Source organism: Pleurodeles waltl, chromosome 7 (assembly GCF_031143425.1).
Source record: "Pleurodeles waltl isolate 20211129_DDA chromosome 7, aPleWal1.hap1.20221129, whole genome shotgun sequence".
Classification (NCBI taxonomy): Eukaryota; Metazoa; Chordata; class Amphibia; order Caudata; family Salamandridae; genus Pleurodeles; species Pleurodeles waltl.
The window spans coordinates 990,688,761-990,832,939 of NC_090446.1; positions in this window are offsets into that span (position 1 = coordinate 990,688,761).

A 144,179-nucleotide genomic window follows, 5' to 3' on the forward strand; every position below is an offset into this window, starting at 1 on the left:
GCATCCACCATCTTGGTGGTTTGAAATACTGCATATGGCCCTGTTCAATGTGTCACAACAACAATATATGGGTAGGATCATCCCAAATTTCCTAAATACACAAAGTAGGATACTACACAACCACCACTGCAGTGTGTTGCAGGGCACAGAGGCAAATGGCCATAGAGGTCACATTTGACCCTTGCGTAGTTGACAGCTGTGATGTGCACTGGGTGTAATATAGTTACAGTCTCAAATGCTTTGTCTCATGATTTTGTTGCTATGCATCATGTATGTTAGTGTGGACACATTGACTAATGTTTCAAATCATGTTTTTTCACACATAGGTACCCTGGGAGAGGAAGGGTGTGACAAACTCCTGTCTTCCATCTATTGCCAGGTCTTCAGACCATGGAGGAACGCCATATTATCAAGTTCTACCATCAGAATAGGCAAAGAATAGTGGGTTTATGCCATCAGATCTGATGCCAGCAAACAGTAATCCATACTGCATACCACCCATTGTTCAAGTCATGGCGGTATTGCACCTTCTGGCCACAGGGTCCTTCCAACAGACATTGGCCCTATCTGGTGGTATGTCACAACCTATGTTCAGTCTGGTGTTGAGAGATTTCCTCTCAGCAATGTTGGAATACATTGCCAGCTATATCGAGTTCCCTCGACGTGAGGATATAGCCAATGTAAAGGCTAACTTCTAAGGTTTTGCCCACCTACCACATGTTGTGGGAGGCATTGATCGCACACATGTAGACTTGTGCCACTGCAGGTCTCTGAACAAGTCTATCACAAGAGAAAAAACTTCCATTCCATCAAAATGCAAGTTGTCTGTTTGGCGGATCTCTACATCTCAAACACCTGTGCCCATTTTCCTGGATCATCCCATGATTCCTTTATTATGCGGAATACCACCATACCCCAGCTGATGTAGAAACTTCACCCAGAGAAGGCCTGGCTGCTTGATAAGTCACATCCATCCTGATTGTGTATGTGCAAACTCAGGTGCTGCAATCAGGAAGTCAGTGACTCATAGTTGCACTCATGTCCCATTCCTTAACAGGAGACTCAGCATATCCACAGCTTCTTCTCCTTATTGTAAGTATGTCATGTGATGTCATGACTGTGGATGTACAATGTACTGTACTTGTGATAATGTATGGAGTTGACTTTTTTTTTAAACATTTAGGGAGCTGATACTCAGCTTGATGATGTTGCTTTGTTTGTGTCAGATTTCTTGCAATGTACATTGTTTTCCAGATGCTTGCGATGTGATTTATATAATATATATGGTTCCATGCCTATATTCCTTATTTTGTTCTTTGTACAGGTACCTTCACCATAACATCTTCATGTGGGCATTTCAGAGTTGTGACATTGGCAGGTATGTGTTGCTGTTCTGACATATGAAGAGGGCCTGGATTGTTTCAAGTAATATAGGTCACAGAGTTTGGGTGTAGGAGACCTGTGCCAAGACAGCTTGCACAGTGTTTGGATAGACGTTTAGGAGTGTTCATTGGAGTTATTTTGTGTCCTGTGTTGGGCCTGATGCATCATGTGTGTCATCATGTGGTCAACAAATATGTAGCCCTAGGCCACAACCATGTCAGATCCCCTTCGCATTGGCTAAATACTCTTTTTGTATGACCTGTATGTAGCTGTAGATGTATTTCATCATTGTAGACCACAGTGTCCGTGACAAAACACTGGCATATGTTTCTGTCAGATGGATGAGCACTGGTTTATAATGATCCTGTGATCAGACACTGGTGTTCTGCCATCTGTCTGGATCTTGGTTATGTGATGTTGGGTTACTTTGGTGTGATATGTGATAAAGCTCATGCTGATGACATCAACCAGTTCAGTGTTTACCTATTATACAGGATAATGTTTGGCAACTCCCTTCCTTCCGTGGTCTGGTGGTCTGTACCTGTAAATATGTTCATTTACTCAATAAGAGTCAATCATTTATGGTTTCCAATAGTTCAAACAAATGGACAGCTGATGTGCTGAACACTGTACTAAACGTTTTAGTTTGAACAGACACTTGTATGCATGTGTTTCTGTGGGATGGTTATAATCATGAGCTGGACACTGTGTACATGCAACACATCCCATTTTGAACAAGTACCTTTGATTATCATCATATGGTTCACATGGTCTGACATATCTACATGGATAAATGTGAAATCAAAAACAGCAGACAATGAGTCAGTGATGGGTGATTTTATTGTGAACCTACGACTAACAGAAAATATATGTGACATGACTCAACAAAAAAAGAAATGTGAAGGGGTCAGTCATGGTGAATGAAATCATTGGAGTAGTTGCCACACCATTGGCGGTCCAAAGTCTAGAGGACTCCTCCAATTGGAAATGGAAGGTGGTTCAGGATCAGTCCATAGAGTGAATGTGTGACACACAAAGGAGGACCTTAAGGAGGAGGATTATTGCTGGCAATGGTGGGTGTCTTGCCATCCTCACCTCTTGGATTCTTTGTTGGAGGTCCCCATTTGCAAGGGAGGGGGGGTTAAGTGCTGCAGAAGCAGGGGTGTCTGCGGCTGTTAATGCCTCTGTCAGGGTCTTCCATCCTGTGTCTGCCACAGATGTAGTTTGGCATGATGTAGTTGCCACACAGGAAGGGGCAGATGTTGGGAGTAAAGCCCTGATCAGTGTGGTGTTAATTTCCCACAGCACCCTTGTTAGGGTGCCCATTTCGGTGTTATGGGCATCCATTTTTACATGACCCTCTGCAGCTGCTTGATGTCCTGGAGTTCAGTCAACTTCTGGCCCATCATGCCTTGGGACTCCTGATAGACCCCCAAGACGCGGATGATGGTGTATTGGCTAAAAGCTGACTTAGTGGCCTAACTACGCCGGCACACAGCATCCCTACCACACATCCTACCCCTATGAGCCTGTGCCCTTGGCACAGGGTGCCCTCTCTAACTGGGTCTGGGAACCTCAGTATCCGGAGTGTCAAGTTGCACCTCTGTATCCAGGACTGGGGGGCACAAGGTGGTGGAAACTGTGCTAGATACACAGGTTAGGGGCCTGGGATGTTGATGTAACAGAGCAGGGAAGTGGCGTTGTGGCCACAGTGAGACTCACTTTTGCTGTATGACCAGGTTGCCCAGATGTGCCAGGGCCTTCCTCTATGTCCACAAGTCCAGTAGTGTTGTCGCTACTGAGGGCTTCATCTAGGGGAGTAGTGGTAGTCTGTTATGTGGCATCTGTGTGCCCAGTGGCAGATCCACCTGTTGATGAAGAATATAAATTGTTACTGGTTGAATTGTGACATCTACATCCAAAGGATATGTGTTACAGTAAGAGTCATTGGACATAGTTAAATTGTAGGTAATCCTATTGGGCCGAGTTACCATGGTATTGGGTTATTTGACATGATGTGTGGGAAGCATGCCAAACCTATTTTACTCAAGCAGCTGGTGAGATGTGCAGATCAATTGCACTTGGGAAGACGGACTGAAAATTGCATATTATTGCCAGTGAAGCCAATACAGTTCAGAGACAACATATGGCTTTGACCATTTGGAGGCCTAATTGTGTAGGATGCAGGCAAATCCAGGACCTTGTTGTATATGTGACTGGAGTTATCATGTACACAGTGCTGTGTCAATGTTTCTGCTGCCAATACCAAGCTGGTGATGCAGCTTGAGATCTTAGGAATACTTTATTTATACACTGTGTAAGGTGTCATTCCTGTTCTCAATAGTTTCATCTTGGGTTAGCAGGTCAAGATGGAGCTTGGTGGACAGACACATCTATGAGTTGAGCATGATCTGTATCTTGGTCACTCCCAGGTGAGTAAACTTCAATTGAGGTTTAGAAAACAAGGATATTTGGACAAAGACACACTGTGCTGGTGGTTGGAGTAACTGAAGCAGTGTCTCCTGGCCTTAGGTCAATTCCTTTACTTCCCAACACTTGACATATGCTGTCCTCCCATTTGGGTAATCTTCCTGTGGGATTTCACTAACAGATGTATTGGGCCAAGTGGACACTGGGCTGGTGTTTACAGTCAGAGAAACAGGGCCTCCTGGGAGTTGCAGTCAGGTCAAGCTCTCTACTACACGCACCATTCTAATGGTATCCTCCCAGGTGAGTACACTTCATGTGGGAATTCACTAACAGATGTATTAGGCCAAGTGATCACTGGGCTGATGTTTGGAGTAACTGGAACAGGATCTTCTGGCCTTAGCAGTCAGGTCACTTCCTCTAATTCCCAATACTTGACTTAAGGTATCCTCCCAGGTGAGTAAACGTCATGTGGGATTTCACTGACAGATGTGTTGAGCCAAGTGGACATTGGGCTTGTGTTTGGAGTTACAGAAACAGGGCCTCCTGACCTTAGCAGTCAGGTCACTCCCTCTGCTACACATACTATGTAAATGGTATCCTCCCAGGTGAGTACACTTCATATGGGATTTCAGTGACAAAAGTATTGTGTCAAGTACACACTAGGCTGGTGTTTGGAGTTGGAGAATTAGTGTCTCCTGGGAGTTGCAGTCAGGTCACTTCTTTTACTATACACAGTATACAAATGATATCCTCCCCAGTGACTACACCTCATGTTGGAGCTCACTAACAGATGTATTCTGCCAAGTGACCATTGGGCTGGTGTTTGAAGTTAGAGAAACAGAGTCTCCTGGCCTTAGCAGTCAGGTCACTCCCTCTACTACACACACTATTCAAATGGTGTCTCCCAGGTGAGTACACTTTAATTGGGAGGTAAGACACAGGGGTTGTTGGGCAAGTGTACCCTGGGCTGGTGTTTGGAGTTACAGAAACAGGGCCTCCTGGCCTTAGCAGTCAGGTCACTCCTTCTACTTCCCAACACTTGACACATGGTATCCTCCCAGGTGAGTAACCCTCATTTAGGATTTCACTAACAGATATATGAGGCCAAGTGCACAGTGGGCTGGTGTTTGGAATTAGAAAATTAGTGCCTCCTGGGAGTTGCAGTCAGGTCACTTCTTCTACGATACACAGTATACAAATGGTATCCTCCCTGGTGAATACACTTCATGCGGGAGTTCACTAACAGATGTATTGGGCCATGTGACCACTGGGCTGGTGTTTGAAGTTAGGGAAACAGAGCCTCCTGGCCTTAGCAGGCAGGTCACTCCCTCTATTTCACACACTATACAAATAGTATCCTCCCAGGTGAGTACACTTCAATCGAGAGTTACGACACAGGGGTAATTGGGCAGGTGTACACTGGGCTGGTGTTTGAAATGATGGAAACAGGGCCTCCTGGCCTTAGCAGTCAGGTCACTCCCTCGACTTCCCAACACATGCCATATGGTATCCTCTGAGGTGAGTAACATTCATTTGGGATTCACTAACAGATGTATTGGGTCAAGTGGACACTGGGTTGGTGTTTGGAGTTAAAGGAACATGTCTCCTGGGATTTGCAGTCAGGTCACTCCCTCTAGTACATACACTATACAAATTGTATCCTCCCAGGTGAGTAAAGTTCATCTGGGAGTTTACTAACAGATGTATTGGGCCAAGTGGCCACTGGGCTGTTGTTTGGAGTTACAGAAACAGGGCCTCCTGGGAGTTGCAGTCAGGTCACTCCCTCCCCCCCAACACTTGACAAATGTTGGGTATGACAAATCTGTATGCAGGTTGCATTTAGGTTTGAGCATACATTTACATTTTGGGACATACCATGAATCTTGGAATGTGTTTTCGGTATTGTGAGCTTTAAAGGCACCATTTGAACATATGGCATGTGATGGGCCTTAGTAACTGTGATGTTGGGTCCAATAATACACATTGACAGTGTTAAAACTCAGTTACTTTAGGTACTGAATGTTGATGAGACAAGACAGTGGCAAAAGTTGAGCTGTGAGAATGCATGACATTGCATGTTAGTGACAGTTTTTGTGTTGTAGCTTACCAGACTCTACTCCCCAAGGTATTCCTGTCAAGCCCTCAGGATGCAGGATGGCCAAGACCTTCCCCTTCCAGGGAAAAAGTCTTATTGGGGTCCTGGGAGGGCCACCACCAGTCTTCTTGGCCCTCAGCCGCTGCCTGAAGACCAGGTAATGGACCTTGCCCCTGTGGTCATTCCACCTCTTCCTAATGTCCTCCTTTGTTTGCATGGCGGTGCCTACAGCATTCACTGTGTCGACTATCCTGTCTCACATTTCCAATTTCCTACTGAGAGCAGTGTGCTGGACTTGGGCTCCAAAACAATTGTAGCTCTACTCTTATGATTTCATCCACCGAGACTCTCAACTCATCTGCTGAAAAATGGGGATTTTTGGAACGTGACATGGTGGATAAAAAATGTCTGTGACAGGGACTTAATTAACAGGGGAATTGCAATATGGAGTGAATGGTCAAAAGTGTGTCCAGGGTGTTCTTTGGGATGGTGGAAAAAGGGTGCCTAACCTATGTAAAATTCAATAAATGGTGGTCGTCTTTCGTTGGCTCCATGTGGAAATGCGAAGGACTGTGGTCTGTGATGGGTGTTGTTTTATAGTGTGCTTTGCAATTGCTTCCACTGGACCAATATGTGTTTTCTGTCTTGTTTTTCAATGTATCTAATGTGCACTAGTTGTTACTTTGCTGGACACGTACTGCAGTGGTTGACCACTATTGGCTAACCGCTGTGAGGAGACTGCCATGGATACTGTGTGTTTGGAATAGGCTTGGTGGTTGGCCGCGGCGGTCACGGCACTGGAGGTCAGACTTCCTAGATAGAAGTCACCGTGCTGCTGGCAGTCTGCTATTTTGCTTGGCGGGTGGCAGTCCTGCCTGTAAGCATAGTAATATGGTGGTCTGGGGACCACCGGCACAGCAGTCTTTTTGGGACCACCAACATGGCGGTCTGGCCTTCCGGCCGCCAAATTCAGAATCGGGCCCTTAGACATTATTTCATGCTTACCAGGCATGGGAGTGTGAGTGTACAATATGATAGGAGGCTGTACACCATTGGTATTTAAATCTTGCCCCACCTAACAGTTCTCATACCAATACCTCCTATCAAAAATGTCTTGTCAATCTGTGCATACAACCCATCAAAATGTGATGTTTTAATGGTAAAATAGTTTTCATTATATGATGTGCAGTTTCCTCTGCAAAATGTTGTTCCTTATGCAAAATAGTGATTTCCCTATTGAGATTTAACTCCTTTTATGGGTCAACCATTTGTGTGAGTGTGACTAAAGGGCCACACCTTTACCGCTTGTAATTTGATTAACACTATGAAATAAAAGGGATATTGGAAGTGACATTATACATTCTTGCACACCCATTGACATTACAGGATTGACTTTGTGCCTCCTCTTTCACATTGGAACAGCCACCTATATGCTGCTGTGGAATGAGAGAGAGTCAAGTAGAGGAAATGTCAATGTGACTGATATTTATTTTCTATTCTTTCCCCCGCTTGACCAGGAGTAGCAAGGTCAGTGCCAGGGAAAGCATAGGTTGAGACAGGATTATCAGCTGCTGCACCTGATTACCCCTAATTGATGTCTGAGCATTTTGAAGGTGTCTTAAAGGTGTTTGGTTTTCAGGAGTGCATGCTGGTTAAAGGGCACCAGTTGGGAGCATTTCAGGCTGGAATGGCAATTGGCTTAACAAGAAAGTAGTGGATTGTATTTGCAAGGGGGGTAGATTAAAGGACTTTATCAAGGAACTTGTTGCCCAGAATGAACTCATCTTCCTTGGGCTTGTAGGGCAGATGGAAGACAATCTGAGGCAGCTGAATAAGGAATACAAAGCATAGTTTAAGAATTTTTCAAGACGCCAGAATGAGTATGGGAACATGCGTGGAGGTGTTTTAACTATGAAGTTTGTTGAGGACCAATGTGTGTGTTAGGGCATCTCACAAAGTGCGGATGGAGGATGGGATGGTGCCCTTCTAGTCTGCTGGCAGACCTCCTATGTGTCCTAGATGGCTTTAAAGTTCACCTTAACTGTATATCCAGCTTTAGAGACACTCTATAGATTTGACTTTGTAAAACTGAAAAATACCTCCTATCACCTGGGCCTTCCAAAATCTCAAGAATGTTTTATCAGTAGATATGATCAAAATAACCCTGATGATGGATGTCAATACATATTTTTCTTGAAAGATGAAGATGGCAAGGGAAAGGCACCTCTACAGAGATCCCAAGCCTGAATTCTTTAAGAGGCTCACTGTCATCTACATCAACTACACTACTATTGCCAGCTTATTGGGGAAAATTCAGAAAGTTTTAAGAATGACACAGCGGTTCAGGAGGCTATTGCAGTGCTGGGCATGCTAATATGAGCTCCAACCATCCAGGGCTACACAAGATGCTGCTCTGCAGTCACAAGGCAATGGTTTGCTCCTACTACGGTGGATAGCAATACCATGATTCATGGCTTCTTGCTGGATGCCTTCAGTATAGATTGGGTTGTACATGGGCATTCAACCTTGCTCAATTTGGCTCTGACAGGCTCTATACCTTGAAAACATCAGCTCAAGGCACAGTGATGGAAGCTGAGGCCCTTTTTGCAGCCACTGCTTAATGAGCAACACTGTTTTGATGTGAGAATGATCTCCTACCAGCCTTACAGGAGGAGTTGCTGGGTCAACAGTTGGTCGATGGATAGCTAAGGGAGTAGATGAGGCCAGAGGTGAGTGGAAGCAGCCCATGCATGATCTAATGGCTGCCAGTGTTTCGTGAACAACTGCACATCAAGCAGGAGCAGAGCATGGCCATATCACGCCTGACATGGTGGTGCCTGCTGGATGTCGGATATAAAGTTCATCTGAATTCTTTATTCCATCTGATGCTCGCAGTAGCGAAATCTCAGTCCCTGCCATGGTAGTCCCAAATCTCAGTCCCTGCCATGGTCATGCATGTCTGATGTATCTGGCTTGGCTATACATAGTTAAAGAATAGTTAAAATGAAGATCTACAGTCAAACCAGGAGTCTCCGTTCCTTGTTCAGGGAAGGTGATCAGAAGCTCGGCAGCAGGTACAATATGGCAAACTTGTGAGCACAATTAGAAACGTTCAATGCTTAGTCAGAGGTCTCACCTAAAACAAAACACATTCAGTGTACATTTAGACATGGAAAACATTTAAAATAGGGAACTAAGGTGAAAACCAGAAACTGCCATCCATAAAGTTCTAGAAAAACTACCTCAAACACTATTGAAACAAAAGTGGGACCTACTTCTTCTATGGAAATGCCCGGGCTAACATTACATTTGTGTAGTATTCACGATTTTAATAGTAAAAAGACTGTATTCTGATAAGACCATTACAGATTGTGACTCTCAATTTGCATTTTTTTGTGAGTTGCAATCTGTAGTGCACAACAGTGTCTGAGACAATATTAGTGATTCCCAAGTGGGTGCAAAGGACTTGCCTCATTAATATTCATGAGGCAGGTCGCAATTTGCGACTCATTTTGGGAATGGTCTCACTCACAGGGATGGTGGCCTGCTGGAGTCACCAGACCACCATATCTGTGACTGCCTTTTCAATACAGCAGGTTTTTCTTTTAAAAAGCACCCCATTTCCCTCAACATAAATCAGGATGCATTTCAAAAATAAAAATTAAAAGATTTATTTTAATTTTTTCAGATTAGGCAGTAGTCTGCAGGACCGCTGCCTGCTCTGAAAAACCATTTTTCCTATCATTCACAAAGGGAACGGGGCTCCGTGTGGAGCCCTCCCCATTTGCGAATGGGTTAACACCATTCTTAAATTGCTGTTAACTACAATTGTTTTGCAACCGCATTCACGGTGAGGAAACAATCATACATGGGCCTGTGAGTCGCAATTAGGAAGGGATGCCTTTGGAACGCCCCTTCCTAATAGCGAGTCGTAATCCCTATTTTGCAAGTTGGTAGCAGGATACTGACTCGCAAAAAAGGATGGTACATTTTACCGGCCATTTTGCGGTCGCAAACAGTGAAATTTGCCTTTTGCAACCGCAAAATATTTTATACATCAGGCTATTAGTTCCCAAAGCCAAGCTGGTGCATTGAACCAATTAGTCCAAAATGATCCATGTAGACTTTCTGAACTCAGAAGTTATGATTAATATTGAATTACTTTGCACTAGTAGTCTTGGGGAAACACAAACATGGAACATGATGAAAATATGCTTCTGACCGAATTGAAGAGTTCCGACCCTTGCATTCCACTATTTCATAGTCCCTATTGCTGGAAAAATAAATCAGTTTGTGAAAATGTTATTTCCTGCTGACTGGGGTTCCCATATCAAAGTACAGGTATCTTGGTGCGCTCAATATTCCTGAACCTTTGCTAGCTCAGGATTAGTTTTCATAGCCATCATAAGACAAAGTAGTCCCAAATCTCAGTCCCTGCCATGGTCATGGGTGTCTGAAGTATCTGGATTGGCTATACATAGTTAAAGAATAGTTAAAATGAAGATAAACAATGAAACGGGGAGTCTCTATTCCTAGTAATTTTGGAGATATAACTTAACCACAGAACGTTTAAGACAGACTACTACATTATTGATCCCAAAGAAGTGATTGGAGTAATGTTAACCTAAACATTATTTCTGAATTCCAAGTCCAAGTATTCACAGTTCCTAAAATCTGTCCTCTACATGGAAAGCTATGTCCTAATGTTTTGCTAGGGGTCATTGTTTGTGGTCTTCTCCAATTGGTGTATAAATAGAAATACACAGCCAAATATTATCCTATTTGATTGTGTTATCATTTCAACTTTCGGCACTATGGATTTCTAAGGGGATGCACTAAGGCTCAAATACTTCACAAAGGGAGCCCTAGAGGGTTCTTTAATCCTCCTCTTGCAGGGTGAACAAGAGCAACCTTTGCTTTCTGTTTTTTATGCCTTCCCATTTTTCCCTGATGACTCATACTTATGTATCAGTCAATAAACCAAAGTTTGAGGAAATACTTCTTGGTATTAATATGATTTCATTACATGGTGTAAAATGTATCTGTCATACCAATGGCTTATGAACATTGACTAGCTTGTGGTAAGTTTTAAGGTCCAACAGCAGAAGAAACAGTCCTATATCTTTGTGTCAGACACTTCCAGCCAGGGTATTCTGGTACCACAGGTGTCTGACCTGTCTGGAAAGCAAACCATGTGGAAACTGGCTAAAGAATCCAGTTTATTATTTCCCCAGGTCTGACCTCATCCTGTGATACTCAATGATGAACAGGCCTGAAAAACATAAGCAAAAGGTTGGATGACCTTTATTAAATTAACCCTGACAGACAGCTTGTAATGCAGGGCTTGCTTAAAAGAGACACCTCACGCAACATGCATTGCCTTATTCACTCAACAACAGACAGACATCTGGATGTCCACATAGGTCTGAGGAGAAGTTATGAAGAAACTGGTTTGGTGATGCCTTGGAAAGTCCCAACCATCTTAGAAATGTGAAGGTCATGCTTGTGGTCATCTTGTATCACACTGCCGTCATGAAATGTTGTCCTACTGTGTTTGGATAGATGCCTAATATATGTGTAACACCATGCATCTCCTTATTAACATCACACCATGTACTTGATGAAGAAATTACCTTTCTGGTGTTCTGATTGGATGATGTATTTTCACACTTTTGTGGTTTTCGTGCATAAAACATTGTATTGAATTTCCGCAATTCAGACTGCGTGGACTTGGCCTCTCAAACATTGGCGTCTCCGTGCACGTAAATAAAATATCTTCCTTCATTCTTTCTTAGCTTGTTGGTCTTTGGATTTTTCCTGAATCTGAAAAGGCTTCTACAACCACATCTGTTTGGTGGTTTGGTCCATCTCTTGGGTCCCTCAGTGGTTCTCCTTCTGCATGTATTCCTCCCTTTACGCTCCTTGTGCTCCTGAGCCCTGCCCCTAAGTACTCCACACAGTCTTCATCCCTGCCAATGTAATAGTGCTTCTAATATTTCAGTCAACTAGTTGGTAGAATTCCTTGTATTCCTCACTGAAGCTAATCATAGTTTACACAGTATGCATTAGGTGTTGCGCCGCGAGCCGCTGCGGCGCAATCCAGCTGACCCGCGGGGGAAACGGCGGCGGCCCACGAGCGGGCCACGGGGGAAGCCGCGGTCCGGGTCAAGGGTCGTGGCACCCGCGGCGGCCCTTTTCTCTGGCCGCACGCTGTAATTAGAGAGCAGCAGGGCCGGAGACCCAGAATTGGGTCGCGGTCCTCGCTGCGCTCGGCGTGCGAGGTTAATCTTGCTTAATGGTGCCTGGGCCCCCCTCCATAGCACCACTCACCTGCCACACGCTTTGAGACCTTCCTCAGTATACATGCTTAGTTTTAAAGCATACTTTCTCCTTCCCAGCATGCTGTGCACTTCCCTTCTTCCCTGCATGCATTTGTTCCTCTTACACAGGGGCATGTTTTCTATCTTTAGTTATGGCTTCTTCCCAAACCAAGATGGTGGTGTTACTTCTTCCTGTTTTTCACTTCCTGTCTAGGGGTATATAAGGGGAACCTTTTATTCTTCTCATTGCGTTGCAACACTTCAGCGGTGGTGGTCACGCTCCGGCTGGTTTTCATTTGAGGCGCCAGTTGTTCTTGTTCTGTCTTCAGTCTCCCAGATTTCCAGGATCTTGAGTTCTAATCCTTGTGTCCTCCATCTGTTTCAGGGAGTTCCTGTTGGAGGTTTTTTCCCCCTTGGGGTTTTCCCTCTGGGACTCCTTCTGGAGGGCACGGACTGTAGTGGCTTACTATTGTCAACAGCACCGTGGCTACTGGAAGGGGTCGCCCCTACCTCGGCCAGAGCAGGACTTGCAGGAACCGGGGCCGCTCACCATCCCTCTCCAGTATCGACGGTAAGCCAAGGGTAAATCGTGAAAGATTGCAACGCCCAAAACTCCAGTCGCTGTCCGGAACCATGGAGAATCCAGTGATGAGTACAGAACCAACAAGTCAAACCTTGCTCCTGACGATCCAACAGCAGGCCCAAGAACTCCAATGGCTACGTACCGAAAATACAGCTTTCCGACAAGCCTTAGCCTCTAGAGCCACTGATGTTCCTACTGTCTCCGCAACCACACCTCGCTTCTCTGGGGACCCTAACAAATTGCGAGAGTTCCTGGATGCCTTGACAGTCTACTTCGCATTCCATCCTTCACAGTTCATGCAAGACAAGACCAAGGTTGGATATTTGATCAGCGCTCTATCTGGACCAGCCTTGGCACGGGCAACCCCTTTGGTGACAGGCAACGACCCTAGCCTGTCTAATTAATCAAGCTTTGTCGCTGCCTTTAAACAAATGTTTGAGCGTCCTGGACTGGAGTCTTCAGCAGAGGAAGCTCTATGCGATATTCAACAAGGAAGTCAGGACGTCTTACAATACATCACACGATTCAGACAGTTGGCAGCTGAAACTTCCTGGGTGGAGCGTACTTTGGTGACCCTGTTTCGCAGGGGTCTCAGAGATGACATTAAAGACAAACTAGTGCACTCCCCCAGAGTGGAGAATCTCAAGGGTTTCATGGATCAGACCCTAGCAATAGAATATCGTTTAAATGAGCGAAGGGTGGAGAAGAATAGGAGTCATATACCATCACACTCGATGATTTCCCGCACCCTTCCTCATCGTTCTGAGGAGACTCGTTCTGAACCTAAAAGTACTACTGATGAAGAGCCTATGCAAATTGACATGGCATGAGGGCCATTATCATCTAGTGAGCGGGAAAACAGGTGAAGAAAAGGACTTTGCTTTTATTGTGGTGCTGCTGGTCATCTACTTTGTACCTGTCCCGTCCGTCCAGCCAAGCCCTTGGGAAACGCCAACTCCCGTCCTCTGTGAGAAGGGTGAGAACGGGATATTTCGAGATACCTTCAATCTGTTCCTCAAGGGAAGAAGGAACTGCTCTTTTCCTCTTACCTGTTACCCTACACTTAACAGACGGCCGTGAAGCAAGAGCACTGGCCTTGCTGGATTGTGGAGCCAGTGGTATCTACCTAGACGAGACCTGGGCCAGGGAAAGACAGATTCTGCAAATACCTAAGGAAGTACCAGAACAAGCCCACACGGTGGATGGTTCACTCTTGGCCTCCGGACCTGTCCAGTATACCACCCCTACCTTATGTCTACAGTTCGGGAAACATCAAGAAAACATTTCCTTCGACTTAATATCCTCACTGCATCACGTAATGATCCTGGGGATTCCATGGCTAACTCGGCATAATCCCTACATTAATTGGGAAACTAGAACCATTTCTCTTTCCTGCCACTTTTGCCAACACCACTGTTATTTAGCAGGAAACTATTGGTCCCCGAAGAGTCTCTTACTTACACCACCTAAGGTGGGATGTTCCATTAACGTTCTACAAAGAGTACCCAGACATTATCTAGAATATGCCAATGTATTCCAGAAACCAGAAAGACCAGAACTGCCACCCCATAGAGAATACGATTGCGCGAGAAAAAGATCCTCAAGGAATATCTAGAAGAAAATGTACAAAGTGGTTTGATTGCCCCGTCCTCCTCACCTGCAGGGGCTCCTCTCTTTTTCGTACCAAAAAAAACGGAAGACTTGCGTCCTTGCATAGACTTTAGAGGATTAAATAAGATTACTACTAAGGATCGATACCCTCTGCCTCTTATTAAGGACATCTTAGAAGCCGTCAGAGGGGCAAAGAAATTCACCAAGTTAGATCTTAGAGGAGCATACCATCTTTAAAGGATAAAGGAAGGTGATGAATGGAAGACCGCCTTCAGAACACCTTTCGGCCATTATGAATACCAGGTGATGCCTTTTGGACTAACCAATGCTCCCTCCATCTTTCAAAGATTCATGGACGCTATTTTTTCTGACCTTCTACACCAAACTGTGGTCGTCTATCTGGACGACATTCTAATATTCTCTGTCCACCCAGAACAACACACTAAACATGTACTCCAAGTATTAGAAAGACTTAGACAACATCATCTATTCTGCAAGCCAGAAAAATGCGAATTTGACCAAACTGAGGTAAAATACTTGGGATATTGCATTAACCAAGTAGGTGTTGCCATGGATTCAGATAAGATTCAAGCCATTCTGGATTGGCCATCCCCCTCTTCCATCAAAGAAACTTAGGGGGTCATTCTGACCTCGGCGGTAAAAGGCGCTTACCGCCGGTCAGAAGACCGCCATAACACCGCCGCGGTAAACTGCCACGGTCATTCTGACCCGCAACTGGCAAACCGCCAAAAACCCGACATCAACAAAAGTCCGCCACACCAACGGGCAGCGAAAAACTGGCGATGACCAAACCTCCACCGTCACGCCAACAGAAATACGCCCATTCCATTCCGACCCACAAATCCCCGCAGCAGTCTTTCAACTGCGGTATTCCATTGGCGGTACACACCGCCGCGGTCAAAATACATACACCTTTACAAAACACAGCCACATTGGACAATTCAAAATACACACACCTGAGACACATACACACAACACTCCCACACACCCAATACAATATAAAAAACACACCCACATCACCCACAAACCCTTACGACCACAATTGCGACTGAAGGCCAGAGAGAGACAGCACAGAATAGAGTACACCATCACACAGAGGCAAATCACAACATCACCCACACAATATCCACGCACAAAACACCACACACCACCACACTCACAACACTCTATAACACATACCCCACCCCACACCTCATCCACACCACCCCATGGCACCCCAAAGACACCCCAGGTTTTCTGACGCAGAATTCAGGGTCATGGTGGAGGAAATAGTTCGGGTTGAGCCCCAGCTCTTCGGGACACAGGTGCAGCACACCACCATTGCCAGGAAGATGGAGCTATGGCAAAGAATAGTGGACAGGGTCAACGCTGTGGGACAGCATCCACGAAATCGGGACGATATCAGGAAGCAGTGGAACGACCTACGGTGGAAGGTGCGTTCCATGGTATCAAGGCACAACATCGCGGTGCAGAAGACTGGCGGCGGACCCCCACCTACTCCCCCAGAATTTACAGCATGGGAGGAGCAAGTCTTGAACATCCTGCATCCCGAGGGCCTCGCTGGAGTAGGCGGAGGTCCTGCAGAAGAAGAACCACCCCGCAAGCGGTACCTGAGATCTAGGAAGAAGACAGAGTAGGATGCCAAAACCCCCGCCTGCAAAGGATACCTCCTGATGTCATCCCACTGTCCCACATTGTCACCCTGTCCAACCTTGAACTGCCCCTGCTCCATCCTTCCACAGGCATATGGACAATGCACCTGTGAGACTGAAAATCTGGACTCTGCCATGGACATTACTCCACCATCACCCATCACCGATTTTCTAGCATTTTCCTAAATTTAGCACTTAAATAAAATCACTTATTGCACTAAAATTATCTGGAGTCTGCTTGTCTTTTGAACAAATGTATTAGACATAACGGTGCCAAAATGTTCAGTTACATTGTGATGACAACATACCACTGTCACACAGCTGTACTCCATGGGAAAACAAAGCAGAGGTCACGCAGTGGGGCCCACATCTCTGAAAACGGAAGGGAAAGTCACAACTCAGTTAACATAAACTGGGGGAAACTCAGACAGTAGAGAGGCAGGAGACTGTAAGTACATGTGAAATGGCGGTGTTGATTCGTACCTGTGTGTTATTGAAAATACTGTTGTATCACTGTGTCCCTGTTGTCTGTGTCGTCCCCGTCGTCTTCCTCCTCTTCACTCTCCACAGGCTCCACAGCTTCCACAACACCACCCTCTGGACCATCCTCCAGCAGGAAAGGCACCTGGCGTCGCAAAGCCAGGTTGTGAAGCATACAGCAGGCCACGATGATCTGGCACACCTTCTTCGGTGAGTACATTAGGGATCCACCTGTCATATGCATGCACCTAAACCTGGCCTTCAGGAGGCCGAAGGTCTGCTCGATCACCCTCCTAGTCCGCCCATGGGCCTCATTGTACCGTTCCTCTGCCATGGTCCGGGGATTCCTCACTGGGGTCAGTAGCCACGACAAGTTGGGGTAACCAGAGTCACCAATTAGCCACACACGGTGTCTCTGTAGCTGTTCCATCACATAAGGGATGCTGCTATTTCGCATGATGTACGCATCATGCACTGACCCAGGGAACTTGGCATTTACATGGGAGATGTACTGGTCAGCCAAACAGACCACCTGGACATTCATAGAATGATAACTTTTTCTGTTCCTGTACACCTGTTCACTTTCACTGGGGGGAACCAAAGCCACATGGGTCCCATCAATGGCACCAATGATGTTGGGAATATGTCCAAGGGCATAGAAATCACCCTTCACTGTAGCCAAATCGCCCACCTCAGGGAAAACAATGTAGCTCCGCATGTATTTCATCAGGGCAGACAACACTCTGGACAAAACCTTAGAAAACATAGGCTGAGACATCCCTGATGAAATGGCCACTGTTGTTTGGAATGATCCACTTGCCACAAAATGGAGTACTGACAGAACCTGCACCAGAGGGGGAATCCCTGTGGGTTGGCAATTGGGTGACATCAGGTCTGGCTCCAGCTGGGCACACAGTTCCTGTATAGTGGCTCGGTCAAGCCTGTATGTCAGTATGACATGTCTTTCTTACATTGTCGACAGGTCCACCAGCGGTCTGTACACAGGAAGATTCCTCCATCTCCTCGCAAGTCCCAGCGGACGGTGCCTAGGAAGGACAACATGGAGCACAGTGTCAAGCAAACCACAGGTACGTTCCCACAGATTGCACAGTACACGATTCGCTATGCATTGAATGGCTTGTATGAGTGGCAATGCAAGGCCTAGGCCTGTGTGACGCAGTAGAAATTAAGCCATGTGGGCCCTTGAAATGGCGGCTGCCTGACCTGTGAAGTGTGACAATGGGATGTGAGGTCAATGCGCTGGCGTGGCACTCCGTGGCGGTAGGCGGTCGAAGACCGCGGTGCAAAGCCGCATTGGTTAACATAGAACCCTATGGGTTTCAGGAGCCAATGACGAAGTGCGCCGGCGGTCGCGGTACGCACCGCCGCGGTACGCACCGCCGCGGGCGTGACCACCATTTTCTATCAGCTTAATCACTCGAGACCTGATCATCCACAGGAGAGGACCTATACTGCAAGTGCTGCTGTGACCTCGGTCTGGAAGAGACAATGGCTGCTGCGACTGGGGAAAGGGCCCCTGCCTTCACTTCTGAAGAATTGGAGAAACTCGTGGATGGGGTCCTCCCCCAGTATGCGCTACTCTACGGTCCTCCAGACCAACAGGTTAGTACACTGGGACCATGCTTTGTGGGCAATGCCTGGGTTGAGTGGGGTGAATGAACGAAGGTGCGGAGGGGAGCGTATGAGGCATGCATCAAACGACAGATGAGAGCATGTGCCACATGGCAAGGGTGGGGATGGGGGGGACACTCACATCGAGCATGCAGAAAATGTTGATATTTTATTTTCTCTCCCTGTACGTGTCACATAGGTCAGCGCCCATCAGAAAGTCGACATTTGGCGTGCCATCGCCAAGGACGTCCGGACCCTGGGGGTCCACAACAGACGGGGCACCCACTGCCGCAAGAGGTGGGAGGACATCCGCTGCGGGAGCAGAAAGACCGCGGAGGCTCTGCTGGGGATGGCCTCCCAACGTAGGAGGGATGCCACTCGTCAATTGACCCCCCCTGATGTCTCGGATCCTGGCGGTGGCCTACCCAGATTTGGATGGGGGCGTGAGGACATCACAGCAGACACAAGGGGGTGAGTACAAGCACATTCTGCTATCTTAGCGCGCAGTGGAGGTGTCTGGGTGGGGGAGGAGGGATGTGGGTATCCCTAGGCCAGGGCGATTTCTGTAGGCTAGTCCCCTCCGTAAGGCATGGCCCTGTGCCCCCGCCCTCCACCTCTGTAGGGTGCCAAGTACAGCTATCCATGGCCTTGTGTCACCTATGTGTGCAGATGTCGTCCATTGGCTTGTAGGCCAAGTCTCACTGACTGAGTAGTGTACCCCAAGTGCGCGGCGTAGTGCAGGGGGCTTCTGTGTCTGTCCTCTCTGCCAACTGTGTTGCCAATGAATGCACTCAACATGTCTTTATTTCTCCCCCCCCCCTTTTTTTGCCTGCTCTTCCTGTTCATGTGTGCAATAGCATCATCTGGCGGAGGAGAAGTGGCATTGGAGCACGAGGGAGCTGCATCTCACATGGCCCCGGAGGGCCATGCAACGGACTCTGATTTCACCAGTGAGACGGAGGGCGAGGGGGGGCTCCACAACCGGGACACGTGGAGACATCAGCAACACCGACACGTCCTCGGAAGGGAGCTCCCTTGTGGTGGCGGCAACATCCGTGCCCACCGCAACAACAGGTACAGCTGCCACCCAGCGCACCAGCTCCGCCCTCCAAGCAGCCCCTCAGCGTTCGCCCCGTGCCTGCTCGCACACCAAGGCGGGCATCTCCTTCGCCCCAGGCACCTCAGGCCCTGCCCCAATTACCCCTGCTGCCCTCAGTGAGGAGGTCATTGACCTCCTCCGGACGCTCATTGTTGGGCAGTCTACCCTTTTGAATGCCATCCAGGGGGTGGAAAGGGAGGTGCATCGGAGCAATGCATACCTGGAGGGCATTCATTCGGGTCAGGCTGCCCATCAGCGATCGTTCAACGCTCTGGCCTCAGCACTGACGGCAGCCATTGTCCCTGTCTCCTGCCTCCCTCCTCCAGCTCCCTCCACCCAGTCCCCTCCCCTGTTCCTCTGCCTATCCAAGACACACCTACAGACCAGCCTGCACACACCTCAACTCCCAAGGTCAGCTCATCCAAACATAAGCACCACACATCCCACAAGCATTCACACAAGCAACATCCACATGCAGACATGCCAACAGCCACTGCCTCCTCTGTGTCCCCCTCCTCCTCGTCTCCCTCCTCCCTCCCTGTGACGTCTCCACTCACACTTGCATGCACCACTTCATCAACCACTACGTCCATCACCAGCACACCCACCAGAACACTCCGAACACGGGCAGTCACCACCCCCACTGCCATTTACACGTCCCCTGTGTCCTCTCCCAGTGTGTCTGTCACCCCCTCTTCCAAACCACACAAACGCAGGCAGCCACCCACCCAACAGCCATCCACCTCACGACAGCCTCCGTCACAAGCACCTGCACCCAAAGACAGCACACTTGACTCTCCTACAACCACATCCTCTTCCTCCACTCCCATACCCACTGCACCTACCCTTCCCATTGCTCCTAAAAAGTTTTTCCTCCCCAAAATTAACCTCTTTCCATCACCTGACCCACCCCCTCCATCTCGTAAAAGTCCAATCTGCACCTCCGCCACCACAACCCCTGGACCTACAAGGACCATAGTCCAGGGATATTGGAGTCCACCACCTTCGAGGGCAGCTACATCGGCCAGCAGCAAAGGGACAGCCAGCCCACCCCCTGGGAAAAAATCAAAAAAAGGCAAGGGCCGGCGCGAGAGGACAGAGACGGCAGCCTCCACAGGCACCACCCTGGCACCGTCAGGGAGTGGGGTGCCACCTGGCACATCTCCAAAGGGAGGCAAGGGCCACAGAGGATCAGGCAAGGATGGCAAGGGCAGCACGGCTGACAAGTCCGGCAGCAGGCGAGCTGCCCAGGAGGGCCCCACCAGCCCCATTCCGGGGGTGAAGGAGGACACCCACGGGCACGGGACACCAGCACAGGAGGGCCCCGCAAGCGAGAAGTCGGATGGCGAGTGAACACCATATATTGGCCGGATCTGGTGCCTTGGAGACACATGTGAAGAACGGCTGAACAGGGCACCGCCGTCTCAAGAACCGCTGAACAGGGCCCTTCAAGAGAAGCACCGCTGAACAGGGCACCGCCGTCTCAAGAACCGCTGAACAGGGCCCTTCAAGACAAGCACCGCTGAACAGGGCCCTTCAAGAGAAGCACCGCTGAACAGGACACCACCGTCTCAAGAACCGCTGAACAGGGCACCGCCGTCTCAAGAACCGCTGAACAGGGCCCTTCAAGACAAGCACCGCTGAACAGGGCCCTTCAAGAGAAGCACCGCTGAACATGGCCCTTCAAGACAAGAACCGCTGAACAGGGCCCTTCAAGACAAGAACCGCTGAACAGGGCCCTTCAAGACAAGCACCGCTCCGCTGGGCACTTCCTCTCAAAGACCGCTCCGCTGGGCACTTCCTCTCAAGCACCGCTCCGCTGGGCCCTTCATCTCAAGCACCGCTCCGCTGGGCACCGCCGTCTCTGCACCGCTCCGCTGGGCCCTTCAACTCTTGCACCGCTCCGCTGGGACCTTCATCTCAAGCACCGCTCCGCTGGGCACTGCCGTCTCTGCACCGCTCCGCTGGGCCCTTCAACTCTAGCACCGCTCCGCTGGGCCCTTCAACTCTAGCACCGCTCCGCTGGGCACCGCCGTCTCTGCACCGCTCCGCTGGGCCCTTCAACTTTAGCACCGCTGGGCCCTTCAACTCTAGCACCGCACCGCTGGGCACCGCCGTCTCTGCACCGCTCCGCTGGGCCCTTCAACTCTTGCACCGCTCCGCTGGGCCCTTCATCTCAAGCACCGCTCCGCTGGGCCCTTCATCTCAAGCACCGCTCTGCTGGGCACCGCCGTCTCTGCACCGCTCCGCTGGGCCCTTCAACTCTAGCACCGCTCCGCTGGGCCCTTCAACTCTAGCACCGCTCCGCTGGGCCCTTCAACTCTAGCACCGCTCCGCTGGGCCCTTCATCTCAAGCACCGCTCCGCTGGGCCCTTCATCTCAAGCACCGCTCCACTGGTCACCGCCGTCTCTGCACCGCTCCGCTGGGCCCTTCAACTCTAGCAGCGTTCCGCTGGGCCCTTCAACTCTAGCACCGCTCCGCTGGGCCCTTCAACTCTAGCACCGCTCCCCTGGGCCCTTCATCTCAAGCACCGCTCCGATGGGCCCTTCATCTCAAGCACCGCTCCGCTGGGCACCGCCGTCTCTGCACCGCTCCGCTGGACCCTTCATTTCTAGCACCGCTCCGCTGGGCCCTTCAACTCTAGCACCGCTCCGGTGGGCCCTTCAACTCTTGCACCGCTCCGCTGGGCCCTTCAACTCTAGCACCGCTCCGCTGGGCCCTTCATCTCAAGCACCGCTCCACTGGGCCCTTCATCTCAAGCACCGCTCCGCTGGGCACCACCGTCTCTGCACCGCTCCGCTGGGCCCTTCAACTCTAGCACCGCTCCGCTGGGCCCTTCAACTCAAGCACCGCTGACACATTGGCAGAAGGGGCAGGCCCGGATCAGTGTCGGACAGGGCTGCACGATACACTCTGGGCACCAAGAGTCCTCCAGTACCGCTGGAGTCTGTCATCCACTTGAGAGACTGTGGCTTTGCACTCCCCAGGATGGCACAGTGGGCAAGCCACCCACTGTAGAGACTTGAGAGACTGTGGCTTTGCACTCCCCAGGATGGCACAGTGGGCAATCCACCCACTGTAGAGACTTGAGAGAGTGTGGCTTTGCACTCCCCAGGATTGAACAGTGGCCGTGGAGGCCCCTCGTGGATCTGGCGTCGTGGACTCATGTGGCTGAGGTGCCCCCCCTATCCTTCCCCCTGAGGTGCCTGTAGTTTTCCTATCTGATGCCCCTGCAGTGTTCTCTCCAATGGATTCGGGTCTCATGTGTGGGCTTTGCCCATGTGTTGAGGACCATTGGCCCACGTACAATGACAGAAAGCCAATTTTGACGGGACAATTTACATATGTGTATATAGTTATGGGATGTTCGACTTACTTATTTACTTAGCCTTACAATATATTTGAATTCCAATAACATATTATTTTGTCTTTGCATTCTTCCGGGGGGGTTGGGGGGTGTCACTCTGAGTTGTTGCTCTGCATTGGTGTGTAGGTAGTTGGGGGGGGGGGTGTCGCGTATGTGTGTGCCCGTATTCTTTTCTCCTCCCCCCTCCCCAGTGTCGTAGGTGCAGTACTCACCGTTGTCTTCTGCGCCGGCGTTCGTGCTCCTGGTAGAGGAGCAGGTAGACAATTGCTGGTAGGATGTGTAGTTCTGGTTCCATGCTGTCCAGATTCCTCGTGGAGTGTGTAGGGTGAGCGTTTTCCCGTTCGTAGTCTGTTTCCGCCGTGTTTTTGTCGGCGGGGCTCCCGCCCCGGAAAAGGTGGTGGATTGGTGAGTTGTGATAGGGTGGGCGGTGCATTGTCTGCCGCCTGTCTGTTGGCGGTGACCGCCGCGCTGCTTGTCTGTACCGCCGTGGCGGTCGGAGTGTTAAAGTGGCGGTCTGTGTTGGCGGTTCCTGCCAGGGTCAGAATTCCATTTTTTTGGCTGCCTGCCTGTTTGCGGGTTGGCCGCCGCTTTAACACCGACCGCCAGGGTTGGAATGACCCCCTTAGTGTTTTTTGGGATTGGCCAATTTCTATTGACAGTTTATAGCTGACTTTGCCCAGAGAACCAGTTATATTACACAAACCCTTAAGAAAGACAATCTAAAGAAAGGTTTTTGTTGGACCCAAGACACTGAGTTTGCCTTTCAAGAACTAAAAAAGGCCTTCATTCAAGCCCCCATTCTACGACATCCAGACACCACCAAACAGTTCATCGTTGTCACGGACGCCTCAGAAAGAGCAATCGGGGCAGCCTTGCTACAAAAACAAGATGATGATGGGTTAGAGCATCCTGTATTCTATCTTTCACACATATTATCCGACTCCGAACTGAACTATTCGGTGTTAGAAAGAGAACTACTCGCCTTGAAGACAGCTTGCACGGAATGGAGGCACTTTCTTATGGGATCGAAAGAACCCTTTGAGGCACGGACAGATCACCGGAATTTACAATGCTTGAGAAACTTTCAGTGCCAAGATAGCCGGCAGGCTCGATGGGCTTTCTTTTTTAGTCAATATGATTTTTACATTACATATATCCCTGGTTCTCAGAATATCTTGGCAGATGCCCTGTCCCGTCGTTACCCTGAGTGTAAGGATTCTCTTCTACAAAACCTATTTGAAAATAATAAGATCATTGGCCTAGTACAGACATTCCTAGACAAAGTTAAGTCTGAATATTCCAACCTTGAAACAACGGAAATTAACAATTTACGACCGCAGCTTCATAAAGACCAGGAATACTATTATTACAACAAAGCCCTGTTTCTACCTACTAACATAGTCCAGACTGAAGCCCTACGTATGCGCCACGACTCCCCCATTTCAGGTCATCGCGGAATGAAGGCTACCCAAGAGCTCCTGCTTCGCTCTTTCTGGTGGCCCACAATCAAAGCAGATACTGAGGACTATGGCCCTCATTCTGACCCTGGCGGTCCTAAACCGCCAGGGCCGCGGGCAACGGAAGCACCGCCAACAGGCTGGCGGTGCTTCATTGCCCATTCTGACCGCGGCAGTAAAGCCGCGGTCAGTAAAGGGGATCCGGCGGTTTCCCGCCGGAATACCCCTGGCAGGGCTGAACCTCCATGGCGGCGCTGCAAGCAGCGCCGCCATGGGGATTCCGACCCCCTTCCCGCCATCCTGTTTCTGGCGGTTTTGACCGCCAGGAACAGGATGGCAGGAACAGGTGTCGTGGGGCCCCTGGGGGCCCCTGCACTGCCCATGCCACTGGCATGGGCAGTGCAGGGGCCCCCTAACAGGGCCCCAGCATGATTTTCACTGTCTGCATAGCAGACAGTAAAAATCGCAATGGGTGCAACTGCACCCGTCACACCCCTGCAACACCGCCGGCTCCATTCGGAGCCGGCCTCTGTGTTGCAGGGTCTTTCCCGCTGGGCCGGCGGGCGCTCCTTTGGCGGGCGCCCGCCGGCCCAGCGGGAAAGCCAGAATGGCCTCCGCGGTATTTTGACCTCGGAGCGGCCAAATGGCGGCGACCGCATGGCGGGCGGCTACCGCCGCCCGCCGCGGTCAGAATGACCACCTATGTGTCTTCCTGTCCCATATGTGCACAAGCCAAGACACCTCGTACTAAACCAGTAGGATTACTCTGTCCGTTATCTGTTCCAACAGGTCCATGGCACACTATATCCACTGATTTTATGTGCTCTTTGCCTTCTTCGGTTGGATATCGAGTAATAATGGTAACCATTGATTCCTTCACAAAGATGGCACATTTCATGGTATTAAGAAAACTACCTACGGCTAAAGAACTAAGCCAAATATTTATCCAGGAGATCTTTCGGCTTCATGGCCTACCACAAGTCATTATCTCAGATCGGGGTCCTCAACACATCTCCCGGTTTTGGAGACAATTCTGTAAGACACTAGGAATAGAGGTGGCCTTATCGTCAGGTTTCCATTCTCAAACGAATGGACAGACAGAACGGCTGAATCGAGGCCTCAAACAATATTTACGTAGCTTCTGTAATGCTACGCAGAGTAATTGGTCTACGTATTTACCACTTGCAGAATTCTCCTACAGCAATTCAGTACACAGTGCCTCGAAAGTCTCCCCTTTCTATTGTTCTTATGGATTCCATCCAAGGGCCTTTCCTATTCCTCTGAAAGAAACTTCCAATCTTCCTGCCATTACCTCATATGTCCGGCAACTGCGGGGTATCCAACGTGTCATACATTCAAATCTTGTAGCCACTAAAACACGCATGAAAAGGATGGCTGATAAGAAACATTGTGAGGCCCCGCATTATCAGATCCACAAAAAGGTCTGGTTTTCCTCTAAATTCTTACCTCTCCGACTAACCCAAAATAAATTTAAACCTCGATATTATGGTCCATTCCTGATTCTTCAAAAAATCAACCCTGTGTCTGTTCGTCTTCGCCTGCCTCTGACATGGACAATACATCCTGTATTCCATGTCTCACAACGCAAACCTTACATTCCCTGATCCTTTTCACAGACAATTCACCTGTCATCCTCCTCAGTTGATTGATAACGTGCCTGAATACGAGGTCCAGGAAATCTGTGACTCTCGGGTATTCCGTGGTCGTCTCCAATACCTCATTCATTGGAAGGGCTACCCTATGAGTGAATGCTCCTGGGAAGATGCACCTTCGGTTCATGCCCCTCTTTTGATCCGTCGTTTTTTCTGTCTTTTTCCTCACAAACCTGGGGCCTCGGGGGGGGACCTACTGTTGTGCCGCGAGCCGCTGCGGTGCAACCCAGCCGACCCGCGGGGGGAATCCGCGGCGGCCCGCGAGCGGGCCGCGGGGGAAGCCGCGGTCCTGGTCAAGGGTCGCGGCGGCCCTTTTCTCCGGGCACGCGCTGTAATTAGAGCGCAGCAGGGCCGGAGACCCAGAATTGGGTCATGGTCCTCGCTTCGCTCGGCGCGCAAGGTTAATCTTGCTTAAGGGTGCCTGGGTCCCCCTCCATAGCACCACTCACCTGCCACATGCTTTGAGACCTTCCTCAGTATACATGCTTAGTTTTAAAGCATGCTTTCTCCTTCCCAGCATGCTGTGCACTTCCCTTCTTCCCTGCATGCATTTGTTCCTCTTACACAGGGGCATATTTTCTATCTTTAGTTATGGCTTCTTCCCAAACCAAGATGGTGGTGTTACTTCTCCCTGTTTTTCACTTCCTGTCTAGGGGTATATAAGGGGAACCTTTTCTTCTTCTCATTGTGTTGCAACACTTCAGCCGTGTTGGTCACACTCCGGCTGGTTTTCATTTGAGACGCCAGTCGTTCTTGTTCTGTCTTCAGTCTCCCAGATTTCCAGGATCTTGAGTTTTAATCCTTGTGTCCTCCATCTGTTTCAGGGAGTTCCTGTAGGAGGTTTTTTCCCCCTTGGGGTTTTTCCTCTGGGACTCCTTCTGGAGGGCACGGACTGTAGTGGCTTACTATTGTCAACAGCACTGTGGCTACCGGAAGGGGTCGCCCCTACCTCGGCCAGAGCAGGACTTGCAGGAACCGGGGCCGCTCACCATCCCTCTCCAGTATCGACGGTAAGCCCAGGGTGAATTGTGAAATTAGGTAGGTGATATACATTTTTGAGAAGAGGTATGAGAAGCTTAATTTCATGTTCATTGGATGACAACTGTATGATTATTGTGCTTATCTATTTGTTAGGAAGGCCAAATCTGAAGAGACCGGTAGATGTTAGTGACACCAGTCACATTTCTGCTAATCTACTGTAGGAGCCAGTGTCACTCACTTTACCTCCGAAGCCTCTGTTCCTTGTGAAGGGCGGTGCTCACATGGTTCTCTGTTCGGGGTGTGTACAATCCTTAAAGGGGAGGAGAAGGAATTTACTAATCCTAAGGTTGAGCCACGGGTCTTGGCAGGAACCTTTAGCTGGTTCAGCTAGAAAGGGAGTGGGTTCCTCTTCGTCCTGACTTGGCATGATAGGCATATTTTCTTCAATTCAGGATATTGGTCAGAAAACTTTAGCTGTCACACTCTTTCAGGTAGCTCAGCACACTATCAATGCGAAAGGAGTAATTTGGATTCAATAGTCGGTGACCACTCGGAAATGATGGCATATGCATAGTTTCATTTTTTCACAAAATAGAGGAAGATGGATTGGGTTGAAGATTAGCGGTTCTACCAGATCCTAGATCAATGAACCAAACAAACTTGGACATTTCAAGTAGTAATGTAGAGAAGAGGAGAAGGTCACACACAGTTTATTCCTTTTATTGAGCCACAATAACTGCAAGCAATATCTCTCTAGCAGATATTTTTTCTCATATGATTACAAGTGTCTTGCCTGAAGTAGTTAATCAGATTGCTGATGATCGCCAACCAGTATGAGGGTCTCAAACTGAGATAGGCTGAATAGGAATAACTGTTGTTTCAATCAATCAATTTTGTTTTCATTTTGTAGTTGAGCTTAGTGAATCAGATACTGACACACTATCAGAATTACAAATCTGTCAATGCTTTACAAAGACACACAACATACTGAAAGGCACACAGAGGAAAACTGGTTATGCCAAATGTGGTATAATTATATCCAGCATTTTTTATTATGCCTCATACCATGCAAAGCTCTGGCTAGGCCCATGCGTAGCCAGTGGCCAGACACTGAGCCCATTCCTTGCAGTTTATGACTGAATGCTCTGAACAGTGAGATTTGTGGACACAGGCACCAAAGGACATGCACAGCAGTCCTTAATTTGGCCAAGTACATCATTAAAAATCTAACTTATCCAGTAAACAAGTTTTAAAGGAATGTTACAGTTCTCAAAGATAATAATTTTTTTTTAAATGTATTGATATTGCATTCAATATGATTACATTGTGGAACATCGGACATACTGAAATGTGCAAAAAAAGGGGATTCATGGAACCAGAACTTCCCTCAAAGGTCTCTTCATGACTTCATCCACAATGAATTTGGTAAGCAGACACCGACCTCATTTTTGTGAGCCTCTAGAGGTTTAGAGTCATTATGTCAATATGAGTCGACTGCCAAACTTATGGTGGTGGTCGAACGCAGCATTCCAGGTGGTCTGACTGCCAAATTATGACCCTGGTGGTTGGACCACCATCACTGCCAGGAACAAAGTTCCCGACAGGGTGGCGGCGTTCGGAGTCGTGGTCAACCACAGCGACGTTGAGTTTACCACTGCCATTCTGATCATGAGTCCAGTAACTGCCACTCTTTTCATGGTGGGGACCCGGCAATGAAAGGCTGGCAGAAACCCAGTGCTGGGTTCCTCCCCCCGTCCAGCACCCTCAGAATGTTCACTGTCAGCTACGGCAGACAGTGTGGATGCCGAGGGTGCTGGGAGCACCCTCTGTGTGATTGCGTTGGCTTCGGCTCCTTGAGGAGCCAAGGCCAATGTCCCTGCACAGTTTCCACTGGGCTGACCGGCAGGAACTTTAGATTTATGAAGTTTCCAACAGTCAGCCCTGTGGAAATGTTGTAATAGGGTTGGGGGAGTCTGCCAGCTCTGCGGCGATCTCCTCTTGGCTGGGCTGGCGGGCCGACTGTCGGCCCGCCAGCCTCGTAATAAGGCCCGTAGTATAAAAATAATTAATGCTTTTTGAAACTACAATTGCATGGATATGTGATTGTGAGTGTCTCTAAATTTGTGCTCTGGCAGTGTTTTTCATCTCCCAAGATCAGAAAACTAATTGGTTGTAAGAAGCAGCTTTTATATTGATTACAGGTTCAAGAGTTGATTCTTAAATGTCACTAAAGAAAATACTGGTGGTATGGTCACAGCAACCTCTCCAATTGACCGTATACCATAGAGTGGTGGAAAATGGCCATGGTCATTGAAAAAAACAATGCATAGTGACTCTGCCAACCAGATGAATAAAAGCAAAACAAAAAAAGAAGTGATCTTGGCCTGTAATTGCAGAAGATGTTGTGGTCCAGAGCTGGCTTTTTAAGCAAAGGGACCACTTTAGCCAATTTCCAAGTGGCAAGCAGAACCCCGGAAGCAATTGACAGATTGAAAATGGAGTTGATCAGAGGGTTGATGTCATCCACCGAAACAGCAAGCATCAAAGTGGGACAATCATCCAGAAAGGAGCCTGATTTGCATTTCAAGATTGCTTCTCTAGATTGTTCTTGAGAAATAGGCCTCAGCTGGATAAACCTGTTGCTATGGCTGTCCAGGGTCAAATCACCAACAAGGGTGTTCTCCTGGAGAGTGGGCACTGATCTCTGAATGTCAGAAATGTTTGTCTCTAAGAATGTTGTAAATCCATTGCACAGTTCTTGAGAAGGGGCAATTGCCCAATGACAGGGCTACGGAGAGAGAAAGGTTTACACGATCTGAAAAATTCCCGCCGTCAGAATACCGCTGCGCGGTCAGAAGACCGCCGCGGTAATTCTGAGTTTCCCGCTGGGCTGGCGGGCGACCGCCAGAAGGCCGCCAGCCAGCCCAGCTGGAAACCCCCTTCCATGAGGATGCCGGCTCCGAATGGAGTGGAAGGGGTGCGACGGGTGAAGTTGCACCCGTCGCGATTTTCAGTGTCTGCTTGGCAGACACTGAAAATCTTGGTGGGGCCCTGTTAGGCGGCCCCTGCAGTGCCCATGCCAGTGGCATGGGCACTGCAGGGGCCCCCAGGGGCCCCGCGACACCCGTTACCGCCAGCCAGGTTCTGGCGGTCAAAACCGCCAGAGCCAGGCTGGCGGTAAGGGGGTCGGAATCCCCATGGCGGCGCTGCCTGCAGCGCCGCCATGGAGGATTCCCCAGGGCAGCGGGAAACCGGCGGTACCGCCGCTGTCAGAATGCCCATGGATGCACCACCAGCTTGTTGGCGGTGCATCCGCGGTCGTTGGCCTGGCGGTAGTCTACCGCCAGGGTCAGAATGACCCCCTTTGTCTGCAAAAAACACACTTTGAGTCTGTTTGAGAAAAATGTGGTAGACTGAAAGGGCGGCTTTATAGTTAGCTTTGCTGTTTGATGAATAGCTCTTACGCCAGGTGCGTTCAAGCTTTTTACAAGATGCTGTGATTGGCTGGCTGCAACCTCACAGGAAAGTTGCTGCCACCATTTTGTGAATCAGACACAGTTCCTGGGTGGTGAATTAAAGTAAAATATAACATAAGGAGTCAGGATCGAGTTAGCCTGACCCCATTGGACTGATGGAGGTTTCTGTAAGTGACTCCTCATGGGCATGGGCAAGTAATTGCCCAAAAAATGTTTTTTTGCTGGTGTGCAATAATCATTGGATCCTCTACAGCACTCAGCGGTGTCTTCTAGTGTGAATTCATGACAGATCTGCAGACCCAGACCCCAATTTTAAATAAAATACAATCATTCACAGACCCACTCACACACTCACTTCCACACCCATTCACACACTAGCACACCCACTCACAAATCCACAAAACCACTACCACACCTAGTCACAGACCCACATAGCCACTCACACAGCCACTCACACACTCACACACCCACTTACACCCACACACCCACTCACAAACCAACAAAACCACTCAGATGGTTAAAGGTCATTCAAGGCAGTGGTTTTATGAACATATGGTAATTATGTATTACTTTATGTTAAAAAACTGAAATTCACTGAAAAAAAACAAAGGTTAGAGGGACGTTATAGTAATGTTAGTTTAACGTTGTACCCACACAAAACCATAACAATTTCAGGACTTACAGTTATACCTATCTGAAGAAACTGTAACTCATGCCCTTAAGTAAGCTTAGGCCACAAGTTATAGATTCATAACAAAAGTATAAATAGAAGTATAACTATAACTGCTGAATTTCCATGGTTTTGATGGATAAAACATGAACCTAACTATAATGTCCCTGTAACCTTTGATTTTCACATTCTAATTGTGTGTGCATATATATATATATCTTTATGTTTTCACTTTCACTTAAAAAACAAAGGTTACAGGGAAGTTATAGATAGGCTCTCATTTTAAACATACTAACCCACAGAAATTCACCAGTAACTATAACTTGTGCCCTAAGGTAACTATAACTCATGCCCTCGCTATGCACAGATATCTTGAGTACTGTAATTTGTAGGGCAATTAGCAGTACCTGGCGAGGACACGAATTAAAGTTACCTCAGGGCACAAGTTACTGGTGAATTTCTATGGATTTGTACGTTCAAAATATGAGGCTAACTTTAACCTCCCTATGACTTTGTTTTTTTTAAACATATATTAATTTTGTTTACTTAACGTTAATCAGACCAATGCCATACACGGCCTTTGGCAGTGCATGCCAGCGGTTGGCCACCCCCTTAAAGCACCCAACCTTGCACTGTGCATGGCCTTCACCCGTGCTCAGCAGAGGTTGCCTGCTAGACCTGGCCTGCAACCAGACCCTGCGTCCAATCCCCCTAACCACCCAACCCCATGCTGTACACAACCCTTTGGCCATGCGTGGCAGGAGTTGGCAGTGGTCTCTCTGGGTGTGAAAATAGGTGTGAGAGGGTTCATCTGGGGGTGAGAGTGGCTGTGAGATTGTCTGTCTGGGTATTAGAGTGGGTACACCAGTGTTTTTCTGATTGTGTCAGTGTGTGTGCTGGTCTGTGAGTGGGTGCATGACGGTGTCAGTGGGTCTGTGAGCGACGGTGTGAGAGTCTGAGTGGGTTTGTGAGTGGGTCCGTAGCTGTTTGAGTGGGTCTGTGAGTGGCATGTGAGGGTGTGAGTGGGGCCGTGAGTGGGTGCACGAGGGTTTGAGTGGGTCTCGTGCACGAGGGTTTGAGTGGGTGCGTGAGTGTCTGAGTGGGTCTATGAGTGGGTGGTAAGTGTCTGAGAGGATGTGTGAGTGGGAGAACGAGACTGAAAGAGAGAGAAAGAGAGTGAGGGGAGTGAGATATGAACTTTTTTAGGCTTTGATGTATGATATACTTAGAATGAGATATTTCTGCAAAGTTTAAAAAAAAATATTTCTCATTTAATGAGAGAAAGATCACCTTTCATATGAGCTATTAACTTTTTTACTTAAAATAAATAATGGAAAACAATTCTGGCTGTACTTGAACCCTGAATACTCAGTGTGTATGTCTGTGACCTTCACACTGAGCTATTCAATTTTCTTTTCCCAATTTCTTTTGGCCCTCTTGGCCTCGCAAACTTTCCTGTCTAATCTGCCCTTTACAGGCTATCTGGGACTGCAGGGAAATCTCAAGGCCTCCCCTGTGGTCCCATTGCTTCAGCAAGCAAAGAGCTGCTTTAAAACCAGCTCCCTGCCAGCTGAAGCAAAGCTTCATCCCTGTTCCCTGCACACGCACCTGCGTGCAGGGAACAGAGATTACAAGTTTACTTTCTGACAGCGCGACCTGTTTGACAGCCCCGCTGTCAGAAACCAAAGTGTTTGCTGTGGCTTGGCTGCAGCTTCAAAGATGCAGCCAAGCCACAGCAAACCACAATGTCCTAGGAGTTGGTACCCTAGGACATAGCAAGAGCTGGCCCTGGGTGGTGGCGGTCCCCAGGGCATCAGTGGCTCTACATGGGGTCACCCCCAGGCTAAGGAGGTCCAAAACTGACCCCCTAAATATTTCTAATATAGTCCTAGGGAGATGGTGGTCCCTGGGGCTGCGTGAGGGGTGCACGCCCCGCACACTATTAAAATAGAGCCTCAAGGAGATGGTGGCTTCCAGGGCTGTGGGGGAGGCCGACGGGCATCCCCCATACCAGTCATCGATGTAGCCCCAGGGAGGTGGTGATCCCTGGGACACAGGGGCCCACCACACATAATTTCTACATTGCCTGGGGAGTTGGTGGTCCCAACTAATTTTATCCCAGGGAGGTGGTAGTCCCAGGGTGTGGGGGCATGTGGTTCCCCCGCAAACAATTAGAGCTTCGTACCTGGGAGGTGATGGTCCCCAGGGCTGCTGCAGAGGGGGGGGTAAGGCGCCCCCCCCCATACTCCCCAAAAAATGCCCCAGGGACTTGGCCCACACGAGGGCTTAAAAAAAATGAACCACAGGAGTCGGCTTTTCGTTTTTTTCTTTAAATTGTCATCAGATCTGCAGTGCATTCAGGTGAATATTTTAAAAACATGCTTTTTAGCCCTGGGCGGGAGGTCCCCTTGGGACACCTCCACCAGAGCTAAGGAGTCAGGGTGTCTATACCCTGCCCTTTTCTTTTTTAAATATTTTTTTCTGGTACTCAGCTGCCGAGTCCCAGGATGGCTGCCAACACTTTCTGGTTGAATTGTTGACAGCAAATGAGATCTCAGCATGAGATTAGGAGGGGTCATAAAATCCTTTGCGGCCCTAAACGTACAATTTTTTCCCCTTAATTTCTCAAAAACTACGGAACAGATTGACACCAAAACAAAAAAGGGATTTCCTTCTGGACCAGCACCTCCCTTTCTGCCAATTTTGGTTTAATTCTGTCCAGTAGTTTTGTCGCGATCGCTGTTCAAAGTCCTTATGGAAAAATGAATGGTGTAGGAAAGTACCATCTTGCCTGGCATGTTACCCCCATTTTTCACTGTATATATGTTGTTTTAGTTGTATGTGTCACTGGGACCCTGGTAACCCAGGGCCCCAGTGCTCATAAGTGTGCCTGAATGTGTTACCTGTGTAGTGACTAACTTTCTCACTGAGGCTCTGCTAATCAGAACCTCAGTGGTTATGCTCTCTCATTTCTTTCCAAATTGTCACTGACAGGCTAGTGACCATTTTTACCAATTTACATTGGCTTACTGGAACACCCTTATAATTCCCTAGTATATGGTACTGAGGTACCCAGGGTATTGGGGTTCCAGGAGATCCCTATGGGCTGCAGCATTTCTTTTGCCACCCATAGGGAGCTCTGACAATTCTTACACAGGCCTGCCACTGCAGCCTGAGTGAAATAACGTCCACGTTATTTCACAGCCATTTTACACTGCACTTAAGTAACTTATAAGTCACCTATATGTCTAACCTTTATCTGGTAAAGGTTAGGTGCAAAGTTACTTAGTGTGAGGGCACCCTGGCACTAGCCAAGGTGCCCCCACATTGTTCAGAGCCAATTCACTGAACTTTGTGAGTGCGGGGACACCATTACACGTGTGCACTACATATAGGTCACTACCTATATGTAGCTTCACCATGGTAACTCCGAATATGGCCATGTAACATGTCTATGATCATGGAATTGCCCCCTCTATGCCATCCTGGCATTGTTGGTACAATTCCATGATCCCAGTGGTCTGTAGCACAGACCCTGGTACTGCCAGACTGCCCTTCCTGGGGTTTCACTGCAGCTGCTGCTGCTGCCAACCCCTCAGACAGGCAGCTGCCCTCCTGGGGTCCAGCCAGGCCTGGCCCAGGATGGCAGAACAAAGAACTTCCTCTGAGAGAGGGTGTGACACCCTCTCCCTTTGGAAAATGGTGTGAAGGCAGGGGAGGAGTAGCCTCCCCCAGCCTCTGGAAATGCTTTGTTGGGCACAGATGTGCCCAATTCTGCATAAGCCAGTCTACACCGGTTCAGGGACCCCTTAGCCCCTGCTCTGGCACGAAACTGGACAAAGGAAAGGGGAATGACCACTCCCCTGACCTGCACCTCCCCTGGGAGGTGTCCAGAGCTCCTCCAGTGTGCTCCAGACCTCTGCCATCTTGGAAACAGAGGTGCTGCTGGCACACTGGACTGCTCTGAGTGGCCAGTGCCACCAGGTGACGTCAGAGACTCCTGCTGATAGGCTCCTTCAGGTGTTAGTAGCCTTTCCTCTCTCCTAGGTAGCCAAACCCTCTTTTCTGGCTATTTAGGGTCTCTGTCTCTGGGGAAACTTTAGATAACGAATGCATGAGCTCAGCCGAGTTCCTCTGCATCTCTCTCTTCACCTTCTGATAAGGAAATGACCGCTGACCGCGCTGGAAGCCTGCAAACCTGCAACATAGTAGCAAAGACGACTACTGCAACTCTGTAACGCTGATCCTGCCTCCTTCTCGACTGTTTTCCTGCTTGTGCATGCTGTGGGGGTAGTCTGCCTCCTCTCTGCACCAGAAGCTCCGAAGAAATCTCCCGTGGGTCGACGGAATCTTCCCCCTGCAACCGCAGGCACCAAAAAGCTGCATTACCGGTCCCTTGGGTCTCCTCTCAGAACGACGAGCGAGGTCCCTCGAATCCAGCGACGCTGTCCAAGTGACCCCCACAGTCCAGTGACTCTTCAGCCCAAGTTTGGTGGAGGTAAGTCCGTGCCTCACCTCGCTGGGCTGCATTGCTGGGAACCGTGACTTTGCAGCTACTCCGGCCCCTGTGCACTTCCGGCGGAAATCCTTCGTGCACAGCCAAGCCTGGGTCCACGGCACTCTAACCTGCATTGCACGACTTTCTAAGTTGGTCTCCGGCGACGTGGGACTCCTTTGTGCAACTTCGGCGAGCACCGTTTCACGCATCCTCGTAGTGCCTGTTTCTGGCACTTCTCCGGGTGCTACCTGCTTCAGTGAGGGCTCTTTGTCTTGCTCGACGTCCCCTCTCTCTGCAGGTCCAATTTGCGACATCCTGGTCCTTCCTGGGCCCTAGCAGCGTCCAAAAACGCCACACGCACGATTTGCGTGTAGCAAGGCTTGTTGGCGTCCTTCTGCACGACTCTCCAAGGTGAGATGGTTCCGTCCACCAAAGGGGAAGTCTCTAGCCCTTTTCGTTCTTGCAGAAACCTCAGCTTCTTCTGTCCAGTCAAAGCTTCTTTGCACCCGCAGCTGGCATTTCCTGGGCATCTGCCCATCTCCGACTTGCTTGTGACTTTTGGACTTGGTCCCCTTGTTCCACAGGTACCCTAGATTGGAAATCCACAGTTGTTGCATTGCTGGTTTGTGTCTTTCCTGCATTATTCCTCTAACACGACTCTTTTGTCCTTAGGGGAACTTTAGTGCACTTTGCACTCACTTTTCAGGGTCTTGGGGAGGGTTATTTTTCTAACTCTCACTATTTTCTAATAGTCCCAGCGACCCTATACAAGGTCACATAGGTTTGGGGTCCATTCGTGGTTCGCATTCCACTTTTGGAGTATATGGTTTGTGTTGCCCCTATCCCTATGTTTCCCCATTGCATCCTATTGTAACTATACATTGTTTGCACTGTTTTCTAAGACTATACTGCATATTTTTGCTATTGTGTATATATATCTTGTGTATATTTCCTATCCTCTCACTGAGGGTACACTCTAAGATACTTTGGCATATTGTCATAAAAATAAAGTACCTTTATTTTTAGTATAACTGTGTATTGTGTTTTCTTATGATATTGTGCATATGACACTAAGTGGTACTGTAGTAGCTTCACACGTCTCCTAGTTCAGCCTAAGCTGCTCTGCTAAGCTACCATTATCTATCAGCCTAAGCTGCTAGACACCCTATACACTAATAAGGGATAACTGGGCCTGGTGCAAGGTGCAAGTACCCCTTGGTACTCACTACAAGCCAGTCCAGCCTCCTACATTGGTTGTGCAGTGGTGGGATAAGTGCTTGAGACTACTTACCACTCTTGTCATTGTACTTTTCATAAGAGAAAAATATACAAAACAAGGTCAGTGTATATACACATAGCCAAAAAGTTTTGCATTTCCTCTTTTCACTCTTTTCTAAGTGCTGAAAAGTACTCCTAAACTTTCAAAAAGTTCTTAAAAGTTTAAAAAGTTTTTTCTGTCTTTCCAAAAAGTTCTGAAAACTTTTTTCTCTTTTTCTATCACTTTAACTCTCTCTAAAAAATGTCTGGCACAGGAAAAAATGTTGAACTGTCCAAACTTGCATATGATCACCTTAGCTGGAAAGGAGCAAGGAGTCTCTGCATAGAGAGAGGTTTGAGTGTAGGGAAGAATCCTTCCTTAGAACTGTTAATTAATATGCTTAGAGTACAGGATAAGGCCATAAGTGCCCAATCTGTAGAAAAAGTAGCTAATGGTTCTCAATCTGATCCAGGGACTCCCCCAGGAAAAGGTTCAGGAAAGAAACTTCTCAGCCTGCCCATTACTAGACAGTCTAGCATAGTTGGTACAGAAATTGAATCACACCATACTAATGGTGTGCTCTCACAATATGCTGGTAGACAAGCTGTTAGGGTGCCCTCTGTAAGGGACAGGTCTCCTTCTGTTCATTCCCATCATACCTCTGTATCTAGAAATGTCCCTCCCACCCACCCTGATGACAGATTGTTAGAAAGGGAGCTCAATAGATTGAGAGTGGAACAAACCAGACTGAAGCTCAAGAAGCAACAGCTGGATTTGGATAGACAGTCTTTAGAAATAGAGAGGGAAAGACAGAAGTTGGGTTTAGAAACCCATGGTGGCAGCAGCAGTATTCCCCATAGTCATCCTGCAAAAGAGCATGATTCCAGGAATCTGCACAAGATAGTTCCCCCTTATAAAGAGGGGGATGACATTAACAAGTGGTTTGCTGCACTTGAGAGGGCCTGTGCTGTACAGGATGTCCCTCAAAAGCAGTGGGCTGCTATCCTATGGCTATCATTTAGTGGAAAAGGTAGGGATAGGCTCCTTACAGTGAAAGAAAATGATGCCAATAATTTCCAAGTTCTTAAGAATGCACTCCTGGATGGTTATGGCTTAACCACTGAACAATACAGGATAAAGTTCAGAGAGACCAAAAAGGAGTCTTCACAAGACTGGGTTGATTTCATTGACCATTCAGTGAAGGCCTTGGAGGGGTGGTTACATGGCAGTAAAGTTACTGATTATGACAGCCTGTATAACTTAATCCTGAGAGAGCATATTCTTAATAATTGTGTGTCTGATTTGTTGCACCAGTACTTGGTGGACTCTGATCTGACCTCTCCCCAAGAATTGGGAAAGAAGGCAGACAAATGGGTCAGAACAAGAGTGAACAGAAAAGTTCATACAGGGGGTGACAAAGATGGCAACAAAAAGAAGGATGGTAAGTCTTCTGACAAGGGTGGGGACAAATCTAAAAATGAGTCTTCATCAGGCCCACAAAAACACTCTGGTGGGGGTGGTGGGCCCAAATCCTCCTTTAATCAGAACAAGGAAAAGAAACCATGGTGCTATTTATGTAAAATAAAAGGCCATTGGACAACAGATCCCAGTTGTCCAAAGAAAGGCACCACAGCTCCTACCACCACAACCCCTACTGCTACACCTAGTGTCCCTACTAATAGCAGTGGTGGTGGGAGTAAACCTACTAATAGCCAATCCAAGGGAGTAGCTGGGCTCACTTTTGGTAATTTAGTTGGGGTTGGTCTGATTAGGGAGACCACAGAGGCTACTTTAGTCTCTGAAGGGGCTATTGACTTAGCCACTTTGGTTGCTTGCCCCCATAACTTGGAGAAGTACAAGCAACTAACCCTAATAAATGGTGTTGAGGTCCAGGCCTACAGGGACACAGGTGCCAGTGTCACAATGGTGATTGAGAAACTGGTGCACCCTGAACAACACATACTTGGACACCAGTACCAAGTAACCGATGCTCACAACATAACACAAAGCCACCCCATGGCTGTTGTAAATCTCAACTGGGGGGGGGTAACTGGTCCAAAGAAAGTTGTGGTAGCTTCAGATTTACCTGTAGACTGTCTATTAGGGAATGATTTGGAGACATCAGCTTGGTCAGATGTGGAGTTGGAGGCCCATGCAGCAATGCTGGGCATCCCAGGGCATATTTTTGCTTTGACTAGGGCTCAGGCCAAAAAGCAAAAAGGACAGGGAAGCTTGGATCCTGGAACAATGGACCAAGTGCTCCCTAAAGCTAGGGCTAGTAGAAGCAAACCACTTCCTACTATCCCTCCCTCTACAGTGGATTCTACTTCTGAGGAAGAAGAATTCCCTCCCTGTGCAGAACCTACACCAGAGGAGCTGGAAGCAGACACTGCTGAGCTTTTGGGTGAAGGGGGGCCTGCCAGGGAGGAGCTGAGTGTGGCACAGCAAACCTGTCCCACATTAGAGGGTCTCAGACAGCAAGCTGTCAAACAGGCTAATGGGGATGTCAGTGACTCTCACAGAGTTTACTGGGAGGACAACCTCTTGTACACTGAGCATAGGGATCCTAAACCTGGAGCTTCCAGGAGATTAGTGATTCCTCAGGAGTACAGAAAGTTCCTCCTAACACTGGCACATGACATTCCCTTAGCTGGGCACCTGGGTCAAATGAAAACTTGGGACAGATTGGTACCATTGTTTCATTGGCCTAGGATGTCTGAGGACACAAAGGAATTTTGTAAGTCCTGTGAAACCTGTCAAGCCAGTGGCAAGACAGGTGGCACTCCAAAGGCACCCCTTATCCCACTGCCTGTGGTTGGGGTTCCCTTTGAAAGGGTAGGGGTTGACATAGTTGGCCCCCTTGACCCTCCTACTGCTTCAGGCAATAGGTTTATCTTAGTGGTAGTGGACCATGCCACAAGATATCCTGAAGCTATTCCTTTAAGGACCACTACAGCTCCTGCAGTGGCAAAGGCCCTCCTGGGAATATTTTCCAGGGTGGGCTTCCCAAAGGAAGTAGTATCAGACAGAGGAAGCAATTTCATGTCTGCATACTTAAAGGCCATGTGGAAGGAGTGTGGTGTAACTTACAAGTTCACAACACCCTATCATCCACAAACAAATGGACTGGTGGAGAGATTTAATAAAACTCTCAAAGGCATGATTATGGGACTCCCTGAAAAACTCCGCAGGAGATGGGATATCCTTCTACCATGCCTCCTTTTTGCCTACAGGGAGGTACCCCAGAAAGGAGTGGGCTTCAGCCCCTTTGAACTTCTTTTTGGACACCCTGTTAGGGGTCCACTCACACTTGTAAAGGAGGGTTGGGAACAACCTTTAAAAGCTCCTAAGCAGGATATTGTGGATTATGTACTTGGCCTAAGATCAAGGATGGCTGAGTACATGAAAAAGGCCAGTAAAAACCTTCAGGCCAGCCAAGAGCTCCAGAAGCAATGGCATGATCAGAAGGCTGTTTTGGTTCAGTACCAACCAGGGCAGAAAGTGTGGGTCTTGGAGCCTGTGGCCCCAAGAGCACTCCAAGATGAATGGAGTGGACCCCACACAATTGTTGAAAAGAAGGGTGAAGTCACCTACTCGGTTGACTTAGGCACTGCCAGGAGTCCCCTTAGGGTGCTCCATGTCAACCGCCTGAAACCCTACTATGACAGGGCTGATCTCACCCTGCTCATGGCAACAGATGAGGGACAGGAAGAAGACAGTGATCCTCTACCTGATCTCTTCTCTTCCACAGAACAAGATGCTCTTGTGGAAGGTGTAGTTTTGGCTGATTGTCTTACTGCTGAGCAGAAAGATAATTGCATACATCTCCTAGGACAATTTTCAGAACTCTTCTCTACTGTGCCAGGCACCACTTCTTGGTGTGAGCACACTATAGATACTGGAGACAGTTTACCTGTCAAAAGTAAGATCTATAGGCAGCCTGACCATGTCAGGGACTGCATAAAGCAAGAAGTTCAGAAAATGTTGGAACTAGGAGTGGTTGAGCACTCTGACAGTCCATGGGCTTCTCCTGTGGTACTGGTACCAAAACCCAATTCTAAAGATGGAAAGAAGGAAATGAGGTTTTGTGTAGACTATAGAGGTCTCAACTTGGTAACCAAAACTGATGCTCGCCCTATACCCAGGGCAGATGAGCTCATAGATACACTGGCATCTGCCAAGTATCTAAGCACTTTTGATTTGACTGCAGGGTATTGGCAGATCAAATTGTCAGAAGATGCTAAACCTAAGACTGCATTTTCTACCATTGGAGGACATTACCAGTTTACTGTAATGCCTTTTGGTTTGAAAAATGCACCTGCCACTTTTCAGAGGTTGGTGAACACAGTCCTGCAAGGGCTGGAAGCTTTCAGTGCAGCATATTTGGACGATATAGCTGTCTTTAGCTCCAGCTGGGATGATCACCTGGTCCACCTATGGAAAGTTTTGGAGGCCCTGCAAAAGGCAGGCCTCACTATCAAGGCTTCAAAGTGCCAGATAGGGCAGGGTAAGGTGGTTTATCTGGGACACCTTGTTGGTGGGGAACAGATTGCACCACTTCAGGGGAAAATCCAAACAATTATTGATTGGGTTCCCCCTACCACTCAGACTCAGGTGAGAGCCTTCCTAGGCCTCACTGGGTATTACAGGAGGTTCATTAAGAACTATGGCTCCATTGCAGCCCCTCTTAATGACCTCACATCCAAGAAAATGCCTAAAAAGGTATTGTGGACAGCAAGCTGTCAGAAAGCTTTTGAGGAGCTGAAGCAGGCCATGTGCTCTGCACCTGTCCTGAAAAGCCCTTGTTACTCTAAAAAATTCTATGTCCAGACTGATGCATCTGAATTAGGAGTAGGGGCAGTCCTATCACAACTTAATTCTGAGGGCCAGGATCAACCTGTTGCTTTTATTAGTAGAAGGTTGACCCCTAGAGAAAAGCGTTGGTCTGCCATTGAGAGGGAGGCCTTTGCTGTGGTCTGGGCTCTGAAGAAGTTGAGGCCATACCTGTTTGGCACTCACTTCATTGTTCAGACAGACCACAAACCTCTACTTTAGCTAAAACAAATGAAAGGTGAAAATCCTAAATTGTTGAGGTGGTCCATATCCCTACAGGGAATGGACTATACAGTGGAACATAGACCTGGGAGTAGCCACTCCAATGCAGATGGACTCTCCAGATAGTTCCACTTAGACAATGAAGACTCATCAGGTAATGGCTAGTCTTATTGTCCTTCGTTTGGGGGGGGGTTGTGTAGGAAAGTACCATCCTGCCTGGCATGTTACCCCCATTTTTCACTGTATATATGTTGTTTTAGTTGTATGTGTCACTGGGACCCTGGTAACCCAGGGCCCCAGTGCTCATACGTGTGCCTGAATGTGTTACCTGTGTAGTGACTAACTGTCTCACTGAGGCTCTGCTAATCAGAACCTCAGTGGTTATGCTCTCTCATTTCTTTCCAAATTGTCACTGACAGGCTAGTGACCATTTTTACCAATTTACATTGGCTTACTGGAACACCCTTATAATTCCCTAGTATATGGTACTGAGGTACCCAGGGTATTGGGGTTCCAGGAGATCCCTATGGGCTGCAGCATTTCTTTTGCCACCCATAGGGAGCTCTGACAATTCTTACACAGGCCTGCCACTGCAGCCTGAGTGAAATAACGTCCACGTTATTTCACAGCCATTTTACACTGCACTTAAGTAACTTATAAGTCACCTATATGTCTAACCTTTACCTGGTAAAGGTTAGGTGCAAAGTTACTTAGTGTGAGGGCACCCTGGCACTAGCCAAGGTGCCCCCACATTGTTCAGAGCCAATTCACTGAACTTTGTGAGTGCGGGGACACCATTACACGCGTGCACTACATATAGGTCACTACCTATATGTAGCTTCACCATGGTAACTCCGAATATGGCCATGTAACATGTCTATGATCATGGAATTGCCCCCTCTATGCCATCCTGGCATTGTTGGTACAATTCCATGATCCCAGTGGTCTGTAGCACAGACCCTGGTACTGCCAGACTGCCCTTCCTGGGGTTTCACTGCAGCTGCTGCTGCTGCCAACCCCTCAGACAGGCAGCTGCCCTCCTGGGGTCCAGCCAGGCCTGGCCCAGGATGGCAGAACAAAGAACTTCCTCTGAGAGAGGGTGTGACACCCTCTCCCTTTGGAAAATGGTGTGAAGGCAGGGGAGGAGTAGCCTCCCCCAGCCTCTGGAAATGCTTTGTTGGGCACAGATGTGCCCAATTCTGCATAAGCCAGTCTACACCGGTTCAGGGACCCCTTAGCCCCTGCTCTGGCGCGAAACTGGACAAAGGAAAGGGGAGTGACCACTCCCCTGACCTGCACCTCCCCTGGGAGGTGTCCAGAGCTCCTCCAGTGTGCTCCAGACCTCTGCCATCTTGGAAACAGAGGTGCTGCTGGCACACTGGACTGCTCTGAGTGGCCAGTGCCACCAGGTGACGTCAGAGACTCCTGCTGATAGGCTCCTTCAGGTGTTAGTAGCCTTTCCTCTCTCCTAGGTAGCCAAACCCTCTTTTCTGGCTATTTAGGGTCTCTGTCTCTGGGGAAACTTTAGATAACGAATGCATGAGCTCAGCCGAGTTCCTCTGCATCTCTCTCTTCACCTTCTGATAAGGAAACGACCGCTGACCGCGCTGGAAGCCTGCAAACCTGCAACATAGTAGCAAAGACGACTACTGCAACTCTGTAACGCTGATCCTGCCGCCTTCTCGACTGTTTTCCTGCTTGTGCATGCTGTGGGGGTAGTCTGCCTCCTCTCTGCACCAGAAGCTCCGAAGAAATCTCCCGTGGGTCGACGGAATCTTCCCCCTGCAACCGCAGGCACCAAAAAGCTGCATTACTGGTCCCTTGGGTCTCCTCTCAGAACGACGAGCGAGGTCCCTCGAATCCAGCGACACTGTCCAAGTGACCCCCACAGTCCAGTGACTCTTCAGCCCAAGTTTGGTGGAGGTAAGTCCGTGCCTCACCTCGCTGGGCTGCATTGCTGGGAACCGCGACTTTGCAGCTACTTCGGCCCCTGTGCACTTCCGGCGGAAATCCTTCATGCACAGCCAAGCCTGGGTCCACGGCACTCTAACCTGCATTGCACGACTTTCTAAGTTGGTCTCCGGCGACGTGGGACTCCTTTGTGCAACTTCGGCGAGCACCGTTTCACACATCCTCGTAGTGCCTGTTTCTGGCACTTCTCCGGGTGCTACCTGCTTCAGTGAGGGCTCTTTGTCTTGCTCGACGTCCCCTCTCTCTGCAGGTCCAATTTGCGACCTCCTGGTCCCTCCTGGGCCCTAGCAGCGTCCAAAAACGCCACACGCACGATTTGCATGTAGCAAGGCTTGTTGGCGTCCTTCCGGCGGGAAAACACTTCTGCACGACTCTCCTAGGCGAGAGGGATCCGTCCACCAAAGGGGAAGTCTCTAGCCCTTTTCGTTCCTGCAGAAACCTCAGCTTCTTCTGTCCAGTCGAAGCTTCTTTGCACCCGCAGCTGGCATTTCCTGGGCATCTGCCCATCTCCGACTTGCTTGTGACTTTTGGACTTGGTCCCCTTGTTCCACAGGTACCCTAGATTGGAAATCCACAGTTGTTGCATTGCTGGTTTGTGTCTTTCCTGCATTATTCCTCTAACACGACTCTTTTGTCCTTAGGGGAACTTTAGTGCACTTTGCACTCACTTTTCAGGGTCTTGGGGAGGGTTATTTTTCTAACTCTCACTATTTTCTAATAGTCCCAGCGACCCTCTACAAGGTCACATAGGTTTGGGGTCCATTCGTGGTTCGCATTCCACTTTTGTAGTATATGGTTTGTGTTGCCCCTATCCCTATGTTTCCCCATTGCATCCTATTGTAACTATACATTGTTTGCACTGTTTTCTAAGACTATACTGCATATTTTTGCTATTGTGTATATATATCTTGTGTATATTTCCTATCCTCTCACTGAGGGTACACTCTAAGATACTTTGGCATATTGTCATAAAAATAAAGTACCTTTATTTTTAGTATAACTGTGTATTGTGTTTTCTTATGATATTGTGCATATGACACTAAGTGGTACTGTAGTAGCTTCACACGTCTCCTAGTTCAGCCTAAGCTGCTCTGCTAAGCTACCATTATCTATCAGCCTAAGCTGCTAGACACCCTATACACTAATAAGGGATAACTGGGCCTGGTGCAAGGTGCAAGTACCCCTTGGTACTCACTACAAGCCAGTCCAGCCTCCTACAAATGGGAAAAAGTGTTTTGACACCACCTCTTTTTCTCAGCCCCCCCTTGACGGATCACCACTGAAACTTTTCAAACAGCAGCTGATGTGACTAGCAAGTTTGTTTTCAAACTTTCGTTAAGCTGCGCAAATGATGTAGGCAAGTAAAAAAAAGCGTTTTACATAGAACCTAGGTCCTAACTATAACTACCTAGTGGCGATGGCCAATGGTTACAGGAACATTATAGTTAGATTGATGTTTTACTCATACAAAATCATAGAAATTCAGCAGTTATAGTTATACTTACACTTATACATATGTTATGAAACTTTGGGAGTCGTTATGACCTTGGCAGTCACTAGACCGCCAGGGTCACGGTCGCAGTTGGACCGACTGCAACATTATGACCTTGTCGGAGCCGCCACATTCAAACCGCCGACACCACCAAGCTGCTGCCAGCCTGCAGCCTGACAGTCCTGGCGGTTCTAATCTTCAACTCTGCCCTGAGGATTACGAGTCCCCATCCGCCAGCCTGTTCATGGCTGTAAACACCGCCATGGAAAGGCTGGTGGAATGGGGGCCTCGGGGGTTCCTGGGGGCCTCTGCACTGCCCATGCACTTGGCATGGGCAGTGCAAGGTTCCCCATGCACAGCACCATCCCGCATTCCACTGCCCGAAATACGGGCAGTGGATTTGCGTGACGGGTGCTCATACACCTGCTGCACTGCCACATTGCCACCGGCTCCATTTGGAGCCCGCTGCAATGTTAAGACCCTGTTCCCTGCTGGGCCGGCGGGCAGAAACTCTGTTTCCGCCCAGCAGGGAAGCCATAATAGGGCTGGTGAGGTTCAGGCTGCAGAGGCGGCCTGATGGCGGGACGGCATTCCGCCCACCAATTTCATAATGAGGGTCTATAACTTGTTGCCCAAAGTTACTTTCTAGCACAAGTTATAGTTTCTTCAGATAAGTATAACTATAATTGTTGAATTTCTACGGTTTTGTATGGGTAAAACATCAACCTAACTACAACCTTTGTTTTTTTCAGTGAATTTCTATTTTATTTTAATGAACATGTTAAGATTTCTGTCAGGTTGTGGCTAGCCAATCAGGGCCTTTTTATCCCCATGGTCCAAGGAGGATCTAAGAAGGATCCTTGAATCTATGGATCAGCTAAAAAAAGGGCCCTTTTTTAGCTATGAGTGGTCCCTAACTGATCCCTCCATATGACTTATGAGGACAGAATGCCTGTAGCCTGACCCCTTATAGGTTTTTATACTGTTTTTTTCTCACCCCCCAGGCAATGCGAGAAACAAAATGGCAACAAGCCTTGCTTTTCCTCTCAATCTGTGGAGGTTCTGAGGAATATCCACATCCCTATATATACAAACTAGGTTATCATTTAATAACTAGAAAACTACTGAACTGATTTACACCAAATCACAGAAAGGGTCCTTTCTGGACCAAGAGCTACCTTTCTGCCAAATGTGGTATAATTCCATCCAGTGGTTCAGGTGCTATTGCTGTTCAAAATCCTTATGGAGAAGTGCATGGAGAAAAAGCATTTTTGGAGCCCCCTTTTTCTCGGCCCCCGCTTCACCTGTCACCCCAAAACTTTCCAGACAGACACTGAAGAAATCATCGTATTTTCTTGGAAAATTTTGTGAAGATTTATCAAAGGCGCCAAAGTTATTAGCAAAACAAAAAACACTTTTTCTATGGAAACTGGGTCGTAACTATAAAACTGTAACCACCAACTGGCAGCTGCCAGTAGGTTATTTATATATACACACATATTTGGATTTTGGGGATTTTGTCCCTTTATAAATATGCACCCGTTTGGCGAGTGTGTGAAACTTTGCAGACCTGCTGTCCCCATTTAATTTTGGGAGGGCTGAAAGTTTTACGGTCTTTGCTCAAGGGAGGGCAAAGAGAAAAGGCTGGTCCCATACTGGGCTTCAAATCCAAAGCATTTTCCATAAACTTTTGTATTTTGCATTTCGCATAGTTCAAAAATCTTTTGCTGGATTTTTGTACAATTTGGCAATATTACATATTAGGGGCTGCAGGTGATTCTGCAGGGGGCAGCAGGTAAGTAGAGTAAGTAAATGTTATAAAGTTTTTCAACTTAGTGATGTCTTGTAGTACAATACTACTAAAAGTAGCAAGGAAACCCAAAAAATAAACTAGACTGGATATATAAAGTTGCAGATTTACTACATGAAAAACTAAAAGACATATTTTATGTGACATGGTATTGGAACCCTATAAACAAATACATAACAAATAGACTACTTCTTAATCTACATACATTTTCTTTGCAGACTCACTGGCACACAAAATAAAACTGGCCAAAAATAAAACAGAAACCATCCTTCTTATGCACTCCTGTGCAACAAAAATGAAGAATGGACCTAGCGGTGAGCAACACAAGCTACTAAGTGGAGGAATTGATAATTGGCCATTAGAAATAAAATAATAATCTTAAGTTTTATTACAACAATGGTTGCCTTTCATTGACTTTGGGCTTCATATGTGGCAGACTCCTACTAAAAGTAGCAAGGTAGACCAAGAAATAAACTAGGCACCATATGTTAAATTTCAGAAGTACTACATGGCCAACTAAGAAGACACATTTATGGTCACATGATTATGTAAACCCTTAAACAATATACATAGCTAATACAATAGATAAAAATAAATAAATCACTTTCTATCTGACTACCAGTCTGTAGTTATAGTTAGCATTCAAAAAGAAAGGAATTCCTCCAATATTAGATCCTCAATAATTTTCCACCCATTTGACGAATCACCACATCACTTTCCAGACCCGTGGCATTTTCTAAGATTTGGTGGTGATTCAATAACAGGGTAAAAAGTTAAAAGGGGGTTCTAAAACATGTTTTTACCCCAATGCATTCTCCAAAGACTATTTTACTTGACAACGTGAAAACAGCTAAAGGGATTTACATGAAATGTACGAGGATTATACATTATGGTGAGAGTTCATGCTTTTTAGGTACTGTAGTAAAGTGGGGCAGGTATTTTTTAAGACATAAGACATTTAAACTTAGTGATACGTGTTGCCACAGTACTTTTGCAGAATTTCACAACATTTTGTTAAACTACTGCGGTACATGGCCGAAAACATTTTTGAAAATAAATAAAATAAATAAACAAATACTTTTCCCTACCTATTACCACTTTAATAAAGTGGTAATATGTAGGGACCCACTACTTACCTATATTTAAGGCCCTCACACTGAAAGCAACCAAAATTTAGTAAAAACAATATGGCTGTCTTTTTATTCTCTAAAAACAGCAATTAGCCGATTATATACTGGCTAGTCATTGCCATGCACCACTGTCTACTGCAAAGTCATCACGGTATAGCATGCCCCAAACTAAAACCAAGGCCTAGATTAATTTATTATTGAATTGTGGCACTCTTTCATCACTCATGGTGTCCCAAGGGCAATGCAATACTTATGTCAGCTTTTCAAAGGTTACTGTGTGTGGCCCTGTGTTGACTGGTGAATCTGGAGAAACACTGGCCAGCACAATTGGCTGTTTTGTATTACTCTGCGCACCGTAATCTACATTTCTGCTAAATTTCACATACATCTAAATGCCACACTACTTTAGCCACTCCCCTTACGGAAAATTCCACTCTATGCTGCTCCAATCTATACTGTATGAGACTCCGCTCTACGCCACTCAACTCTACACTATTACACTGCTCACAACACAACTGTGCGCCACTCCAGTCTACGTCACTCCACTGTACACCACTCCACCGGATGCTACTCTACTATACCCTATTCCACTCTATGCCATCCTCTTGTACGCCACTCCACTCTACTCCACTGCATGTCACTTCATTTTACAACATCCACTGTGCACTATTCCACTGTATGCTACTCCATTGTACTCTACTCCACTCTACGCCTCTCCAGTGAATGGCACTCCACTCTATGCCACTTCATTCTGCTCTATTCGATTGGACCCCACTCAAGTGAACGGCACTCCACTCTATGCTTTTACACTCTATGCCATGCCGTTGTATGCCCCTCCAGTCTACACCACTCCATTATACTCTGCTCCACTGTACACTACTCCACTATTCCTTATTACACTCTACATCACGCCACTGTACACTACCCCACTCCTTTACACTGTACACAATTCCACTGAATGCAGTCCACTCTACACTATTTCGCTGTATGCAACTCCACTCTATACCTCTTCAGTGTACGCCACTTCAGTGTATGCCACTCCACTAAAAGCTATTCCATTATATGTTATTCCACTCCATGCCATTCCACTGTAAGCCACACCACTCAATGTTATTCCAGTGTGTGTCACTCCATTGTACTCTGCTCCACTCTATGCCACTCCAGTATATGCTACTTCACTCCACGCCATTCTATCGGTTGACCCTCCACAGTATGCCACTCCACTATGAGCTATTACACTCTATCCCATTTGAGTCCACACCACTTCACTGTACACCACTCCACTATATGTTATTCTAGTCTGAGCCACTCTACTGTAAACCACTCCACTCTACACTGTTCCACTATATGCCACTCCATTATATGTTACTCCACTTCACACCATACCAGTGTACACCACTCCCCTCTACGGCACTCCATTCTACGCTACTCCATTGGATGCCACTACACTGTATGCTACTCCACTATATGCTATTTCACTCTACCCCACTCTTCTATACACTACTCCAATTTACACCACTTAACTGTATGTCACTCGACTTTTCCCTCTTCTACTCTACATGACTCCACTGTACAATATTATTCTAGTGTATGCTACTCCATTCTAGGCTATTACACTGTTCATAACTTCAATCTTTGCCTCTCTACTCTATGGTATTCTACTCTGTCCCACTCCAGTGTATGCCTCTCCAGTCTAAACCACCTCACTGTACGCCACTCCACCGTACACTACTACACTGTATGTTATTGCACTCCACTGTATGCTACTTCATTCTACACCACTCTAGTGTACTCTCCTCCACTCTAAAAAACTCTACTCTAATCTATGCCACTCTACTAGACGCTACTCCACTCTTTCCCCATACACTCCACTGCCCAAATTTGCACTCAACTCTATACCTGTACACACTTTTGTACAGCACTCTACTCCACTCTATGACAGTTTCTAACACTGCACGACACAGCACTCCATTGTGTGAGACGCCATTCCAATTTATAATAGTTTTCTTGACTCTACTCTATGCCACTTTAATATATGGCTTCCCACATTACACTTATCCACTGTACCCCATTCCACTCTTCTCCACTCCACTGTACAGCACTCCACTCAACGCTATTCCACTCTATGCCACTCCATTCTTCTACACTCCACTGCACAGTATTCCATTGTATGCTATTCCACTGTATGCTACTCGACTCTACACCACTGCTGCTCTTTTGTATGATATTCTCCTCCACTTTATATAACTCCACTCTACAAAAGTCTACCACACTTCATGGCACTGTACAATATTCTACTCCATTTTATCCCTGAACATTCCACTGTCTAACTCTGTTCTCCACTTTATGCCTATACACTTCAATGGAAAACATTCTGTTCCACTATAGAACACTTTTCTATACGGCCCAGCACTCCACTCTACTATACGAGAACCCACTCCAATTTATAACAATTTACTACCTACGATATGCCATTACACTTGACTCCATGCCACTTCACTCTATGACACACCAATACACTCTATTATACTTTACTCCACACTATATTACACCAATACACTCAACTATACTCCACTGTACTAGACTTTGCCTCACTCTATGCTACTATACAACAATCCACTCTACACAGCTCCACACACTACTTTACTCTGTGCAGTTCTTGTCTACAGCACTCTAGTACACTCTATGCCCCTCTATGCTACTTTACTCCTGTGTATGCACATTCACTCCACTGTACAACCCTGTACTATACTGTATGCCATTGTGCAACAATCTACTCCACTATACAATACTGTAGTCCACTATATGGCATTGTACACAACACTTTGTATGTCACTGAACCCCATTTTACTCCACTCTTCTCTGATACAGTACTCCACTCTACTCCACTACTTCACTGTATACCACTCCACTCTAAGCCACTCAATTCCATTGTACTCTATAACACTGTATGCCAATGCACTTTACCACACTCTACAACACTGTACTCTACTGTACACCACTCCTCTCTACAACAATCAACTAGACTGTATGCCACCCTAATCTACTGTAGTCTGCATCAGTTTCCATTACTGTACAACACCTTGCTACACTCTACAACACTGTACTCCAATTTATGGCATTTTACTCAACTGTATTCTATGCTACTCTACTCTACTGCATTCCACACCACTATCGTCAATGATACTCCACACTATAACACTTTACTCCACTCTACACTACCCCAATCCAGTGTACTCCACTCTACTACACTCCACTCTATTACACTCTGTCCCACTCTACAGCACTGTACTATGCTCTGCTCTCTGTCGCTCCACTGTCTGGCACTCCACTACATTGGATGCATTTTCACTCTACAACACAACACTGTACTCCACTCTATGCCACTCTACTCTGCTCTATGGCCATCCACTCTGTGCCACTGTACTACACTGTATGACACTTGATGACCATAAAGTAATCTTCTCTCTACAAAACACCCCTTCACTATATGACACCTCACTTCACTCTATGACACTCTCCTCCACAGTACTCTATGCCACTCCACTTGATGATATTTCACTCTATGACACTCTACTTTACCATACTAAAACACCCTACTCCACACTATGATGGACTGCAACACACTACTCAACTATTCAACATACCATTCCACTGAAGAACTCACTGCTCCTGTCTACGATACTTGACTACAATATATGAGACACCATGCCAGTACACTATAGAGCACTTTACTACACTGTACAATATGCTACTACACACTACTACACTCAATTTCAATCTACAGTACTCCAGTCTATGACAATAGACTTTGTAATACTCTCCTCCACTGCACTGTATAACACTCCACAAAACAACTCTCCACTCTCGGCCACACTGGACTCTATGATTTGAAATATCATTTGAATTAAAAAATAAATTTTAAAACATTGAAATTCAATGAAAGGTTAAAGCTTAGTTATGGCCAGGAAAACTTGTTTTCCCTATCAAATAGTTAAAACTACACAAACTTGAAAAATTCTAATGTTACAGTTATAACTTTCATTTACAATTCATCCACCACCTTCAAATTATTAGAAGTAGCAGACCTATTTACATGCTGTTTTCAGCTAGTTAACCAGACAACACTAATTGTAACTCGCAACTCTACCATGCACTTTGTTCTCCCAAATAATGATATTCCACTGAACAAAATTACACTGTATGAGTCTCTCTGCTGCTCTACTGCATAACACTACATTTGACAACATTGAACTATACAACACTCTACTCCACTGAACTCCACTCTGTGCCACTACACTCAACAACACTCTGCTACACTCTATGCCATTCTACAATACTGTTCTCGAGGACATTCCATGGAACCATACTCCATTTCATGATACTCGACGAAACTTCACTGTGCTATATTCAACACACCACTATACTGTATAGTACACCAAAACACTCAGCAATACTTGACGATACGACACACTACCCCACTCCACTGCATAACACTTTACTCCACTGTACGCTAAGTCATTTTACTCTACTCAACTCCAATCTATTTCACTCTACAATATTCCAATCTACCACATTAAACTCTACAACACTTTCCTTCACGGTACTCTACTACACTCCAATTTACAATATTTCAATCAATGACGCCCCACACTGCAATTTGAAACACATTTTTTATTAAAGAATAAAAAAAGAACATTTGATGAAAAAAAGAAAGGTTAGGGATCATTTTTAGTTAGAAATACCTTATGTATTCTTTCTATACAAACCCAACTTTAAAAAAACAAATATTAAAAATTGTAAACTTATAAATTATAACTTCTAGTTATAATTTAAATGTCACCTTCAAATTACTATAAGTCACACACCTTTGAACACCATCTTGTCACCTCACTCAACACACTGCACTAACTATAAAACATGCCTTCTCCATGCACTGTTTATACCCTTGCATACTACATCACTTATAGCATGTGAAATTATAGCATGCATAACAACACTTAAAACTTCTCAAGTGACATTATTTGTCAGAGCACAGTACACGGTCGGGTGGCGAGTTATGTTTATTGTTGTCTGGTTAGCGAGCTAAAAAGAGTATTCAACAAAGTCTGCAACTTATAATCATTTGAAAGTGGAAGATGAATTGTAAAATGAAAGTTATAACTATAACTTTCAAATGATATATATATATATATGAATAACAAAAGTAAATGAGTAAATACGCACACTCAGGACATCCAGGAAATGAAATGAAAGTGGCAAGCTTTAATCCAAAACACAACGCGTTTCGGCTATCCCTGCAGCCTTGGCCTGTCGGTTTGCGCACCACCCCTCGTGTTGGCCACCCGAGCTCGGAACAAGCACTTTGTTTGGTTGAGATATATATATATATATATACATATATATATATATATATATATTTAGAGAGAGAGAGAGAGAGAGAGATCAGAAAAAGTGTATGTAGTATGAACCCTAGGGGGAAAATATAGGTCCGTATTGCACATATTACCTATTATGTACCATTATGTACAATGACCAATGAATGCAATTACTATATTTATATTTCTCTTTCATTGATACATTTTTGATCAAAAATAATGGACAATTGTGATGATGGCCTCAAGATTTATGTGATTCTGTGCTTGCAGTGTTAATCACATAATTATGGATTTACAGCATTTGTCACATACGTTACTGCACAATTAAAAAATTGCATGTTTCAGAAAAAAAAAGATTCTAGCTAAAATTGATGAACATACTGCGAGAGAATGTGTCTTATAGGTTTCAATTAAGTTACAGAATTAAGAATATATTGCTTCCTAATTTGGTCTTCTATGCCACACAATCCTAGTAGCTCAGACAATTGCAGAGTGGTTTGGGAGCTGCCATTATGACAATAAAATCCATATTTCACTGTTCATTATGAAATATTGGTTTTATATATGGCTTATGCAAAATAAACTACACAAAAGTATGCAAAGATGTATTTCACACTAAACAAATAGTGCAAAAAAAAAAAGCAATGTTAACAGCTGTTCTTGCTCTGCAATTCGCATTATTCCCATGCATTTCACATGAAATGTTTGTTGAGAATGGCACACTTGTCATAAATTTGCACTGCGAATGTCACATAATCATGTGATGTGGAGAAATAGCATGATTTAAGAAAATTTGCATAACAGCAGGAATGTAAAGTAATGCAAAATTGCGATAATTACGATGGCATAATGCAACTTTTGGCTGGGCCTAGTTATAAACTATTGCATTTTATGCAATAGAAGCAGTCCAAACATATATTGTATGTGTGTGTGTGTGTGTGTGTGTGTGTCATATAGTGGGGTCAAATATCATGTGTGCACACATGTATTTGTGCATATGATACATAAAAGGTAACTCTCTACTGTATTAATGTCCCATATTGCATTTAGGGGTTTATGTGATATCACAAAATACTAGGCTGAAAGACTAGTGGTTCGTAAATGTCACCAGAGCCCAACATTACAATATATGACCATATTGCACATTACTCAGTAGGTATTTTTATATTACATGTTTATTTCATGGTAGTTAGCTTGAAAACGTTGTTTTGTACAAAGGGCACTTAACAGGAGCCAGTGATTGCAATAGGAATCTTTACGTAGTGTTTACCTTTTAAAGAATACATTTTTTGATCAAATAATGAACAATATTGAAGAACAGTGGTTTACCCGAGTCTGTAGCTGTCAAGTTTACAAAATGGTTATATTTACCACTGTGCCAAATAGTTTTCCACATATTTTGCATAATATGCACATATCAACAAAAATTGTTGCTTGTAGATGTACTCCAAAATTAATTGTGACAGAAAATGTGCTGCATACTGCCTTACAATAATCCCTTTCAAAATACCTAATTTAGACAACATTCTCTCATACTCTGGTCACTCCATGGCCTTATAATCCTTTTAACCCTAACAATGGAATTGCTCTGTATGGTTTGGGAGCTGCCATCATGAGGATTAAACCACTATTTCAAATGAAACTGTGGCAAAAGTGTTTTATACCACTGCATTTTGTACAGTAAAATATCTAATAATAACTTGTGTTATTTTTGACAAATCTGCATACTTGTTTGCATGCCCCTAGCAACAATTGATAAGATTTAGAATGCCCAATTAAACATAAATCCATGGAGGGCAAATAACATTATTCAAGGTTTCATTGTAAATTGGCAGTGCTGATCACTGGACCATATTGTGTTCTCTCTTTCCCTCACTAAATATATGCCTGGGGCCACACTTAGCTTTAAAGAGCGGGGGTCAGCACAGCCCCCCTCTCTGAGCCAACTGTGGTCCTGGGGCCCCCATCACCCTCGGCATCTCTAAATTATAGGTTGGTACCTCAGTGCCCACCCATGCACACCCAGCAATCAATGCATATAAGGTAAGGGGGAACATGCAGTCTCCCCCGAGCCTCTTTAGGCTCCAAGGACCCCATCCTCATGTGCCTAATTCAAGTAGAAAAGGGTGCGGGCCACGTGGCCACGCTCCCTGGGTCTCGTTATGCCACAGGGACTCAATCTCCAGTGGCCAAATTCAATTAGAAAGGGGAGGGGGGCCATAGGTCCCCACTCCCTGAGCCTTTTTAGGCTTTGGGTACCCTGTCCCCAGACCAAATAAATTAAAAGGGGGAGGAGCTCTGCAGGCCCCTTCCTCAAGCCTTGTAAAGCCCCAGGGACCCCATCCCGTGGTCTGTAAGTTATGTAAGAGGGAAGGGATCAAGCAGCACCAGTCCAAGGCCTTCTTGGGGCCATGGGACATCATCCCCCTGGCACCAAAATCTAAGGTGAGGGTGTAGGGGGACATTTGGCCCTCCTCTCTGTGCCTGTATAGGCCCTAAGGACCTCATAGCCTCATGCCAAATGCACAGAGGGGAGGCTTACTCACTCTCCCTGAGTCATATTTGTTTCCTGGGAGTGCATATTATCATAAAGGGGAGGGGGCTGTGAGGACCCCCTCCACAAGCCTATTGTGGCTGCTAAGACTCCATCCCTCGGGGCATTTCTAAATTATAAGTGTATACCCACCAGCCCATGGCGAGAGCCTCAAAGGCCCACGGCTCCAGCCAGCTCCCTGCATGGTGTGGAAGCTGATAGAGGGAGCAGCAATTTATGTTTTCTCTTTTCGGGTAGAAGCAATTTGTGTTCTGTTTCTCTGCCTATGAAAGAAGTCTTCTGTCAGCCGGTGGGAGTATAAAAATCACCCCCTGCTCCAGGGAGGTAAGGCATGTTTCCTCCCATTTGGCGGGAGATTTAAAAATGCTCCCACCAGGCGGGAGCAAATTTATGTTTTTTTGCCCGCAGTAGTGTGGACAGGGGAACTACTCTGTCTTGGGGGTGTGCTCCACTGGACAGTTTACTTGAATCAGCCCCGGGGGATGGGTTTCCCAGGACCCTTTAAGGCTCAAAGGGTGGGGGGAACATGCTTTAAAATTAAGCATGACCACAATGTATGGGGCCTTCAAAGGCTTGGGGAAGGGGCCAGCATGGCTCCCTCCCCTTTCAGCCCCGGGAGATGTGCTCCCTGGGCCTATAATGTTTTGGTGAAGAGGGGCAGGGTATCATTCCCTGCTCACTTTCAGGTTTTAAACTTCAGGGGAGTAAAGGCCTGATTTAGATGTTGATGGGATTTACGTCGGCCCAATGTGACAGCGGTTTCAAGTACTCTGTCAAGCTTATGAAGTTTCGACCGCCGTATTTAGATGTTTGGTGGCTGAACCTCCATCCATGTTGACAGAGTGGAGTCTGCACTGTAAGTGGACTTCCTCTGCCATTGTGGCAGACTCCAATGCTGGTTAACAGTACTCCATTGCCATCAGGGAGGTGGGATTGCGACAAGCATATTTAGATTTCACAGTCGTGATGGTGTTGTTCGGGTGGTGGATTACTATCAGCGGGAGTCAGTCGCAGGACTTGCTCAACATTGTTCTATGCCTGTGGCTTTTGGAGTGATGCCAACAGCACACACCTGATGCATATTGGCCAATTGCAAACACCTACATACCATACCATAAAACACACTTCATTTTAGACCATGATCCTTTACCATTCCACTGCAGAACACCATTTTGCTGCTAAATTTTCCACTCAGAAGTCAGGTTACTTTTTTGACTCAATCTGTTCATTTTTCATTTGTCTAATTTTTTTTTTTTTTCATTAACTTGTGGGCCACTATTTCATTCATTTTTAGTTACTCGTAATGGCCGGGAGGAGAAATCCACATTTTAGAGAGGGAGAATTTTCAGTCCTGTGGATTAACTCATTAGAGTAGCACCACAATTGTTTGGAGCACAAGTACAAATTACAAGCATATCTCAGAAAAGGCTACCGTGGTCCAGAAGAGTTGACTAAGTGAATGCTGTAGCCAACAACCAGATCACACAGGCGAAAATCAGGAAGAGGTGGAACGACCTGCCGGCACAGTGCATTCACTGGCCTCCAAGTGTCACTGAATGGCCGAGAGGACTGGTGGTGAGTCTTCGAGTTCCCCATTACAACTTCTTTTCCTGGGATGAGAAGATCTTGCAGTGTCTTCATCCTGAAGGCTAGACAGGAATAACTGAAGGAGTGGAAACTGGTATGTTACACGTATGTATGCCTCACTAAACATAAATGTAGTTTTTGCTCTTAAGTCAGGTGCACATAATGTGTTTCCACCTTTGTAAAACATCTAAGCACAATTTTAAACATTACAAATCTATTACCATCATCACATTAGTAGCATTATGGTGCCAACTCTCCCTTTAGTACTAGACAATATGTGTGGCCAATATGTGTGTTGTTCTTCATTTATCATTTCTTGTATTTGATTATTTGTATGTTTGAGTGTATTTTGTTGTAGTTAAGATAACAGGTTCAAAACCCAATCCATTATACCATGAAGGTATGGTGCTTATAAGTCTTTTATCCCTCTTTCAACCTATCTCACATTTGTCAGTATTTTTTAAATGTGAACTCAACTTCACTGCATATATTTTACTAGGAATGTTCAACTTATAATTTTCCAAGTGTTGGAAATGTCAAATTGAAAGGATTAATACTATCTTGATGTCTTGTTTTTGTACATATAAAATATGTCTGCAATGTTATTTTTGTTGTTCTTCCTTTTCTTACATATATGTACAGATGTCAAAATGTCAGACATTTCTATAGTCACATTTTATGTAGCAAATAAAATGAGGATTATTACATGTAATTTTGGAATGTTTTCTCTCTCTTGTCATTTAATTGAAGTGAGTATCGGTTTCACAACTCAAAGTACGTTGAACTAAGGAATTTCTATCATCTCATGTTGTGTGCAGAAATAAGCAGTAATGATAATAACTTTATTTAGCAAAGCTCAAATGATGACCAATGCCATTAATTCTACTAAGTTGCATAATAGTCTGACATTTAGCCTGCTAGGCCTTGGAATGGCTCACTTCTTATTTCTCCTCTGTACTGAGTTAGGTTGAATATGTGGTATTATTTATGCACACTTCCTAATAAATCTTTTTATTTTCAGGACATCTCTTGACATGCCTATTTTTTTTAAGTTTGCATGTGTGTAATTTGTAATGTATGGATATTAAAAAAACAATGAAAGGTCTAACATTCTATAAATAACAATTTATTATTTTAGTTTGCTTCATTAGTAGATAAAAACATATTTGATGCAGACTCCAGACTTAACTACAATTTGTTTTCTTGTAATGCATACTAGGTCTAACATCCAGAGGCATGAACAACCATCTGCCACTGATGATACCTCCACTCCATACCAGGATCAAGACGTCAGTGAGGACTCCACTCCTGCAAGTCAGGATGATGTGGAACAGCCTGGTCTATCTGGTCTTTCTCAGCAGACTGCTCCAGTGAGTCTCACTCAGCCCATACATACACCTCCCACCCCTGCTGTTGCAACACCTCAGCCAATAGACACTTCCTGTGTCCAAAGGAACATCAACCCAATCTTGTACCCCCCCACTCCTGTCTGGTGTTGAGCCAACACTACCACTGTCTTCAGCTCGGCTAAGACCCAGTGGGATGGGCACACTGGCTCAAGGACACAGTGTTGGAGGGGTAGGGTATGTGGGAGGGAATCTATGGGCCAGCAAAGTGAGGCCACTGGGTTCATTGTCACCCAGACCACAATTGAGCAAGTCTTAGGATCCCTACATCAGTCCCCAAACATGATGGGCCAGGTCCTAACAGACGTCCGGGACATTAAGCAGTTGCAGAAGGAGGACAATGTAGTGATTCAGACTCTAAACTTCAATTTGAACTCCCTGACTGGGATGCCTGTAAACAGTTACCCAGCAGGGTAAATGTTGCAGGGCTTATCCAGCAAAATCTGCCCCTTTGTGTGGCCCTACAACATCTGGACCCACTACACCTGCCTTAGTCACAGAAAGGGAGGCCTTGTCAAAAGCCGAAACACCTGCAACCACCTCAGTCCCTGCAACTGTTGACCTATCCCCTCCCCCCCTCAGGAAGGGACATTCATCTGGACCACTAGGAGAGAATGGTAAGACCTCCACATACAAGAGATGAAGAACCTAACTTCCTTCAGTGTTTGACTACCATTCACTATGTGGACTAGATTCTGGACACAATTACCTTTTAAATGCCAGTCGCATTTTGCAAATTGGACGTCAAACAATTTTGCCTCTAAATTGATAGTTTCAGTCACCATGATTGACTTTTTTTATTTCGGTTTTCCACTTTGTAACTTGGTTTTTATCCTGTATTAGCTTATTTTTGTTTGCAAAACAAATTCTAAAAACAAAGTCAAGGACTAGTTTTGTATTTCTTGTGGTTTCAAATTTTTTATTTTTTCCTTCAATCAAGACTTTTTAAAATGCAAATAATCAATACATTTTAGCCAAAAAATGTTATGTTGAAGCAGTTTCTCCCTTGCTCACAGAAGTAATAAATGACAAACCTCACCAATCTTAATATATCAATTTCACACATTAATACGCAAGAATAGTTTGTCAAATGTAAGAAGAAAAATTAAAACACATGCATGAACAAAAAAGTCTGTACCACTTTTTTTTTTTTTTTTTCACAGTTCCAGACCTTGATGCCATGGAAGAGATATAGGCCCTCATTACAACCCTGGCGGTCGGTGTTAAAGCGGCGGTAAAAAAAATGGAATCACCACCATGGCAGAAACCGCCAACATAGACAGCCACTTTAACACGTCACCGCCAACAGACAGGGGGAAGACAATGTACCGCCCACACTATTATCAGAGGCCAATCTGCCACCTTTTCCGGGGTGGAACCAACCCGAACAAAAACATGGCGGAAACAGGACTTGGAAGCGGAAATATTCACTTCTACACAACCCACGAAGAACCAGGATGCCATGGAGCCAGAACTCCAAATCCTACCTGCGATAGTTTTCCTGCTCTTCTACCAGGAGCACGAGCGACGGCGGCGACGACCACAGTGAGTACTGCACCTACAACACAGGGGAGGGTGAAGGGAAAAGAGAGTAACACGCAACACCCCACCCCCACCCTCACCCAGAACAACACACACACCAATATATGCTACAACATTAGATTTACACCCCCCAACCCCTCTTGAAGTACGCAATGACAAAAGGAAATGATTGTAACAATTGTAATCAATGAAAATCCATTAGTCATAACTTGTAATACAGTATATACAATTATGTACACCAACCATACAAGTCCGGATAGTGCACCATTCATAGTCCGTGGACCACTAGGCCCAAAATGCATGGGCGAGGCCCACACTCAATACCAGACATCAAACGGAGAGAACATTGCTGGGGCATCAGATCGAAATGAAACAGGCACCTCAGGGAGAAGGGAAGGGGGGGGCACCTCAGCCGGATGAGTGCACGACGCCAGTTCCACGAGGGGGCTCCATGCCCATTGATGTATCCTGGGGAGTGAAAAACCACAGTCTCTCAGGTCTCTCCAGTGGGTGGTTTGCCCACTGCTTTATCCTGGGGAGTGCAAAGCCGCAGTCTCTCAAGTCTTTTCAGTGGGTGGGTTGCCCACTGCTTTATCCTGGGGAGTGCAAAGCCACAGTCTCTCAAGTCTTTTTAGTGGGTGGTTTGCCCACTGCTGCATCCTGGGGAGTGCACAGCCACAGTCTCTCAAGTCTTTTCTGTGGGTGGTTTGCCCACTGCTGCATCCTGGGGAGTGCAAAGCCAAAGGGGGTCATTCTGACCCTGGCGGTCCATGACCGCCATGGCGGAGGGCGGCGGAAGCACCGCCAAGAGGCTGGCGGTGCTTCCTGGGCTATTCTGACCGCGGCGGTAAAGCCGCGGTCAGAAAAGGGGAACCAGCGGTTTCCCGCCGGTTTTCCCCTGGCCCAGGGAATACGCCATGGCGGCGCTGCTTGCAGCACCACCATGGGGATTCCGACCCCCTTCCCGCCAGCCTGTTTCTGGCGGTGTCCACTGCCAGAACCAGGATGGCGGGAACGTGTGCCGTGGGGCCCCTGGGGGCCCCTGCACTGCCCATGCCACTGGCACTGCCCATGCCACTGGCATGGGCAGTGCAGGGGCCCCCTAACAGGGCCCCACAAAGATTTTCACTGTCTGCTTTGCAGACAGTGAAAATCGCAACGGGTGCCACTGCACCAGTCGCACCCCTGCAACTCCGCTGGCTCCATTCCGAGCCGGCTTCCTCGTTGCATGGACTTTCCCGCTGGGCCGGCGGACGGCCTTTTGGCGGTCGCCCGCCGGCCCAGCGGGAAAGTTGGAATGACCGCCGCGGTCTTTTGACCGCAGTGCGGTGATTCGGTGGGAACCGCATGGCGGGCGGTGAGAATGACCGCCACAGTCTCTCAAGTCTTTTCAGTGGGTGGGTTGCCCACTGCTTTATCCTGGGGAGTGCAAAGCCACAGTCTCTCAAGTGGATGCCTTTCTCCACTGGTTCTGGAGGGGGCTTTGTGCCCACAGTACTTCATCCTGCCAAGGACTGAGGTAGTGGATGTCTTTCTCCACTGGTTCTGGAGGGGGCTTTGTGCCCAGAGTGCTTCATCCTGCCAAGGACTGAGGTAGTGGATGTGACACTCCACTGATGGTGGTGTAACATGCAAGCTGGCCAGGCTCCTGGAACTGACCACCAGCCTCGTATGACTGACCACTGGGGATGGCAGCCATGTCTGCGGTGGTGCCACTGGCTCAGGATGTCACGGGGCTGCTGGCGGTGCTGGCGGCAGTGTCAGTAGCGGCAGTGCTTGCGGCGGACTCTGTGGCATTGGTGCTGGCGGCGGGCTCTGTGGCATCAGTGCTGGTGGCGGGCTCTGTGGCATTGGTGCTGTTGGCGGGCTCTGTGGAAACAGTGCTGGTGGCGGGCTATGGGGAAACGGTGCTGGTGGCGGTCTTTGTGGCGGCAGTGCTGGTGGTGGGCTCACTGACTGCGGTGCTGGTGGTGGGCTCACTGACTGCGGTGCTGGTGGCGGTCTTTGTGGTGGCAGTGCTGTTGGCGGGCTCAGTGTCTGCGGTGCTGGCGGCGGTGTCTGTTGTGGCGGTGCTGGTGGCGGTCTTGTCCGCCGTGCAGGTTGGAGTCGACGTGCACCTTCCTTTGATTTTCTGGCCCTTCCCCACCTTGGATGGTGGCGCAGCTGTCTTGCCACTTTCCACTTTTATTTTGCCTGAGCCCTTTGTGGCAGGTGTTTTCGCCTTCTCCCTCCTAGGATGTGGGCAACTTTTTCAGTTTTGGAGGTGGGGGAATGTCCTTGCCCTCGTCCTTGGGACACTGGCAGCCCTGTTGCTTGGCGCACTCTAAAATCCTGCTATTGCTGGCACCACTGTGCCCGGTGATGTGCTGGCTGAGGTGCTGGGTTGGGACCTGGAAAGGTGGGTCCTAGGGGACGGACGTGGGGGGAGGTGTAGGGAAGAGGTAAACATTTGATTGGAAAAGCTTTTTTGACACACTGGGACGGGTAGATGGAGGGGGTTTGGGAGTGGAGGAAGAGGTAGTGGATGTAGGAGGTGTAGGGTGAAGGTCCATGGGCTGGAGGCTGTTGTGAGGCGGATGGCTGTTGGGTGGGTGTGTGACTGCGTTTGTGTACTTTGGGAGGAGGGCTCACTGACACACTGGGAGAGGACATGGGATGTGTGAATGGTAGTAGGGGTGGTGAGTGCACGTGAGCGGTGTGTGGTGATGGCGTGCTGCTGATGGAGGTAGTGGCTGAAGATGTAGTGCATGCAGGTGTGAGTGGAGAGTAGACAGGGAGGGAGGAGGGAGACGTGGAGGAGGGGGACACAGTGGAGGCAGTGGATTTTGGTATGTCTGCATGGGTTTGATGCTTGTGTGAGTGCCTGTGGGATGTGTGGTGCTTATGTTTGCCTGAGCCACCTTTGTGTGTTGAGGTGTGTGCATGCTGGTCTGATGGTGTGGTTGGGATAGGCTGAGGTACAGGGGATTGGGTATGGATGGAGGAGTTTGGAGGGGAGAGGCTGGACACAGGGACAATGGCAGCCATCAGTGCAGAGGCCAGAGCCTGAAATGCTCTCTATTGGGCTCCCCTCACCCTCCATCTCACTGGGGACTTCAGACTCCGTTGTCATGTGGGATGCAGCTCCCTCCTGCTCCGGTGGCACTGCTCCTCCACCTGATGATGCTAATGCACACAAGAACAGAGAGACCACAAAAGGGGGGGGGAGAAAGAAGAAAGACATGTTCAGTGCATGCAATACTGCTACCGTTGGCGGACACTACAGATACAGCAGCCCTCTGCACTGCGCCATGCACTTAGAGTTCCCTAATTAATCACAGGGACATGGGGTACAAGGCCTATGCCCGATTGCTGCATACATGGAAGTCACAGGAGCCTGACTAGGTGTAGATGGCTCTTACCACTGGTGGGGTTGGGGTGCCACATAGCCTGCCTCACAAAGGGTCCTTGCCTACAAAGCTCACCCCGGCCTAGAGTAACCCACTGCCCACCTTCTTCACCCAGACACCTCATAATGCGCGCAGAGTCAGATGGATGTGACGGTACTCACCCCCTTGGGGCTGCTGTGATGCCCTCAAGCGCCCATCCAACTCCGGATATGCCACCGCCAGGATCAAGAACATCAGGGGGGTCATGGTGCGATGGGCACCCCTCTCATGTTGGGAGGCCATCCCCAGCTGGGCCTCCGCTGTCTCCTCCCATCTTTTCCGGCAGTGGGTGCTCCGTCTGTGGTGGACCCCCAGGGTCTGGACATCCTTGCGATGGCACGCCAAATATTCTTCTTCTGGTGGGCGCTGACCTAGAGGAATAGTACAGGGGAAAAGGATGATCTTTAACCGTCTGGACCGTCACAGTCATTGGCCCATGTTCCCACCCCTGCCCTGATGCACATACACTCACCGTCGGCTCATGCAGGCCTCAGTCCCCCCCACCCTGTATCTTCCATCCACACCACTCCAAACAGGCATTGCCCATACAGCATGCTCACAGTGTACTCACCTGTTTGTCTGGAGGACCGTAGAGTAGCATGTACTGGGGGAGGACCCCATCCACTAACTTCTCCAACTCCTCCAGGGGCCCTTTCCCCAAACACATGAGCCATTGTCGCTTCCAGACTGAGGTCACAGCAGCACTTGCAGTGTAGGTCCTCTCCTGTCGAAGGTCAGGTAACAAATGAGTGAACAGACAGAAAATGGCGGTCACGTCCGCGGCGGTGCGTACCGTCACCGCCGTCGTACACTGTCATTGGCTCCTGGGACCCATAGGGCCCAATGTTAACCAATGCAGGATTGCGCTGTGGTCTTTGACCACCTACCACGATGGTGTACAGCGCCAGCGCAGTTACCTCACATCCCCTAGTCCCACATTACAGGTCAGGCAGCTGCCATTTCAGGTGGCCACATGGCATTATTTTTAAATGTGTAACACCTTTCTAGGCCTTGCATACACACAGTGACAGGCACATTGCGGATTGACAAATGTGTGCAATAAATTCTTTTTTTACTACCTCAGTGTTGGCTGACTCTGTGCTCGCTGTTCTTGTCCATAGGGCACATCCGCTGGGGCGGGTGAGGAGATGGCAGCATCCTCCGGTGTACAGACCGCTGGTGGACCTGTCGATAATGGAAGACAGACACATCATTATCACTTACAGACTTGCTCGTGCCACAATCCAGGAACTGTGTTCCCAGTTGGAGCCAGACCTGATTTCAGCTATCCACCATCCCACTGGAATCCCCCTTCTAGTGCGGGTCCTGTCAGTACTCCATTTCCAGGTAAATGGGTCTTTTCAAACAACAGGTGCCATTGCATCAGGGATGTCCCAGCCTATGTTCTCAAACGTGTTGTCCAGAGTGTTGTCTGCCCTGCTGAAACACATGCGCAGCTACATCGTTTTCCCTCAGGTGGAGGGTTTGCCCACAGTGAAAGGTGACTTCTATGCCCTGGGACATATCCCCAACATCATAGGTGCCATTGATGGGACACATGTGGCCTGGTACCCCCCGCAGGAGTTAACAGGTGTACAGAAAATGGAAGAGCTACCATTCGATGAATGTGCAGATGGTGTGTTTGGCTGACCAGTACATCTCCCATGTGAATGCCAAGTTTCCAGGCTCAGTGCATGACGCTTACATTTTGAGGAAGATCTGCATCCCTTATGTGATGGGGAAACTCCAGAGGCACCGTGTGTGGCTAATAGGTGTGGACAAGGACCCTATACCGTATGAATGATTGTTTGGGTCTAGGGTTGTCCCCAAGGGTTAGTGTGTGTCTAACAGTTGTCCCTCAACATGTGCAGGTGACTCTGGGTACCCCAATCTGTCATGGCTACTGACCCCAGTGAGAAATCCCAGGACAAGGGCAGAGGACCGCTACAATGAGGCACATGGGTGAACTAGGAGAGTGATCTAAAGGACCTTCGGCCTCCTGAAGGCCAGGTTCTGGTGCCTCCATATGACAGGTGGTTCTCTCTACTACTCACCAAAGAAGGTGTGCCAGATCATCGTGGTCTGCTGTATGCTGCACAACCTGGCTTTGCGACAACAAGTGCCTTTTCTGCCGGAGGATGGTCCAGAAGGAGGTCTTGTGGCAGCTGTGGAGCCTGTGGACAGTGAAGAAGAGGAGGCAGAAGAAGAGGATATCGACAACAGAAACAATGTGATCCAGCAATACTTCCAGTGAGACACAGGTAAGAAGACATCACTGCCTCCTACATCTCATACAATTGTTAGACCTATCATATGTCTGTCATTTTCACCCAGTGTATGGACCGTGACTTGTCACTTTGCCTTCCATTTCACAGATGTGGGTCCCACTGTGTGACCTCTGCTATATTACCTCATGGACTAGAGCTGTGTGACATAGGTATGTTGACAATACATTGGACATTGCTATTTTCCTTAGTTATAGCAATTACACATATGTGAAAGCACAGACTGACTCCAGATTGTTTTGTGATTCAAGGGTGTTTATTTAAGTGCAAATTAATGGAGGGGGTTGGAAAATGGTCAGGGGTGATGGTGGAGGAATGTCCATGGCAGTTATTTGACTCACAGGTGCATTGTCCAAAGGGGCATGGGAAGTGGAGCTAGGGCAGTTTAAGGACGGACAGGGTGACGAAGTTGGACAGAAGGATGACATTCAGGGTGGTCTCATTTCTTTGCGGGGGTCTTGGCATTGTTCTCTGTCTTTGTCCTGGATCTCAGGGACTGTTTGCGGGGTGGTTCTCCATCTGCAGGGGGTGGGGTGCTGGTGTTGTGGTCCTGTGGCGGTGCCTCCTATCCACTAGCGCCGGCGGAGGTGGTGGGCTGTTCATCATCGAGGCTAGTGTCAGGGGCTCCTTGTTGTGCCACAGTGTCCCTCCTGGTGTTCACAAGGTCCTTCAGCACCCCTACAATGGTGACCAGGGTGGTGTTGATGGACTTGAGTTCCTCCCTGATCCCCAAATACTGTTCCTCCTGCAGCCGCTGGGTCTCCTGAAACTTGGCCAGTACTTTTGTCATCGTCTCCTGGGAATGATGGTATGCTCCCATGATGTTGGAGAGGGCCTCGTGGAGAGTGGGTTCCCTAGGCCTGTCCTCCCCCTGTTGTACAGCAGTCCTCCCAGTTCCCCTGTTTAACTGTTCCTCTGTCCCCTGAACCGTGTGCCCACTGCCACTGCCCCCAGGTCCCTGATGTTCTTGGGTTTGTGGTTTTGCCTGGGTGCCCTATAGTGGTGGACACACTGCTGCTTGACGTGTCCTGGGGACAGAGGGATGGCCCCGCTGGGTGGGTTCTGTGCTGGTGTTTCCTGAGGGGGGAGGCTTTGTGGTGGCATGTGCCAGTGTGTGGGGAACCGACTGTCCCGAGGTCCCAGATGGGCCGGGCTGGTCATCTAGATTCAGTTGGACAGAGCTGCTGTCATCACTGTGGGCCTCTTCTGTGGAGGGGTGGACATGTCTGGCACCTCCTGTCCGGTGACGTTGGGTAGGGGTGCTTCAGGGGTGTAAAGGCATGATTATTGCATCTGTGTGTGCCATTGTGTGCAATGGGTGGGTGACCCTGTACCCCAGGGCTTACATTCTTGTCTAGGACCTTGTGTGATATTTGGTTTGGGGATCTGTGTGGGTATCTGTAGTGGACATGCTTTGGTGATGGGTGTCCATGCTTTGGTGTTGCATGCAGGGCTTGGTGTTGGGATGGGTGGTTTGTGATAGTGGGACATATGTGAGGTATTGGAGTGATGGGGGTGAGGGTGAGTGTGGGGGTATGTGATAGAGGGTGGGGGATGTAGTAGTTAAGATTTGACTTACCAGAGTCCATTCCTCCTGCTACTCTTGCGAAGCCCTCAGGATGCAGTATAGCCAAGACCTGCTCCTCCCATGTTGTTAGTTGTGGGGGAGGAGGTGGGGTTCCGCCGCCAGTCCTCTGAACTGCAATCTGGTGTCTTCAGACCATGGAACGCACCTTCCCTTGTAGGTCGTTCCACCTCTTCCTGATGTCATCCCGTGTTCTTGGATGCTGTCCCACTGCGTTGAACCTGTCTGCGCCATAGCTCCATCTTCCTAGCAATGGAGGTGTGCTGCACCTGTGATCTGAATAACTGTGGTTCTACCCGGACGATTTCCTCCACTATGACCCTGAGCTCCTCCTCAGAGAACCTGGGGTGTCTTTGTGGTGCCATGGTGTGGTGTGGGTGATGTGTGAGGTGGTGTGTGTTGTGATGTGTGAGGGGATGTGTTTGTGTGTGTTGTGTGAGGTGCGTGGATGTTGTGTGAGTGATGGTGTTGTGTGCCTGTGGATGCTAGTTTGTTGATAGTGGTGTCTCTCTCTGTGCTTCTTTCTCAATTTTTATTGTAGGGGTTTGTGGGTGATGTGGGTGTGTGTTATATATTGGTTTGGGTGTGTGGGAGTGGTGTGGGTATGTGTATCAGGTGTGTGTATTTCGAATTGTCCAATGTGGTTGTGTTTTGTAAATGTGTTTTTTTTTTTAACGCGGCGGTGTGTACCGCCAATGGAATACCGCGGTTGAAAGACCGCCGCGTGGATTCATGGGTCGTGATAGTGTGGGCGTATTCCTGTTGGCGTGACAGTGGAGGTTTTGTTATTGTCAGTTTATCACTGACCTTTGGTGTGGCGGACTTGTGTGGGTGTCTAGATTTTGGCGGTTTTACGGCCTTTAGGTCGTAATAGCTGTAGCGGATTTCCGCAGCCGCAGCGGTGTGTTGGCGGTCTTCTGCACGGCAGTAAGCGGGATTTACCACCAATGTTGTAATGAGGGCCATAATCATATAAATAGTTAAAATAGACAAACTATTATTGATTCATGTCAACAGCTAGAGCCAGACCTCCTTCCTCACAATAGGAATCCGGCATCAATAACAGCAATAGTCAGAATCATGACAGTATACAATACATTTATGACTACAGGATCCTTCTAATACACTGTGGCAGTATCCGGTGGCATAGCCCAACCAACTTTAAGTGGTGTGCTACAAAATGCTCTTTGTACAATGACGAGGCACATCAACTTCAAATACTTAACACAAAATGAGGATTTAGCAAATGTGAAAGGAGATCGGTATACTATGGGTCGACTTACACATGTGGTCAGAGCAAGATAAGCAGCACATATTACCTTGCTGACAACATTCAACACAAAACAACTCTGATGCAATCTCATAAACTTCCAATCAATCAATGTTCAAGTTGTCTTTGTACATGATATGGACATCCAAAGTGTGTGTGTTCTTCACAGGATCAATTCATGTTCCCTTGGCACTTAGCAAACAGCAGCACATAACAGCAAATGTCACACTTTGAAATGTCCAAAAGAAGATGACATGGTGATGGATCATAAACAGAATAAGAGGAAAAATTAATTAACTTACATGACAAAATAGATATGCTACAAGTGACAAATAATGAGGACACATTTACTTAGAACAATCAAAGGTAACAATGCAAATGAACAGTAATCAATGTGCCAGAAAGTTCATTATGAGTTTGGCATTTTTTTGAAAGGCCACCGTGGTGAGGGCTGTCAAAATACCAGTAGTTGGCGGTCATACGGCCGTATTACGAACCACACTGTGAACTCTATAAAAAAAAGCAGCCACATTTCTGAAACCGCAAGGACACTGAAGGACTGAAAACAGCCGGTCCCAGCACCAGCACCCCCAGCCCGACAAAAATCCTCCCATCATCTTATGATCCACAAATGATGAAAGCAGTTCTTCCATGGCAGATAACCATTGGTGGTGCGAACCATGGCGGTCTCAACTCACTTCTGTCAGAACACACCACCACATTGGATAGTTTGAATATCCCAAAATTCACACACCTGACACTCCTACTCACTGCACTGTATAACACAACCCACAATCCTTTGCATCCAGAATGCCATTCACATACACTGAGAAGCAAAAACAATAGATTATGCTTTTTTACATTACACGCACACATACACATTTCACTCAGCACTCACCCCACATCAGCACAACATTCACAATACACACATCACTAGCACACACAAGCCGCTACAACCATCACCCACCCACATCACAGCACCTCACCATTTAACAAGCACTGCACCCTTTCACTTACAACACCCCCACTACCATGTCCCCACAAAAACACCCAAGTTTCACTGACGACGAGTTGAAGATCATGGAGGATGAAATAGTAAGGGTAGAGCCACACCTGATTTGAGTACAGGTTCAGCAAACATCTATTGCCAGTAAAATGGAGTTGTGGCAAAGAATAGTCGACAAGGTCAATTCCGTAGGCAGTTATCCACGCACAAAGGGGGACATCAGGAAGAGGTGGAATGACCTACGGGGGAAGGTTTGTTTTATGGCTTCCAGATACCAGCTAGCCATACTGAAGACTGGCAGTGGACCTCCACCTCCTCCCCCTACTCTCACATCATGGGAGGAGAAGGGTTTGAACATTCTGCATCCGGAGTGTCTGACAGGAATACCTGGGGAAGTGGTCTATTAGGTACCTACAACATTCATGTCACACAATTGTCTTGTCCTGCATGCTCCTTACCACCTAAACCCACCCCAATTAACAAATTACCTACTACACTTCTGTCAAAATCACCTAATACCCCTCTCTGACATGTCACATCTCCACTGAACTCATCTGGCCTCACAGCCCTTGGAAATGGCATGTGAACTATTGGTAAATCATATCACTTCAAATTCCAGAATGTACTATCCCATCATTATGAAAACCTAGAATGTGCACAAAATATCACGTCATGCATGTTTAACTAATTTACTATGTACCCCATCTTGATTTTTCTAGTGCGGAATGGTGCATGGCAATTACAGCAATGCAATGGCTCACTCACACTAACATCCCAAGATGTAGCTGAGTGCCCATTTATAATGGCCACAGATTAAAGATCCCAAGCTATAAATAGACTCACCTGGGTTGGAAAGTCAAATGGCTGAGTCGACTCACATGCAGTACATCCAAACTCAGGTCAATATCCGTGAGAGTTATTACACGGTGGTTGATGCTAAAAGGTCGTACATCTGAAACGAAGAGCAACAACGTTCATATAGAGAAAGTAGAGTCCTGGGGAGGGTGCCAACCTGGTATAGATACCCAACCACCATGAGTATCGAAATGCACAGAACACAGGAGGAATTCGGAAATGCCACCTATGTCACGTGCTGTAGATACAAAGTGAAAACAAAAAAGAACCAGGGCACTCCGAATAGTAAGTCCACGATGAAGAAAGTTGCAAAGTTCTTTATTCCTTAGTATTAAGAAAGATCAAATCAATGTTCAGAGATAATCATGTCCTCATGTTTGAGAGAAATCACATCAATGTTCAGAAACAGCCAACACGTGTTTCGTCCACATGGACTTTTTCAAGGCTGAAAACAAGGAAAAATGGAAACCCTTAAAAATTACAAAAACTACCGTCCGGTAGGTATAAAATACGTCAATAAACCAAAAGAAATAAATAAAATAAAAATAAATATAAAGAAAACTGTTCTCCATGAATTATATAGCCAATTAGGCGTGACAAAAATTCTAGGAAAGAGATACTCCCATGCTGGAGAGTGTTAGAGAAATCTTAACGAAAATAGCCACCAAAAAGTGTCGGTAAAGAAAGAAGAAAGGTGGGAAATAGAAATAATGATACCAAAAACACGCTCTAGTAAGCTCCTTACTAGAGCGTGTTTTTGGTATCATTATTTCTATTTTCTTTCTGGGACACCTCACGTCTGTCTGTACCTAATATCCACGTGGTGATCTTTTACTCTTGCCCACTAGTGCGTTTATCTTTCCCACCTTTCTTCTTTCTTTACCGACACTTTTTGGTGGCTATTTTCGTCAATATCCCTTGCTTACTCACATATTGTGTATTGTACCACTCTTATGTGTGCCATCTATCATGCCTGACTGTTCACTAGGTAACATAGGTGAACAGTCATGTCTATAACCAGTCAATATGAGATGCTATCAGCATTACAATCACTACCAACGTAGTCTAACAACTCTTTACATGGAGTATGGAAAGCAAGGCACAGAGTTGTATGTACAACCGAGGTATGCTGTGCAGCAGCTGTCAATGTCATCATGGGAATCATGTTAAGGCACTGTCTGGATCTCAAACAAATGCAACAGTACACCCACTTTAATCTGAACTCTGTGCCTAACTCCCTCCACAGGTAACCTTGCCATTGCCACCATGGAGAGGATACCAGAGACTGTCACCCCTCCTCTGGATGGAGGCCCCAGTGAGGACAAGACCCTTGGATATCTGAACACTGACAAAGAATCTGGGCCATTTGGGACACCTGGTCAGTCAACAACTCTCAGCCTCACCCTGCCTACATCAACTCCTCCCAGCCCTGTTGCATCAACATCACAGGCAACCACTTCCCCCCAGATCTGTGTAACAAGGACTGTTTCATCCATTGTGTGCCCCACAGTACAGGTACCTGAGTCTCACCTTACTACCCCTGAAAATGATGAACCTGCAACCACTCGGAGTAGGCACACTGTGCCAGGGTGACAGGCATGTGGGAGTGGCGTGTGTGGGAGGAATGCTGTGGGCAAGAGGATGGGGTCCCAAAGGAACACAACTGACCAGGAAACCATCTCTCAAGTCTTGGGAGCCTACAAAAGTTCCCAAGGCATGATGGGCCAGGTCATCACCATGTTGGGGAAATTCAAATGCTGTAGAGGGACCACCACCAGGAAGTAATGGTGCAGTGGCAGGCACAAAATGGCTTCCATTGTAGATGTGTTGAGGAACATGAATACCACCCTGATTAGGCTTTGAACCCAACATCTGGAACCTTCCACTAGCAATGAAACATCAGCCCCTTCTACATCTGCGGCTACTAGTGGAATGGAGGCCCTGCCAGGGAAAGAGCATGCCTCAGACCCTCCTCCCTCTATAGCTGAAGAACGCCCCTCTCCCACCCCCCCCAAACATGGCCGTCCACCCAGACATCTGGCAGGAGCAGATGCCAAGATTAAACTCACTGCCAGGAAGTTAACCTCTCCTGAATTGATCCCATTGTGTGTCACTGCGGCGGTCGCTGCCTTATATAAAATTTTCAAATCTGATAAAACCTGGAATAGATCCTCCAACTGTGTCACCAATGCAATTGACACATTAATTGAAGAAGTCGAGTCCATGCTGAAAGGGAAAGAGAGACAAGTCATCAAGAGGCCAAAAAGTGACTGTCTCTCCTCCTTCTTCAAGACTAGATCATCCAAAAAGGGCGTAACAGTTTGCAGCATAGATCCCCCCTCAGTATTGTCAATGAAAGGGGACCATGGTGATGAAGCCAACGCAGAGGTTAGGAGACTTAGCTCCTCACAAAAAATAGACATGGGTGCTCCAAATAGAAGCATAGTAGTGCATGATATACCCTGCTTCAATTGATTTTCCTTACTGAGTGACATTGATCACTCTCCTGGCAGAGGCTGCTCTGACCCTATTTTGGAAACATCTAGCCATCAGGCCTTAGGTGATTACCTTCAGAATGAAGCGGCTAACCTTATTATGGGACTAAAACAAGAGGTAAAGGAAGTAAAACAAATGCTAATAGAGGTTCTCACTTTACATCGACCAGCAGTAAAGGACCGGGATGTGAAGAGCCCCAGTGGGAAGAGTCCTAAACGCACCTTGCCCATCCCCATAGAGCAAAGAAATGTACCGGATGTAGGTCTCATTAAGCCACCAAACAGGCCCAAAACACCCCTTGGTGATAGCAAAAATGGTTCCAGGGTAAATAGCTATAGTAGCCCTCCTCCACAACCCAGCTTTCAAGTGGGAGCTGCACGGGATCCCCGTGTCAGGCAGCCCCCAGTAAACAAACATTATAGTGGACACACAATCTACATTTGTAAGGTACTGACATTACCATCAAATGTCCGGGAAGACAGCTCGTCATAAACAAACAAAGCCTCTCATTGGAAAAGGCATGTCAGACAATGCGGCTCTATTATATACTCAGATATTATTTCTGCCAAGTGTTATACAGGAGAGACAGGGCATGGGGACACTATTGAGCCAATGTTAGCCAGCCCTGATCTAGTTGAAGGTCTGATATCCTTGGAGGCCCGCAACCCACTACACAATGGCTCAAACATTGTCCTTAAAAACACCTGGCCTGAATGAGGCATTTCAGTCAAGGGGTTACCTACCACCCCTGACAATGGGGAACCAACCGTGGGACTTTTTGAAGCTAGCTCCAAGAATCCATTCCATGGGCATTATAAGGAGGGATCAGAAGCACAGATTGCCAAGGAAAACGCAAGGCGATGATCTCTCAGACATTGACTGACTGAGGGAAGCAGCAGCCCCCCTGATCACTAAAGGGTTCCCTCAACTGAATAGTATGAGGGGGGTACAAACAGGATGGAAGTCCCAATGTAGCAGATGACATTAGAAGCCGAATACAGCACCTATCTCTAAGGCCTCCTGTAATACGCATGCAGGAACTAGGTTCTTCCATCCGGCATTAATTACATGGAACGTAGCGGCCATACGGAATAAAATTGATGATGCTGATTGGGGATTGTTTATAGACACGTAATATTTGTCTATTTCAGGAAACATGGGCTACCACAAACGTGCATAGGCAGGGGTATATTTCATTTTCTAAGGAGGCTAGTTCTTCACCTGCAGGGAGGGTAGGAGTGGCCTCATTACGTGGATAGAAATTTCTCAGGTGGGGGAAGTGAAGGAAATCCATGTTGTTTCAGCTGACGTCCTGGCAGTTTCAATCAAGCTAAAACAGGGACTCCTGCTCCCGTGTGTTAACCTCTAGAATAGGCCAGGTTCTTCTAGCCAAACCACAAAAGCTATCAGCCTGCTGAGTGCTCTTGTGACAGAATTACTCCCCTCACATTTCGTCATCATAGCCGGAGACTTTATCGTGTTATTAGAGCCTAACCCCCTTTTTTCTGAGTAAACTTAGGAAGAGGATGCTACATAGGGAATTCCATCTTTTTCTGTGCTGAGGAAACAGCCCAAGCCCAGCACCGGGGTGCTGCAGGTCATTGACCTAATACTGACACATGGTCCACGGCCAGGAAATGAGCGTTTTCCCTCAGATACTCCAGCAAATCTAATTTTCTCCAGAGGGACCTATAGTAGCTTAATCAATTACTTGCTTATAGATGTAAGGTTCTGACAGGAGATCAAGGACCTCAAGGTGGGAAAGCAATGTAATAGCGACCATTCCCACCTCATGGTAGAGTGGAAGAGGAGGTTCCTTGCCAATGGGGCTAATCAACGGGAGCAAGGGGTTGTGCCTCCCTTAGAGGTGGCAAGTAATCAGCGCACATTAAGATGGGAAACTTTTATAATTTCAGGTGTTCTAGTGGCTAGAATGCATGACTTAGGTCCTCAATACAACCCTGGCAGTCAGTGATAAAGCAGCGGTAATACCGCCAACAGTCTGGTGGTAAGAAATATGAAATTATGACCATGGCAGAAACCACTCAGACAGACAGCCACTTTAACACACCCACCGTCAGGGTGAAATCAACAGGCAACACGGCGGTAACTGCCAACAGCCAGGCAAAAGACAAAGTACCACCCACAGTAATATGACCCACCTATCCACCACCTTTTCCGGGGTGGTACCAACGACATCAAAAGCATGGCGGAAACACTGCACAGAAGGGAAACGACTCACCTCTGGACACTCAAGGAAGAACCACGCCGCCATGGAGCCCGAGTTGCATGTCTTCCCCATGCTCTTCCACCTTCTGCTCCACTATGAACATCAACGCCGGCGAAGACGACCACGGTAAGTACTGCCGCCTAGCACACAGGGGAGGGGGGGAGGAAAAAGAGAGTGACACACACATACAACACCCCCACCCCCAAAACCAGATGCAATAACATTACATATTCACCCTGTACCCCTCAGGAATAATGCAAGGACAACCAAAATAGAGTAAAAAGAGTGTAATAAGATAAATATAATAGTAATACATGCATCCGAATCAAAAGGTATATACATATTTACAATGCAAGGGACACTGCCCAGTCCTCAATGTCCGTGGGCCACAGGTCCACATCACAAAGTCCAAGGCCCAACCTCACTACTGCAACAACACGGAGACAACACTGCAGGGGCATAAGGTCGGAAATAGACAGGCACCTCAGGGGGAGGGGGGGTGGGGGGCACCTCAGCCATAAGATGGTACAACACCACTGGTCCTGGAGGGGGCAACATGCTCATCACTCTGTCCTGGAGAGTGCAAGGCCACAGTCTCTCAAGTGGGTGACTTGCCCATATGCTCTGGAGGGGGCATCATGCCCTGTGCTTGGTCATGGGGAGTGCAAGGCCAAAGTCTCTTAAGTGGGTGACTTGCCCACATGCTCTGGAGGGGGCAACATGCCCTGTGCATGGTCCTGGGGAGTGCTAGGCAACAGCCTCTCAAGTGGGTGACTTGCCCACATGCTCTGGAGGGGGACACATGCCCTATGCTTGATCCTGGGGAGTGCAAGGCCACAGTCTCTCCAGTGGATGGCTTCTCCACTGGTTCTGGAGGGGACATTGTGCCGATTGAGCTTCATCCTGGGGAGGATGGGGTGAGTGGATGGCTTCTTCCACTGGTTCTGGAGGGGGCATTGTGCCCATTGTTCTTCATTCTGCAAAGGATGTGGTGAGTGGATGGCTTCTCCACTGGTTCTGGAGGGGGCATTGTGCCCAGTGAGCTTCATCCTGGGAAGGATTCGGTGAGTGGATGGCTTCTCCACTGGTTCTGGAGAGGCCATCGTGTCCAGTGTCTGGAGGGCCATTGTTCCCAATGAGTTTCATCCTGGGAAGGATGCAGTGAGTGGATGGCTTCTCCACTGGGGCATTGTGCCCAGTGAGCTTCATCCTGGGAAGGATGCGGTGAGTCGATGGCTTCTTCCACAGCGCTTTTCGACTGCCTTCCGCAACGGCACACAACGTCAGCAGAATTACCTCATTTCCACCTGTCCCTCCAAACAGGACAGGCAGATGCCATTTCAGGGAGGTGGAGGGCAGGCCATGGCTCCTAACTGTGTCACAGTACACATATGCACCATTTGGACCTCTCCAACAAAATACTGTTACAATCACGACATGCATTGAAGAGTAGTGGTTGGAAATAAGAGATACTAACCAGCTCCCCACCATTTTGCCCCATAGATTGCAACGGCTGTGGATGAATAGGAGATGGAGACATACCCCCGTGACATACCCCCGTGTACAGAGCCCTGGTGGACTTGGCAACAATGGAGGACAGGCACATTATCCTCACCTATAGACTGGACAGGGCCACAGTCACAGAGCTGTGTGCCCAATTGGAGCCTGGCCTGATATCTGCTATCCGTCACCCCACTGGGATCCCCCCTCTTGTACAAGTGCCATTAGTGCTCCATTTCCTGGCAAATGGCTCCTTCCAAGTGACAGTGGGCTTGGCAGCAGGAATGTCTCAGCCAATGTTCTCAATAGTACAGACCAGAGTGTTGTCTGCCCTGATCAAACACATGCGCAGCTACATCATTTTCCCCCAGGTGGAGGATTTAGCCACAGTGAAAGCTGATTTCTATGCAATGGGACATATCCCCAACATTATTGGGGCAATTGATGGTACACATATAGCATTTGTCCCCCACCCCCAGGCGAAATGAACAGGTGTTCAGAAATCGAAAGAGCTTTCACTCCGTGGATGTGCTAATGGTGTGCCTGGCAGACCAGTACATCTCCCACGTCAAAGCAAAATATCCCGGGTCTGTGCATGATGCCTTTATCCCATATGTGATGGCTCAACTCTAGAGGCACAGGGTGTGGCTAATAGGTGAGCCCTGGTTTCCACCCAGTGGGTGTTAGTGTATGGGTATAGTGTGGGCCCTAAGGGTTGGTGTGTGGCTAACAGTTGTCCCTCGATATTTGCAGGTGACTTTGGTTACATCAATCTCTCATGGCTACTGACCCCTGTGAGGAATGCCAGGACAAGGGCAGAGGAACGTTATAATGAGGTACCTGGGTGAAGAAGAAGAATTATAGAGCAGACCTCCGGCCTCCTGAAGGCCAGGTTTCATTGCCTCCATCAAACAGGTGGATCCCTGAACTACTCACCCAAGAAGGTGTGCCAGATCATCAAGGCATGCTGTATGTTGCACAACCTTGCCTTACGTCACCAGGTGCCTTTTCTGCAGGAGGATGAGGCTGGAGATGGCCGTGGGGCATCAGTGGACCCTGTGGACAGTGAAAATGAGGAGGTAGTGGATGAGGATGAGGAAAACAGAAGTGCAATAATTTGTCAATACTTCCAATGACACACAGGTCAGAAAGTGTAACTTCACATTTAATTGACATTTTTGTGTTTGACATTATCACTGGCAGGCTGTTTTTACCACTTATATGGCCACTCACTGTAGCCGTTGGCATCTATATTTGCAGATATTTGTGCCTCACTATCGCTTCTGGTGTGTAGACTGCAGCCAACTACAGGTCATTCCTATTTTTACATTTCTGTACAGTTGATTTTCACTGTTTAAACCTTTTTGAACTAATACATACTTAAATCATTTGACATACTCCATACTTGTTTTTTTTCAACGTTTTTTTTTTTTAAATACCAAGAAATAGAAAAAGATGTGCAATGGGCTGGGGTGATGATGGAGGAAAGTCCAGGGTATAGTTCCAGTCTATTTGTATCACAGGTGCATTGTCCAAGGGGCCATACAAAGGGGAGAAAGGGCAGTTCAAGGTGGACAGGGTGACATAGTGTGGCACAAGGCTGACAATCAGGAGAGTCTTATTTCCTGGTGGGGTCTTGGCAATATTCTCTGGCTTCTGCCTCGATCGGGAACGTTTGCGGGGTGGTTCTCCTTCTGCAGGGGGAAGGGTGCTGGTGGCCTGTTGTTACTCTGGCAGGGCCTCCTGTCCACTAGCGGCAGCGGAGGTGGAGGGATGTTCATCGGTTTGGCTAGTGGCACAGGCCCGGTGGGGTGCCTCTGCCTCCCTCATCGTTTTGGCCATGTCTGCCAGCACCCTTGCAATGGAGACCAGGGTGGTGTTAATGTTCTTCAAGTCCTCCCTGATCCCCAGGTACTGTCCCTCCTGCAGCCGCATGTTCTCCTGCAACTTGTCCAGTATCTGACCTATCGTCTCCTGGGAATGGTAGTATGCTCCCAGGATCACAGTGAGTGCCTCCTTGAGAGTCAGTTCCCTGGGCCTGTCCTCCCCCTGTCGCACAGCAGTTCTCCCAGCTTCCCTGTTGTCCTGTGCCTCTGTCCCCTGAACTGTGTTCCCACCGCCACTGACCCCAGGTCCCTGATCATCCTGTGTTTGTGGGGTGGCATGGGGTCTCTGTAGTGGTGGACACACTGCTGATTGACGTGTCCTGGGGACAGAGGTATGGGCCCGCTGGGTGGGTGCTGTGCTGGTGTTACCTGAGGGGGGATGCTCTGTGGTTGTGTGAGAGTGTACCTGGGTAACCGACTGTCCGGAGATCCAGTGTGCATGCAGTGGTGATAGGTGTCCATGCAGGTCTGTGAGGGGTGTCCATGCATTGGTGTTACATGCAAGGCTTGGTATTGGGATGAGTGGGTTTTGATGGTGGGGTATGTGGGAGGTGGTGAAGGGATGGGAGTGAGGGTACGGGTGGGGGTTTGTGATGGCATACAGGTGGGGGGGGTGATAGTAATAGAGATTTGACTTACCAGAGTCCAGTCCTCCTCCTACTGCTGCCAGGCCCTCAGGATGAATGATTGCCAAGACTTGCTCCTCCCATGTTGTTAGCTGTGGGGAGGAGATGGGGGTCCACCGGTAGTCCTCTGTACAGCTAGTTGATGTCTTGCTGCTGTGGAATGTACCTTCCCCCATAGGTCATTCCACCTCTTCCTGATGTCGTCCCTTGTTCTGGGGTGCTGTACCATGGCATTGACCCTGTCCACGATTCTCCGCCATAGCTCCATCTTCCTAGCAATGGATGTCTGCTGCACCTGTGCTCCAAATATCTGTGACTCTACCCGGATGATTTCCTCCATCATGACCCTCAGCTCCTCCTCAGAAAATCTGGGGTGTCATTGTGGTGCCATGGGTGTAGTGTGAGTGGTGAGGGTGTGTGGGGTGATGTGTTGGGGTGTATGATGTAAAGTGCGTGGATGGTGTATAGGTGATGATGTTATGTGGCTCTGGTTGTGTGGGTGGTCTTGCTGTATCTCTCTGGTATCAATTATTTCTAGTTGTAAAGGGTTGTGGGTAATGTGTGTGTGTGTTTTATAGTGGTGTGGGTGTGTGGGTGTGGTGTGTGTATGTGTGTCAGGTGTGTGTAGTTTGAATTGTCCAATGTGGTGTAGTTTTGTTTGAGTGTGTGTATTTTGAGTGTGGCGGTATGTACTGCCAATGGTTTACCGCCATTGAATGTCGGCCGTGGTAATTCGTGGGTCCTAATGCTGTGGACGTAGTTCTCTTGGCGTAACGGTGTGGGTTTGGATGCCGCCAGTTTATCACTGACCTTTGGGCTGGCGGACTGGTGTGTGTGGCTGTATAGTGACGGATTGGTATGTGTGTGTCATAATATGCTTGGCGGTTATCCACCGTGGCTGAGTTATGTTGGCGGCAGTCAGCATAGCCGTAAGCGGGATTTACTGCCAATGTCATAATGAGAGCCTTAGCCTTTAACCAACTACCAGCCCTGGTATCTAATGCATATTCTTCAACTCAGATCATGGCAAAACATGCTGAGTTGTTTGCTTCCCTGAAAGCTCCTTTAACCAGAGATACCAAAGGGAGCAAAAAGCTCAAAGCGGGCATACAAAGCAGATGGTTTGATAATACTTGCAAAAAGGCTAAGTGTAGACTTTTGGAAGCAATAAGAAAACAGGATAGATTGACGATAATCTTGGCGAGGTGCGAGTATGCTGCTGCAATAAAGACTAGCAAGGCGCAGTGGACGGAGGCCACATGGCAGGAATTGTTGATAGCAGCCAAGAGTAGTAACGCAAAGCGGTTTTGGTCCCTGTTTTCCCTTAACAGTCACAATCCGAGTACTAGGCCTGACTGCCACATCTCTGCAGAAAACTGGAATCTTCACTTTACTTAACTCTATAGTTAGGAGCCTGCTTTCAAGCTGGTATAGAGTGTTATAGACGTGAGTGAGATCGAATGGGCAGGTGCGATCACACTGTTTAGCATGCAAGAAAAATAGACAGCCATTTATGGCTCAAAAAACAGGGAAGGTGCCCGGGCTAGGCAGGATACCGTCTGACCTGTATAAGTCTGATTTGAAATTATGGGACCCCTATATAAACAGTGTGTCAAATGCCATCTTGGAGGGCACTTATTTCCCCCGCTCTTGGAAAGGTGCAATAATGGCTCCCATCCATAAGAAATGGGACAAGTCGGTCCCAGGTAATTATAGACCGATCAGTCTCCTAGACAATCTGCAGAAAATATTCTCACATCAAGTCTTGGGTAGGCTTAGAGAATGGATTGAGGAGAACAATGTCCTAAGCAACTTGCAGTCGGGCTTTAGGCAGAAGACGTTCACAGTGGACCAGATCTTTCACTTTCTTACAATTAAGTGGCATGCAGTGGACCTGGACGCTGGGAAGATGTTTGTCGCGTTTGTAGAGTTCAAGTCCGCCTTTGACTTGGTTTCCCAACTTAAACTATGGGAGATCCTGAGTAAAATTGGAGTTTCTGGGCCTCTGTTAAATCTGAACTGGGAACTGTATTCTAAGAGTTTTGCCAGAATAAGGTGGGGAACATATGGGGAACTATTGAAAGAGTTCCCCATACAGAAAAGCATCAGGCAGGGCTGTGTTTTGACCCCCACACTTTTTCTACTTTTTATAAATGCCCGTATCACCTATTTATGTGATTGTGAAAATTATGGTGGGGACAAAGACACTGTGTCTACTGTTTGCTGATGACACTCTATTATTATCTCAAACCTCCTCTGGACTATCCAGGCTCCTGGAGAAATTCTCAGGGTTTTGGGGGGGATTATGGGCTTCAAATAAACAGCACCAAAACCAAATACATAGTTTTGGATGACCTAAAGCATAGAGTTAGATGGCGAGATCCTCGAACGGGTAATAGACTTTGATTACTTGGGAGTCAGACTAGAAGACTTCCATAAATGAACAGCCCAGCTGCTAAAATGTACCATGTCCCTTAAACAAAAGATAGGGGGCATTTTGAGATTTGCTGCTACATCTTCTAGTTTTCCCATTACTCCAGTGATAGAAATTCATAAAAGTCAAGCTGTGGGGGGGGGGGGGGTTCTTTGTATGGTGCTGAGCTGTGGGGCGCGGCAATTTAGACAATGTAGAAAGAGTAGATAAATCTTTCCTTAAGACCCTGCAAAAGATTCCCTCGAGCTCACGTGTTGCCTATTGAAATGGATTTGAATCTGCATTCTTTTGCACATACAGCTGCTCTGAGGCCACTGCAGTATTGGAGTTTGAGCTGGTTCATAGATACCCTACACCATTATAGGATATGGCTAAGTACACTCTTGGGTGCCCCTCAAGTTGAAAAAATCCCATGGTGCAGCTATGTAAAAACCAGCTTTTTTAAACTTGGGCTGTGTTCCTATTGGTCAGATCCCTTGTACCTCCCAAAGAATGCCCCACAGAGCTTGAAGGATGCATACGGGGTGAGGGTGTAAATGGCAGAGTTAACATCAGCTCCAGCTGGCAGTATGATGGACAGCTTTCTATTATTCAAGTGTCACATCCTTCAAAACCAGACTGAACATGTGCTGAGAAAACCCTGCTGCTAGAGTCACTGTATTCTGAAAGGAGCCAAGGTGCCAGCGATAAAGAAGTGTAGCACCTACAAGACTTTCACAATGGGAGGTATGCTCTTGGGAATGTGAATGGCAGGTATCAGATATGGCTCCAACTGTTTACAAAGATCCATGATTTTTTTATTTTGAATCTTTTTTATTGGTTTTAACCACTTAATATAGCTCCAGTTCTTACCATACAGACTCGATTGACACTGACATTCTTTAGATACAGGTAGCACATTCACAATCTACACATTTGGACCCATTGAGGGAGAATCAATGAAATGCGTTTAGTACAATAAAGTCATAATGGTGATATCAGTCTGCACAGCATTATTTGAAATGACAAAGAATCAAAAGTATACTGGAAATCAGCATCATGCAATAGGTAGCTACATACATACTATGAACCACTCCCAGAAAATCCAGTCTCCGCACAACTCTGGCATAAACAAGGTCTTTTGTTCAGGAAGCTATCAATGAATTTGTAGAATCAACAATGATAAGAAAATGAACTACATAGAACAAGAGAAACAGACAACTAAACTTAAAGCCCGTTCACATCCTCTCTCAACCCCACTGCCCAGGGGGCTTCCCAATGTGGCTGTGTCACTGTGACACCCCTCGTGCCCAAGGCACCATAGATAATTGGGCTAATGACAATTGAGCTGAAGCGCTAGGTGCCCATGTGAGAAAATATACCAATAAGTGACCAGATAGTAATCGAAGCATATATCTTGACTAAGGTAGCACTAGCTCAGTGTCACGTGGTACTGAATCTTCAGGTTCTACGTCATGTTCCGCTCTACGCAAATGGATCAACATCTTGTCCCAACCAGAGGATAGGGTGATACCTGCGCATGTCTATATCATCCTCGCGACGCAGTGCAAACCCCTCCGCTTCTGCCCATATCAAAAAGGAGCGTCTCCAGGCCAGCACCGATGGGGGTTCAGTGGCTTTCCACCTTTTAGGGGGTCATTCTGACCCTGGCGGCCGGTGGCCGCCAGGGCCACCGACCACGGGAGCACCGCCAACAGGCTGGCGGTGCTCCAACGAGCATTCTGACCGCGGCGGTTCAGCCGCGGTCAGAAGCGGAAAGTCAGCGGTCTCCCGCTGACTTTCCGCTGCTCGTTTGAATCCTCCATGGCTGCGGAGCGCGCTCCGCAGCCATGAGGATTCTGACCCCCCCTACCGCCATCCTGTTCATGGCGGGAAAGCCGCCATGAACAGGATGGCGGTAGGGGGGGTCGCGAGGCCCCTGGGGGCCCCTGCCGTGCCCATGCCAATGGCATGGGCACGGCAGGGGCCCCCGTAAGAGGGCCCCGCAAAGTATTTCAGTGTCTGCCTTGCAGGCACTGAAATACGCGACGGGTGCCACTGCACCCGTCGCACCTTCCCACTCCGCCGGCTCGATTACGAGCCGGCATCCTCGTGGGAAGGGAGTTTTTCCCTGGGCTGGCGGGCGGTCTTTTGGAGACCGCCCGCCAGCCCAGGGAAAAACTCATAATACCCTCCGCGGTCTTCTGACCGCGGAGCGGTATAATGGGGGCGGAATTCTGGCGGGCGGCCTCCGCCACCCGCCAGAATCAGAATCACCCCCTTAGTGATGAGTCGCTTAGCTATCAGAAGTCCCAAGTCAAGGAATCGTGTGGATGCTTTATGCTTTTTAGTTCTTCGGCAGAGACCCAGGAGACAGCAGTCGCAATTTAACAGCAATGGACGTGACGCGTATTTTGATAGGGATGATGCAACTCCATGCCAATAAAAGCTTAAGGAAGGACAAGACCAGAACATGTGAAGAAAGTCCGCCCCAGTTAAGTTGCAGTGAGGGTAAGCGGCATCCACACGATTAAAATATTTGTTAATGCAGGCTGGCGTGAGATAAGCTCTGTGAAGTATATAAAATTGAATAAGGCGGAATCTGAAATTGAGGGGGACCTTAGTTTAGCTAGATAGTGCCCTTGACCAAGTGGCGTCGGTGAAAGGTCCTGCTAGATCACTCTCCCAATTGGCACGCAAAGAAGTTTGGGTATTCGGTGTAAGTGCTCTAAGCGCATCAGTGAACCACCAAATCAAGTGTTTACCTTGCCCCATAACTTTTAAGTATTGCCCAGCAAGTGTGTAGGGGGTTCAGAAGTCAGATCGCCCCATTCGCACTATAGCGCCATCAGCAATTAATTGTACAAAAGAAACTGCCCTGATGGCAGGCCCATCTCCGCCGAGAGCTCATCGAACTGAATCAGCCCACCCTCACTATATAGATCACCCAGAGTGTGTAGGTCAGCTGCGTGCCAAGGACCCAGCTCAGCGGCAGTTGTGAGACATGCTCCGCGCTGCATACCCAGCAAGGCCAAGGCTGGTGAAGGGACTAGTGTCACCTGTGAGACGCAGAGATCTGCAATAACAACGGTGAGCCACATTTAGCAATAGTTCTGCAGGGGGCCGTGACGTTGTAAGGGGGTGAAAGAGATGCACACTCCGAGGCAGTGTTGAGGGCGGGGAATTGGTTGCAGTGTTGGCAAGCTGGAGGCCCGCCAGCCAACACGCCACCCACTGAAGCTGGGAGGTAAGGTAATAATGTTCCATATTCTGAACCGAGAGGCCACCCTGGGTCAGGGGTCAAAAAGAGTGTTTTTAACGCCATTCTGCAGCGACTTTTATTCCAGATGAAATCCCGCATTCTAGGTTCCAATTCACGGAAGAAGCTGGCTTGAACATAGTAGGGCAAATTCAAGAAGCAGTATAGGAGGCGAGGAAGGACCACCATTTTCAGGAGGGCGATCCTGCCGGATACCGAAAGTGGTAATGTTTGCCAGAAGGTCATCTGAAATCAGATGGAGGGCACTGCTCTGCGAAGATTGCCATTGTGGAGGTCCCTCTCCTTATGAAATATCTGTATGCCCAAATATCAGAACGTCCTGGGTTGCCAGGGGACATCCGTTCCTGAAAGACGCAGCCCCGGATTTGGCAGTTCAGGATCAAAAGGGAAGAGGCACGATTTCGCCCAATTAACATGCAGACTGGAGAGTGTGGTGAAATGGTGCAGGATGACTGCAATATCGGGAGGTATCTGAGATACAGAAGAAGATCATCCACATATAGAGATATGATGTGTAGGCCATCACCCAATGGGATGCCCCTAGCCCGTCCGGCTCTACAGAATTCCACAGCCAGAGGCTCCAACGCCAGATAAAACACCAATGGAAAGAGGGGGCAGCCTTGTCTAGTTCCTCAGCCCACCTCTATCGGGTCAGATATGAGTGTGACAACTTTAACCCTAGACCGAGGCTTGGTATACAGCAGCTGTACCATGCGTAGGAAATGTGGGCCGATCCCAAATTGATGCAGTGAATCAAACCGGTAAGACCATTCCAAGGAATTCAAAGCCTTCTCCAGGTCGAGCACTAGACAGCCTGCGCGAGGCCAATCCTGAGTTGAGTATTTCATGACTCTGAAGAGGCGCCTAATATCATGTGAGGTGTCTTGTGCTGGCACAAAGCCTTTTTGGTGCACTAGTTGCAGGACCAGAGGTGCCAAACGCATTGCCAGGACCTTGGCCAGGATTTTGTAGTCAGTATTAAGCATCGCTAGTGGCCTGTGGGAGCCCTGCTCAGATGGGTCTTTGTCTGGCTTAGGGAGCGACACCAGCAGTGCCTCGCTTTGCGAATCTAGTAAGAATGCCTCCTGCAGCGCTTGTTCATAAAGACAGAGAAGATGAGGCACGAGCGTTGCAGAGAAAGTCTTGTAAAAATCAGACGGGAGACTGTCCAGGCCAGGGCTTTTGCCTGCTGATAGGGCTCGTATACTATCATACACTTCAGCCAATGTAAGGTGAGCCTTCAGCTCTACTCGTTGGTCATCTGTCAATCAGGGTAGGGCAAGTGTTGAAAAAATGTCAGCTCTTTCCTCTAGGTCTGCTGTCACCGTGCGTGGGACTGTAAAGCGATTGGTAATGCTCAGTAAATTCAGAGTGAATCTCCTGAGGAGTGTGGAGGATGTTCTCGGTTGCCGAGCGGATTGCCATAATAGGACTTCGGTCTTGGTCTTGGCGAATAAGCCAGGCCAGCAATTTGCCCGAGCGGTCAGCCATGGCATGTGTGCGAAACGAGTGAGCTGCATAATTTAAACAGCCCAATCTCTCTAGTAAGGAAATGTGTTCTGCTTTGGCCTTTGCTAGCTGTTGCAAGTCTTGTGCGAGTTGGAAATTTCCACGTTCAGATCTCATCAGGGACCTCTCCACTTTGGTCAGGTCGCTCTCAATAGACCTCCGCAAGTTCCACTGTGTGTCCATACAATGACCCCTGATGAACACCTTAAATGCCTCCCATTGAACTAGTCCAGAGGATACTGTGCCCATATTATGTTCAAAGTATTCGGGGATTACCTTGTCTAGCGATGCCCCAAAAGCTGCATCCTCCAAGAGCTCCGGATGGAGTCGCCAAGTGGGGATACTGAGGCGGGATGTGTCCCATCCCAGTTGCAGAAACTGTGGATTGTGATCTGAGTGAGTACAGTCCAAGTAGTCAGACCACAGTATTGCAGGATATAAGTTGGTAGTACATACCATCCTGTCAAGGCGGACATGCAATTGGTGTGGTGCAGAAAAGAACAAATAGACCCTAGTAGTGGGATGACGTTGATGCCACACATCCACCAACTGCCAGTGCTGGAGCCAGTTGCGCAGCGCCTGTGCAGCTGTAACTGTAGGCGCAGTGGGCAATGGCAAGAAGGAGCGGTCTAGTGAAGGGTCCAGGATGCAATTAAAGTTGCCCCTCAATAACCAGTGGAGATAGCTCTAGCAAGATATAAGGTTGTAAAGCGTGTGTAGGAAAGAGGCTTGATCTGTATTTGGAGCATATTTAGACCCCAGCATCACAGCTTGGCCAGCAAGGCGTCTGCGCACCAGCACGTAAAGTCCTTGCGCATCCACAATATGATCTTCAGCTACAAAGGGGGAGCCTGGTTTAATCCAAATAAGTGCCCCCCTGGCATAAGAGGAGAAACCTGTCGTATAAAGCTGTCTGCGCCAGCGCCGCTGCAGTCTAGCCACCTCAGGTTGCACAAGGTGGGTCTCCTGTAGGAACGCTATATGTATTAAACGCCTTTCAAGATATGAATATATGGAATATTTGCGTGCTGGCGTGTGTATGCCTCACACATTCCATGTAAGGAGATTGAAAGGGTTCATGGTGGATCAGTAGGTGAACAGTATTCCAGCGGCCAAACCCCAGAGACAGGGAGCATCACTAGACCAGTAGCTGGGCCCCAAGGAGGAGGAGGTCCTGCCCCTGCATGAACAGCCATATGGGGCACCAGAGGAGCAGGTGTGTCCAATGTCATACCAATGTGTGATAGGTGTGGTGTGTGAAGGTGTACTGTTAATGTAAACTAGTCAAGGTGTTGATGCATGCAGATGATATATTGTGAAGGAGTGTGAGCTGAGAGGATGGGAATGTGTACCTATTTGCTGTTACTGATGTGTTCTGTCCACTACTATCGGTACGGTGCATGTGGAAATGACTTTCTCCTTTTGTCTGTGTCATCCATGCAGGTCAATGCCCATCAGAAAAGGGAATCTGGCGTGCCACTGCCAAGCAAGTGCAGACCTGGGGGTCCACAGCAGGTGGAGCACCTGCTGCAGGAAGAGGTGGGAGGACCTGAGAGGCTGGGCCCGGAAAACCACAGAGGCCCAGCTGGGGATGTCCTCCCAAAAGGGAGGAGTGCCCGTCGGACCTTAACCCACCTAATGACCCACATTATGCCGGTGGCCTACCCTGAGGGGATGGGGGTTTGAGGGCAGCACAGCAGCCACAAGGGGGTAAGTACTGACAGCACCCATGTACTTTCCTCTGATAGTTTAGTGTATGCTGTTAAAGTATTTCAGTTGTGACAATGTTGTAGGTGCTACAGATGTGTTGGCTGCTGGGAATAAATGGTACTCCAGTTGCCAATATGCAGACACAGATGTGGCCATTGTATTTTGCATGGAAACATGTTGATCACCTGTGTGTAGCAAATAGTATGACTGCATGTGGAGATGCACATGTGTCTGAGTCATATGTGTGACTCTACTCAGCCATATATATTTGTTACCTGCTGTGTCATCCTTCCCGCCTAGTGTCGCCAAGTCCATTCATCCAAATGGTGAGTTATGTAGCTCTAAGGTGTCAGACCACTGATATTTCACTGGATGGGCTCTATGTGCACTAATGGGTCTAAGAGATGAGTTGCAGGGCCAAGTGATCTTGTGTCCTGAAATAGATGGACACTTCATGTGAGGCTGTCATCCAAATCAGGCATTTGTTAAGGCCAACTTAGTACTATGCCTAGGAGGTTTGAGGAGGTGTAGCCATTGTCATGTCATATTCATACAATGGGAAATGTGAAGTATGATAAGGGTAGACATCCTACAATGTGTAACTCATGTTGTCCATTAGACCTTCACATTTCATGGTATTATATTGACATGTGTACAAATAACTTGTATCCCAATGTGTTTGTTGTAGACAAAGCAAGTTGCTGGGCTGCCTAACCCTTAGCCCATATGTATTGTCCATGCTAGATAGGCCAATGTTATACCTATATGAGTGCTACATATGCTATTTGCTGCCAACATCATGTGTCAACTAATACTTTGTGTATGATCATATAGTGTAGCCTCTTTTTCCCAGACTTACCTTAGCTGGTCTGAGGTTGTCTGGACAGTTATGGTTATGGCTCTGCTCATTTCTGTCTGACTTAATGGTGTAGCAGATGGTCCATATCACATACACCTATTGGTGTTGTGGGATATGTTGTCAGTAAATTAGCTTTCCTCTTGGTGCATGTGTCATTCATTGGTACATTGGTTAAGAGTTGTGTAAGAGTTAAGTCTGGACTTAGGTAGTGAGAATCACATGTCAGGACAGTTGTTAGTGTTATAGGTATTTTTTTATCTTGCCATGTAGAGGCTTCTATTCAAAACATCTGGCGAAATGGTATGCACCCTTCAAGCACATTGTATCATATACATAGTTTTGTTGGTGTAACTATGTTCCCTATGTTTGTCTATGGATGTATCCTGTGGGGTAGGTAGCCTCCATTTGCAGTCCATAGAGCAGTTGTCTATGTGACAATGTATCTGATTAGTGGGTGCTGAAACTCCTGATTAATCTTTTACTAGTATTTAGATAGATGTTTCCCAGACATGTAATGTAAATTTGTGATGCCCACTGGATGGGAATGCCACATGTAGTGTATTCATCAGAGATTTTTGCCATTGTGTAAGCTATGTACAAAATGATCAGTAAGATACGTGATTGGAAGGCAAGATGCTGTGTCGTATGTGAAGTGAGATGACTTACTTTCATGGAACATGACTTTTGGTGATGGACTGGGCAGGTTTGGAGCCGAAGTAGGTATGATATAGGGGGTCATTCTGACCTCGGCGGTAAAAGCCGCTTACCGCCGGTCAGAAGGCCGCCACAATACCACCGCGGCCACGATCAGCCGCCACGGTCATTCTGACCCACAACTGCAAAACCTCCGAAAATCCGCCCTCCACTGCAGTCCGCCACATCAGCGGCCAGCGGTAAACTGGAGAAGACCAAACCTCCACCGCCACGCCAACAGAAATACGCCCATCACATTATGACCCGCAAATCCACGCGGCGGTCATTCAACCGCAGTATTCCATTGGCGGTACACACCGCCGCGGTCAAAATACACACACCTTTACAAACCCCTACCACATTGGACAATTTGAAAGGCACACACCTGAAACACATACACACACCACTCCCACACATCCAATACCATATAAAACACACACCCACATCACCCACAAACCCCTACCAACAAAAACCAGAGACGAAGGAGAGAGAGAGACACATCGGAGAATAGAGAGCCAGACACACAGAGGCACACCGCAACATCACACACACCACATAGAAGCACAAAGCACCACACACCAACGCACACATCATCACATACACCACCCCACACCTCATACACACCACCCCATGGCACCACAAAGGCACCCACGCTTTTCGGACCAAGAACTCTGGGTCATGGTGGAGGAGATCATAAGAGTGGAACCCCAGCTCTTCGGCTCACAGGTCCAGCACACCACCATAGCAAGGAAGGCGGAGCTCTGGCAGCGGATCGTGGACAGGGTCAACGCGGTGGGACAGCATCCCAGAAATCGAGAGGACATCCGCAAACGATGGAACGACCTACGGGGGAAGGTGCGCTCGATGGTCTCGCGACACAACATCGCAGTGCAGAAGACTGGCGGGGGACCCCCACCCACTCCACCCGAATTCACAACATGGGAGCAAGAGGTACTCAACATCCTGCATCCTGATGGCCTCGCTGGAGTACACGGAGGAATGGACTCTGGTAAGTACAAGCCCAACCACTTCACCCCCCCCAGCATGCTAACCCCCACCCTCACCCCCAACCCCCCCAGCACACATCCTCCCTGAGAATGTCTCCCCAGCACAACCCACCCAACACCAACCCCTGCATGCCACCCCCAAACTATGGACACCCATCACCTAAGCATGACCACTGCACATACCCATCACCCCCCCCCCACAAAACACCCTCACAACACCTCCCCCAAGGGAATGCCAGCACTGGGGGACAAGGGCACCCATAAAACGCAAGCTAATGCACACACAGAAACAATAACCATACCCTCTTACCCCATGCAGGACCCGAACGACAACACACCGGTCAGGAGGGACCAGAAATGTCCATCCCACCCCCGGAACAGGCCCCTAGTGATGACAGCAGCTCTGTCGACCTGGAACCTGACGACCAGCCCGGACCATTGGGGACCTCTGGGCAGTCGGTTCCCCTCACCCAGACACAGGCCACTGCAGACCCAACCCCCTCTGGGAACAACAGCACAGCTCCCACCCAGCGGGCCCATGCCTCTGTCTCTAGGACAGGTCAAGCAGCGGTGTGTCTACCACTACAGGGCCCCCAGGGTAACCCACCAACCCAACAACAACAGGGACCTGGGGGCAGTGGGAGTGGGCACACCGTCCAGGGGACAGAGGCCCAGGGAAACAGGGCAACTCAGATGGCTGCTGTGCGACAGGGGGGGGAGGAGAGGCCCAGGGAACCCACTCTCCAAGAGGCCCTCACCACCATCATGGCAGCCTACCACCACTCACAAGAGACGATGGCGACGGTACTGGCCAGGTTCCAGGAGATCCAGGCACAGCAGGAGCAACGCTACATGGGGTTCAGCGACCAACTCAGCAACATCTCAACCGCTATGGGGAGCATAGTCCAGGCCCTGAACCGTATAGAGGACACGTTTCGGGACCATGTGGCATCACACAGGGCCCCTGTCACTAGCCAGGAACAGGAACAGCCTACCACCTCCGCCGGCGCTAGTGGACAGGAGGCCCCACCACAACGACAGCCCACCAGAACCCCACCTCCTGCTGAACAACAACCGCCCGCAAAAGGAGCCTGAGATCAAAAAAACCGACAGAGTAGGATGTCAAGTCCCCCGCCAGCATCACATACCCCCTGAAGTTCTCCCACTGTTCCACATTGCCACCCTGTCAAACCTTGAACTGCCCCTGCTCCATCCTGCCAGTGGCTCATACAGCACAGAAAAGGGAAGGGAAAATCAAACATCATGTTCATAGGTCTGGGGGGAAATCGACAAAGTTGAGATGCAGGAGGCTTTCAGGAAATGTAAAATGGCATGGGTGATTATTACCTGTGTGCTACTGGAAATACTGTTCTATTACTCTGTCCCTGTTGTCTGTGTCGTCCTCTGAGTCTTCCTCCTCTTCACTCTCCGCAGGCTCCACAGCTGCTTCAACACCACCATCTGCACCATCCTCCTGCAGGAAAGGAACCTGACGTCGCAATGCCAGATTGTGAAGCATACAGCAGGCCACGATGATGTGGCACACCTTCTTTGGTGAGTACATCAGGGATCCCCCAGTCATATGCAGGCACCTAAACCTGGCCTTCAGGAGGCCAAAGGTCCTTTCGATGATCCTCCTAGTTCGCCCATGGGCCTCATTGTACCGTTCCTCTGCCCTGGTCCGGGGATTCCTTACTGGGGTCAGTAGCCAAGGCAGGTTGGGGTAACCAGAGACACCTATTAGCCACACACGTTGTCTCTTTAGCTGCTCCATCACATAGGGGATGCTGCTATTTCGCATCACATACGCGTCATGCACTGACCCTGGGAACTTGGCATTTACATGGGAGATGTACTGGTCAGCCAAACAGACCACCTGGACATTCATCGAATGATAACTTTTTCTGTTTCGGTACACCTGCTCATCGTCTTTTGGGGGTACCAAAGCCACATGGGTCCCATCAATGGCACCAATGATGTTGGGGATATGTCCAAGGACATAGAAATCACCCTTCACTGTAGGCAAGTCACCCTCATCTGGGAAAATGATGAAGCTCCGCATGAGTTTCATCAGGGCAGACAACACTCTGCTCAAAATCTTTGAAAACATAGGCTGAGACATTCCAGATGACATGGCCACTGTGGTCTGGAATGACCCAGTTGCCAAAAAATGGAGGACTGACAAAACCTGCACCAGAGGGGGAATCCCTGTGGGTTGGCGGATGGGGGACATCAGGGCTGGCTCCAGCTGGGCACACAGTTCATGGATAGTGGCACGGTGAAGTCTGTATCGAAGTATTATATGGCGTTCTTCCATTGTCGACAGGTCCACCAGCGGTCGGTACACGCGAGGATTCCTCCTTCTCATCGCAAGTCCCAGCGGACGGTGCCTAGGAAGGACAACATGGAGCACAGAGTCAGCCAAACCACAGGTACGTACAGACAGCTTGCACAGTTAAAGAATGGCAATGGGTTGAAAGGCGTGTATGTGTGGCAATGCAAGGCCTAGGCCTGTGTGTCGCAGTCAAAATTAAGCCATGTAGGCCCTTGAAATGGCGGCTGCCTGACCTGTGAAGTGGGACAATGGGATGTGAGGTCAATGCGCTGGCGGGGCACACCGTGGCGGTAGGCGGTCGAAGACCGCGGCGCAAAGCCGCATTGGTTAACATTGAAGCCTATGGGTTTCAGGAGCCAATGACGATGTGCGCCGGCGGTCGCGGTACGCACCGCCGCGGTACGCACCGCCGCGGTACGCACCGCCGCGGGCGTGACCGCCATTTTCTATCTGATTAATCACTCGAGACCTGATCATCCACAGGAGAGGACCTATACTGCAAGTGCTGCTGTGACCTCGGTCTGGAAGATACAATGGCTGCTGCGACTGGGGAAAGGGCCCCTGCCTTCACGTCTGAAGAGTTGGAGAAGCTCGTGGATGGGGTCCTCCCCCAGTATGCGCTACTCTACGGTCCTCCAGACCAACAAGTGAGTACACCGGGTGCACCTGGAATGGGCTATGCCTGTGTGGATTGGGGTGGATGTAAGTTGGTGGGCGAATGAGGAGTGCAACGCCCGACAGATGAGAGCATGTGCCATATGGCAAAGTTGGTGGGGGGGGCCAATCACATCTAACATGCAGGTCATTGATGATTCCCTCCTTTCCACCCTGTACATGTCAAATAGGTCAGCGCCCATCAGAAGATCGAGATTTGGCGTGCCATCGCCAAGGAAGTCCGGAACTTGGGGGTCCACAACAGACGGGGCACCCACTGCCGCAAGAGGTGGGAGGACATCCGCCGCGGAACAAGGAAGACCGCAGAAACACTGCTGGGGATGGCCTCCCAACCTAGGAGGGGTGCCAGTCGCACCATGACCCCCCTGATGTCCCGGATTCTGGCGGTGGCCTACCCTGAATTGGATGGGCGCTTTAAGACATCACAGCAGACACAAGGGGGTGAGTATCAGCACATTCTCCTATCTTTCTGCGCAGTGGAGGCATCTGGGTGGGGGAGGAGGGCTGTGGGTGACACTAGGCCAGGGCGCTTTCTGTAGTGTAGTCCTCTCCCTTAGGCATGGCCCTGTGCCCCCGGCCCCCACCTCTGTAGGGTGACAAGTACAGCCATTGAAGGTCCAGCATCTCCCATGTGCGCGTTTGACGTCTCTTGGCCTGTTGTCCTAGTCAGTAGTACTGAGTAGTGTACCCCGAATGCGCGGCTTAGTGCATTAGGCTCCTGTGTCTGTCATCTCCGCCAACGGTGTTGACATTGCATGCACTCAACCTGGTCTTCTTTTTTCTCCCCCCACCCTTTCTCTTCATCTTCTTGTGCATGTGTGCATTAGCATCATCAGGCGGAGGAGATTTGGCATCGGAGCACGAGGGAGCTGCAGGACACAAGGCCCCGGTGGGCCCAGGAACAGACACCGAGGGCACCAGTGATCCGGAGGGCGAGGGGAGCACCACGACGGGGACTGCTGGTGAGAGCAGCGACAGCGACACGTCCTCGAATGGGAGCTCCCTAGCGGTGGCGGCAACATCCGTGCCCCCGCCTCTACAGGTACAGCCGCCACCCAGCGCACCAGCCCCGCCCTCCCAGCAGCCCCTCAGTCTTCGCTCCGTGCCCGTTCGCCCAGGAAGGCGCGCGTCTCCTTCGCCCCAGGCACCTCAGCCCCTGCCCCTGTTGCCCCTGCTGCCCTCAGTGCGGAGCTCATTGACCTGGTAAGGACGATCATTGTTGGGCAGACGACCCTTTTGAATGCCATCCAGGGTGTGCAAAGGGATGTGCAACAGAGCAATGCGTACCTGGAGGGCATTCATTCGGGTCAGGCTGCCCATCAACGAGGGTTCACTGCTCTGGCCTCAGCACTGACGGCAGCCATTGTCCCTGTTTCCAGCCTCCCTCTTCTTACTGCCTCCAGCCTTTCTCTGTCTCCTGTTCCTCAGCCTATCCCATCCATACCATCAGACCAGCCTGCACACACCTCAACACCCAAGAGCAGCTCATCCAAACACAAGCACCACAGATCCCACAAACACTCACCCAAGCAACACCCAGATGCAGACATGCCAACAGCCACTGCCACCCCTGTGTCCCCCTCCTCCTCGTCTCCCTCCTCCCTCCCTGTGAAGTCTACACTCACACCTGCATGCACCCCAACATCAGCCAGTGCTTCCATCACCACCTCACCCTCCAGTACAGTCCACACTCGTGCAGTCACCACCCCCACTGCCATTTACACGTCCCCTGTGTCCTCTCCCACTGTGTCTGTCACCCCCTCTTCCAAGACACACAAACGCAGGCAGACACCCACCCAACAGCCATCCACCTCACGACAGCCTCCAGCACCAGCACCTTCACCCAATGACAGCACACCTGACTCTCCTACAACCACATCCTCTTCCTCCACTTCCATCTCCACTTCTCCTACCCTTTACCTTGGCCCTAAAAAACTTTTCATGGCTAACCTTGACCTCTTTCCCTCTGATGAGCTCCCCCCTCCATCTTCAAAGAGTCCCAAGAGCACCGCAGCCACCACCAGCCCAGCTTCGGGTGTCACTGTTGTGCATGGGTTTTGGAGCCCACCCTTTGCCAGCAGTGACACATCGATCAGCAGCAAGGACACGTCCAGCCCCCCCCCCCGGCAAGAGGACCCGCAAAAACAAGGGCCGCCGTGCGAGGACCGACAGGGCTGCCCCCAAGGAGCAATGTGCGGCCACTTCACCACCCACACCATCTAGGGGAGGCAAGGGCCCGAGAGCCCCATCAAAGGAGCGGAAGGGCAGCAGGAGCGCAGAGAAGGTGGACCCCACATGTCACATCCCAGCTGGGAAGGAGGACACTAAGGAGGCCATGAGTCCGTCCCCGAAGGGTCCAGAAACGTCACGGTCCGAGGGCGACTGAGCAGGGAGTCCAGGCCAGGTCTGGCTCCCTTGACCTGCTGGATGAGCACCGCTGAACAGGGCCCGCGGGGCAGAAGAGCACCGCTGAACAGGGCCCGCCGTGGAGAAGAGCACCGCTGAACAGTGCCCGCCGTGGAGAAGAGCACCGCTGAACAGGGCCCGCGGTGCAGAAGAGCACCGCTGAACAGGGCCCGCCGTGGAGAAGAGCACCGCTGAACAGGGCCCGCCGTGGAGAAGAGCACCGCTGAACAGGGCCCGCGGTGCAGAAGAGCACCGCTGAACAGGGCCCGCCGTGGAGAAGAGCACCGCTGAACAGGGCCCGCGGTGCAGAAGAGCACCGCTGAACAGGGCCCGCCGTGGAGAAGAGCACCGCTGAACAGGGCCCCGCCGTGAAGATAGGCACCGCTGAACAGGGCCCGCCGTGGAGAAGAGCACCGCTGAACAGGGCCCCGCCGTGAAGATAGGCACCGCTGAACAGGGCCCGCCGTGGAGAAGAGCACCGCTGAACAGGGCCCGCGGTGCAGAAGAGCACCGCTGAACAGGGCCCGCCGTGGAGAAGAGCACCGCTGAACAGGGCCCGCCGTGGAGAAGAGCACCGCTGAACAGGGCCCGCGGTGCAGAAGAGCACCGCTGATCAGGGCCCGCCGTGGAGAAGAGCACCGCTGAAGAGGGCCCCGCCGTCTCAAGCACCGCTCCGCTGGGCCCCGCCGTCTCAAGCACCGCTCCGCTGGGCCCTTCATCTCAAGCACCGCTCCGCTGGGCACCGCCGTCTCAAGCACCGCTCCGCTGGGCCCTTCTTCTCAAGCACCGCTCCGCTGGGCCCTTCTTCTCAAGCACCGCTCCGCTGGGCACCGCCGTCTCAAGCACCGCTCCGCTGGGCCCTTCTTCTCAAGCACCGCTCCGCTGGGCCCCGCCGTCTCAAGCACCGCTCCGCTGGGCCCTTCTTCTCAAGCACCGCTCCGCTGGGCCCCGCCGTCTCAAGCACCGCTCCGCTGGGCCCCGCCGTCTCAAGCACCGCTCCGCTGGGCCCTTCATCTCAAGCACCGCTCCGCTTGGCCCTTCATCTCAAGCACCGCTCCGCTGGGCCCTTCTTCTCAAGCACTGCTCCGCTGGGCCCTTCTTCTCAAGCACCGCTCCGCTGGGCACCGCCGTCTCAAGCACCGCTCCGCTGGGCCCTTCTTCTCAAGCACCGCTCCGCTGGGCCCCGCCGTCTCAAGCACCGCTCCGCTGGGCCCTTCTTCTCAAGCACCGCTCCGCTGGGCCCCGCCGTCTCAAGCACCGCTCCGCTGGGCCCTTCATCTCAAGCACCGCTCCGCTGGGCCCTTCATCTCAAGCACCGCTCCGCTGGGCCCTTCATCTCAAGCACCGCTCCGCTGGGCCCTTCTTCTCAAGCACCGCTCCGCTGGGCACCGCCGTCTCAATCACTGTTTATGGTTCACTGTGCCCACCATGCCTCCTCCTTGACCAGTGGAGACTGTCATCCACCTGATGGACTGTGGCTTTGCACTCCCCAGGATGGTACAGTGGGCAGCCCACCCACTGTAGAGACTTGAGAGACTGTGGCTTTGCACTCCCCAGGATGGTACAGTGGGCAGCCCACCCACTGTAGAGATATTGAGAGACTGTGGCTTTGCACTCCCCAGGATGGTACAGTGGGCAGCCCACCCACTGTAGTGACATTGAGAGACTGTGGCTTTGCACTCCCCAGGATGGTACAGTGGGCAGCCCACCCACTGTAGAGACATTGAGAGACTGTGGCTTTGCACTCCCCAGGATGGTACAGTGGGCAGCCCACCCACTGTAGAGACATTGAGAGACTGTGGCTTTGCACTCCCCAGGATGGTACAGTGGGCAGCCCACCCACTGTAGAGACATTGAGAGACTGTGGCTTTGCACTCCCCAGGATGGTACAGTGGGCATGGTGGCTCCTCGTGGATCTGGCGTCGTGGACTCATGTGGCTGTGGTGCCCCCCCCTTCCCTTCCCCCTGAGGTGCCTGTAGTTTTTACATCTGATGCCCCTGCAGTGTTCTCTCCAAAGGACTCAGGTCTCCTGTGTGGGCTTTGCCCTTGTTTCTCAAAACTTTGCCCCACGGACATGATGAATTCGTAGGATGTGCAGGACTTGTTACTTCAGTTATACACTGATGTGTATGTCATTTGTTTTCTTGTGAATATCTTTCATGGTTGTACGATAATTTTCAGGAGCTTTTTGGTACATAAATATTTATTCCAAATTTGATTATGTCCTAGCATTTTTCAGGGGTGTTTGGGTGGTGTCACTGTGACTTGTTGCTCTGCATTGGTGTGTACATAGTTGGGGGTCGCATATGTGTGTGCCCGTAACCTTTCGTCCTCCCCCCTCCCGTGTGTCGTAGGTGCAGTACTCACTGTTGTCGTCTGCGCCGGACTTCGTACTCGTGGTAGATGAGAAGGTAGACGAGAGCAGGTAGGATGTTTAATTCGGGTTCCATGCTGTCCTCCTTCCTCCTGGAGTGCGTAGTGGTAAGCGTTTTCCCGTTCGTAGTCTGTTTCCGCCGTGTTTTTATCGGCGGTGCTCCCGCCCCGGAAAAGGTGGCGGATTGGTGAGTTGTGATAGTGTGGGCGGTACATTGTCTGCCGCCTGGCTGTTGGCGGTGACCGCCGCGCTGGTTGTTTGTACCGCCGTGGCGGGCGGAGTGTTAAAGTGGCTGTCTGTGTTGGCGGTTCCCGCCAGGGTCCGAATTCCGTATTTTTTACCACCAGCCTGTTGGCGGGTTGGCCGCCGCTTTAACACCGACCGCCAGGGTTAGAATCACCCCCATAGTGTTATCATTCACCTGCATTTCCTTAGACTAATGTTATGATGGACAGTGATGAACTGAATGGGGTAAATATTTTGGTCTAGCCAGTCCATCATGTGCATGATGCTTTTGTGTAACAGGTGATTTGATGGAATGGTCAAGTAGTGGTCAGATGGTTGGCTTATGTTGTCGGTGAGACTGTTGTCAAATGGGAAAGATAAAAGTATCTTCTTGTGACATGATGTAGGCTCTGAGGGTTTTTGACTGGGACTTTTCGAGCAGGAGATGGATAGTTACTGTTGTGCATGTTGTAATGTTTGTGTGTGTGAAGAATGTGATGAACCTCTCTCTCTCTCCCTCTCTTCCTCTCTCTCTGTTTGTGTGCATCAGCATCAAAAGGTGAAGGAGATGGGACACAGGTCAGTAGGGAAGCTGCCGGCCACGGAACCAGGAGTGCTGAGACCACCAACACCTAGGGACCCAGTGGTTCGGAGGGTGAGGGGAATGCCATGGGGGAAACAGGATCCACATCATCATCCTCGGAATCCTCTTCCAATGGACACTCCCTGGTGGTGGCGGACTCAGCTGGGACAACCCTAGCCCCATCTTTTCCCCCATCCCCTTTCTACCAACGCTCTCCCTGTAGCTCTCCACCCAGTTTGCCATGCCCGCTCACCCAAGAGGATGGGCATCTCCGTTGCCACAGGCCCCTCTGCCCCTGTCAGCCCTGCTGCCTTCAGTGAGGAGGGTCAGCTGACCATTGTGAATGCCATCCAGGGACTTGCAACTCAAGTCCAACAGAGTAATGTGCTCATAGAAGTCTTTCATGGCGCCCTGGCTGGCCTACAGAGATCCTTTCAGGCTCTGGCCTCCACAGTGATGGCAACCAGTCACTGTTTGTCTTCCGCTCCCCCTCCACCTTCCTCTTTCCAATCCCAAGCCCCTCTTCCTCAACCCAGCCAAAGCACACAGACAGACAAGCATGCATCCACCTCAACATCCAAGGGTAGCTCTGACAAACACAAGCACCACAAGACACACCACCAGCATGCACCCAAACAACATACACCTGCAGACACAGCAACAGTTACAACCTGCTCTGACACCCCCACTACCACCAGTATCACAGAGAGTACACCAGACACACCTGCAGACACCACACCAACATTACCAGATGCAGCCACTAACCTATCTTACCCACAGACAGCATGATAGCAGACCCTTAGACATCCACCCCAGTCACCACATAAGCAGATACCACGACCAGAGACATGCCTACATGCAGCACATCCACCATACCTGCAGTCACCACCCCAACAGGCACTCACCCACTCACCACAGCACCTCCTACCACTTTACCCCCTCTCCTCCCAAAACACATAAACGCCCACACTCACCCACCCAACAGACACACATCACCCACAAGCATACCTCACACAAATATGCACCCAAGACATCCACACAGCACCTCAGACAACCACTCCCTGCTATGACCACCCGTGTGTATAAAAAAGCTTTCCTTTTGGAGTTTGTCCTTTTACCTACTCTTCTCCCACCAGTGATACCCCGAAACGTTCTGAGTCCCTCCCCAAGTCTGGCCCTACCACCTCCAAGACCTCCCCTGCCCATCCTGCAGGTACCCATGCCCCTCCCCCACCAAGAAGTCTACCCCTCCCAAGAGTACCCAGCTCTCCCCTAAGCATAGGCCTAACCCCCCTCCCAAGCCCAAACCCAAAGGTCCCCCTCCCAATCCAAAGCCCAAACCTCACTTCTGCCCCCCTGATACCTGAGGTGCCTGCCTGCCCCCTTAAAGCCCCTTTACCTGTGGAGGTTACATAGCAGTCAGGAGTCAAGTAAGGAGGCACACACATGTGTATTGTGAGCATGTTGCACTTTGTAATTTTGGACTGGCCTCTGGCCTTGGACATTTTTAGAATATTTATTCCTTTAATACATATTTTGGACCAACGAATTTCTGATTTTGACGTTACATCTTTGTCCTGCATTTCTTCTATTGGGGCAGATTTGTTCCTGGCTGACATAGTTTGTGCATGAGTATTTGTGTGCTAGTGGTGGTTGCGCTACCTGTTTTGTCTGGCCAGCGTGTGAGGTTGTGTGCAGTGCATTTGTCCCCCACTAATGGGTGTGTGTTGTGTGAATGGCATGTGTATGTTGGGGACATGTTGTTTTGATGGTATTGAGAGGTGTGTGTTTGTTGTGGTGTTGTGTGCCTTTGTGTGCTTGCACTGTGTGCGTGAGCGTGTGTGGTAAATGACATGTAATACATTGTGATTTGTATTTACATGTTATGTTGAATGCTGCGTTGTATGGTTATGTGATAGTATGTGTTTATTTCCTGTTTGTGATACGTTGTGCTGTATGTGTGATTTGTCAATGGGGAGTGTCTGTTGTGAATTCTTGCCAATGTTTTGACGGTTTTGCAGTTGTGGTGTTGTAGTGTTGTTTGAGGGTGTTGTGTGTTGTTGTGTGTGACTGTGCCGGTGCCGTGTTTCTGGGGGTAGGTATGTGTTTTTGACTTGTGTGTGTGTGTGTGATGGCTGTAGTTTGTGTACTGTGTATATTTTGGTGTGTATGTGGCTGTCTGTGAGTGTGCATGTCAGTGTGAGGTTACGTGTGTGTGTCACCCTTGCCACCCATTCCCGATTGCTATGCTGTGTGTGTGTAGGTACTTTGACATTTTACAACAGTGAAAGGTAAGTGTGTGTGTACTCATGGTTGCTATTGTTTTCCTCGTCGCAGATTCCGAAGTCATTGAGTGAGCAGGAGCAGCAGGAAGGCATGTAGTCCTGGTTCTATGGCAGCTCCAGACGAGTATGGCTTCCTGGATGTGAGTGTCTCCTTTTATACAGTTGGTTTCTGTCTGGGTTTATGTGGTGGTGCGACTGCGACGGAAACCTTGGCAATGTACAGCATCGTAATCTGTCTGGAAGAAACATGGTCTCCTCCTTCCTGCAGGTGGCTACTGCCGTCTGTGACGGCCTGACCGCAGTAGTGGTGCTGGCGGTGGTTTGACTGTATTCTGTTGTGAATACCGCCATGGTCATAATTTGTCTATCTTCTCCACCAACCTGTTGGAGGTGTGACCGCCACCGCCAACATAGCAGTCTTAAGACCGCCAGACTCGTAATGAAGCCCTTAATGTCACATTAGGTAAAGATATTCTCACACTCATGTGAAGATGTTGTCAATGACATCTTGATGTATGTCAGTTTCTTCCTCTTCTCCACTATCATCTTCATTTGGCATTTTGGCTTCTTCACCTGGTGGCTCATCATGGTCTCCATTCTCTGCAATGTATGGGATGTTCAGTCTCAGGGCTATGTTGTGCAATATACAGCAGGACATGGTGTTGGCTCCACCAGTTTTTTCCAGACAATTAAATCAGGCCTTGAGGAGTCTGAAAACCTGTTCCATTGGCCTCCGTGTTATTTCATGGGCCCCATTAAAGCAGACTTTCCCTGGAATTGTTGGATTCCTCAGTGGGACTAACAAGCATGGTTGGTTAGGCTAAGCTGAGTCTCCTATATGAAATAAAAAATATATTTTGCAAAAACATATAGGGGGTCATTCTGACCCTGGCGGTCATGGACCGCCAGGGCCAACGACCGCGGAAGCACCGCCAACAGGCTGGCGGTGCTTCTGGGGCCATTCTGAACGCGGCGGTACAGCCGCGGTCAGAACAGGGAAACCGGCGGTTTCCCGCCGGTTTCCTGCGGCCCCAGGGAATCCTCCACGGCGGCGCTGCAAGCAGCGCCGCCATGGGGATTCTGACCCCCTTCCCGCATCCTGTTTCTGGCGGTTTTCACCGCCAGAAACAGTATGGCGGGAACGGGTGTCGTGGGGCCCCTGGGGGCCCCTGCAGTGCCCATGCCACTGGCATGGGCACTGCAGGGGCCCCCTTACAGGGCCCCATTGAGATTTTCAGTGTCTGCTTGGCAGACACTGAAAATCGCGATGGGTGCAACTGCACCCGTCGCACACCAGCAACTCCGCCGGCTCCATTCGGAGCCGGCATCCTCGTTGCTGGGGATTTCCCGCTGGGCGGGCGGGCGGCCTTTTGGCGGTCGCCCCCCAAAGGGGAAAGTCAGAATGACCGCCGCGGTCTTTTGACCGCGGTACGGTCTTCTGGCGGTTCCCGCCAGGCGGGCGGCTTCCGCCGCCCGCGGTGGTCAGAATGACCCCCATTATCCCATTGCACATTCTTAAACTTGAAATTATGCTATTAATCATATTGATAGATTGTATTTACCAAAAAGCCCGGCCTTCTTAGGTCCAAGTTGTGAAATTTGCGGGAGAATGCTGCTGTTCTGTAGTACAAAGGAATTATGTGTTCACCCTGGGAAATGGGCACAAACCTTTGAGATGTACAAATCAGGTAAACAGACAACTTGCACATTGATCGAATGGAAGTTCTTCCAATTGCGATAGACCTGCTCCCTGCAATATGGTGACACTTAGGCGATATGTGTGCCATCAATTTCTCCAATCCCATGTGCTATGCCACCCAGAGCATACAAATCTTCTTTCACATTTGCAAAGTCCTCATTTCGTGGAAACTGGATGAAGCTGTTGATGTGTCTCATTATTAAAGAAAGGACTTTTTGTTGCACACCACTGAAAGTTGGTTGTAACATGCCTCTAGATACAGCCAAAGTATAATGGAAGGATCCTGTAGCCATAAAATGGAGTACTGACATGGTTGTCACTATTAGTGTTCTTGATGTAGGATTCCTATTGTGAGGCAGAAGATCTGGCTCCAGCTGATGACATAAATCAAGAATAGTTTGCCTGTTCAATCTGAACTTTTTGAAAATATCACTTTTTTCAATAGTGGTAAGGTCTGGAAATTGTCTAAATACTTGAGATTATCATCTACTACCTCTCCCTAGGTTCATAGAGAAATTATATTTTAACTGGGCAAACAATACTTTGCTAATCAACAACACATCTCATGTCTTTGTCAAATTACATAAACAGACTAGCCACCATTTTGAGAGGTGGTGACATTTTTAACATTTAAAAATACACTGGTTCACAATCTAAAATGACGGCCACCTGACCTTGCTGTCAGGACATTTCCAATCTGAAGGCCGTCGGTGGAAGTTCATCGCATTGTAGGTGTAACACTCCACGATGGACACAGCCATAGGCTAATGTGTGTGACAGTAACATATAAAGGGCAATGACTGTGCCCGTTTCCATTGACAATTGTGTATGTCCTGAACATGTACGTAGCATTACGAAAAAAGCTAATTTACCTCCTAACACTGCAGTCAACAGCACCTCCTCCACTTTTGCTGCTGTTATTACCCATAGGGAGCAACAATGTCGGGAAAGCATGTAAAAGGGCCCTTAACTTCTCAGCTGAAGAGTTAGAACTGCTGACAATGGAGGTCCTGGCCCTGTACAGCCAGATGTATGGGAACCCAGAGGAACAGGTACATGTTTGAATGGAAAATGTATTTCTAACTAACTTGTTTTTTCATTACCCAGGCTACTTTGTCCCTTTTAATTTCTGAGTGAAGTGTTGTAATTAAAGTGCAGTCAACTCAATAAATTGGCTGAGAACAAAATGATGCTGAACAATATCTTTAAATGTCTGTAAATTAAAATTAAACGGTATCTGAATTAATAAGGCACCTTTCTATTTTAATTTACTCAATGTACTCATTATTCAAAAATGTCCATTTACAAACTGCTTGCCCCTTACTTCCAGTAGCCAGTAGACACTGTACCATAAGTATAAGTGAAAAACTCAGCCATATGTTGAAATGAGAGGAATGCATTTTAAATGTATCCCATTTTCTGAAAAATTAGTATCTGTATGTATTATTCATGCAATAGTGCCACATATGTGGAAAGGTATATCCTGTGCTGCAAGTACATATGACACAGGCTCTTAGTGACCCATACAAATATGTCCCATTCATACACCACTTGTTCATACAACACCAAAAAACATTCTTTCACTGAGAAACGTCAGCCCTTCTGCACTGCCCTTACACATAGTATGTTGTTCACTCCTGTCAGAACATAACACCACATTGGACAGTTGGAATACCCCACACTTGATACACATACACACACCAGGCACACCTACTCACTGCACTATAAAACACATCCACACGCAACCCACAATCATTGGCAACAAAAATGACCACCATATACACCAAGAAGCCACAATCTCATTACTTAGCACTCATACACCATAGGCACATTTACACTTCACACTCACCACACATCTGCACAAAGAGCACTATTCACACATCACAACCACACACAAACACCACAACCTACCAGCCTCACAGCCAAACATTCCCACCCCACCAAGTACCCCACACGGCACCCTACACACACAACAGCCACCCCAAACACAATCCCCATGTCACAATAAACACTATAGCTCACAGCTACTGTATTTGTGTATTTATTTGCACATATACAAATGTGTGTTCTGTAAAATGTTATGTGTGTATGGCCCCCTAATCCAACAGGCAGTGTAATGGACTGCAGAGGGAGGCATCCTCTGCTGGAGACACACTACAACAGATATGTCCCAGACTAGATGTAAGGGAGTCACTAATACAGCCAAACACCAGAGTATGTCCACTTATCCAACTTTCAAAAAAACCATGACAGAGACCACCATCAGGATAGTAGGCAACGTACTACACAAAGCACATATGCAGTTCATAGTTGTGGTGTCCAGTGTAGATAGGCACCCAAACAGTGCACAGCAGATATCACTTCTACATCACCAGTCTCAGGTGATACATCACAATACACTGTAGCTGGTATCTGTCATGTGCTAAACTCTACTCTGTTAAGAATAACTAAAGGCCAATGAACATGAATGGCACAAGCAATAGGTAGGAGAGCCAAAGATTAACAGTACGCAGTTACTCGACAGGATGACATGAGAAAAGAAGAATGCAGGACACATTGCACAATACAGGCCTGTCCATAGGAGATGTGAATCATGCAACCTGCAGAGAGTACACATGGTAGAGATGATACCCCTCCCAAGAGTACAAAACTCTCCCTTAATCCTATACCTAAACCCCCCTCCCAAGCCCTAACACAAAGGTCCCCCTCCCAATCCAAAGCCCAAACCTCACTTCTGCCCCCATAATACCTGAGATGGAGATGATACATTTTCACTCAGCACCTTACATGCATTCAGCCCCCTCCAACAACACACACAGGAATAGGCACACATTACACCACCACTGATAATGCACATCAGGAGGACCATTGACAGGAAACTATGTTGACATTGTACACATGCAAATACACACACAGCATACCTGTATGTTATTGGAAGTACTGATTGAGGAGCTCAGCCCCAAAGTAAGCTGCACCTTCCTCATCTGCCTCCTCATCACATTCCACTCCTGCATCACCAGCCACTGATCCAGTTACCTCCTCATCATCAGCTAGTAAGGGTATCTGACATCTCAAGGCCAGATTGTGGGGCATGCAGCAGACAACGATGATCTGGCATACCTTTTTGGGGAGTGCAGAGGAAGGCACCTCCAGGGATGTGCAGGCACCTGCATGTAGCCTTCAGGAGGCTAAATGTCCTTTCTACTATACGTCTCGTCTTGCCAGGGGCCTCATTGAAATGGAGTTCCTGTTCGGTGGCAAATGTACCTCACTGGTGTCAACAGCCAGGGAAGGTTAGGATAGCCAGAGTCACCTATGTGCACAGAGGTAGGACCTGTTAAAATACAGGTACAGCCACAGGGAATAATGTGATGACGTGCCGTAACAGAGACACACATCCAAATGCATACATACCAATGAGCCAAGTCCTGTCTGTTTGTAGTCATGCCATCATGTGGGGGACATTGCTGTTCCTCAGAATGTACATGCACAGATCCAGGAAACTTGGCTGTTACTTTGGAGATGTATTGGTCTTCCACACACACCACCTGAACATTGATGGAGTGATAGTTTTTCTTGTCCCCATATACCTGTTCATTGGCACTGGGAGGGAACAAGGCTATATGGGTCACATCTATGGCCTTTATCACATGAGGGATGTGTCCCACATCATAGAAGTCTGCCTTCGCATAGGCCAAATCCCCTCATTGGGGGAACCTGATGTAGCTGTCCATGTGTTCCAATAAAGCACACAGTACATCCTTCAGCACAAGACTTAACATGGGCTGTGACATCCCTGCTGCCAAGTCCACATCTGAAAGGAGCCTGTGGCAAGAGAGTCTAGCACTGACAGGATCTGAACTGTGAAAGGGATGGCATAGGGATTACATATGGCAGGCAATAGATCTGGCTCCTAATGGGTACATAGATCCGTGATGGTCTGATTATTCAGATGATAGGTCTGAGTGATATGCCAATCTTCCAGGGTTGCAAGGTCCACCAGCGGACAGTACACTGGTGCATGTCTCAATATCCTCATTACAGGGTATCTAGGATAGAGAGGAGAGAATGTACAATGTGATATGCACTCCACACATGTTAGCAGAACATATCATTATCGCACACACCATACAATGTAGACATGCCACACACTGCTGACACATACTATATTGCAACAAAAATAAACTTGGTCAACTAGTAGGAAAGAATCTAACAATTACATTCATACACAATGGGGTTATGAATCCACCATTGGTAATGAAAATAAATTTCAATGTTTATTAGTTCATTTGAAAAAAGGACGAAAAATCATTAAGAGCAAGGATCATGAATACAAGTAACTAAACACAAATTCAAACATGTATTATCAAAAATCCTGAATATCACAAGAGTTATAAACATCATTGCTCTTTTGAATTTGCAAACAATGTGGTTATGTCCTCAAATTAAACAATAATCCACATATGTACGATGGTTGTACTCTAAGAGACACACATTTCACAATCTGTAGACTTTTTATTCTAAGTCATAAGGAAATGTGTTCTACAGCCCTTCAAGGTACAATAAATCTTTCTTACAACCTCGTAATCTAGCATAAATGTCAACGCATTTCGGCCCCTTCATATTTGGGCCTCATCAGGACAAATGGAGACAACAATGCCTATTAAACATAAATTAAAGAATGATTATAAAAGCTGTTAAAAACAATTTATAATTCCTCCACCATACAAGTGCTAATTTAGAAACCAATGCTAATTTAGAGAAGAATCAATAATGTAGAATCCCCATTGTGAGCTATCAAATGTATCACACCTTCTAAATATCAGGATGGTACTCATGCTCTGGTGATTAATGAGAAGGAAAATATCCTTTCACCCATTTATAATTCCCTGTGTATATCATTCAGCTAGCTAGTAACCCAACAAATTATCTCCTAATAAATAACTCCAATATCTTTACCTTTTGTTCTCAGCTTTAGTTACTTCCACACTCTGTAGTCTGAACTTCTGAAAACTGTGTATATATAATGAATAGTCAAACTTTAAATACCTCAGCATTATGCTTGTATCTTAATCAAAAGGTTTTTACTTACTAATCAGCGATTGTATCTTGAAACAATTGTCATTCAACTAGCGTGCAGGAGTATTGCACTCGGGCTTACTCGCTCCGAGTTACAAAAATTAAATAGTCCACAAAGGATCTAATCCAAGATCATGACTTGCAGATGCCAATCTACGGTCAACAAACTTGCTGCGTTTATATTAGAGCGCCCTGCTTTGGTGCGGCCATTTTGCCAAGGCACGTATTGATGAAAACCCTTGTCAAATGTATCCGCCATCTTAATCTGTTATGCATAACGCCGCTCTGCACTTGACGTGCGTTTAGTGTGCGTTTGAAAGATATGTATTTGAATCAATATAACAATGTGAAACCGCTCCTCAACTGCCACGCAATGGTAGAGCGGTCATCCGTCCCCTTCAAGGATGTATAGCTCACTGGAGTTTCTATTTTAGATCATGTGGTGTCATGTTAGAACTATAAATGTAATATGTCCAGATATACAAGGGAGGAAAGCAATACTTATCCCTCAACACTCACAAGTTGTCATGTTGAGTATATATCATCTTTAGAATATTTCATCCCTCACATAATGACTTCATTGATGTAACGTAAAAGCTCTCTGAAAGCTGTTCGTTCTATTCTAGAGATTTCCATAAAATGTGGTTTGATTGATTCATATTTACCAATTTTTGGTTATTATAGTGTAGACCAACACAGAATATCTACATTCATGTTCTACTCTGAACACAACCTATGTTGACCATCAATTGACATTTATAATTATTATTGCATACTGTAGAAAGACATTCACATGTTGAAAGAAACCTTTTTAAGGCATAGGATATACAGTGCACTTCCTACCAGTGTTTTTTGGTAAATAGCTAAAAGAGTCTCTAGATCAGAGACCAAAGTTTGTCCAAGTCATTTAGGCCTTGTCTGGCTGTTTTGTATTTTTCGATGAGTCTTGCCTCCATTCTCAGTAATTTGCTGGTTATTGGACGACCATCTCCTTTAGGGTGTACCACTGCCAGTACAGACCACTAGGTGTCATCTGGTTTGTGATTTAATTCACAAAAATGTTCTACCAATGATGCACATCGAGTTGAGCATTTAATCCTAGATCTGTGTTGCAAAATTCTCATCTTCCCTGGTTGGGATGTTTGTCCAATGTACACCTGATCACAAAGAAACTTAATGCAATAAACCACGCTCTTAGTGTTACAGTTCGGAAAATCTTTTTGTTGATGTACTGTAGATTTTGTGCTTTTATGAGAACAGGGGTTTTTCGATACCTAAATCTTTCACTATTCTCCAATTTCTGTCAATAATTGATCTTATTTTGTTAGCTTTAGGACTATAAGTGATGACACAGGTTAAAGGAGTATCCTTTGTTCTTTGTTCAGGAGTTAGTAATTATTCCCTAGGTCTGTACCAAGCTCTTTTATAGGTAGCTTTGACTAATTTCCTTGGATACAATCTATTCTTCAACTTATTAATCAATTCAGTGGCCTTGTCAAAGTAATCTTCTTTATTACTACAATTTCTTCAAATACGAAGGAACTGGCCATAAGGTACATTTTCTCTCAATGTTCTTGGATGGCCGCTCGAAAAGTGTAACAGAGTGTTACGATCTGTTTTTTTTTTCTATAAATCAACTTCTAAATGTACTCCCTTCGGAAGAATCCATAGATCTAAAAAAATAATTTTCTTAACCTCACTATTCATTGTAAACTTGAAACCTAGTGTACGTTGATTGAGCCATTCATGAAAGGATGCCAACATTTCTTGGTCTCCTTCCCAAATCATCAATATATCATCAATAAATCTGAACCATTTTAAAATGTTCTTACTGAAAGGGTTAAGTTCTGCATATACCCACTATTTTTCATTACCAGGTTTGCTATTTCAGGTGCAAAGCTACAACCCATAGCTGCCCCTTTAATTTGACGATACATGATCTCCTTGTTTCTAAAGAAATTATTTTTAAGACATAGTGATGCTAAAGTTGTAAGAAATTCTGTTGGGGTATCTCTCGGTGACTGACGTGTATCTAGTATATGCCTAATCACTTCAATTGCCTCCTCTTGTGGAATATTTGTGTAGAGGGCCTCTATATCAAAGGTAACCAAAAGTTATTTGTCCTCAATGAAAGGTAAGTTTTCTATTTTATTAATTATGCCCATGGAATGTCAGACATATGCCTTAGTTTGAGCTACAAAAGACTTTAAGAAAATGTCAACAAATTGAGCCAAAGGTTCTAAGAGTGAGCCACACGCTGAAATAATGGGTCTACCCAGTCGTCTCTCTACATTTTTGCGAATTTGGGGCAAAATGTTAAAGCAACGTATTCTGCCCTCATTTTGGTTAAGGAACTCATATTCCTTTTTACATACCCAATTGTTCTCCAAGGCTTCCCTTGTAGTAGACTCGATTTGGAAATGCAATTCTGTTATTTCATCAGCATTTATATTACGGTAATGAGCTGTATTGTTTAGCTATCTCATTGCTTCCTGGTCATACTGATCACTATTGCCTCACCTTTGTCTGCTGGTTTGTTAATTACATCATGTTTGTTGGCCAAACCAATCATGGCTTGCTTTTCTGCTTTTGTGCAATTTTTTCTGAAACAAATCCGTTTTGAATTAAGATTGTCTAATTCTTTCAGTACTACATCTTCAAAAACATAAATTTCCTTAGGTATCTCATTCCTATCGGCACAGAAGGATGATTTTGGTCTCAGTCCACTGTTACTTACCTTTGTCTCCCTACGGGAATTACTAAAGAAAGCTCAGATTATGTAGAAACTTCTATCTTACTGTCTAAAGGATCTTGATTTTTTAAGGGTACAAAGGATAACCCTTTACTCATAATGTGAATCTCTGCAGATGAGAGGGGATGTGAAGACAAATTGCAGACAGGGATAGGTTCATTATCAAATTCTAACGTCTGTATGCTCTTCTACAAGTGTGGAAGGTTCCCTGTTTCTGGTATTGTTCTCTCGGAGTACCGCCTCCCCTACTATATTGGGCATGCTGAAGAGACATGGACTCCATCCTTGCTGCACATTGCTGCCCCTGATCAATAGTTTCTGACATACATCACATGTCAGGTCCATATTTGGTACACTGAGCAGTCCTGCACTGAGCATGCATGTAGTCATGCTAATTATCTGTATGGTTACACTGCCTCTGAGCCGACGTGTATCTGGACATGCACGTCATATACCATGCAGCAATATAAGGCCACTGTGTGATGCATGTCACATGTATAAGCCAAACCATAATGCCACAACATAGGCCTACTCCGCATTCACGTGAAAAAGTATATGGTGCACTTATTTTCATGCATCAAGGCATGATATGTGCATAAAATGGCAGCCGCCTGTCCTGCAGCACTGGACAGATGGAAGTGACTTAAGTCCGCTGGCGTCTGTCGTCATGGCGGTAGGCGATTGCAACTGCTGTGCAACTTCTCATTGAGTAACATTGCTGCCTATGGGATACTAGAGCCAATGGCGATCACCGCTGATGGTGATGGTCCTGTACGTGGCGGCAGTGACTGCCGTTTTCTGCAGCCTTGCTCACTTGAGTCCTGACTCTCTTGCAAGCAAGACCTCCATGAGCTGAGCTGCTGTGTACTGTCTCTGGGAGCCATCATGCCACACCTTGCAGATGATAGGGCCACAGCCTTCACCCAAGAAGAGCTAAGGAAGCTGTTGGAAGGGGTTCTACCCCTGTATGGACAGCTATATGGGGCACCAGAGGAACAGATGAGCCCAATGCCATATTCATGTGTGAGAGGGGTGCGTGTGAGGATGAATGTGTTCCGGTGAGGGAGTACATGCATATAGGGTGCATGGTGTTTAGGCGTGTGAACAATGAGGATGGATATGTGTGGGCATTTGGTGGGTCTGCTGTTTATAGTCCAACGCTGTTGGTATGGTGCCAGTCTATATAACTTTCTCCCTGTGTCTGTTTCACCCATGCAGAAGAAGGGGATCTGGATTGCCATTGGCAAGTAAGTGCAGATCCTGCGGGTCCATGCTTGGCGAAGCACCCATTGACTAAAGCGGTGGGAGGACCTGAGACAGTAGACCTGGAAGACCGTGGAGGCCCAGCTGGGGATGTCCTCCTAACAAGGAAGAGGTGCCCATCAGACCCTGACCCCCCCCCCTATTGGCCCACATATTGGCAGTGGCCTACCCTGAGGTGGATGGACGTTTTAGGGCAGCACAGCAGCTACATGGGGGTGAGTACTGTCTGCATCCTGGAACTTGGCTGGCCCTAAATGGGATTGGGTGCCTCACTGCAGGCAAAGTGACATTGAAGTTAATGCACCATGTGAATCAATAATTGTAAATGAGTACTAGGCACCCTTCCAGAGTATATGTTTTAGATGTGTCTCCATGTTTTACTCACAGTGGATGTACATCTCCCATTTCCATACACCCCACACCCACAAGCATTCCACGCACAAACCTGCACCCAAGACATCTACACCTACACATCTGACAACCACTCCCTCTCCCTCCACTCCCAAACCCTTTTGCCACAACTGCCCTGTGTGTCTAAGAAGTATTTCCTCTCAGAGGTTTCCCTGTTCTCTACCCTCCTCCACCCCGTGAGACCCCCAAGCGCTCTGTGTCTCTACCCAAGTCCAGCCCTTCCACCTCCAAATCCTACCCTGCCCCCATGCTAGTGCCTATGCCCCTTCCCCTGCCAAAAAGTCTATCCCCCCCAAGCCCAAGCCAAAGGACCCCCCTCCCAAGCTCCCTGAGGTTCCTGCCTGCTCCCTTAATGCCCCTACCCTGTGGAAGTCATTTTGCACTCAGGAGTCAAGTGGGCACACGGTGAGGTGCCATTTGTGCCTTGGGCACCTGAGACTTTGGACTGGCCAATGCCTTCTATTTGTATATAGATTTTTTATCCCCTGAGTATTTTAATACATCTGGGGCAACCTGGTGTTGGATTCAATGGTAACATACTTGTCCTGCCTTTCTCTCTACATGGATGTTAGTGTTTGTGGGCTTCGGTTTGTGTGTGTGAGATGTGTGTGTGTGGGTTAGTTGTGCTGACTGTTGTGGCTGGCTGCATGTGTGTGTGTGTGTGTGTGTGCGCCCTGGCATTAGTCCCGCTGTCACTGCTGTATTTGGCGGGTTGAATATGTTTGTGTGTTGGTACATACATGTGTGCAGCCAAATTGTGTATAGTTTGTGTTGGCATGTGTAATGGTGGTGTTGTGTGCCCTTGTGTGGCTGTTGTGTGTGTGTGTGGTGTGGCCATGTCATATGCATTGTGGATGGTCTGGGCATGGTGTGACAAATGGTTCGTTGTATGGCAGTGTGATATTGTTGATTGGTTGTGTGGTGTTGTTACATATTGTTGTATGTATGTGTTGTCATTTGGAGATGTGCAGTCAGACTGCTTGGCCAAGCGTTTGTGAAGTTGCAGTTGTGATGTCAACGGTGGTACTGTGTCTGCAGGTTGGTGTGTGTACGGCACGTGTGTGTTGTAGTGAATCATAGTTTGTTTTAATGGGATACAGGGTCAGCGTTGCCTTTCTCTTGCAGACTCGTGCCCCCGTCACCTATTGACTTTTACCCTACTTAGCTTGCTCTGTTTTAGCACATTTATTTAATTAAATCATTTAAGATGGCTGCCTTGTTTTTAGTTAGGCCCATGTTTTAGTTTGCGTCAATATCAAGTGGCAAAGATAAACACACTGCAAGTGTTCACTAGAGGTACTTTCCCTCTTCACGCATTCGAGGTAATTGTTTATATAAATTACCTTCCCAAGCATGCGTTATTAACTATTGTTTGGGAACAGACTTATGTGAGGGGTCCAAGCAGATCTGTATCAATGCTCCTCACTTAAACCGTTAGTCAGAGGGATTCTGACCAGATGCCATCGCTGATATCGATGCTGCATGTTGCCTAGACTCTGACCCAGTCTTCGTGTCCTTACGGAGTCTGATCTAGAGACCTCATTCCAAGGTAACGAGGGTTGGGGGCTCTTCTCAAGCAAACGCCATTGGCAGATTATGTTTAACATACCTAGCTCTCTTTTAGGTTAGAGGTTAGGCTTATCATGCTATGGTATTAGGATATATTTCACATTACATGTCTTTTCATGTTATTGCAAGATGTTGGGGGTCTTTGTATTAATGACTTGTCTTTACCATTCTGTTTCTTGCATTGTTCATTATCCTAATCATTGCAGCCCATGCAACTTATCACAGAATGCAGTTTTGGTAAATAAAACCAATTCAAACCTTACTGCACCTTTTTCATTGCCTGTGTTTGATTGAGACATGGGCCCTCATTAGGACCTTGGTGACAAATGCCGCCTACCAACAGGGCGACGGCCGGCAACATACCGCCGCCGTGGCTACCGACCATCCATGGTATTATGACTGTACACGGAATACCGCCAGAAGGCTTGCGGTATTCCATCTAAAGTCATGGTGGCGGACGGCGGTAAGGTGGCGCTGCTGCCAGCAGCAGCGCCACACCAGCAAAACACCACCTACTGTATCATGTTCCATGATACAGCCTGGCAGTGTTTTGCTGGTGGATGCTGTTGCTGGCAGCAGCGCCGCATCCCGTTTCCTGCCAGAGGACCCCCTGTAAGCAGGTAAGTCGGGTTCTCCGACAGGAGAGGGGGTTGGGAAGGTGTTGTGGGCGTGAGTGGGGGGGTGTATGACTGTGTGTAAATGCGTGCATGCGTGTGTAATGCGTGTGTCCATGAGTGGGTGTGAGTGTACTTGCATGTTGTGTTTTGAAATTGCATGTGTGCCTGGATGTATGTTCATGAGTGTTGCTCTGAGTGTGTATGAATGCGTGGATGAATGTGTGTATGCGTGTGTGTATGGGTGTGTATGTATGTGCGTGTATGTGTGTAAATGTTTGGGGGGTCAGGAGAGGGAGGGGGGGTTGGGGTAGGACTCTGGTGGAGGATGAGGGGGCAGGGGTGACTCCTATCAGTGCCAGGGAAAGAAGTCCCTGGCACTAATAATGCCTACCGCCATGGTTTCAGTGGCGGTTCCGAAATCACTGAAACCATGGCGGGGTCATAATGAAGTCTCCATCCCACCGGTCGTTAACGATTGGCGGTCGGTGTGGTTCATTCATAACAGTGGAGGTAGGTATCACCAGCCTGTTGGCGGTAATACCTCGACTATACCACCGACTGCTGGGGTTGTAATGACCCCCATGGTGTTTATGTGAGAAAGGGGGAATCTCTGTTTAACCAGAACACTCCCTGAGATGTCACACTTTGAGTCCATGCATAAAGGCTGCCACAAATCACCTTTTACTGTTTGGGGTTTTTGGTGAGGTACTGCTTGTGAGCCGGTAGGGTTGGGACGACAGTTGTGACTTGTTGCAGGATGGCATAGTCGCCTTCAAATATAAGTACTGTCATCCTTAAGCCAGCAGTCTTGCCTAGATCAAGAGTCCAACTACGACAGTGTTGGCCGTAGTGTGTGTAGTTTATGTGTGTGTGTGTGAAGTATGTGTATGCATGTGTGGTTATGTGTGTGTCCGTCGCAATCCATCCCGATGAGTGTGTTGTGTGTCCGTGTGTACTAATGCCTTTCCCTCCAGTGTGTGCTAGGTGTGTGCACTTACGGTTGTTGTCTTCTTTGCTGCCGCTGGTTCTGGAGTCGCTGTGCAAGCAGGAGCAGTAGGAGGACTTTGAGTTCTGGTTCCATGGTGGCTCTGGGCAGGTATGTGTTCCTAAAGATGAGTGTTTCCTTTTTTAGAGTTTGTTTTCGCCAGGGTTTTGGTGGCGGTGCGTCCGCAACAGTAAGCCTGGCGGTGTGCAACCTTGTAATGTGTCCGGCAGTAACATGCTCCCTGTCGGTCTCAAGGTGCATACCACCGTCCGCAGTAGCCTGTCCTCACTGGTGGTACTGACGGTGGTTTGGCTGTGCTCTGTTGGGAACACCACCATGGTAAAAATTTGGTGGTTGGCGGTATGCCTGCCTACATGGCGGTCCTGAGACCGCCAAACTCATAATGAGGGCCATAGTATTTCTCCACAGGGAATACTCAATATCAAACAGGAAGGATGTCCACTACTGGCATATGACAAACTAGTTATGACTGTTTCTTTGTGAAAAATGCTGGTGGGTATTCTATTGTTAAAAAACGTAATCCTCAATTCCAAAAAGTCAACCATATCATGCCCCACTATATTAGTAAATTGAAGATTATAACTGTTGCGATTAAAGTCATCAATATATCTCCAACAGGCTATAATGTTCTCATAAAACTTGGCATTGCCAGGGCCCCATATCACCTGTTCCTCCTACCAGCCCATCACCAAATTAAAGTATCTAGAGGCGAAGCAGGTTCCCATAGCAGTCCCCATTGTTTGGACATAGATATTATCATCATAGGCATAAGCTTTTTAGTATGTTGGCAGAAGGAGATAGGTCTACCTCATAAAAGAAATGTCTACATGCTCTCAGTCCTAACTCATGAGAAATACTGGTATATAGTGATATCACATCTAATGTCATCCAAAAGTACTTTGAATTCCAGTTAATATCATCAGTGTGTCTCAAAAAACTCAGTCTGTCTTTAAGGTAATATGGCAAGAATGCAACGAATGGACATAGAAAAAAGTCAATTTATTTAAATGTTTTTTTTTTAAACTTCCCTTTGAGGAAATAATAGGTCTACTTATGCGATTGTTGATTTCATTATGTCTCCTTGGTAAGAGATAGAGGATAGGTAATGTGGGAAAATTGCACCTAAAAAAAGCTCACATTCTTCAGGTTTAATCAGACCCTAATTTTTCAATTGTCTAACACAGGACCTCCTACCTTTTCTGTAGTAAGAGCTACTTCTAATCAATGAAAATCATTGTGAGCTAATGAAGGCTAAACAAGTCACACATTGTTACCAGACACCCCCACACCCAGCTTCATTGACTTTAAGCTTAATGTCTATACAGGCAGATACTATGGTTTGAACAAAATACTTTGTTTAGGGGCACTATGACAGCGCTCCCATATGTGTCAGTGAGAACATGGTCCTTGGGGATGTGTGAATGGGACATATGTGTATGGGTGACTGAGCGCCTGTATTGTATGTACTTGTGGCACAGGGCATATCTTTCGACGTATGTGGCACCTTTACATGTGTAACACAATTATATAACCATTTTTTGAAGGGAGAAATTTAAAGTGCAGAAAAATGTTCAACAAAAATGTTCAAAATGTGGAGCATTTTCCTGCACTTTAAATTACTCCCATTTAAAAAAAAATGAATATTTTTCACTTATACATATGGCACAGTGTATACTGCCAACTTGGAGCAAGAGTCCTGCTGTTTGGAAATGTAAAACTTTGAAATGGGAGAAGATTAAAATGAAGAGTTAATTTAGTTATTAAGGTAACTTTTCATTTGAATTTTCTCCCATTTATCAGCATTCAGAAACATCATTTTGTTCACATGCTTCCATATTGAGTTGACAAGGACTTTTATTTAAGAGATAAATTCCTTAATCGTTCAGTTCCTCACCTCTGTTCTCCAGCCTGGGTCATAAATCTGACACCTGGCCTAACATCATAATTAATATATGATTGACTACAGTCAGATCTGGTAGATACTTTGCATGTTCTATTAATCCAGAGGACCAATCCGTATCTCCTGCAGCCTCAGGGACTGCCACCTCCCGGGGAAAATCTTTATAAATGAATGCGGGCCGGCTCCCCATTCCACAGCCCCGGGGACCGCCACCTCTGTGGGGAAAGCATGTTCCATTAATCCAGGGGACCACTACGGATCTTCCGCAGCCTCAGGGACCGCCACCTCCCTGGGGCTAAAAATAAGATCAATGCAGCGGGCCAACACACCCACCCCTCACCCTGGAGACCAGCACCTCCCTGGGGATACTCATTCAATTTAAGGGTGGACTGTGCAAACCCCAGCAGCGTGGGGACCTCCACCTCCCTGGGAAAAATCATGTTCTATTGATGCAACTCCTCGAGTGTACACATAAAATTGATGCGGGGAGGCCCATGCTGCCCGCAACCCCAGGGACTGCCTCCTTCCCAGGTTGAATTAATTTAATGAAGGGGGGTCATCGCAGACCCTCAGCTCCGTGAACCACCACCTTCCCAGGGCTTAAAGCCAATTATGGCCCTGGAGACCACCACCCCCTTTTGTATCACACTTTTGGCATGGATTCACAATGTTAGAATTCTAGTTATTCTTTAGAACCCTGCTGTAAAGCATCTGATTACCAGGGAGTCAACTGACAGTCTGCTGCTTGTGTTGAAAGTGCATGTTTCACTGTGTATGTCGGAAAGTGTTAATGAAATGGAAGAAGAAGATATTTGAGAACTCAATCAAAACATGTCCTAATTTTTCTTTCTACAGCCCTCTCCATAATTTCTATGACAAAATGACCCCCATCATTTTGTTCCTTTCTAAACTTGTGCCCTAAGTTAGCTATAACTCGTGCCCTCGCCATGTACTGCTAACTAGTCCACATATTACATCAGTCATGACAACTTCTATGACATCCTTGATATCACTGCAACATTTGCTGAAAAATTATTGATGAGAAAACTGTGCATGGTGAGGGTGCAAGTTATAGTTACTTAGATAACTCTGACTTGAACTACTAAATTTCAGTGGTTTTTTAAGAGTGAAATCTGAGCCTAACTATAACGTGCCCGTAGCCTTTCGTTTTTTTCAGTGAATATATACACATATATGTACATATATGTACACATATAATATACATACACATAAAGCACAGTTAGAGTAAAGTACAGCAACTTGACACTGTTTATCATTAACGTCAGAGACAGTTATTTATTGGTTTGAGTATGTGTTGGTATATAATGATTTTGTGCCATTCTGTTTTGTGCTTTATTGATATGAATACGGTGAGGTCATAAGCTTTTAATTTGGTTTTTGTATTATGTTTTGCATGGGTGATGTGCATATTATGGATTGTGGAACTAACATAACTGATAAAGTTCACTGTTTCAATTGTAACCATAACAAGAGTTTAAGTTTGTTTCATCAAGTTCATCTCAGTGGCTTGTTTAAATCTAAACTAAGGGTTTAAAACCTATCCTAAACTAATTTCACTTTGACTGCATTTTTCAGTGAATGTATAACATATGCAGATGCAAATGGTGCAATCTGCTGTTTATTACCTTTATTGAGTGTGAGGAGGGCCATGATTCCAAAGGGGTGAAGATTCACGATGTCCCTCTGTCAACATTAGTAATCCATTAGATTACTCAACACACATTTTCTAAATGGTTTAAAGCAAACTGTTCTATCATGTGCATTAGCTATAATAAAAGATATTTAAGCAAAACAAGAGTACAAATACAATCTCAATCTCATTGTGTAGGCCCACAGTATAAAACAGTGAAGATCTTTAGTATGAAGATTCAGCTCTACTGTAAATATGTATGTATGTATGTGTGCAGGGAAACATTAAGTGCAAAGCAGTCATTACCACGCAACGCCTTTACCACGCATCCATTACCTCACAGTGCTTTTACCATAAATTGCCTTCACCACACAAATCTTTAACACACATATGCCTTTACCACACATGCTTTTAGAATGAAATTGCTAATTATATATCAGGTAATTCTGCGTAACAGCATTTTTAGAATTTAGGGTGGGTAAGGGTAATTTGGTGGCAAAGATAGTTTTATGGTTTGGGGTAAGGGTCATTGGATCAAATGGGTGTCGCAACTCTATTTTGTACACTATGTGTAGTGGGTTTTACTCGCTGTGCTCCTGTCACCTTCCCCTGTGGCGCCTCCTTACTCTGAGTATTCTAAGTCATCCTTCACTTCTAGCACTTACAGTTCCAAACACTCCATGATTCCCCTCCCAGGAAGCCTGCACCATTGACCCTCCTGTCATATTGCTATGCAAGTTAGTTTATTTTGCACCTGTAGATATCACATCTATTTAAGATAGTTATGCTTCCACTGTGAACCACTGAATTGTACTATCAAGCACTTGTTCATTGTAAGTGACACATGATCTTCCCCAGATTCATTGGAATATTACACTCTTCCAAGTGGGACATGTGCCTTTATGGAACACTAATTTATTCAAGAACTAATACTCCCTCCGAACCTGCATCAGTGTTTGGCCTCATCCCTGTCCTATGCAAACATCGACCCTGCACTCACCTCCTCAGTAGCCCAGATCTTCCGGCATTCCTGTCCTGGCAAGCTTTGTTCCTGTACTGACCTCCTGAGTCACTCTGAACTTCCAGCACTCCTGTCCTGGCAAGCTTTGTTCCTGTACTGACCTCCTGAGTCACTCTGAACTTCCATCACTCTAGTCTTCTTAGCCTTCCTGATGATCCTGTGACCCTAGCTTCTGCAACGCTTCTATTGTCATCCTTCATGAGCTATGATCCCACCTCCTCCAGAGATTCTTGCACTGAGCCTCCTGCCATATTCAGATTCCAGTTAAGGTGCTAGACAAGGCTAAACACTTTCCCATCAGGTTAGTGTACACTATTCGTTTTATAGTGGTAAGTAGGCCTGACTATCAACTTCTTCAATAGTCTAGACTTGTCTCCAGTTGTTTCTCTGTAATTTTCCTTCAGCACTCCTTGCTTGTTCCTACTCTGGACCCTCTCTCTAACCTTGGCACTTGAATTCCTTTTGCTCATGGACCAGAGATATAGGGCTTGATTTAGAGTTTGACGGACGGGTTACTCCATCACAAACGTGGCCCATATCCCTTCTGCCGTATTAGGATTCCCATAGGATATAATGGGATCATATTACAGCAGAAGGGATTTCTGCCACGTTTGTGACAGAGTAATCTCATCTGCCAAACTCTAAAACAGACCCTTAATTCTGTGTTTCTCTATTGAACATAATTGTCAAGAAGAATGTTCTTTTAGGAGCAATTGATATCTGTCTGAACCTTTTAACCTCTAATCTGTGTTTCTAGCAAACCTTGAGAGTGCCAGTAACCCCAACCTATGTACCAAGTATAACTATGGGAGTGTCAGTAACTCCAACCTATGCACCATGTTTTATCTTGGACATGTGTGTAACTCAAACCCATGTTTTGAGTACAACCTTGGGCTTGCCAGTAACTCCAACCTATGTACTGAGTGTAACCTTGCTTTTCACATACCTTGCAAGTGTCTCTAACTCCAACCTATGTAGAGAAGGTAGCCTTTTTCCTAGCATACCTTGCGAGTGTCTCTAAATCCAACCTATGTATTAAGTGTAAGCTTGTTTTTAGCATACTTTAGGATTGTCTCTAACTCCAACCTATGTAGTGAGTGTAACCTTGGAAGTGTCAGTGTTAGACTTGGCATCCTTGGTGTGGTCTCCCCTAACCTTTGCCTCTGTTTCCCAGGTTGTTGATGTGTGCTGGACTCTGTTTTTGCTGTTTTTGTCACTCTGGGCACTTTACCACTGCTATCCAGTGCTAACGTACAAGTGCTCCTATGTAAAATGTATATGTAAATTGGCTTTCCATGATTGGCATATTTGATTTACTAGTAAGTCCTTAGTTAGGTGCACTAGAGGTGCCCAGGGCCTGTAAATCAAATGCTACTAGTGGGCCTGCAGCATTGGTTGTAGCACCCACATTAGTAGCCCTGTAAACATGGCTCAGACCTACCACTGCAGTGTCTGTGTGTGCAGTTTTAAACTGCCAATTCGACTTGGCAAGTGTACCCACTTGCCAGGCCTAAACCTTCCCTTTTCGTACATGCAAGGCACCCCTAACGTAGGCCCTAGGTAACCCCCTGGGCAGAGTGCAGTGTATGTAAAAGGTGGAACATGTACTTATGTGTTTTACATGTCCCAACAGTGAAATACTGCCAAATTTGGTTTTCACTGTTGCAAGGCCTATCTCACTCATAGGTTAACATGGGGGCTGCCTTTAAATATTATTAATCAGATAGAAATATGGAGTTTAGGGTATCTAAGCTCAAAATTTAAAAATACATATTTTAGTGAAGTTGGTTTTTTGATTGTGTATTTGAAAATGCCCTTTTTAGAAAGTAGGTATTTTCTTGCTTAAACCATTCTGTGACTCTGCCTGTTTGTGGATTCCCTGTCTGGGTCTGTTTGACAGTTGGGCTGTTTGCACCTCTCTCTAGACAGTGACACAAAGGGATCTGGGGTGTAGCCTGCATATCCTGATAAGCCATCTGTGCTGGGAAGGAGGGGAGGAGTGGTCACTCACACCTAAAGGCTGTGCCTGCTCTCACACAATGCAGTCCCCAACCCCCTGGTGTGTGTCTAGGGCCTGGCCTTGGCAAGGCTGGATATCACAAACAAGAGAGACTTTCCTTTGAAGTAGGCTTAATTCAAAGACAGAAAGGGGTATAACAAGAGCACCCAAAACCCCCGAAAATTAGATCACCTCTGGAATCAAGATGAACCTCTGTCAAGAAGAAGAGCTGAGGAGAAGTGCTGCTCTGCTTTTTCTTTGTGGAGCTATCCTGCAATTGCTGCTTCTCTCTGGGAAAGGGGACGAAGATTGGAGAGACACACCAACAGAAAGGCCTTCTGGTTTACCGCCGACCTCCAGGAATCTAAGCAAACCTGCCAAAGACTCGAAATAAGTGGCACCAAGATCAGACTCTGTACAACCACACATTCTTCAAAAATGCCATCCGCAGACACCATCAACTCATCCGAGCCACCAAGAGAACCACCATCAAAGACCGAATCAACAACAATGCACACAGCTACAAAGAGCTCTTCAATGTTTCGAAGGAACTCTCCAACCCCAGCTCCAATGCCAACGCCATCCCGCCATCCCAACACCTCTGCGACTCCCTAACCTCCTACTTCCACCACAAGATTGCAGACATCCATGACAGCTTCAGGGAACCACCAACACCACAGATTCACCACAGATTCACCTCCGACCAACCTCCTGCTCTCCTGGACCCCCGTCAACGACAACAACGCCATCAAAATCATGAACACCATCCACTCCGGCTCTCCATCTGACCCCTGCCCTCACCACATCCTCAACAAAGCAAGCTCTGTCATCGCACCCCAACTACGGAAGATCATCAACAGCTCCTTCGAGTCTGCCACCTTCCCAGAGAGCTGGAACACGTCGAGATCAACGCCCTCCTCAAAAAACCCAAGGCGGACCCAAAGGACATCAAGAACTTCCGGTCTATCTCCCTGCTCCCTTCCTGGCAAAAGTCAGCGCAAAGACTGTCAACAGACAACTAACGCGCTTCCTTGAGGAGAACTGCACCCTGGACCCTTCCCAATCCGGATTACACAGCAACCACAGTAACGAAACTGCCCTAATCACCGCCACCAACGACATCAGAACCATACTGGACAACGGCGAAACCGCGGCCCTCATCCTCCTGGACCTCTCGGCCGTGTTTGACACTGTCTGCCATTCAGCAATGCAGGAATCTATGACAGAGCCGTGGACTGGGACACCCCCCATCTCACCGGCAGAACTCAGAGTCCGCCTCCCCCCATTCCGCTCGGAGGCCACTGAAATCATCTGCGGCGTACCCCAGGGTTCATCCCTCAGCCCGACCTTCTTCAAGGTCTACATGGCCCTGCTCGCTAACATCGCCTGATCCCACACCCTCAACATCATCTCATATGCCGATGACATCCAGCTCATCTTCTCCCTTACCAAGGAATCCGCCATGACCGACCTCCACGAAGGAATGAAGGCCATGACTGAATGGATGAAGAGCAGCTGCCTCAAACTCAATTCTGACAAGACGGAAGTCCTCATCTTCGGCTCCACCCCCTCCACATGGGATGACTCCTGGGGACCTGCCACTCTTGGAGCCGCTCCGACTCCCACCGACCACGCACGCAACCAAGGATTCATCTTGGACTCCTCATTATCAGTGACCCAGCAAGTCAACGCCATCTCCTCTTCCTGCTTCAACACCCTAAGCAAGCTCTGAAAGATCTACAAATGGATACCCACCAAAACCAGAAGAACAGTCACCCAAGCCCTCGTAAGCAGCGAACTGGACTACGGCAATGCCCTCGATGCAGGAACCATGGCCAAACTCCAGAAGAGGCTGCAACGCATCCAGAACGCCTCTGCACGCCTCATCGTGGACATCCCCCACCACTGCCACATCACAGACCACCTGAGAAACCTGCACTGGCTCCCAGTCAGCAAGAGAATCATCTTCAAACTCCTCACCCACGCTCACAAAGCACTGCACAACACCGGACCAGAAAAAATCAACAGACGGTTCTCCTTCTACATCCCGACCCGGCATCTCCGCTCCGCGACCTCACCCTCGCAACCGTCCCATGTGTCGGCAGAGCTACAACCGGCGGTAGATCATTCTCGCACCTTGCCGCCAAAACGTGGAATACTCTTCCCACCCACCTGTGCCAGACCAAAGGAACTTTCAGGAAACTTCTCAAGTCTCAGGGCCATAGAAGACTTCCTATACCAGCACCTGGACTCTCTGCTGAGACTCTGCCCTGACAAGTGGTGCCCTATTGAGTCCATGGGCCCTTGAAAGGAGAAGCTGGTGAAAATCCAAGAAAAACAACTTTGGATGACTCCAGACTGATGCTGCTTCTGAATCCCCTGACACTGCCTCAAACCAACTCCGTGGTCCTCGCTGGAGTGCGACGACCCTCACAGGCCCAAAACTGCTGCATCCCAGCCGAAGTCCACAACTCCGTGAAAGTCGCCGCACCATGTCATGACCGATGCCGCCCGAAGTGCGCAGATTCAAGGCTTCGCACCGATGCCGCCTCACCTCCACCACTCCTCAGCAAGGACCAGATGCCTCTTTGTGCCTCTTTGGCCTGCAGCACCAGAACCAATACCACCTCGGATTGAGCAACTTTGCGCACAGACTTGTTCTCACAGTTTACTAAGGTACTGTACCTGGGGGGTCTGCGTGACTCCGTACCCCACGCCATTGGCATCGGATTGTTGGGAACGACTCAGTCACAAGGCCATGTTATCATATAATTGATGCATTTTGTGTTTCTAAGCGCTATTTTGAGTTTCATCTTTAAAAAATCATAACTTGACTTGTGTATGTCAGATTTTTGTTGTTGTGGTCTTGTTTTGTTTAGATAAATATTGGCTATTGTCCAAACCTGTGTTGAGTCATTTTGTGGTGTTTTTACTATATTACTGTGTGTGCCGGTACAAATACTTTACACCTGGTCTCTGAAGTTAAGCATACCTGCTCGTGCCAAGCTACCAAGGTGGTGAGCAGGAGTTAACCGAGTGTGATTGTCCTTCACCCTGACAAGAGTGAGGGTCCTTGCTTGGACAGGAGGTAACCTGACTGCCAACCAAAGACCCTATTTCTAACAGTCAGGAACTGCAATCTGTGTTCCGAGTTTACCCTGGGAGTGCCAGAGGCTCCAATCAGTATTTCAAGTTATTCCTCGAGAGTCTCAGAGATTCCTAACCACAAACTTGGGCAATCTGCTCTCATATGGTGATTTTGAAGAAATCCATAAGAGTTGGTTACTGAAGCAATACATTGTTTATTATGTAGAGGCTTGCTAGTGTATAGATGGTGATTGTTTCTTCTTGCTGTTCCCAGTGTATTGCGTCTTCACAAAACTAGAGGTGCTGGTCCTGTAAACGTTCACCTTCACATACCCAGAAGGTCTCAGGAGTGACGCATTCTGTTAAGCAGTGTGGTACCATCACTGACCAGATCCTATACTGCAAATGTCCTTTCTTTTATGTATTCCTTTACCCCGTACCCTTTGGGACGATAAGGGATCTAGGAGTACCTTCCCAGGACCTTGCATTATCCTGAGAGGGATATGAAGTCCAGCATCGGCTCCAGTGTTTTCTTCATGGTTGGGACCAGGTGGTGGCATAATAAATGGGTATTTTAAGGTTTAGGGTGGGTAAGGGAATTTGGGTTATAACGGCATTTTTAGAGTTTAGGGTGGGTAAGAGTATTTGGGTAGTAAGGGAGTTATTACAGTTTGGGGTGGTAAGGGTACTTGGGTGTTACAGGTATTTTTAGGGTTTAGGGCAGGTAAGAACATCTGTGTGGCAAAGGTATTTTTAAAGTTTAAGGTGGGTAACAGCATATGGGTGGTAACGATATATATATGTGTGTGTGTGTGTGTGTGTGTGTGTGTGTGTGTGTGTGTTTGTCTGTGTATATATATATCTTCCCTGAAAAAAACAAAGGTTACATGGACCTTATAGTCAGGAAATAGAATTAAACAAACCTTAGATATTCACATAAAAAAACAAAGGTTACAGGGACGTTATAGTTAGGTTCTGAATTTACTCATACAAAACCATAGAAATTCAGCAGTTATATTTAGAGTTTTTTCAAGCAACTATATCTCATGCCCTAAGGTAACTATTACTCGTGCCCTCGCCATGCACAGTTTCTTCTTCAATAATTTGAGTAACAATGTTTCATTTATATTTCAATTATGTTGTCATGAGTGCTGTGATATACGGGGTAATTAACAGTGCATGGTGAGGGCACAAGTTATAGTTACCTTAAGGCACGAGTTATAGTTGCTTGTACAATTGTACCACATTTACGGGCAAATTTATGAGCCCCTAGCGCCACCAGAGAGCCACTTTTCGCTATGCCCTGTGCCACCTTGTAAATACGACCCCCTTCACACGCAGCCCTTTGCATGGAAAGGGTGTGCAATGGGTGTTGCTGTGGCTGTGCCACAGCAACACCCATTGCATTTTGATTCTGCCTCAGATTTACGTGTTTTTGGCAGCGCCAAAATCTAACGTCACCCCAGGGGTGGCGTTAGCAAGGTGCAATGAGGAGGAATACTTATATTCCTCCTTGTTTTATGCTTTTTCTATGTGTGCTGCATTCTGCAGCACGCATAGAAAGAGCAAAATGCCAGACATGATTGTTCCTTCCTGCACCCAAACAATCATTTCAAAATGACACTTTGGCACTTCTGTGTTTGCTGCATTCTGCAGCAAACACAGAAGTGCCAAATCACCATTAGTGATTGTTTATTTGCAGGAAGGGACACCTTCCCACACATAAACAATCACACTCCTCCACACAGACATCCTTGCACGATGGTGCAAGAATGCCTGCATTGGCTCTGGCAGCTCAATTTAGCACCAGCGCAGGGGACAACACAGGGGTGCACCATATACAATTAAATACCACACATCCATGGGTTGTGAAAATGATGAAACGCAGCGCTGCCAATTTTGGCGCAGCGTCACACTCTGTCATTTTCCTTTAAATATGGGCCTCCTTTTCATGATCCCATGAACTTTCCACAATTTACAAACTCTACTTCATCATAAACCAAACTGAAGAGATGAGTGATCCTAACAACTTGTAACCAGTCAACTAATTCAAAGCATATATTTTTCTTCACACAGTTTCTGCCCTTAGCGCAATTGCTTCTATTTGTTACCTTTTCACTCACGTTATTCAGATTTACAGAGCACAAAGCTCACTTGTGGGGTCTATTGATGCTGACTGAAGCAAGATGGATTCCTACAGTAGTTGAGCTAATCACGGAGCCTGGAGGATAACCAGCTTTTAAGAGCTTTCCAGGCCGCCTGTAAATGAGGAATAATAACGCTGTAGTTCTAAGGTTTGGGCATTTCAAAGTTTAGGAGCAAGAACGGTAGTATTGTTCTTTCCCAGTCATGAACAATAAACGATACACAAAAAGGATGACATTTACTTAGCTGTTTTAGTTTCATACCAATTACTGTAAAACCAGTCACAACCTATTGCTAAAAGCTAGAAATATTTCAAAAGAACAAATGAAAAATACAAAAATCGTTCTCTATAAGTAAATGAACGCCTTCTGACTAATGGATTTTATTATCTTAAAGTCACCAACAACTAAACTTTTTAAATAGCTACTCTTAAATAGATATCCCTACCATATGTGTGTGTTGGAGTGTGACTTTTAGAATTAATATTAACATGAAAAGCTTGCAATCTAATGTGTAATGAAGCCGTGTGGAAGATATGTTAACCTAAAAGAAAAATATTTGACATGTTTGGAATGTGCCCATGGGGAGTGGCCACCAATGAATACGATGATTAATGAAACTGACTAAGAATGAATGAACAATAAACTAATGTATAATTTTGTATTAGCATTAAGAAGTTATGTATTTGGTTTTGCTAAATTAATCAATAGGCCTTAGTTAGCAAGGGTCTGGGCCTAGCTGCCTGGTCTCATATTAACTGTGTTTTCTAACGTGCAATGTGCTGCTTTCCTGAAGGACATGAAGCTGTACTTTTCCAGAAGCTAGAGATATGTGTGTAACTGTAGTAAATTCTTTCTCATGGGACCCAACTTGCTCAAGGAGACATTCTTGCCGAATGCAACAATGTAATTCGCAACAGGTGCAAGGTCGCCTGGACAAGGGAAAGACAATGGAACTACTGACTGGAGCGACAAGTGTAACTTTTCTTACCTGACATTCCACCCGTTGAAGACGTCAATCACAGGAGCCAATCAACTGCATGAGAACTGTGTTAGGTGAAAATTCTAGTAAGGTGTGCGACAGATTATTGGACAGAGATAACAATGCACCAAATATTGCCCAATAGGAAATTAGAGACTTGTTCGACAACTTTGATATTACGACGTGACCCAAGGAGAAATCAGCCATTACTGAGCTATCACTCAGCCATTCCTAGCCATTTTTCTTAGCCATTCTTCCTGAAGCCATGATCAAGCCATTCTTCATCAACTTTTGCCATTCTGAGAGACTTTTTTCTTTAACTGTCTGATACTTTAAACCATCCTCATCCTACCCTTGCCAGTTATGCACTTCTCCTCCTTATGAGGGAAGAGTCTTTACTAGCTATGCCCTACTGAGACTTACCTATCTATCCTGGCTGATGGCGAATCGACTGATGTCCTGAGGACGAAGACTGATCCTGCATGCAGAGTCATTCGGATGGGTAACTATCTGATGATAAATTGTAATTGTCTGTTTGCCTTTTCTTTCTAGGTACCAACTTTTGATAGAGGCCATAGTTAGATGTTTTCTAAATTAATGTTTGCTAAATTGTTTTGCATGAAGCCCAACATGCTGATGCTAATCAGAGGTTAGTTAAGGAGTTCACTAATATCCGATGCAAATAGACAAATGACCGACTTATTGCTTTGTTGAATAATGTACTAATGATACTCTGCTATTAATGTTCATGACCATGCTTTGATAAAGTCTTACTGGAGTTGCCAAGTTATAGTGGTATTGATGTGCTTATTGATATTGCGACTAATTAATATGACACTAGAGTGTAACTAATAGGGAATAAATATCCTAAATCTTACTAGATTTGTGTGGTTATTCATGGCTGAAAGGTCATGGTATGTTTGATTCTTATTTAATGTTATTGATTAGTTTGGTTGATTAGTTATTGTGAACATTGATGGGGATATTAATCTATTGATTGAAATACTAAACGGATATCTCGTTCTGGGAAGTCCCCAAAAGTGGTCAAAAGATTCATTGGCCTAAAACGAGTCCCCTTGTAAGTTAAATTATCAAGGTCGGGACATGTTATCATGTGCAATGCTACACAATACAACGAACACGTACCAAAGAAAAAAATGAATGTCAGGCTTCTGTGAATGACAAGCCAATATTTCATTCTACAGGATTTAGAAATATATTCATTATTGTGGAATGTGATGTCACTTCAACCCCTCGATGACATTGTAGTTTTGTGTTTCAAAACTAACTGCTATTTCTTTTCTCTGTTATTAATGGACTCGCTCGGTGTTGTAAGTCAGGCAGAGAGCACAATATAGCTGTAACTAAACAAACACCGTTAAAAAGACTCCTTGGGTGCAAATAGCCATTTGAGAATTAATGGAAAAACAACGCCGTCAGGTCCTGGCGCGGCACAGAAAAAAATAGATCAGCAACCAACTGGGGCCCGAGTCATTTTAAAAGGCAATTTATTTTGTGAAGTCGGAGGCTTTATTTTGCCTCCTTTTTTACTATTACTAGAAACCATCAGTGAGAAGGGAATAAAGAAGTCAAGGTGTTTAAATGCATTTTCGATGGCTTCAGCTTCGACAAAGGAATATAATAAACTCCGCACTTCATTATGTCGCAGAGTCCCAGCCAACTTGTTCTCTGCCATGGCGGCCGAGGAGGGACTGCATAGATTGTGTGCATGGTAGGCAGAGTGCATAAATTGCAGGTGTCACTGAGCGTGCCTCGGCGATTTGTCCCCTCTCCAACTTAATAAAACAATATTACAACTAACAATCCCTGACAGTACGATTTCGACCATCATATTCAATATTGCTTTAGTTTCTACAGCGTACATTCACTTTGCTTTCAAGTATACAATTAGTTCACATTAGCGCTGGTGATGTGGTCTGCTGGCTAACTTGTGGGCGCTGGAACCAAGGGACCTGAATTTAAAAATAGCTTCACAATTTGAAGAAATTGTGTGATTCTGTGCAAATCATTTGAGCACTCATCTGCAAACATTTGAAAGGCTTGCAAATAGGAATGAGATCATAAAATATATACATATATATGATGGACGTATCAGGCTTTGTAAAATGAATGTATCTGAGTAAAATTACATATACTGCTCACTGATTCATAAAGATTTTGCTATGCGTAGTTGCGTCTTATGCCTGTCATAATTAAAACTTAGTATACAGGTCTTAGGGCCTGATTACGAGTCTAGCGATGTCAATACTGCCAGACTCGCAGTGGCTGTCAGACCCCCGCAGCTGTGGTGGTCCGACTGCCACATTACGACCCTGACGGTCCAACCATCATGGGACTGCCATCTCTGCCAGGATCTTTGATCCCAAATGGATGACAGCAGTCTTGGTTGTGATCAGCCAGGGCGCTGAAGTCAGTGCCGCACTGCTGATTGCAACCTTGTTCTCTGCCAGCCTTTTCATGGCGGTCTGACCGCCATGAAAAGGCTGGCAGAGAACAAATGCAGGGGACCCAAGGGGGGGCCCTGCACAGCCCATGCCCATGGCCTGGGCAGTGTAGGGGTCTCCCTGCCCAGCACTCTTGAAATGCCCACTGACATTTCAAGGGTGCTGGTACACCCTGCGTGCAGCAGCATTGCCGTCTGCTCAATTATGAGCAAGGAACAATGCTGCCTCACCTTTCCCACTGGGCTGACCCGCCTGCCAGCCTAGTGTGAAAGTTGTAATGGGGCCGGTGGGGAGACTGCCAGCACTGTGGTGGTCTCCTTCTTGGGAGTTTGGCGGTTGGATGTTTCTGGCGGCCAAACGCGTAATGATCCCCCTTAATCACAAAACATTTTATGTGAGCAGGTGTACATTTATATGTTTCAACAGGCTTGTATGTGACCTACTCACGAACTTCAGAAGTAAGATAGAGTTAGTCTGTAATAACAGTTTTTGGCTTCACCAAGCTTTAATAATTAAGTAAACATGTCTTAAATGTGGAAATGCATGAGTGAGTCACATAAGATAAGATACTACCCTCAATTAACTCTCAGAACCAAGATAAATATGTTTGAGTGACAGGTTATTCTGAAAACTTGCCTATTGTATCATTTGGCAGACACTTTCCTATCTTAGTACAGGTTAAAACCAGAATTAGAGGTTGTGGTCAAACTAAACCTTCACTTTTGATGCCACAGGAAGGTCCAACTTTTAGATGTATGTCTTTGTGGGTAAGGACTGGTGAGAGCATACGGTTTCCCCGTAGAGGGTAAGAATTTAACCAGTGGCGGGATTAACATGGGGGGGGGCAGACAAGGGTGCTAAGGTCAACCTTCACTTGAGTTTGGTTTCATGAGTCTCCTGGTGCACCCCTGGACTCTGGGTTATGCAGAGGTGGCAATTGTTAAGAATAAAAAACTAATTGCACAGATTTAAAATTAAAATACAAATCATACCTTTGGAAAAGTGTATCCAATCTAGACACTGATTGCTTCATTTTAGCAAATTAATTGCTTGCATTTCAAGGTAAATGCTTTACAATTCGTTGTGTTCATTGCTTGAAAGTGTGTGAAGGCCCCAGGTAGGGCAATGATCTGCCACTGGGCAGGGGTGGGCAGTACACTCCGGGAATCAGAGAGAAGACTACAATGCAGCAGATACAGTGTGTCTGGAACTGGACTGTTGTTGCAAGGCAGAGACAGAACCTCAGGAGAGAAGTCAGGAAAATGTTTTCATCTAAGTTATAATATGATTTCAGCAGGCTTAAGAGTGATGTATGTGGTGAGGGAGCAGAAAAAGGGAAGTGAATGTGGCTGATTTTGGATACCTAGAAATGTGAGGGGTCAGAATGGATGAAGGAGGATGTGGAGGGTTAGTAGTGGTTTAGTACTGTGGGACTGTCAGCAGAAGGTCTCCCAGTCCAAGGTGGCACAATCCGGGAGAAGAGTCCTGCACAGTGTCTGGGGCTAGTAGGGTAAGGGCTGATTATTTCACATTGTATTATTCCAGTGGTGTGGGGGAGGTATTTTGTAACGTGAGCAGGGGCAGCAATGTGGGGCTCAAAGACGTTGCAGCTGAGGTGAAGCTGGGGTGTTGCAGTCATGTGAATGCTGGCACATGAGGTGTTTCATGCCATACTTAATTTGCAAAAAAAAATAAGTACCAGAGCCCAAGGTATTACACAGATGTCCACTGCAGCTTGTGCCACCCACAGCTCCTGTTGTTACTGTTGAATTGCAGCACTAGCATTAGTTACTAATGATCACACTCATACAAGTGTGACATTTTAGACTAGTCTCGGTCACTTCAGAATGTAGGGATGGCCTGGATCCCTTGCTTTATCATTTAAAAAAAAGTATAAACAGTTGATGTGCTCACATAAAAATATAGACACATAGGCCCACCATGTGATGGATTCGATAAAATATGAAACCACTGGGCTCATGTTTGTAGGTGAAGGTGGGTAGTGTCTAATGTGGGGGTGGGAGTGTGAGGCAGAAGAGTAATGGCTTAGTCGGGGTAATTGTCAAAATCTGAGCTGCAGGGGTCATATTATTAACCCTCTAGTGTTAGAACATAGTTCAATGCATCAAAACAAATTAGAAATCCAGTTGTACTGCAGCCCGTGCACAACACACAGAGAAACAGTTTTTGGTCACATTCAGTTCAAACTAGATCAATCAATCAGGATTTATGAAGAGCGGCTAATCACCTAATAGGGTATCCAGGTGCTTGCAAGTCCCAGAAGCTTATTCGACAGCCAGGTCTTGAGGACCCTTCGGAGTTCCAGAAGTGAGGTGATGGTCCAGAGGTGGGTGGGGAGGCTGTTCCAGGTTTTTGCTGCAACGTGAGAGGAGTGCCCTGCACTCTTGCTTCGGTAGATGTGGGGAGTATGGGCAAGTGAAAGGGAGGCAGAGAATAGTCTTCTTGACAGTTGGTGGAAGGTCAGGTGGTGGTTAATGTGTGCAGGTCCTTGGTTGGGCAGAGTCTTGTGTGAGTGGGTCAGCAGCTTGAATTGGCATCTCTTCTGCATGGGGAGCCAGTGGAGTTGTTTGAGGTGGGGTGTGATGTGGGTTCATCGGGGAAGGCCAAGGAGTCTGGCTGCAGCTTTCTCTATGGTCTGAAGTCTCTGTAGGAGGTGAGAGGCAATTTCTATAAATAGACTGTTGCCGTAGTCCAGTCGGCTGGTGATGAGGGTCTGTGTCAAAGTGCATCTGGTGTGTAGAAGTAGCCACTTGAAGATCTTCCATAGCATGCGCAAAGTGAGGAAGCAGGCGGAGGAGATGGCATTGATCTATGATTTCATGCTTAGCTTGTTGTCAATGATGACTCTGAGGTTTCTGGCATGGTCAAAGAGAGTGGGTGTGGGTCCCAGGTCTGATGCCCACCAGGAGTCGTTCCATGTGTTGCTGCTGTTGTCAAAGATCAGTACTTCCATCTTGTCTGTGTTCAGCTTTAGGCAGTTGTTCTTCATTTACTCAGTGACACTTGTCATGCATCTATGAAAGCTAGTTATGGTAGGGGAGGGGCTGTAGGTGAGTGAGAGGATGAGTTGGGTGTAATCTGCATAAAAAAGTATGTCGAGACCGTGGGATCTGTCAATGTTGGCCAGTGGGATCATATATGCATTCAAGAACTTGGGGCTAAGGTATGAGCCCTGGGGAACATCACAGGTGATCTCCTTGGATTCAGAGATAAAAGGTGGGATGTAGATTTTCTGGGTTCTTCCAGTGAGGAAGGAGGTGATCCATTTGAGCGCATCCTCTTGGATGACGATCTGGTGGAGTCTTTCGATCAGCATGAGGTGGGATACGGTGTCAAACGCTGCTAGGAGGTTGAGGAGGATCAAAGCTGCTGTTTGTCCTCAGTCGAGGAGGGTTTGGATGTCATCATTGCTGCATTCAGGGCAGTTTTGGTGCTGTGATTGCTGCAGAAGCCGGATTGGGAGGCATCAGGTTTTTGGTTTTGTTCTAGGCATATCATGAGTTGCATATTGATGATCTTTTCTAGTACCTTCCCTGGGAATGGGAGCAGGGAAATTGACTGGTTGTTTTTTGGTTCCCTGGGGTCGGTGGAGGTTTTTTTTGAGTAGCGGTCTGACTTCGGTGTGTTTCCAAGCATTGGGAAATGTTGTGGTGTTGATAGTGGTATTGAACAGGGTGGTGAGTTCCAGGCCGATCCTTTGGTTTCCAAGATTAAGGATGTAGTGCGGGCATGGGTCTGTGTAAGCTCCCAAGTGGATGAATTTCATGGTGGAGGTGATGAGTTCAAGGATACAGTGGAATTCCTTTGCAAATGAACAACACACTCAAGATCACACTAAGAACACGGGAATTACGTTTAAAATGCTTATTTCTAAAACCTGAGTCTATGGCATAAAATATGAACAGTAATCATGCAAAATGACAAAATAAATGTAGGAATGCTTCTACAGTACAGTGAAACGTGGCGTGAGAAAAGTAAATTTTAACCTCACCAAAGTCCAACATTTTGCCCTAATATGGTTACGTTCTGAGTGTTATATACATTTTCTAAACATCTCTTTTTAATATATACCATTTTACAGTACATTATTTTCAACAAAGGCAACAAGTATTTTGGATTTGTTTCCCAAGAAAAATATTTTTTAATTGAGAACAATTGTGATCACATATATGGTATAATTTTAGGGTGCATACACTTTTATTTGCAGTTGTGCATTTTCTAAACATGTTTTATAATGTTTTTTAACAAACATGTCATTCTTTATATTACTGGTAATTTTCAAAGTTATATTTCGAAAGCACTGAAAAATATTGGTGATATATTTTTATCGGTATCTTTAACATACATTTATGCATAAAATATTTGTGCACATTGCTTAAATGATGGGATTTTGCTTACCATTTTAAAATGTTCATTAGGGTTTTATAAACCTTGAGAAATAAAATACATTTTTATATTGATTTACATGGGATGAAAATTATTTCCTTTTAACTTTCATTTCTATGCAATTCTTTCAATTTACTTTGATTTTGTAGTGTTTCCTCATTATTTTGTGTGGTTCCTGGAGTTTCCGGTTGTGGTTTGCCATTGCTAGTCCGCAAATGAAGTAAACTATTTTAAATGTAGGCCGTTTTTTTCTAATACTTGGATGTTTTGTCTGAAAATACATTTTAACTTTTTTCTCGATTTATCAGTTCTTCTGAAGGATTTTTTTTTTTTGAAAATGTCCTTTTTTGGGTTGGATTCCTTTGACTATTGGACATGTAATGGATGTTTTATTTTTCTCTAGTTTATTTTGAGAGGATCCTTTTTAACAACACTTTTTGGGATTGTATTTTTTGGATTGTTTCAGGATACATTTGAACGATTGTGTGGGCAATGTTAATTTTCTGATTTTATGTTTCTTTATTTAGTGTCTACATAAGTGTTTATTTAGTTAATATAATGTTGGTTGTTTTATATTGCAAATTTGTATATTCATAAACATTTATTGCAGTACTTTTTAATTATCAATCTTTGTGTTTGTGTTTTTCTTTTGAATTTGTTTTATTCAGAATGCTGTTTTATATTTTCTGTAACAATATTTAGAAAGAAATATAAATAAAGATTGAGGCCTAATGTTTTAGACGGATTAAATTATATTCTTATGGAGTAAGTTTTCATTATAGTGGAGTTCTTGCTGTCACGTGTAGTTAATGGTAGGCTAGGGTTCTTGGTATAGAGTCTTACTATGAATGTTATGTGTACTTGTTTAGTTTGTTGAGAGACTTTTGGTTTGAGTTGGGCTGGGGATTGCTCCATTCTTAGCCCCTGGTATTTGTTTTCTTTTTAAAATATGTATAGGAGATGGTAGAGCATAGGGTGGCTTATTCCAGGTGTTCCTTGAAAGAAACTGTGCCATCATTTCACTCTGTTGTTTGTCTTTTCTTCTTGGGACACAGTGCTGTTATAGATATTGCTCCAGTGAATGTGATTATTGGGTTGGCTTCTGTGGCCTGAACAGTGCAGGAGACCAACCCAATTATCCTCAAAATAAACCATTAGAAACGCTAGTTTGATTTCATCTCATTTGCAATAAGGAGTTTCAAGTAGCATGTCATAATGTTTAGTGACTTCTGCTACAGGGATGAATGCTAAAGCTATTAGCTTTTTTTTATTTTGAGTGCACTTTCTAGGTTAGTTGCATATTCTGCATTTTTGGGTACCTCCATATGCTTTGGTTAAAGGGGCATTAGCATACTTCCACTGCAGTGTGTGGGTAGATGTTAAACATGGTGTAAATCATTGCCTGTTCAAAATCTGTGATGATTGACAGCATTTCATTGTAAGTTGCACTTTTTATTAGGCAAAATGGCACAGAATAATGAGATGTTCATGTTGTTATACTGACCCTGTTTGGCGCATATTTGACAGAATGGTGGAGGGCACTAATTAAACATTCCTTCCATCGTCTGTCAATGTATTAAAGCTAGTAAATTGTTGTTGGTAGCATGAATCATTATTTTTTAATTGTTATTGTGGTAGTCATATAGTAAAAAGATGTATTTCTACATGTGATTAGTAAGTGGAGGAGTATGTCTATATCTTAAAATTTCTTAGGACCTACTGGTGTTTCTCTGGTTGATATACATGCACTGGCAATTAAACATTTTAAGTTTGGCAACCCAGGGAGGAGGTATGCTGTTTGCTTAGGAATGCTTGGTATAATATTTTTAAGTATCATTCCTGTTGACTCTTGTGGGCTCATACTGGCCTCTTTTAGGTATTGCGAAATATTTATTATCTTTATTTCAGTCATATTGATGAATGATTATTATATAATGCTTTTGACTATTTCATTTTTAGTGGCAGCCCTGCCAAAGCATGTGTTTGATGAATTATCAGTGTATTTCCAGTGTGTGTTCTCACTGGTGATTACATCCTCACTATAGGTATATTCTCTATAACCTAATGACCATTTCTTTTCTGACACGATGTATTTAGCTGTTTCCCACATTTTGTATGTGGGTTTTAGGGTACATAAAACATACATTAATTTCTTTAAAAAAATAGGCAACATCACACTAACTTTAACTTTCTTTACATTACAGGTGCACATTATAACTTATGTTATGGATGATGTTTTACTTGTAGAATTGCTTTGCAGGTCTGTGTGAGTTGTTTTTGGCACAGACTTCTTCTTGCCGTCTGTTGAGAGGAAAAATATGTTACTTGTGTTAGTTTATTTTTTAATTTACATTTTAGTTGGGATTTGTTTGTTTTATTTATTTTAAATCTGTTAATTTTTCGTATGGTTAGTTTTGTGGTATGGTTACTATACTTTTGTTTAATTTCCAATAAATCAAGTTTCTACATTTTTATTTTATTTTCCCTCTAGCTTTTTTCCCTTCTTGTTGAGGATGCACCTGCTAGTTGGAAATTAAACATGTAATATACACTTTTTTTTTCTTTTAAAACACTTTTGGTTATGTATACAGGTGGTTAGCTTTCACTGATTCTCAAACTTAGTTTCTTTGTAGGATTTAGCCCCTAGTTATAAATTTGGTGGATGGAAAAGGCCGTCTGCTGAAGTCATGCAGTCAGGTTACCACCAGTGTGATCCCCTTCTTGCAGTCCCTCTTAAGAGTTTCCCACTGGGTCAGCAGGCGGAAACTTCCTCCCGCTGGCCCAGCGGGAAACAGCCCAGAACATTGATGCCAGCTCATAACAGAACCGGCGGCAATGTTGCAGTGGGTGAGGTGCACCAGCATCCATCGCACTTTTCACTGTCTGCAGACAGTGAAAAGCATGCAGGGGCTGGCCATGGGGGCCACTGCACCTCCCATACCAAGAGCATAGGCAGTGCAGGGGCCCCCACCAGCCTTTACATGGTGGTGCTACCACCATGTAAAAGCTGGTGGAGGAGGGACTCGTAAACCCCAGGGCAGCGTTGCTTGCAGCGCTGCCCTGGTGGATTAGGACCGCCAGCACCACCAGAGTCTTCAGTGGAGGAAAACTAGTGGTGCTGACAGTCCAACATAATTGTCGGACCACCACATTGGCAGTGGTCCAGCCGCCACCATGGACCTTGCGGTCTTAAGACCACCAGGGTCATAATGAGGGCCTTAGTGTTTAGTGGTTTATTGAAGTGTTACGTTTTCTTTTCTAGCTTTAGAGTCCAGTTCAATGACACTGTTCTTTGTAACTATTTTTAGGAATCATTTTACTGCACATATTTGTGGCATTTTTATACCATTTTTAATTTGAAATGTGCTTCTGTTTGTTAACTGTTTAAGGCTTGATTTGAGTGGTGGGCTAGAGAAAAGTCTGACTTTTTTTGCTCCACTGATGGTAAACAGTGTTTAGTGTTTTCTTTATATATGTAATGCATAATATGTTTATTTTCACTTATTTTATTTTATTTGTGCATTTAAAGGTATTTAAAGGTACTCACTTCAGTCAGAACACAACACCACATTGGATACTTTGAATGCTCCACACCTGGCACACATCCACAGACCCGACACACCTACTACCTGCACTATAAAACACATCCCTACACAACCCACAATCCTTTGCATCCAGAACGCCACTCACATACACCGAGAAGTGAAAAAAGATAGATTTCGGGCTTTTATACCATAGGCACACATACCCATTTCACTCAGCACTCACCCTACATCAGCACAACATTCACATTACACACATCACTAGCACACACCTTCCACTACCACCGTCAGCCACTCACATCACAGCACCTACATCTCACCATTTACCAAACACTGCACACTTTTACTTTCAAAACCCCACACAGTCTCCAACACCACCACCATGTCCCCACAAAAACACCCATGTTTCATTGACGATGAGCTGAGGGTCATGGTACATGAATTTGTAAGGGTAGAGCCACACCTGTTTGAAGTACAGGTCCAACAAATATCTATTGCCAGGAAAATGAAGTTGTGGCAAAGAATAGTCTACAGGATCATTTCTGTAGGCAGTCATCCACACCAAAGGGAGGACATCAGGAAGAGGTGCAACGACGTACAAGAGTAAGAAGCGTTCCATGGCATTCAGGCACCAGCTAGCCGTACAGAAGACTGCTGGTGGGCCCCTACCGCCTCCCCCTACTTTCACATTATAGGAGGAGAAGGTCTTGAACATCCTCCATCCTGAGGACCTGATAGGAATACCTGGGGGAGTGGAGTCTGGTAAGTTCCCCAACATTCATGTCACACAATTCTCCTGTCTTGCATGCTCCCTCACCACCTAAACCAACCCCACTTAACATTCACCCACTACAGCTCTGCCCAAATCACCTAATACCCCTCTCTGACATGTCACATCTTCACTGAACTCATCTGGCCTCACAGTCCTTGGAAATGGCATGTGAGCTACTGCCTAATCATATCACTACAACTTCGAGAATGTGCAATCCCATCATTGTGAAAACCTGGAATGTGAACAAAATATCACGTCATGCATGTATACCTAAATTACCATCTATACCATCTTGATTGTACTAGTGTGGACCAGTACATGGCAATGACAGCAATGCTATTGCTCACTCAAACCTGCATCCCAAGCAAAACATAACTATAGCTGTGTGCCCATTAATAATGGTCATAGATTAAAGATCCCAAACTATAAATGTACTCACCTAGTTTGGAAAGTCAGATGGCTGAGTCGATGCACATGCAGTACATCAAGATACAGGTCAATGTCCCTTGCTTACTCACATACTGTGTTCATACAAGGACACCATTGTGCACAATACAGCTTTAATGTGTGCCATCTAGCATGCCTGACTGTTCACTAGGTAACAGAGGTGAACAGTCATGTCCATAATCATACAATATCAGATGCTATCAGCAGTACATTCACTACCAACCTAGTCTTACAACTCTTTACATAGAGTATGGAAATCAAGTCACAGAGATGTATGTACAACTGAGGTATGATGTTCAGCAGCTGTCAAAGTAATTGCTGGGAATCATTTTAAGGCACTGTCTGCTTCTCCTTACAAATGCAATAATACACCCATTTTAACCAGAACTCCCTCCATGGGTAACCTTGCCATTGCACCATGCAGAGGATACCGGACTCTCAGCCTCACCCTGCCCACATCAACTCGTTCCAGCCCTGTTGCATTGACATCACAGGCAACCATTTGCCCCCAAACCTGTGTCCAAGGACTGTAACATCTATTATGTTCCTCACAGTATAGGTACCTGAGTCTAACCTTGCCACCCCTGACAATCATGGACCTGCAACTACTGGGAGGGGGCACATTTTGCCAGGGGCACAGGCACATGAAGGTAGGGTGCGTGGAAAGGATGCTGTGGGACCGAGGATGGGGACTCAAAGGGACACAACTGACCAGGAAACCATCTCCCAAGTCTTGGGGGACTACCAAACTTCCCAAGACATGATGGGCCAAGTCAACACCATATTGGGGGAAATTCAAACGCTGCAGAGGGACCACCACCAGGAAGTCATGGTGCAGTGGAAGGCACAAAATGCCTTCCCTGGCTTCCATTGCAGGGATACTGAGTGACCTGGATACCACCCTGATTAGGTTTTTTACCCAAATCTGGCCCCTTCCACAAGCAATGAAACATCAGCCCCTTCCACATTTACAGCTGCTAGGGGGATGGAGGCCCTGCCAGGGGAAGTGCATGCTTCAGACACCCCTCTCTCTGTAGCTGAAGAACCTCCCCAGCAAACATGGACATCCAGCCAGACATCCAGCAGGAGTAGATGACAAGACCAAACCCACTGCCAGGAAGTTAACTCTCCTGAACTGTTCCCCTTGTGTGCCACAGATACACCCTGTTGACTGTTCTGAGACCTAACTCTATTTTCCCATGATACAAGGTCACTGAACTTGGGTTTCCAACTGATATAGCAGCTACCCTGATGATGTCATCCACCATGACTTCACCCATCACATATTTTTCATTTCATTCCTTTTACAGTAACATATTTTCTTTTGACATGCACAATAAATCAAAATTAAATACAGGTCCTGTGTATGTGTCTTTTATCATTCATGTATCATAGTCATGCATGCCAACTCTGGTCTGATTATGTGCCTATGTATTGTACACCCATTGGTATGGACATCAAATGGAGACTCCATCAGCAAGAGACTCATTTCGGCAGAAATGTCATGGGCAGAATTCCAATCAGTTGATATTTAGTTCTATACACATTTATAGGTAGAATTGCAAACAGAGCATAGAGCGTGAAAGTAGCATCAGGATGCATGCTAAGGTGTCACACATTACAAAGCCACAGAATACATATGTCAGGGTCATCATACAAGGCTGGAGCCACACTGATAGGTCCTCTGTATCAACTGGTATAGCCTCATTGCATACCCATACCATAGCTTCAAATTCACATATCTCATGAAACATACATAGAAGTTTACTGAAGTACCCAGTCCTGAAACCTTTCAATTACCTTGATCCCATACCTGTAGGATTGTCACTCACCCATGTCAGTCTACAATGACATGCACCTTGGTCTGCAAAGTATGAACATAATGACAGCTAGGTCCAATGTAGCTCACAAACAACTAAACCCATTGTGATGCGGGGGCCTATGTTCCAACATTTACACATGAGCCAGATACATCTCCAGATACAATATACATTATTTGACAACCTCATGTACCCAACATGTGAAAGAAATTCACCTCAGTGTCCACCTTTTGTACCTCAGTGTCTGGACGGTCTAACAGTCTCGGTTACATCTCACTTACATAACACTAATATCACCTGGTTTCACTCATGTCCACTTCTCATGTCTGTCAGCAATTCCCATTACTTCTGACACTGCCTTACATTAGCCAAGGTTGCAGAGCCAAACAGGATCTAGGGCAATCTGTGAGTGAAACAGAAAAGGGATAGCACATAACACAATACAATCCTCACACCAGAGAAGGCATGTGCAGATGTGGAAATTTGCATCTGCTGTTAACAATACATGATACTGTATATCACTCTGTCCTGTACACAAGGCAAACCTTCAGTCTGCATTCACAACTCACTCATAAGCATTGTAGCTCACGGCAACCCCACAGATGATGCAAGAAAGAAGGTGACATGCTACCCATCAAAATCTGTTTACACAATTACATCACAACAATATGTCAACTTCACATACCTACTAGCCAGTTGAAGTACTGATTGATGAGATCTGCCCTAGAGTCTCCTGCTTCATCTTCCTCTGGCTCTTCATCATTTGGCATTTCTGCATGTCCACCCACAGGTACTGCTGCCTCCCTCTCAAATGGTATTAATGGGATCTGACATCTCAGGGCAAGATTGTGGAGCAACTGTAATTTGACATAGCTTGGTGGGTAAGTAGAGGAGGGCTCCTCCTGATAAGTCTAAGCACAAAAGGCCGCTCAACTACACGCCTTGTCCTCCCGTAAGCCTCATTGTAGCAGACTTTCCCTGATGTTCTTGGGTACCTCACTGGTGTCAACAGCCAAGGATGGTTTGGATAGCCAGAGTCACCTGTGAGCAAGATGGTAGAACAACCCAAACATGTATTAGGGAAATGCTACATTGTGATGGCAAGAAACATAAATTGCAAACAGACATTTCAATTGTAACTTAGCAACCAACCAGGCACTCTCTGTGTAGAGTTGTGTCATTAGCAGTGGAACATTACTGTTCCGCATGATGAAGGAATCATGGACTGATCCTGGATACTTGTGAAATGTACTGGCCTGCCAGATACACCACCTGAACGTTGATGGAGTGGTAGTTTTTCCTGTTCCTATACACCTGTTCATTGGCGCTGGGGGGAACCAAGGCTACATGGGTGCCATCAATGGCTCCAATCACATGTGGAACGTGACCCATTGCATTAAAGTCTGCCTTCA